This window comes from Erinaceus europaeus, chromosome 6 (genome assembly GCF_950295315.1).
Source record: "Erinaceus europaeus chromosome 6, mEriEur2.1, whole genome shotgun sequence".
Classification (NCBI taxonomy): Eukaryota; Metazoa; Chordata; class Mammalia; order Eulipotyphla; family Erinaceidae; genus Erinaceus; species Erinaceus europaeus.
The window spans coordinates 45,350,124-45,494,302 of record NC_080167.1 but is presented as its reverse complement, the minus strand read 5'-3'; the positions used below and the strand labels follow the sequence as shown (position 1 = coordinate 45,494,302).

General features: G+C 44.0%; 2 protein-coding genes across 2 annotated transcripts; both read right to left on the bottom strand.

The window, feature by feature from the left end:
• Window positions 1-58,272: 58,272 nt before the first annotated feature.
• On the bottom strand, window positions 58,273-108,758 carry ACBD3 (acyl-CoA binding domain containing 3). The gene is made up of 8 exons (XM_007534475.3): window positions 108,400-108,758; window positions 80,063-80,204; window positions 79,292-79,432; window positions 71,767-71,925; window positions 69,445-69,619; window positions 63,662-63,851; window positions 61,023-61,307; window positions 58,273-58,803 (listed from the first exon to the last, which is right to left on the bottom strand). Exons 1-8 carry the CDS (start codon window positions 108,683-108,685, stop codon window positions 58,592-58,594), a joined length of 1,590 nt encoding a protein of 529 aa, XP_007534537.1. The 5' UTR covers window positions 108,686-108,758; the 3' UTR covers window positions 58,273-58,591.
• On the bottom strand, window positions 101,094-101,645 carry LOC103123789 (ubiquitin-ribosomal protein eS31 fusion protein-like). The gene has a single exon (XM_060192117.1). It carries the CDS (start codon window positions 101,588-101,590, stop codon window positions 101,123-101,125), a length of 468 nt encoding a protein of 155 aa, XP_060048100.1. The 5' UTR covers window positions 101,591-101,645; the 3' UTR covers window positions 101,094-101,122.
• Window positions 108,759-144,179: the final 35,421 nt, after the last annotated feature.

The following is a 144,179-nucleotide window of genomic DNA, read 5'->3' as shown; positions in this document are numbered from 1 at the left end:
TGTGCTTAATCAAATGCACCACCACCTGGCCTGATATATATATATGACAGGGATAGGAAAGAGAATGAATCAGACATCACTGGTACATGTGCTGCTGGAAATCGAAATCAGGACCTCATGCTTGAGAGTCCAGTGCTTTACCCACTGCACCACCTCCCAGACCACTATATACACAATTTTATAAGGCTATATATAGTGAACGTTACATTAAAAAATGTATGTGCACTTAACTTGGTGTGCCACTGCCCAACCCCCACATTTTCTTTTCTTTTTCTTTTTTTATTTTTAAGATTAGCAAGAAAGAACTAGAGAGCATCACTGTGGAACAGGCGATTAGTGACACTTTGAAGTCGAAAACTCTAGCCACTATGCCACCTCCTGGGCCACATGTTCCTGTGAGTTAAACCACTATAACTCAAAACATTCACATGTCTACAAAATTCAATATTCACATGCAGAGAAAGGTCGAAAGATACTAGTGACCCCAAACCTGTAGCAGCAGTACACTGTAGCAGAGAAGCCAAAAGGCATAGGCTCAGAGCTCAGTTGCTTCCTGTAGGCCAGACCATGTACTGAACTAATCACTCTGCCTTAGGACGCAATTTCCTCATGGCCATGGCAGAGATGTGAGAGCTCAGCTCAGTATATCCCCACTTCCCCATCACTGCCCCACGCACATTCTTTTGTAATCACTGTCTGGTTTCAGGGGGTTGGGTAGGGCACAAGCTTGGCCTCTCTCAACTGTGGGTGGAACCCAACCTCCAGGAGCCTCAGTTACCTTGGCTAAGAACAGGTACAACCTGCAAGAGTCCTCGTGACTATGTAGTGAGCATTTAAAGATGCATTGTTGGCCTGGGAGGAGTCAGTGATTAGAATATAAGGTTCTAGGGGCAGCACAGGGTGGTGGCACACTTGGTGGAGCAAGTGGTTTGAGGACCCAAGTTCAAGCCTTTGCTCCCCACTTTCAGGGAGGAAGCTTCATGAGCTGTGAAGCTGGTCTGCAGATGTCTGTCCTCTCTCCGTCTTCTCCCTTCTCAATGTCTCTCTGTTCTAATTAAAAAAAAAAAAGTTAATAAAAGAAAGACAAAACATAAAGTCCTGGCTAGGGAGATAGTATAATGATTATACAAAATGACTTTCATGTCTGAGACCCTAAGATCCAAGGTTCAATCCCTAGCACCCACTGTAAGTCTGAGCTGAGCAGTTATCTGACAAATAATAATAACAAAGAAAACCTTAAGTTGCAGCCCCTACATCGTGTGTCAGAATGATTTTACTTCTCTTTGCCTCTCTCCCACCTACCCTGTACAAATAGGAGGAAAGAAAATAAGGATGTACTGGAGTCGGGTGATAGCACAGTAGGTTAAGTGCAGGTGGCCCAAAGCCCAAGGACCAGCTTTAGGATCCCGGTTGGAGCCCCGGCTCCAAATCTACAGGGGAGTCGCTTCACAGGCAGTGAAGCAGGTCTACAGATGTTTATCTTTCTCTTCCCCTGTCTTCCCCTCCTCTTTTCATTTCTCTCTGTCCTATCCAACAACGACATTAGTAACTACAACAATAAAACAACAAAGGCAACAAAAGGGAATAAATATTTTTTTAAAAAGGATGTATGCATTGTATATGAATTAGTAAAACATTGTAAATCAAGCCTGTGATTTCAGGTAGACTTTAAAAAGTCGATTAAGAAATATCACTGGAGTGGTCCGAGAGATGGCACAGTGGATGGGGCATTGGACTCTCAAGCAGGAGGTCCTGAGTTTGGTCCCTGGTGGCACATGTACCGGGAGTGATGTCTGGTTCTTTCTCCTCTGTTTTCATGAATAAATTAAATGTTTTTTAAAAAATATATCACAGGGGGAAAGGGATATAGCATAGTGGTTATGCAAAAAGTCTTTCATGCCTAAAATTCCAAAGCTTCAGGTTCAATCCCCCGAAACCATAAGCCAGAGCTGAGCAGTGCTCTGGTTGGGGGGGGGGGGGGGGAAGACACTAAGTACATCATAGTGATGCTACAAGGCAAAAATGATGAATCTGGGGTTTGTTTGAGGTTGTTTGAGGACCCACGGGAAAGTGCTTAGCACAAAGGCCACACTGCCATACGCAGTGAGTGGGCAGGGAGATCTGATTGCTCACCCTCATCACTTGGACCTGAAACAAGCATTTCTGCTTCCGCTCAAGGGCGAGAGGGTGGAGATAGGTGGCCAGCATTTCAGCTAAGATGCCGCCACCCTCGGGGATCGTCCAGCCACGGGCCTGGCGGGGTGAGAACCTTCCGTGGCGCCTCCACACCGGTCCCTGCCTGCGCGGCCCTGCATGGCCCACTGTGGTCGCTTGAGCGCGGACCTTCCCTTTTCCCTGGGTTTCTGAAGTCGCCTCCCGCACGGGGCTGTACTCAGTCTCCCACACCGCACCCTCGAGGGCAGGGGAGACCCTTGTAACATGCTCGCTAACCCCACTGGAAACCTCTCAGACGCCCGATGGTCTCCGCAACCAACCCGTTGCCGCGCCGCTCTCACCGAAGGCCCCGCCCATCAGAGACCACGCCCATATAGCCCCGCCCACACGCACGACGTTTTTTCCTTGACCACACCCTCTGCCCGCCAGGCCCGGCGCACTGCGGCTGCGCTTCCCCAGTGCGCCGATCCCGTGGCGCTCCGGGCCTCTGCGTCTCCTCCAAACCCTCAGGGTCAGGGACTGCCTTGCCCTGAGGCTCCAGCTGCTCCCCTGAAGACGCTGCACACCCTGCCAGGGCAGCGCGGGGCCTATAGGAAGCCTAAGCTGGTTCGCCATCCATCCGCCTTCCCTCCCGAGTGCGCGAAAGGACGGAGAGACGCCGCCCGGGCCCGCCCGCAGCCCTGGGCTCTCCCGCCATCCTTGCTCTTTCTCCCGCGGCCGGTCTTTCCCGCCCCTGGCCCTGAGGCTCCAGTCGTTGACTCAGTCGCCCCCCGGAAGCTGGGGGACAAATGACCGGTTTATCCCCGGTCCCCCGAGAGGGGTGCCATAGCCCCCAGCTCCCGCCGAACAGGTCACGGGGAGGTCTGGAACCACCGTGAGCTAGCAGTTTGGACCGGACCGAGGGGCCAGTCGTGCGGGGTCGTTGCAGAGGGATCCCTTATGAGATCACCGTCCCGCCCCCACACAGCAGGAATTCCGGGGGGGGGGGACTTAGGTGACCTTCCTCCGCAGTCCTGGCGCGTGTCCTGGGGTCTTTGGTCAGCTGCTCCCATTGGCTGGGAGAGACCAGAGAACCAACAGGAGGGGACCTCTAGGCGCTGTAGCCTGGCCTTTGTGCCCAGTCCCACTCCCTGCCAACTTTTAACAGGCCCATCTGAGACTTTTCTCACTTGCATACAGAACCACTTGTCAGGGAGCATCAAGAAAGAAGGAACAGTGCTATGGAAGAAGTATCAGTGACAAAGGAACAGTCCTGTGCAAAGCAGGATGCCATTTTCTCCAAGAAGTGGCACAGAGAGGATGGTACCCCACACTTGGGACATCCACTCCATTCGACCTGAGGTCGCCCCGAAGTCTCCACTTGGCTTGGGTGTGTGTTCACCAAGACCCCCACCCTGGGAAATGAGGAATAATGTCTTGGCTCAAAAAGACTCCCCATTGGGAGTCGGGCAGTAGTGCAGCGGGTTAAGCGCAGGTGGTGCAAAACGCAAGGACCAGCTTAAGGATCCCGGTTCAAGCCCCTGGCTCCCCATCTACAGGGGTGTCGCTTCTCTGGCGGTGAAGCAGGTCTGCAGGCGTTTATCTTTCTCTCCCCCTCTCTGTCTTCCCCTCCTCTCTCCATTTCTCTCTGTCCTATCCAACAATAGCAACATCGATAACTACAATAAAACAACAAGGGCAACAAAAGGGAATAAATAAATATAAAAAAAAGGAAAAAAATATTTTAAAAAAATTCACCACAACTCTGGAATTTCATGTTGACAACTGTCGACAGTCTGCAAGGATGCTATTTGGCCTGGTCTTCAGGGCAAATATATTTCTGAGTATCTTCTTCACATGTCATTCTGTGAATGACATCCCGTCCTCCTGGCAAAAGTGGGTTGTGCCTTTGTTTCCCAGCTAACACCCAGGCAGCTCCAGGTACCTACATGAAAGGAAAACTGACCTTCTCCTGGGTTAGTGGGCATTCTATTATTTTAAGATGTTTTTATTTATTTTATGAGAGAAATAGACACCAGAGCACTACTCAGCTCTGTCTTATGGTGGTACTGGGAATTGAACCTGGGACTTTGGAGTCGCAGATATGAAAGTCTGTTGCAGAAGCTGTTTTGTGGTCTCTCCCGCCTCCCCACTGTTCTGTCTCTGTTGAGAGAGAACCCCTCCCACTCTGAACTCCCAGGTCCTTGTGTTATGGCCTTGTTTCCCATGAGACAAACTCTTGGCCCTGCAAAGCAGCAGCTCGGCGCCATCACTTAGTCACCGGTGGGTTGTTGTTACATCAACCTCCTCTTTCTCCTCCTCCTCCAATTGATAAGGGTAGTGGTGAAACCAGTAAACTTCTGGGACCTCTGCACCACCCACCCCACCCCCCAGTTCTTCTTTGGAGCCGCAGGCATTAGAGTCTCTGTGTATAACCATTATGCTATCTCTCCCTCCACCCAGCTCTTCTTTTGATGTGAGGAGAGGACCTTGCCAAGCAGTGTTGTGTGAGTCAGGCACTCACAAACCTGAGCAGGATGGCACTTGCAGAGACATCGGAGCAGGAAACTCAAACCCACACCAAGAAGCTGGCCGGGATTCCCTGGTTGACCAGTGTTGACCCAGTGTCATCAGCCCACCACCAGAGCACCCCAGGGCCCAGAGTTGGGGCTCAGTGTGGGTGCTAACAGATTGGACAACAGATGACCAAGGGGACTGCTGGCAAGGGGACACTCAGGAGCAGTAACAAGCCCTGCCACCACAGCTACCTACTCCCAGGGCTCTGGGTGAGCATGGGGTGGCTGGAGACAGGCCAACTGGCATCACAGAGCCTGCCCTGTTCACCTCTGCCAAGAGCCTGCTCTGCAGCAGGTGCCTTTTGTTAGCTGTCACACAGGCTGTGACAGAGACACCTCCCTAGACTTGTTTTATTATTTTTTTCCTCACCATAGTTATCAGTGGAGCTCAGAGGCTGCACAACTCCACTGCTCCTGGTGGCCACTTTTTTTTCCCTCCCTTCTTCTTCCCTTTATATTGAGAGTGAAAGAGAGGGAGAGGTAGCAGCCTGGAAATGGCGTTGGGAGCATTGGCTCTAGGAGCGTGAGGTCCTGAGTTCAATCCTCAAGCATTGTGTGTGCCAGAGTGATGTTCTGGTTTTCTTTCTTTTTAATTTATTATCTTTATTTATTCATTAGATAGACAGCCAGAAATTGAGAGAGAAGGGGGTGATAGGGAGAGACAGAGAGACACCTGCAGCCCTGCATGAAATACTCAGGAAGCTTCCCCCTGCAGGTGGGGACCAGAGCTTGAACCCGGGTCTTTGGGCACTGTAATACAGGTGCACCACCTGGACCCCTGGTTTTCTCTCTCTCTCCTCTTTCTTGAGTCAATGGATAAATGAAATCCTTTAAACAGAGAGAGGGGAAGAGACAGAGATGACTACATTCAACAGCATTGCACCGCTGCTCATGAAGAGGCCCCTATAGGTGCTCTGACCCAAGGCTGAGCGTGAATGAACACAGAGCCCGGTGCACATGGGCTGCTGCTGAGCAGACCACCCCTGATCAGTTTATTGTTTGTTTTTTAATATTTATTTATTCCCTTTTGTTGCCCTTGCGGTTTTATTGTTGTAGTTATTATTGTTGTCGTAGTTGTTGGATAGGACAGAGAGAAACGGAGAGAGGTGGGGAAGACAGAGAGGGGGAGAGAAAGACAGACACCTGCAGACCTGCTTCACCGCCTGTGAAATGACTTCCCTGCAGGTGGGGAGCCATGGGCTCGAACCGGGATCTTTAAGCCGGTCCTTGCGCTTTGCGCCACATGTGCTTAACCCACTGCGCTACCGCCGACTCCCTGTTTATTTATTTATCACCAGAGCACTGCTCAGGTCTGGCTTTTATGGTGGTGCTAGGATTGAACATGGGACTTGAAACCTGAGGCATGAAAAGTCTTTTACAGAACCATTATGCTAACTCCCTAACCTGGTTTCTCTCTCTCTCTCTCTCTCTCTCTCTCTCTCTCTCTGTGTGTGTTTATTGGATAGAGACAGAAATTGAGAGGGAGAGAGATCTGAGAGCACTGCTTTACCACTTGTGAAACTTCTTTTATAAGTAGGAGTCAGGGGCTTGAACCCGGGTCCTTGTGCATGGTAGCATGGGCACTCAACCAGGTTCACTTCCACATGGCTTTGTTTGTTTGTTTGTTTGTTTTGAGAGGGAGGAAGAGAGCATTTCTAGCACAGCTCCACCATCCCCGGAGCCCCACCTACCCACCCCACAGTGCCACCAATGGTGCTCTTGTGGTGCCAAGGCTTGAACCCAGAAACCAAATACACAACCAGACATGTACTTTACTAAGGGAGCCATTCCCTTGGCCCCTGTCACCATCATAACCCCTCCCACACCGCTGTCAGTGAAGTGGTGCAGATACCCATTTCTGGCGCATTTCAGTCCACACAACATGGACACATCGACGTGCCTCTTGGTCTACCCTCTGTCTCCAGAGCCACCAGGGGATGAGGATGGACAGTCACAGCGGCCACTCTCTGGCGGTGCCAGGATGCATGCAGTGCCATCTGTCAAGCAGATCTGGTTTATCCCCTGCTCCTTTCACAGATTACAGGGAACTTTATTATTTATTTATTTAAAGAACTTTTTATTTATTTATTTTTTCTTAACTGGAGCACAGCTTAGCTCTGTCTTTATGATGTTTCAGGGGATTGAACCTGGGACTTTGGAGTCTCAGGCATGAGAGTCACTTTGCATAATCATTATGCTATCTAACTGGCCCTTTTCTATTCTTTTTTTATATTTTATTTATTTTTATTGGGTAGAGACAGAAATCAAGAGGGAAGGGGGGGAGACAGAGAGACACCTGCACTACTTCTTCACCACTTGTGAAACGTCCCCCCAACAGGTGGGAACTGGGAGCTTGAATCTGGGTCCTTGCACATGGTAACGTGTGTGCTGAACTAGGTGTGCCACTGTCTGGCCCCTGTTTTTTTATCTTTTATTGATTTTAAAGAGGCAGAGAGTAAAAGAGACCACAATTCCAAAGCTTTCTGGAGTGTGGTGGGGCCTGGGCTTGAACCTGGGTAAACCACATACATAGCAGCCAATCCAAGTGAGCTATTTCCCAGTTCCTCAAGGAAGAAAGGGTGTAGAGAAGTTTAGTTACTTCCCTAAAGTGGGGAACTGAGCAGATGGGGAGGAAACCCCCCACCAGTGCCCAGGAAATCACCGCTCAGAAGAATGCCTACTACTACTACTGGCCCCAGCTGGAATGCAGAAGACAAAAGCCCTTTGGGTAGAACTTTGGGGGAAGTGGTGGGTAAGGTTTTTATCAGGTGGAAGCAGGACCTGGTTAGCTTGATGATGGTGAATTGAGGTAGGTAGGTGCTGGTGTTTGTTTCTTTGTTTTGTTTTTATCACAATGGTTTCAAGGCACCATGTCAACTTCTCCAGATAAAAATAGACAGAGGGAGGAGACACCACAGCACTGAAGCTTGCTCCAGTGTGATGGGGGCAGGGCTTGAACCTGAGTCACAAGGATGGCTAACATGCACCTTTCCATGTGAGCTATCTTGCCAGATGCCCAGGTGCCAGTTTTTGTGGGGCTGGGGTTGGAAAAAGGTGTATATGGGAGAGGTAGAAAAGAGATCACACAGCTTAGAACTAAGTATAAAGCTCAATCCTTCGGGGCTTAAATTCAGCACGGCAAATTCACAACTTTAAGCTCCCAACAGGTTTTTTTTTAAGTTTTTTTCTTTAATATTTATCTTCTTTTGTTGCCCTTGTTGTTTTACTGTTGTAGTTATTATTGTTGTTGTTATCGATGTCATTGTTGTTGGATAGAACAGAGAGAAATGGAGAGAGGAGGGGAAGGGGGGAGAGAAAGACAGACACCTGCAGACCTGCTTCACCATTTCTCAAGTGATTTCCCTGCAGGTGGAGAGCTGGGGGGCTCGAACTGGCTTCCTTAAGCCTGTCCTTGCACTTTGTGCCATCTGCACTTAACCTGCTGTGCTACCGCCCGACTCCCTTGATTTTTCCATTTTTATTAGAGAACTCTCTGAAAACAGATTTTCACTTGATGAGAAGCTGAAACATAATTGCGTCTGGTGTATTACATGCGCTTTTCACTGCTTTACTAAATCCTTCAAACAATACAGTTCTTGGAGTTTGAAGTAACCTCTTTGGAATGATGCCTCCCAGCAGAAGGAAAGAACCATGAACTTCAGACATTATTTATTTAATTTATTTATTATTGGATAGAAACAGAAAAATTGAGTGGAGAGGGGAAAATAGAAAGAGGAAAAGAGATAGAGAGACATCTGCAGTGGTCCAGGAGGTGGCACAGTGATAAAGCTTTGGACTCTCAAGCATGAGGTCCCGAGTTCAATCCCCGGCAGCACATGTGCCAGAGTGATGTCTGATTCTTTCTTTCTCCTCCTCTCTTTCTCATAAATAAATAAAATCTTTAAAAAGAGAGAGAGAAGAGACACCTGTAGCCCTTCTTCACTCATAAAGCTTTCCCCCTACAGATGGGGACCAGGGTCTTGAACATGGGTCCTTGGGCGCTGTAATGTGTGTGCTTGACTAGGTGCGCCACCAACACCTGGCCCCTAAGCTTCAGACACTGCTTCTGGAATGACTGCAGCAACACTGAGTAGTGCTACACAGCAGTGGCCTGAAGACACAATGGAGTGCCCACTAAATCCACTTACTCTTAAGTTCTACCTTCGAGAAATAGTTTATTTGTTTGCCACCACAAAGAGACTGCCAGTCAGGACTGCTTATGGTACCCTACTTCCCCAGCCACAGTGATTAGATCTGGGCAATACAGGTGGCACAAGCAATGCCAACCTGCATTCTCTGCTAGGACTGATGAAGGCAGAAATGTTTATAAGGTCATCATTCTCCCAGGACCAAGGAGCTGGGGTCCAGCCTGTTGACTAAGACAGAGGTGAGGGTTGGGGTAGACAGCATAATAGTTATGCAAAGAGACTCTCATGCTTGATGTTCCAAAGTCCCAGGTTCAATTCCTTGCACCACCATAAACCAGAGCTGAGCAGTGCTCTGGTGAAAAGAAGAAAAAAGAGAAGGGAAGGGAAGGGAAGGGAAGGGAAGGGAAGGGAAGGGAAGGGAAGGGAAGGGAAGGGAGGGAAGGGAAGGGAAGGGAAGGGAAGGGAAGGGAAGGGAAGGGAAGGGAAGGGAAGGGAAGGGAAGGGAAGGGAAGGGAAGGGAAGGGAAGGGAAGGGAAGGGAAGGGAAGGGAAGGGAAGGGAAGGGAAGGGAAGAAAAAGGAGAGAAGAGGAGGGGAGGGGAGGGGAGAGGAGAGGGAAAGAAAGAAAAGACAAGCAGAGGTGAAACATATGCACAGACTTAATGGTGGCTGAGTTTTCTTCCAGTGTCTCTGCAGTCTTCCTACACATTCCTGCACATTTCCCTGGGAGGTGAACTTCTTGGCTGTCACCTGCAACCAAGAATCCTGATGTACAGCAGTGAACTATAAGGAAAGTTGCTAGGGTTGGTCACTTAATTTAAGATCTCTTGATTGCACAATATACTGTTACTTTACTAACCCCTAACAAAGGGGGAAATGCCACCAAATAAGCTACATTGAGTCATTAATTTCAACATGTGTACTGACTCCAAAAATATGAAAAAGTACTTTCTAAATCAAACAGATTATGAAACAGATTATGGTAACTGATGCCCAGGAATAAGTTTCTTTTTTCTTTTCTTTTCTTCTTTTTTTTTTTTTTTTTTGCCTCCAGGGGCGGTGCCTGCACCACGAATCCACTGCTCCTGGAGGCCATTTTTCCCCCTTTTTTGTTGCCCTGGTTGTTTTTACCATTGTTGTGGTTATTATTATCATTGTTATTGATGTAGTTGTTGTTGGATAGGACAGAGAGAAATGGAGAGAGGAGGGGAAGACAGAGGGGGGAGAGAAAGATAGACACCAGCAGACCTGCTTCACTGCCTGTGGAGTGACTCCCCTGCAGGTGGGGAGCCGGGGGCTCGAACGGGATCCTTCCGCCAGTCCTTGTGCTATGTGCCACATGCGCTTAACCCACTGTGCTACCGCCCGACCCCTGGGTTAAGTTTCTTAAGCTATAGCATCCTTGTCTTCAGGTATATAGGGTTGTTTTTTTGTTTGTTTGTTTTTCTTTTTTAACCAGAGCACTGCTCAGCTCTGAGTTTTGGTGATGTGGGAGATTGAAACTGGGACTTTGGAGCCTCAGGCACAACAATTTCTGTATAACCATTATGCTATCTACTTCCCCACCCCCCAGTTATAAGTGAGGATGACAGTATTCATTTCTTAGGATTGTTGTGACAATTAGCAATAGCTAATTTAGGGTCAGAGAGATAGTTCACCAGGCAGGGCATGTGCTTTGCATGTGTGAGACCCAGGTTCAAACCCTGGCACTGTATAATAGGTGGTATGGAACTGGAGGAAACTCCACTACTGTGGTCTCTCTCTTTCTCTCTTTAAGATTTTATTTAATAGAGTGCAGGTCGTGCAAATCGCAAGGACCAGCGTGAGGATCCCGGTTCAAGCCCCCGGCTCCCCACCTGCAGGGGGGTCCCTTCACAGGCGGTGAAGCAGGTCTGCAGGTGTCTTTCTCTTCCCCTGTCTCCTTTCCTCTCTCGATATCTCTCTATCCTATCCAGGAACAATAACAGCAATGACAACAATAATAATGACAAAAACAAGGGTAACAACAAGGGAAACAAAAAAAGGGCCTTCAGGAGCAGTGGCTTCGTAGTGCAGGCACTGAGCCCCAACGATAACCTTGGAGGCAAAATAAATAAATAAAAACTTAAAATCATGAATATTTTACTGTTTTGTGAAATGTTTATGTGTGGTTACTTATCTTTTTAAATATTTTATTTATAATATATATGTTGGGGAAAAGAGAGAAAACACACACACACACACACACCAGAGTACTGCTCAGCTCTGGCTTATGTTGGTTCTGGGGACTGAACCTGGGACCTCAGAGCCTTAGACATGAAAGTCTTTTGCAGAAACATTATGTTATCTCCCAGCCTACGGTTACATATCTTTGAATACTAGACCTTCAAAATCCAGTGTATTATGTTACACAGCACAACGTTTCTTTGTCATTTTTTAAAGTCCCCCCCCCCCCTTGAGTCCGGCAGTAGCGTAGTGGGTTAAGCACACGTGGCAGCACAAAGCACAAGGACCGGGTAAGGATCCCAGCTCGAGTTGGCTCCTCACCTACAGGGGAGTCACTTCACAAGTGGTGAAGCAGGTCTGCAGGTGTCTATTTTTCTCTCCCACTCTCTGTCTTCCCCTCCTCTCTCCATTTCTCTGACCTATCCAACAATGACGACATCAATAACAACAGTAACAATAACTACAACAATAAAACAAGGGCAACAAAAGGGAATAAATATTTTTAAAATGACCTGTTTTGTCTTCCTGATAGAGGAGAAAGGGGGGGGGGGAGGCAGGCTTGCAGTATTGCTCCACCACTCATGAAGCTTACCCGTTGGTCCCCACCTGCAGGGGGAAGCTTCATGAGCAGTGAAGCAGGGCTGCAGGTGTCTCTCCCTTCCCTCTCAATTTCTGTCTCTATCCACTAATAAATAAAATATTCAAAAAATACATAATTTAAAGTATTTTTTTAAAAGTTAATGGCCAAGCTCTCTTTGCCCCGTTGTTCATCCCAATGCCTGTAGGGCCAGGAAAAAAAATCCACTGCCTCCTGCCACCACCCTGGCTCTGGTGCCCACTTGCCTCTCTGCCCAAGCCTCTGGGCTATCCTGCTGTTCCGGGTCCTGGTCTCAAGGTCTGATATGTCCTCTGGAAGGTTGCTTCTCAAAGAAGTTTAGAGAAACCTGCAAGGCTTTTCTTCTCAATGGAGAGGAAAAGCTAAATCCTAACAAGGGCCCTCAGCGCCCTCTAACTCTTGACCCCTGCCCCCTAATCTCTCTGACTCAGTTTCTTCCCCAGGCCACACCTCCTCACCAGCCAGGCAGGCCTCCAGGCCCTGGAACACTGGAACCTCACTCAGTTCCCTGAGATCTTCACTCAGAAATTACTGTGTCCTTCTCAGTGGCCTAGTCAATCCTGTGTATGCTCAAATTACCTGCCCCTCCCTGAGCCCCGGCTGGAGCCCCCCCCCCACTTGCAGCGGGAAGTTTCGAGAGTGATAAAGTAGATATACAGTTGTCTGTTCTCTCTCCGTCTCTATTCTGCCCTTCCCTCTGATTCTTTGTCTCTGTCCAATAAATAAAATATTTAAAGAAAATAAATGCGGCAGGGGTAGATAGCATAATGGTTATGCAAAGAGACTCTCATGCTGAAGGCTCCAAAGTCCCAAATTCAATCCCAATAAGCCAGAGCTGTGCAGTGCTCTGGTATTTCTGTCTTTCTCTCTGCATCTCTCTCAAAAATAAAATAAATAAAATATTTTTTTTAAAAAAAAAGAAAAATGAAAGAAAATGGTGTATACACCTAGTAAAAGACTGGGGTGGGGGGAGGGTACAGTTCCTAGAACATGATGGCAGAGGAGGACCTAGTGGGGGTTGAATTGTTATGTGGAAAACTGGGAAATGTTATGCATGTATAAACTATTGTATTTTACTATCGACTGTAAACCACTAATCGCCCAATAAAGAAATTAAAAAAAAAAAAGAAAGGAAGAAAGAAAGAAAGAAACGAACGAGCAACCTGAAGCAAGAGTTGGGGTTTCCAGGCAGCCCCAGCAGATGGGGCCTGGTGGGAGCAGGCACCGAAATAGCCGGGCATGAGCCCCCAGCCCCTGCCAGGAGGACTGGGCGCAGCCATCCCCCAGGGGCTGAGCGTCAGTGGCGTCGCCCCCTCCTCCCCCTCGGGTCTAGGCAGTGGGAGGGGGGCAGCTCGCGGAGGCCAAAAACTCTGACAAGCCATCGCGCCTTCAAACGCAAGGTGGAGGGAAGCTATCTGCCCCGGAACGCCAAGCGTCTGGGGCTGAGCGCCCAGGGTGCCCCGCTTTGTCCCGGGGAGGAACGCGGCGGAGTCACATGGCCCCCGCCCCCACTTCTCCCCCGACCTGCCCTCAGCCAAAGGCGGGAGCAGCCAGGTTGCGGGCCTACTAGGCGCGAGCAGAGGATGCGGGCGCGCACCCGCGGCAGTACGCGCCGGAGCCCGCTTACAAAGCCGAGCCCTTGCGGGGGTCCGAGGTGGGACCCCGCCGGAGGCCCTGTGAGCGCACCCAGGGATCCCGGGTGCTGCCCTTTATTGATTTACTTGGGACGACCGGGCGGGCCTGTCTGTCGTGGCGACGCAGCCCTTTCCAGGAAGTTGGCGCCTGGTAGCCGTGCAGCTCCGGGCTGCCGGGAGGGGCTGGGGGGCAAGTTCAAGGCTGCGGCGCGGCCAGGCCCGCGAGGCGCGGCTGCGGGGAGCCAGAGGTGGGGAGCGCGGGGCGGGGCTGCCCGGAGCGGGAGCCGCGGGGGCCACACGGCCGCCAGATGTCGCGCTGGTGGAGGAAGGAAGGCGGGCGCTGGGAGCCTCCGGGCCGGGGAGGGTGAGGGGCGCCCGGCCGCCTTCGCAGGGAGTTGGCTGCCGCGGGGCCCGGATCCCAGAACGAGCGTCCCGCCCCCTGTGGGGCCTCTCGGCTGGAGGAGGCGCTTGATCTTCCAGAGCGAGAGGAATCTACCTGGCAAGGTCATCGGAGCCTCCCAGCCGAGCTCAGAGACGTCAATTTACCTGCCCGAGTTACAGTGCTGCTGCCCCGCGGCCGGGCCCCGGTGGATATAGTAGTTATTATTCATATTTCATATATCTTGCAAAAAAGGCGGCGTTGCCTAGGAAGCAAATGCAAGGGTATTCTTCCTCTAGTATCAGCCCGTAAAACCGGTCAGGGATACTTCACGAGCAATGAAGGAGTGATGTTGGTGTCTTCCTTTCCATCTCCCTCACTATCTCCCTTTTTCAACTTCTCTCAGTTTTAGCAAATGAAAAGGTAAAAAGAAGAAAACGGTAAAAATGTCAACCAGGAGCAGCTGACTATGAGTCCATTGCAGATGCCAAGCCCCACTGATAATCCTGGTGGCAAACAGGAAAAGAACATCATCAACAACAAACTCCTCCGAGAGTTTTTGGGAAACAAGTGGAACTCCAGCTTGGTTTTCAAAGCCCCTTCTTTCTCCCAAGAAGGGCCTGCTCTGGTCTTCTAGCCTCTCCCATATCAGGGACACCAGCTACTTTCCCACCTTACTTTATTGCTAACTGCTCTCAAGGACGTGTAAGGATAATGTGAGGACCAGCAGAACTTGGATAGTACACTGCTTTGCCGGCTCCTCATAAGAGTCCTTAAAATGCTCACAAGACCGAGAGCAGGAGATAAGCCACTCAGTAGAGCACATACTTTACCAAGCTGGAGGACCCAGGTTGGAGCCCCAGTCACCAAGGAGAGCACCTGCACAGGGGAAGCTTCACTAGCAGTGCTGAAGTACTTCTCTCTCTGTTTCTCCCTCTCTCATCTTTTTAAAAAATATTTATTTATTTATTCCCTTTTGTTGCCCTTGTTGTTTTATTGTTGTAGTAGTTATTATTGTTGTTGGCGTTCTTGGATAGGACAGAGAGAAATGGAGAGAGGAGGGGAAGAGAAAGATAGACACCTGCAGACCTGCTTCACCGCCTGTGAAGCGACCCCCCTGCAGATGGGGAGCCCAGAGTTCCAACCGAGATCCTTACACCGGTCCTTGGGCTTTGTGCTGCCACGTGCGCTTAACCCTCTACGCTACCACCCAGCCCCCACCTCTCATCTTCTATGTAAAAATAACAATAAGTTGCTAGAGCAATGGAATTGTGCCAATTTGAAGATGCTCCAGTGAAAACCCTGGCAGCAAAATGAAAGAGTATAGGAGGAGAAGGAGAAGGAGAAGGAGAGAGCGAAGAGCTTTTAAAATAGCTAACTTGGATAGTGTGTTGCTTTGTCATATATTCAACCCAAGTTTGAGCGTGGCCCCTTACTGCACTGAAGGAAGCTCTGGTCTCTTTCATATTTTGCCTTCTCTGGAAAGCAAGCAAATGGAGGCAGATACCATAATGGTTATGCAAAGAAATTCTCATCCCTGAGGCTCCGAAGTCCTAGTTTGAATCCCCTCACACCACTATAAGCCAGAGTTGAGCAGTGCTCTGTCTACAACAAACAAACAAACAAAAAACAATAATAAAATTAATTAATTAATTTTTGAAAAATGAAGGAAGAAAGAGAGAAGCTAGCTAACATTCCTCATGGATAGGAAGGGGTGCAAAAGGAAGCATTAAAACAGGAGTCTGGGGGGGTTGGGTGGTAGCGCAGTGGATTAAGTGCATATGGCACAAAGTGCAAGGGCCAGTGTAAGGATCCCGGTTCGAGCCCCCAGCTCCCCACCTGCAAGGGGTCACTTTGCAATGGGTGAAGCACGTCTTCAGGTGTCTTTTTCTCCCCCTCTCTGTCTTCCCCTCCTCTCTCAATTTCTCTTTGTCCTATCCAATCACAACAAAAGCTATGACAATAATAGCTACAGAAAGCACAACAAGGGCAACAAAATGGGAAAAATAGCCTCCAGGAGCAGTAGATTCATAGTGCAGGCACTGAACCCCAGCAATAACCCTGGAGGCAAAAAAAAAACCAATAAAGAACAGGAGTCTGGACACACAGCACATGCCAGGTTCCTTACTCAATACCCCACAGCCACTGTGGCAACCTTCCTGTTCAGGGTTAGCTCCGCTCTGCTCAGGGACGTGTCCAACTCAACATAGAGCTCACTGCCAAGAACCCCCACCAGGAAACACTTCTCGGGCCATGGGAAAGACTGCTCTGAACCTCCTCTTCTAGTCTCTGAGGCCCCTTACTGACTTCTCAGACAGGTGACCTGCAGGCCAGAGGGGAGAATGTTCTGGAACCAGGTGCTCTAAGGTCTGCTTTGATAACCGCCACCCCACATCCCCAGAATCGTTCAAAGGAAAGCTGCTAGCAGAGGTGAGGAGAGGTGACTTCCACATCTGCCTCAGGGACAAAACCAGACCAGGAATGGCAGGAGGGCTGCAAGCTCCAGTCCCCAGAGGCATGTTGGAGGCTTAAGTCCTCAAGCATGGCAGCCTCCTGGAACATCTTCTCAGCTCCAGCCTTGAGAACACCCCGGGGTTGCATTCACTCTGCTGAGGTGAGGACATGAAACAGGCCTGCTCCCCCCTCAGGCAGCTAGGCCCTGGCAGCTGCCTTCACCCCGGGCTGCAGAAAGCCTGCCAAGGCTGCCGTGTGCAGTGCCCAGAACAATGCCGGGTGGCATCAGCTATTTTCAGGCTGAGCCAAGCACACAATCCATGCTAAAAATAAACACAAAGGAAAACCCCAAAGTAGTGAAGCCCATTTCATACCTTTTCTTTCTTCTCTTGCCTGCTCCCTTTGTTTTCTCCTGACTCTGCTCACTTCACAGGGGGCCCACCCTGACTGTTGCCAGCCCCCCTCCTCAGCCCCCAGGCCCTGGGGACAAGCAGCTCCATCTTAGTCACTGCAGGAAGGTGGTGGGCAGAAGGGAGCAGAGATCCAACCACCACTTCCTCGAGGGAAGTTTCTATTACATAGAATGACGGCAGCTCTTTTGAGACGTGATCAAAAGAAGGACACTTCGGCCTTCCAGGTCCATACAGCTCTCTATGGGGAGAGCAGAGAAAGCGCTAGACCAAGAACAGTCCACAGGCAGCCTGGGAGGTGACATAGTAGAAGTTTTGGATGGGTGGGCAGGGAGATACTGTAACGTTTATGCAAACAAACTTGTGCCTAAGGCTCTGAGGTCCCAGGTTCAACTCCCCACACCGCCATACACCAGAATTGAATAGTGCTCTGGTAAAAACAATTTGTTGGACCTGAGTTTGATCCCTGGCACCACATGTACCAGAGTGATTGATGCTCTAGTTCTCTCTCTTATAAATAAATCTAAAAATAAATAAATAAATAAAGGGGTGAGGTTTCCAACAAGAGAAATATCACTTTTGAAAGGTAAAGTCAGCCATCAGCTAGAGGGTTCATCAAAGAGGCCTGTGACACTAACATGTGATCATGTGACTGAGCTGGGTCCTACCTCTGTCTTTTCCATCCCCATGCCACCTGCAGCCTCAGTCCCTTAGGCCCTGCATCTCTGCCAGCCTCTGCCTAGGGGGTGTGTGTGTGGGTGCGCAGTGGTGATGTCTGTCTTCCCACCGAGCTTGGGCAGCACTGAATGTGGGGAGGAAACGAGAACGGAAGAGGGCAGAAGAGGAGCGGGTGGGGGCAGGCAGGCTAAATAGTTCACTTGGATAATGTTTTGCTTTGCCTTGTTAGAGAACCAGTTTCTTTCTTTCTTTCTTTCTTTCTTTCTTTCTTTCTTTCTTTTTGCCCTTTATTATTATTATTGTTGTTGTACTTGATGTCATTGTTGGATAGGACAGAAATGGAGAGAGGAGGGGAAGACAGAGGGGGAGAGAAAGATAGACACCTGCAGACCTGCTTCACTGCCTGTGAAGCCACTCCCCTGCAGGTGAGGATCTTTCTTTCTTTTTTTAATTTTTAAAAATATTTATTTGTTTCCTTTTGTTGCCCTTGTTGTTTTATTGTTGTAGTGATTGTTGTTGTTATTGATGTCATTGTTGTTGGATAGGACAGAGAGAAACGGAGAGAGGAGGAGAAGACAGAGAGGGAGAGAGAAAGATAAGACACCTGCAGACCTGCTTCACCGCCTGTGAAGCGACTCCCCTGTAGGTGGGGAGCCGGCGGCTCGAGCTGGGATCCTTACTCTGGTTCTTGCACTTTGCGCCACATGCGCTTAACCCACTGTGCTCCCTGCCCAACACCCCCCCTGCCAGGCCAGCTTCGCAGGCCGGAGGGAGAGACGACCAGGGACTCAGGCTGAGTGGTACGCAGTTCAGTCTTTATTCATGTGGAACGCAGTGCAATCTAAGCTATCTCTAATCACAATCCTGTCCTTATATCTCCTGAGGCAGTGTCAGGTCCGAAGAGGATGTACGTAAGATAGGGGGTGGGGAGAAGGAAGAAGTGTGCAAAACAGTGAGGACCAAACCAATGCCCTGGAGGCAGGGCGGTGCTTAGTTAACAGTGGTTATGTAAATAGAAGACATTGTAAGTAATACAAGCGAACCTAATGTGATGATCAAAACAGAAGGTCTTATAAGCAGAATTTAGAAGCATACCAACACACCCCCCTTTTTGTAGATTTGTTTATTCATGAAGAATATAGGCAGAGAGAAAAAGAATCAGATATCACTTTGCTACATGTGCTGCTGGGGATTGAACTCAGTACCTCGTACTTGAGAGTCCTATGCTTTATCCTCTGCGCCATCTCCTGGACCACTCCCTTTTCCTTCAAAAAAAAATTTTTTTTTACTAGATTACTGCTCAGCTCTGGATTATTTATTATTTTTTTTTATCTTGATTTATTTATTAGATAGAGACAACCAGAAATTGAGAAGGAAGGGAGTGACAGAGAGGAAGAGAAAGAAACATCTGCAGCCCTGTTTTACCACTCGCAAAGCTCCCCCCACCCTGCAGGTGGGGACTGGGGGCTCAAACCTGGGTCCTTGTGCATTGTAACATGTGCTCATCTCGAGATTACTGTGGTGCTGAGGACTGAATCTGGGACCTCAGAGCCTCAGAGATGACAGTCTTTTGCAGAACTATTATACTGTCTCCCCAGCCCACCAATTTTTCTTGCCTTTTTTTCTTAAAGTCCAGATCCTTGAGTCTGGACCCCTGGCTAGGAAGGAGGTGACAGTGGAAAGGTGAGGGGCACGGCCCTGTGTCTTAAGAGGAAGATGGGGTAGGCTGCAGGGGTCGTGTGAGGAAGCCCCAGAGGCCTCCCAGGGCAGCCTTCAGGGTCTGGGCGAGGGCCACGCAAGAGAGCACCCAGAGACTGTTGAGTCAGGAACCAGGTGCTGTCCCATGCGGGTGGGTGATGGGTCTCTCCCTCAGGAGACAGTGGCCTGCAATGTTCAGGTGAGTGGGTCCATGTCAACCATCCCCCCCGGGGTGGGCAGCTGTCATTCCCCACTGTCCTAGGGGTGGGGGGCGGGGGACTGGTGAGCTTCACAAGGAGACCTGAAACCAGGAAGCCATCTTCTCAATCCTCCCACCCCCCAATCCATAGATGCTGAGATGCTGCGTGCGGAAATAGGGAATAGTGGGTGTCCCAAACTAGAGTCGCCACCCACTCTGCACCCCGCCAGCACACCTGGCCTGAACAACAGTGCGCCTGCTCTCTGGTTGGGCCTTTCAGCTCAAGCTCATGGAAGCCCTGGAGGAATCCATTCTAGGAAATTAGGGTGCAGGAGGGGAAACTGAAGCAAGCGAAATGCCAAGCTTTAACACCCCCCCCCCCAAGGTGGGGCAGAGCCCCAGTTCCTGGCAGAATTTAAAGGGAGTAGGAGTGAACTGAATCCTTTGTACCTGTCCAGGGTACCTGTGAGGTGAACCCCCAGACAGCAGCCCCCACCTTGGTCCTGCATTATACTACCAGGGACCTTGGACCAGGGAGGGCTTAGCTGGCTTCACCAAGGCTTCTGAAAGGAAACTCTGCTGCTAGTGGTTTCCAGGCAACAAAAGTCACAGTGGCAGAAGTGGGTGCACCCTAGAATTAGAGACTTGGGTGCCTGCTGGAGGCCTGGGTAGATGGACCTGCATGTATGAAGCTTAGCTGTGTCACAAGCCCTGAAAACACCATGTGACCCCTGGTGTCCCTTTATCCCTCATACAATAAATGTACTTTAGGGCTGAGGAGACAGTATAATGATTCTATAAGGTACTTTTTTTAAAAAAAATTTATTTATTAATGAGAAAGATAGGAGAAGAGAGAAAGAACCAGACATCACTCTGGCACATGTGCTGGGGGATCGAACTCAGGACCTCATGCTTGAGAGTCCCGGACCACTATAAGGTACTTTTAAAAATATTTTATTTAGTGGTTTGGGAGGTGGTGCAGTGAATAAGGCTTTGGACTCTCAAGCATGAGGTCATGAGTTCAATCCCCAGTAGCACATGTACCAGAGTGATATCTGGTTCTTTATCTCTCTCCTATCATTTTTCATGAATAAATAAACTGTGAAAATATTTTATTTATTTATTAAACAGCAGAAGGAAACTAAAAGGGGGGGAGATGGAGAGGGAGACAGAGAGACAGAGAGACACCTACAGCCCTGCAGCACCACTCTTGAAGCTTTCCTCCTGCAGGTGGAGACCAGGGGCTTGAACCTTGGTCCTGCACACTATAATGTGTGAGCATAACCAGGTGCACCACCACCTGGCCCCTTATAAAGCACTTTCATGCCTGAGCAAGAACTGAGCCGTGTTCTGGTGCGTGTGGGTATCATTCATCTATCTATCTATCTATCTATCTATATATATGATTTTGGATAGAGGCAGACAGAAATTGAGAGGGGAGGGGGAGATAAAGAAGGAGACAGACCTGCAGTCCTGCTACACCGCTAGTGTAGCTCCATCCCCCTCCCTGCAGGTGGGGATCAGGGGCTTGAACCAACTTTTTGCACAACCAGGTGAGTCACTATCTGGCCCCTATATACACTCTTTTTAGGGGGCCGGGTGGTGGTGCACCTGATTGAGCGCACATGTTACAGTGCACAAGGACCCAGGTTCAAGCCCCAGGTCCCCACCTGGGAAAGCTTCTCAAGTGGCAAAGCAGTGCTGCAGGTTTCCCTCTATCTCTCTATCTCCCCCCTTCCCTCTCTACTTCTGACTGCCTATATCAAATAAATAAATAAAGATAATTAAAATATTTAAAAAATCATAAAAAGGGAGTACGGCAGTGGCGCAGTGGGTTAAGCGCATGTGGCGCAAAGCGCAAGACCCGCGTAAGGATCCCGGTTCCAGCCCCCGGCTCCCCACCTGCAGGGGGGTCGCTTCACAGGCGGTGAAGCAGGTCTGCAGGTGTCTGTCTTTCTCTTCCCCTCTCTGTCTTCCCCTCCTCTCTCCATTTCTCTCTGTCCTATCCAACATCGATGACATCAATAACCACAACAATGTTAAACAACAAGGGCAACACAAGGGAAAATAAATAAAATTTTTTAAAAATCATAAAAAATATTTTAGGGGCCAGGCAGTAGTGCAGCAGGTTAAGTGCACATGATGTGAAGCGCAAGGACTGGCTCAAGTATCCCGGTACAAGCCCCTGGCTCCACACCTGCAGGGGTAACTTCACAAGCGGTGAAGCAGGTCTGCAGGTGTCTGTCTTTCTTTTCCCCTCTCTGTCTTCCCCTCCTCTCTCAATTTCTTTCTGTCCTATCCAACAACAACAACAGCAATAACAACAACAACAAGGGCAACAAAAATGGGGGGTGAAGTGACCTCCAGGAGCAGTGGATTTGTAGTGCAGGCACCGAGCCCCAACAATAACCCTAGAGGCAAATAAATAAATAAAAATTAAAAAGAATAATAAAAAATATTTTATTTAAAAAAAGTGGTCTGGGAGGTGGTGCAGTGGATAAAGCATTGGACTCTAAAGTATGGGGTGTCCCAAGTTCAGTCCCTGGCAGCACATGTACCAGAGTGATGTCTGGTTTTTTCTTTCCTTCCTCCTATCTTTCTAATAAATAAATAAATAAATAAATAAATAAATAAATAAATAAAATATTTTTTTAAATTAAAAAATAGGGAGTCGGGTGTTAGCGCAGAGGGTTAAGCGTAAGGATCCAGGTTCTGGTTCTAGCTCCAAGCTCCCCACCTGCAGGGGAGCCACTTCACTGGAAGCAGGTCTGCAGATGTCTGTCTCCCCGCCCCCCCGCCCCCCTGCCCCCCCTCGTCTTCCCCTCTTCTCCCCATTTCTCTCTGCCCTATCTAACAACATCAATAACAACAACAATAAAAAAACAAAGGGAGTCGGGCGGTAGCGCAGCATGTTAAGCGCATGTGGCGCAAAGTGCAAGGACCCGTGCAAGGTTGGCGGCTCAAGTCCCCCGGGGACTCCCCACCTGCAGGGGAGTCGCTTCACAAGCAGTGAAGCAGGTCTGCAGGTGTCTGTCTTTCCTCCTCTCTGTCTTCCCCTCCTCTCTCCATTTCTCTCTGTCCTATCCAACAACAACGACATCAATAACAACAACAATAACTACAACAATAAAAGCAAGGGCAACAAAAGGGAAAATAAATATAAAAAGTTTAAAAAATAAAATAAAAATATTATATTTAGGGGCAGGGATAGATCACACAAAGAGACTTTCATGCCTGAGGCTCCAAAGTCTAGGTCTAATCACTCATACCACCACATGCCAGGGCTGAGCAGGGCTTTGGTAATAAATAAATAAATAAGTTAATTACTTAATTAATTAATACATAAATTCATTAGGAAGAGATAGAAATCAAGAGGCGAGGGCGTCAAAGAGAGGAGAGAGGAAGAGAGAAACCTGCAGCCTTGCTTCACCCCTAGTGAAGCTTCCCTGCTGCAGGTTTGGGACCAGGGGTTTGAACCCAGAACCTTCCACATTGCAACATGTATGCTAATCAGGTGCGCCACAACCCAGCTCTTACACTTTTTCTTTATTTTGTTTTGTTTTCCTCAGAGCATTGCTCAGCTCTGGTTATGGTGGTACTGGGGATTAATCCTGGGACTTTGTCACACACACACACACAACACTGAAACACACAAACAACACTGAAACACACACACACACACACACACACACACACACACACACACACACACTGAAAATACAATCTCTGGCTGGTTTGAATGGCGCGATTTGTGCGGCTTCTAGGACATCCCAGGGGTGCGCCAGCAGTGCCTGCTCAGTTCACAGTCACGGGGCCCGCATGGAGGACACACCGTGGCCCAGCTCGGGTCTCGGCGTTTGGAGCATTGTGGCCTCGGCGCCCAGACCACAGGGACTGGGTGGGGGGCGCCCCACTCTGCAGAGCCAGGCGGCCAGCGCGGGGACGGACTCCGGCGCCCTCTGGCGGCCGCGAGGGGGAGCGGCGGGCGATCCGGGCCGCAGCCGGGTCCCCGCGCACCCCGTTTCCCTTTGTATTAAAAAGGAGGCGTCTTTGCGGAGAAGGCGAACTTGGAAATGATCATCGCTTCCACCAGGGCCCCTAGGCTCACAGCCCCAGCTAGTGTCCCTGGGAGGAGCGGGCGGGGGAGCCCCGCGACTGGACGATGGGTTTCGGGGCGCGGCCGCAGGGCCCAGGCGCTGGGGGGAGGGGAACCCCGAAGCTCCGCCCCCGTCCGCGCCCCTCTTTGTCCTCGGCCGCCGCTCCAACTGGGGTCCCCACCCGAGGTTTGCTGATGGCTGCGGGCCTTGGAAGGGGGGGACCTGGGGTCGAGGAGACCGCGGGCGCCTCCTGCCGACTCGGGCGCCCCCTCCGCGCCCCCTCATCCTGGAGGGGGGCACTACGGCTGAGGGCTGCAGAGACAGTTTGCGGGCTCAGTACCATCTCCCTTTTTTTTTCTTGGGAGCCCAGCTAGAGACGCCGGTCTGGTAACAGACAAAAAGGAGGTGACGTGGTTCGAGAGGTGGTGCAGTGATAAAGCTTTGGACTCTCAAGCATGAGGTCCCGAGTTCTATCCCCGGCAGCATATGTGCCAGAGTGATGTCCGGTTCTCTCTCTCCTCCTATCTTTCTCATAAATAAATAAAATCTTTTTTAAAAAAAGGGGGGGGGGTGAAGGGAAGAGAGTCACGAACTTGGGACCTGATGGCCATGGCCGCGAGGCTTTGCAGCCTCCCGGGAGCTGAAGCCGGGGCGCAGCTGGGAGACGCAGAGTTAGGCGGGGGGCCCTCGATGAGCCGCTAGCTCAGAGCCTGGCAGGTTAGTCGGGGCCCAGGTGCCTCCCAGTGGTGGGGTGGCTCTAACACGGGAGCCCCCCCCCCCCGTATTATTAACACCCTCTGTTCAGCTGCGTGGTGGAGGTGGGCTGAGCCGGGGACTGGAAAGATGGGGGTGGGCTGAGCAGGGGGTTACAGTGCAGAGCCCCCAGGTAGTGTTGGAGTGGGGAAGGAGATGGGGCTTTAAGGGTGTCTGAAGCGGCCCCTCGAGGATGGGGCTGGGCTTCCTGCTGGTAAAAGTGACAGTTTACTGCACAGATGTCATCAGCAAGACTCAGCAAGACTCCACTGGGTGGGGCCTTTCGCTGCTCATGCCCAGACTGCTCTGTCTGTCCAGGAGGACCCAAGGAGTAGGGGGGCTCACCAAGCCCCTGTGTCTTCCAGCAATGTTGTTGAAAGCCCAGCAAAATGGTCTCCCTTGCTTCTGGAAACCGCCTTCAGACTTCAATACAGGTGCAAGCAAGACAGCTCACCAGGTTTGTGCCCAGGTTGGAGCCCTGGCACCACATGTGAGTTGTCATGGCCCCAGGGGAAGCTCTGATGTTGTGGCATCTCTCTTAATCTCTCTGTCTTCCCTGTTTCTGTATCTGAATGGAAATTTAAAAAGTGGGGCCAGGTGGTGCTCCTGGTTGAGCGCACACTTTACAGTGCAAAAGGACTTGGGTTCAAGTCGTTGGTCCCCAGCTGCAGGGGAAAAGCTTTGCAAGTGGCGAAGTAGTGTTGCAAGTGTTTCTCTCCTCTATCAACCCCTTCCCTCAAGTTCTGGCTGTTTTTTTTATTTTTAATTTTTTAAATTATCTTTATTTTGTTTGATAGAAACAGCCAGAAATTGTGGTCGGGAGGTGGCGCAGTGGTAAAGCTTTGGACTCTCAAGCATGAGGTCCTGAGTTTGAGCCCTGGCAGCACATGTGCCAGAGTGATGTCTGGTTCTTTCTCTCTCCTCCTATCTTTCTCATAAATAAATAAAATCTTAAAAAAAAAAAAAAGAAAGAAAGAAACAGCCAGAAATCTAGATGGAAGGGGTGATAGACAGGAAGAGAGGCGGAGAAACACCTGCAACACTACTTCACCACTTGCAAAGCTTTCCCCCTGCAAGTGGGGACCAGGGACTTGAACCCAGGTCCTTTCGCACTGTAATGTGTGCGCTCAACCAGGTGCACCACCACCTAGCCCTGATTTCTGGCTGTTTCTATCAAACAAAAATACAGCAGCCTGGGAGGTGGTGCAGTGGATAGATCATTAGACTCTCATGGATGAGACCCCCAGTATCAAACGTGCCCGAGTAATGCTCTGGTTCTCTTGCTCTGTCTCTCCTCTCTAACAAGTAAATTGTTGTTGTTGTTATAGCCTCCCCCCCCTTTTTTTTTTTTTGCCTCCAGGGTTATCGCTGGGATTTGGTGCCTGCACCACAAATCCACTGCTCCTGGAGGATGCTTTTTTTCCCCTTTTGTTGCCCTTGTTGTTTTATCATTGTTGTGGTTATTATTATTGTTATTGATGTTGTCATTGTTGGATAGGACAGAGAGAAATGGAGAGGGGAGGGGAAGACAGAGAGGGGGAGAGAAAGATAGACACCTGCAGACCTGCTTCACCGCTTGTGAAATGACTCCCCTGCAGGTGGGGAGCCGGGGGCTCAAACTGGGATCCTTACGCTGGTCCTTGCGCATTGTGCCACATGCACTTAAACTGCTACGCTACCGCCCAATTCCCTGTTATCTCCCTTCTAAGGCTCTGAGGTCCCAGCTTCAATTTCCAACACCACCACAGGCAAGAGCTGAGCAGTGCTCTGGTAAAAACTAAATAACTCCCTGAGACTCTGTTCTCTCTGTGTGCATGATGCTGGGGATTGAACCCAGGACTTCTAGGTGTGGGCAATTTCACCACACCCCAGCCGATGACTCTTTCTTTCTTTCTTCCTTCCTTTCTTTCTTTCTTTTTTTCTAACCAGAGCACTGTTCAGCTCTGGCTTATGGTGGTGTGGGGGATTGAACCTGGGACTTTGGAGCCTCAGGCATGAGAGTCTGTTTGCATAACCATTATGCTATCTACCCTCTGCCTCTTTTATTCTTTTTAACTACCTTTATTTACCACTCCAGACTGATTTTTCTATTCCAGATAGAAAGAAAAACAGGGAGAGACACCACAGCACCAAAGTTCCCTCCAGAGTGTCAGGCGGTAGTGCAGCGGGTTAAGCACACATGGCGCAAAGAGCAAGGACCGGCACAAGGATCCTGGTTCAAGGCCCTGGCTCCCCATCTGCTGGGGGGGGTCACTTCATAGATGGTGATGCAGGTCACAGGTGTCTTTCTTTCTCTCTCCCTCTCTGTCTCTCCTTCTCTATTGATTTCTCTCTGTCCTATACAACAACAACAGCAATGATAACAATAATAACCACAACAAGAGCAACAAAATGGGGAAAATGGTCTCCAGGAATAGTGGATTCGTAGTGCAGGCACCAAGCCCCAGCAATAACCCTGGAGGGGGAAAAAAAAAGTCCCTCCAGTGCTATCTTATACTCCCATATGCTGTGTGGGAGGGTCAGACCGGGGTCACGTGCATGGCAGAGCAGGTGCCCCCTCCCTAGGTGAGCTATCTCCAGTGGCCCCTCAAACTAATCTGTAAGGTTAGTTTGCTTCTTCAAGCAAGTAGACTTAGGCTGTAGATGTTGCTTTTTGATATGCTTCTAGCTCAGGGCACTCTTTTGCTCCATTTTATAATATTTCGCAGAACTCCTAGCCACCATCTGGATGGGCATTTGGGCCCTTCAATTTGGTATTGTCAAAGTAATAGCCACTTTAAAAAAAAGAAGAAGAAAAGTAAAATAAAAATAAACCCACTCTGTGAGCAAATGCAAGTGCAGGAGCTGGATTTTCAGAGCAAGAATCTGAGCTTGAGTCCATATTGGTCTGAGGGGCAGGTGAGCGCTTAGCTGGGATGTGTGGCCCCTTGAATCCCAGGCTGTGCTTCCGAGCCACGGAAAGGGAGGCAGTACCAGATAACGCCACTAGATGGCACAAAAGTCATAAGTTGAGACCCTGGCTACCGAGGCACTGGGGAGCAGAGGAGGGACAGCTGGCCCTGAAAATTCCCACAGATGGTGCTTCAGCCAGGGGTGCAGGGATGGGAGCTGTAATTCCGGCCCAGGGAGCAGCTTTCCTAGAGCCAGCGAGCCTTCTGGAACCTTCTGGTGACTGCAAGTGGAGCTGTCCTATGGCACCACCTGACTGAGATAAGTGGCCTGTACTCAAGTGCAGGGGTGTGAGCAAAGCGAGGCTGTGTGGGGTCTTATCACCCCAGGATGAGGCAGGCCCAAAGGAGGGGACTTTGCTTAGGGTTAAAAGGTTTCCACTTACACCTATGGACATCTAATCTTTGACAAAGATGCCCAGACTATTAAATGGGGAGAGCAGTCTCTTCAACAAATGGTGTTGGAAAAAATGGGTTGAAACATGCAGAAGAATGAAACTGAACCACTATATTTCACCAAATACAAAAGTAAATTCCAAGTGGATCAAGGACTTGGATGTTAGACCACGAACTATCAGATACTTAGAAGAAAATATTGGCAGGACTCTTTTCTGCATACATTTTAAAGACATCTTCAGTGAAACGAATCCGATTACAAGGAAGACTAAGACAAGCATAAACCTATGGGACTATATCAAATTAAAAAACTTCTGCACAGCTAAAGAAACTACTACTCAAACCAAGAGACCCCTCACAGAATGGGAGATCTTTACATGACATACATCAGACAAGAGGCTAATAACCAGAATATATAAAGAACTTGCAAATCTCAATGAGACAACAAATGACCCCATCCAAAAATGGGGGGAGGACATGAACAGAATATTCACCACAGAAGAGATCCAAAAGGCTGAGAAACACATGAAAAAATGCTCCAAGTCTCTGATTGTCAGAGAAATGCAAATCAAGACAACAATGAGATACCACTTCACTCCTGTGAGAATGTCATACATCAGAAAAGGTAACAGCAGCAAATGCTGGAGAGGGTGTGGGGTCAAAGGACCCCTCCTGCACTTCTGGTGGGAATGTCAGTTGGTCCAACCTCTGTGGAGAGCAGTCTGGAGAACTCTCAGAAGGCTAGAAATGGACCTACCCTATGATCCTGCAATTCCTCTCCTGGGGATATATCCTAAGGAACCCAACACACCCATCCAAAAAGATCTGTGTACACATATGTTCTTGGCAACACAATTTGTAATAGCCAAAACCTGGAAGCAACCCAGGTGTCCAACAACAGATGAGTGGCTGAGCAAGTTGTGGTATATACACACAATGGAATACTATTCAACTGTAAAAAATGGTGACTTCACTGTTTTCAGCCGATTTTGGATGGACCTTGAAAAATCCATGTTAAAAAAAAAAAATCCATGTTAAGTGAAATAAGTCAGAAACAGCAGGATGAATATGGGATGATCTCACTCTCAGGCAGAAGTTGAAAGACAAGATCAGAAAAGAAAACAGAAGTAGGGAGTCGGGCGTAGCTCAGCGGGTTAAGCGCAGGTGGCGCAAAGCACAAAGATCAGCATAAGGATCCCGGTTCGAGCCCCCAGCTCCCCACCTGCAGGGGAGTTGCTTCACAGATGGTGAAGCAGGTCTGCAGGTGTCTGTCTTTCTCTCCCCCTCTCTGTCTTCCCCTCCTCTCTCCATTTCTCTCTGTCCTATCCAACAACAATGACAGCAATAACAACAATAACGATAAACAACAAGGGCAACAAAAGGGAAAATAAATAAATAAATAAATGTAAAAAAAATTAAACTAAAAAGAAAACAGAAGTAGAACCTGAACTGGAATTGGAATTGGAACTGGAATTGGCATGTTGCACCAAAGTAAAAGACTCTGGGGTGGGTGGGTGGGGAGAATACAGATTCAAGAAGGATGACAGAGGACCTAGTGGGGGTTGTGTTATTATATGGAAAACTGGGAAATGTTATGCATGTACAAACTATTGTATTTACTGTTGAATGTAAAACATTAATTCCCCAATAAAGAAATTAAAAAAGAAATAAAAAAATGAAAAAAAAAAAGCTTCCACTTGGGGATCTCAGAGATGAGCTGTGAGAATTCTAGGCACACTGGGCATTTTACCTGGCTGCCATGCACTGGTTGCCAGACTGTCCCGTGCATCCAAAATGGGGGTGGCCCAGGCATTGGTGTGTTGGACTGTCAAACTGAAGGCCTGAGTTCAAGTCTCAGCATCATATACAATACTTTGGTTCTCTCCCACCTAGCCACTGTTTTTTAAATTAGTCTTTATTTATCTATTTATTGGATAGAGACAGCTAGAAGCCAAGAGGGAAGGGGGTAGATAGATAGAGAAGAAGAGAGACACTGCAGCACTGCCTCACCATTCTCGAAGCTTTCCCCCTGCAGGTAGGGACTGGAGGCAGGAACCTGGATCCTTGTGCATTGTAACATGTGCGCTCAACCAGGTGTGCCACCACCAGGCCCCCACCTCCCCCTTTCTCATTACATTTTTCCGGGGACCAGGTGGTATCACACCTGGCTGAGTGCACACATTACAATGCGCAGCACCTGGATTCAAGCTCCGGTCCCCACTTGCAGGAGTGAGACAGTGCTCTCTGCCTCTTACCTCTCAATTTCTGTCTCTATCCAAAATAAATATATTTTAAAAAACACTTTATGGGGGTCCAGGCAGTAGTGCAGGTATCTATCTTTCTCTCTTCCTCTCTGTCTTTCCTCTCCATTTCTCTGTCCAACAACAACAGCTATAACAACAATAACAACCACAACAAGGGAAACAAAATGGGGAAAATAGCTTCCAGGAGCAGTGGATTTGTAGTGCAACTCAAGTTGGACGTGCTAAGATGGACCCAGTCTGGAAAAGAGAAATTTCCCATGAGTGGTCATCCCACTTCAGGTTATCTTGTCCATCTCCAAAAATCTCTCCCTTTACACTGTCTGAACTGGAAGACGCTTTGAAGAGGGTTAAACTGGGAACAGCTGCTGGCTATGATAACATCACCCCAGAACTCATTCTTAACCTGGGCCCCGCGGCAAAGAAGTGGCTCGCTTCATTCCTGTCCCACATCTTGGAATCTGAGAATATGCCCAAAGTTTGGTGTCGTGCGAAGATTATAGCGGTTTTGAAACCAAAGAAAGACCCAACACTGGCCGCCAGCTATAGACCAATTTCTCTCCTCTCCGTGTGTTACAAACTCCTTGAGAGGCTGCTTCTGTCACGTATTTCTCATCTTACAGAGAAATTCCTATCACCCGCCCAAGCTGGTTTCTGCCCAGGAAGATCTACCTGCGAACAAGCCCTGGCCCTCTCAACTTAGATTGAAAATGGATTCCAGAAGAATTTAAAGACGGGTGCTGTTTTTGTTGATCTCACAGCAGCCTATGACACGGTCTGGCACCGTGGTCTCCTGGTCAAGATCTCAAGATGCCTGCCTCCATGGGTGGCCAACACTATAGCGTTTCTTCTCCAAAACAGAAGATTCTGGGTGCATCTGGGTGACAAGTCTAGCAGATGGAGACTTGTCTCAAGTGGCCTCCCCCAGGGCTCTGTTCTGGCTCCTACGCTATTTAATATTTACATCAATGACCTCCCAGAAACTTCTTCAAGGAAGTTCATCTACGCCGATGACATCTGCTGTGCAACTCAGGCATCCAAGTTCGACATCCTCGAGGAAACACTCACGAAAGACATGTCTCTGATATCTGATTACTGTAAAAAATGGCGACTAATTCCTAGCACTGCAAAAACGGTATCATCTGTTTTCCATCTACACCATGCCTCGGCCTCGCGTGAGCTTAATGTGCAGCTTGACGATACGAGAATCCGGCATGAAGCCCAGCCAGTCTATCTTGGCGTTACTCTCGATCGCACTCTGTCATTTCACAAACAACTCATAAAAACTGCAGCAAAGGTGGGCACGAGGAATAACATCATTGCAAGACTGGCCAGCTCCTCATGGGGCGCGAGCGCTTCCACACTACGATCATCATCTCTGGCATTATGCTATTCCACTGCAGAATACTGTGCCCCAGTATGGTTCTGTAGCCCCCATGTCCACTTGGTCGATTCCAAATTATATTCCTCCATAAGGATAATTTCTGGAACCATCCATTCCACCCCGGTTCCATGGCTGCCAGTTCTTAGCAACATTGCCCCGCCAGATATTCGTCGGGATGCGGCATCATCTAAGTTCATTTCCCACGTCTACGCTCGACCGGACCTGCCAATATACGCGGATATCTTTGCCCACCCTGTCCAACGCTTGACGTCTCGTCAGCCAATCTGGTCCCCTACGCCTACACTGAACTTCTCTGTTCCAGTCTCTTGGAAACAGAGTTGGCAGTCAGCTGAGGTAAAGAACAAACACCTCATCACAGATCCCTGCAAGTGTCAACCCGGCTTTGACCTAGCATGTTATGATTGGGCCCTCCTCAATCGCTATCGAACAGGCATGGCTAGTGCGCCGCTATGTTCCATCGCTGGGGAGCCAGAGACGACCCGAACTGCCCCTCCGGCTACAGACAGACTATGACCCACATAGTCAACGACTGCCACCTCTCCAGATTCAAAGGAGGTCTCAAAACTTTACATCAGGCTCAACCTGATGCTGTTGACTGGCTACGGAAGAAGGGCAAACACTAGAAGAAGAAGTGCAGGCCCCGAGCCCCAGCAATAACCCTGGAGGCAAAAAAAAAAAAAAAACACTTTATGAGGGCAGGGATAAATAGCATAATAGTTATACAGAGACTTTCATGCCTGAGGCCCTAAAGTCCCAGGTTCAGTCCCCTGCACTACTATAAAGCAGAACTAAACAGTACTCTAGTAAAAAAAAAAAAAGGAGTGAGTTGAGTGGTAGCGCAGTGGGGTAAGCGCATGTGGTGCAAAGCGCAAGGATCAGTGTGAGGATCCCAGTTCGAACCCCTGGCTCCCCACCTGCAGGGGAGTTGCTTCACAAGCAGTGAAGCAGGTCTGCAGGTGTCTATCTTTCTCTCCCCCTCTCTGTCTTCCCCTCCTCTCTCCATTTATCTCTGTCCTACCCAACAACAACGACATAAATAACAACAATAACTACAACAATAAACAATAAGGGCAACAAAAGGGAATAAATATTAAAAAAAAGTCATCCTTTTATTTAAAAAAAAGGGGGAAGGGGAGGCTCGGTGGCACGCCTGGTAAGGTGCATACATTACAGTGCACAAGGACGTGGGTTCAAACCCTTGGTCCCCACCTGCAGAGGGAAAGCTTCACTAGTGGTGAAGCAGGGTGTAGGTGCTTGTCTCTCTTCCTGTCTCCCTCCCTCTCCTTTCTCAATTTCTCTGTCTCTATACAATAATAAAAATATTTTAAGAAAACATACTTTATGAAAGAAACTTTTGTTGTTGTTGTTTAAAGAAAGAAAAACACCCAGGATCCACTAACATGCAGAGGGCTAGCCCCTATGTACACCAGGACCCCAAATCACTGGTTCCACCAACAGCTCTGGGCCAGTGATTTGAGTTGTTACTAAGTTCTCAGGTGCTACTCCTGCCCTTCCTTGGAGCTGAAACTTCCAGAACGTCTGAGCTGAATGAAAGGTTTGTGACACAGCAAATCAAGATCTAAGACTAGTGCCAGGTCTCCCTGCTGTTTGAACTCCAGGCGTGGTAGGATGTTAGGTGAGGGTCAAGGGTCATCAACTTGGCGTCTTCCTGCTGGCTCCAGGCTCTGTGGCAAACTAGCTGCTGGCGTCTGTTCCCTGGAGTCTGGGGGCGAGGGGGGAATAAAGCAGGCTGAACAAACCTGTGAGCTGAGACCCTGCCCTTCAGGGAGCAAGGGGGCCACCCCGGGACCCAGTCTCCTAGGGGAACAGTTGCCCTTTCCTGTGCCCTTCCAGGACTGGGTGGCTGTGCTGTCCCCCCCTCCATACCCAACATGCCCCCCCCCACACACCCCAGCACCCTTCTCAAAGCTCCTAATGCCACTCACTCCCACAGCTATGCATCCACACTCCTCAAGGGCCTTCAGCATGTGGGGTGTCTCAGTTCACCTCAGTGCCAGTAAGTGCACTGTAGGTCTGAGCCTAGGAGGCAGGAAACAGCTATCTGTGTGTCCAGAGCAGAGAGGGAGAACAATTGTCTGTCTGTCCTGAGCAGATGAGAGGAAGAAGAGTGGTCTGTCCTGAGCAGAGGAGAATAGCTACTTGTCTGTCCTGAGCAAAGTAGAGGGGGAATGAGTGTCTGTTGTGAGCAGAGGAGCAGAACAGCTGTCTGCTCTGAACAACGAAGAGGGAGAATGTCTGTCCTGAGCGGAGGAAGCAGCTGTCTGTGTGGAACCCAGCACAGCTCTAACCCCATCAGTGCTGACTGAAGAGCCCCTGGGCCCACCTCCAAGAGTCAAACCGTCACTGGGTTTGAGCTGGGGGCTAGACTCACAACTCCCTCCCCTTCCTTGCCACAGGAGGTCACCCAGGAGGAGGTGACAAAGTGACAGAGTGCTGGTTCTAGAGTGCACACAGTGGGCAGAGCAGAACAGAGCAGGAAGGCACTGGCCTCAATACAGAGGGAGTCAAGGCTGGTTTCTCGCTCTCCTTTTCTTCATTTTTTTTTATGATCTTGCTTATTTATTGAGAGAGAGAGAGAGAGCAGATACCACTCTTGTGCATATACTGCTGGGCACAGAACTTGGGACCTCATGCTTCACTGTTCCAGGCTCCTTTTCACATAAAAAAGAGATAGACGAAGCGGAGGACAGACCCCCATAGCCTCAGAGCTTCCCCCAGTGTGGCGGGGGCAGGACTCAAACCTGGTCCAGGTGCAGGTGCACTACCCACCACTGTGTCCATGGCACCCTCTTCCGAGCCACAGGGGCTGACTTCTGCACACAGTACCTTCCTCCAGGGGACTGACTCCCCCACATTGTGGAATGAGAGAGAGGGAGAGAGTGTGTGTGTGTGTGTGTGTGTGTGTGTGCTGCAGCCACGTGAGCTGGCCCACATGGGCACCCATCATCTGCTCCGGATTCTCTGTCCCCGAGGAGGAACCATGTCTACCATGGAGGCTACTCCCAGCCACCATATTTGAGCAGGAGAACCAGAGGGAGCCCTGGTCCTTGTCGCCTGGTGTCCCTTCCTGTCCTGGGTATCTCCTCCTGTGAACAGGTTTGCCTGTGTGGCCGGCAGACTCTGCAGCGGTGATGGGACACCATCGGAGACAAGGCCGGGGAGCTATGAAAGCTTCCCCCTCGATCAGCTAGTGGCAGGGACACTCTGTTTGCAAGTCCTGTGCTCTACTGCTAGGCCAGCATCCAATACGGAGAACATTAAGAATTCACTGCCAAGGGGACGGGTGTTAACTCACCTGGTTGAGTGCACATTACTATGTACAAGGACCCAGATTCAAGCCTCTGATCCCCATCTGCTGGGGTGGGAGGAAGACGCTTCACAAGCAGTGAAATAGTGTTGTATGTATCTCTTTCTCTCTCCTCCCCACTTGATCTCTGTCTATACAATAAATATTGTTTTTAAAAATTCACTGTTGGGGGGTGGTGGGACAGTGAGCAGGACACAGTGTCCCCATGCATGAGGCCCTGGGCTCAGTCCTTGCCACTGCATATGCCTGAGCGGTGCTCTGGTCTCTCTGTCTCTCTCATCAAAACTTCAAAACTGTTAGAAGCAAACACAGAAACTTCCCTAACCTTGATTTAAAATTTTTTTAATGATTTTAAATTCTTTTCTTTTTTTTTTTAAGATTTTATTTATTTATGAGAAAGAGAGGAAGAGAGAGAGAAAGAACCAGACATCACTCTGGTACACGTGCTGCCGGGGACCGAACTCAGGACCTCATGCTCGAGAGTCCAATTCACTGCACCACCTCCTGGACCATGAGTCTTTGATTTTAAAAAATCTTTTTTTTTTTTAAAGATTTTATTTATTTATAAGAAAGATAGAAGGAGAGAGAAAGAACCAGACATCACTCTGGCACGTGTGCTGCCGGGGATCAAACTTGTGACCTCATGCTTGAGAGTCCAATGCTTTATCCACTGTGCCACTTCCCAGACCACATGATTTTAAATCCTTAGACACCAATAGCACAAGCAACAAAAGAGAAATTGGACTTAATATTTTGAAACAGTTGTGCATTAAGGGATATTATTGGGAATTGGAAAGACAGCTTATAGAACAAAAGACTAATATAGTTAATGAGGGTTTTACACCTAGAATATAGAGATTCTTAGCACAATAAATAATAAACAAAAACTAACAACCCCATTTAAAAATGGGCAATAGCAAGGAAAGAAAGAGAAAACACGAGGTGAAACATGGACTGGGCGTGTTGTACTGCACCAAAGCAAAGGACTCTGGGAGAGGAGGGGACCGTGTGGGACAGAGGAGACATTGGGGACCTGTTGAAGCTGGGGTGGGAGTGGGGTGCAGACACCTGTCCTGGGAAGCTGAGAAACTGTACCCAGAAGTCAGCAATTGCACTATAAACCACTAACTCTCCAATACAATGATTTGGGGGGTTAAAACAAAAAGGGCAGGGGGGCTGGGAGGCAGTGCAGCGGGTTAAACACACATAGCACGAAGCGCGAGGACCGGTGTAAGGATCCCAGTTCAAGCCCCCGGCTCCCTACTTGCAGGGAAGTTGCTTCACAAGCAGTGAAGCAGGTTTGCAGATGTCTATCTTTTTCTCCCCCATCTCTCTCAATTTCTCTCTGTCCTATCCAACAATAATGACAACAATAACAGCAATAATAGTAATAATAACAAGGGCAACAAAAGGGAAAAAATGGCCTGCAGGAGCAGTGGATTCATAGTGCAGGCACCAAGCCCCAGTGATAACCCTGGAGGCAATAAATAAATAAATAAATAAATAAATAAATAAATAAGATAAGGGGGGGGCAATGGGTCAGAGAGTTCAACAAGTGGCACTTATGTCTTGTCATGTGCTTGGCTCAGGCTCAAACCCCAGAACCATGTGGCACTCCAGTGGTGTCTCTTCCTCTTCCTCTCCATCTGAATGAAAAAGATAAACAGGACTAGGGGACAGGGTAACAGGATAACGATTCTGCAAAAGACTTTCATGCCTGAGGCTCTGAGATGCAAGTTCAGTCTCTTACTGAGGGACTGAACCTGGGACTTTGGAGCTTCAGACATCAGAGTCCCCTACCCAAGACTTATTTTAAAGTTAAAGTAATTACAACAATGTGAGGTTGGTAGATTACTGCTACTAGCACAAGGGAAGACAATACAACTAGCCAGAATACAGAGAGCCCAGGGCCGGGAGATAACTCACTCGGTAAAATGTACACTGTGCTGTGCATGGGAACACCAGGAGTGGTACCAGGGAAGGATCTATAGGTGGTGGGTGGTTCTACAGTTTGTCTCACCTCTCTTTGAAAGAACTAAAGAGTAAAAAAATACAAATGAGTCAGGGAGGTCACTTCTTCTTCTAGCGTTTGCCCTTCTTCCGTAGCCAGTCAACAGCATCAGGTTGAGCCTCATGTAAAGTTTCGAGACCTCCTTTGAATCTGGAGAGGTGGAGGTCACTCAGTGATGGTATCACATATTTGGGAGTTTGTTTTCCAGTGGACAGGAAAGAGAGAGAGAGAAGGAGGCTGTAAATAGCATAATGGTTATGCAAAGAGACTCTCATACCTGAGGCTCTGAAGTTCCAGGTTCAATCCCCTGGACCACCATCAGCCAGAGCTGATGAGTGCTCTGGTAAAAAAAGAGAGAGAGAAAAGAAGAGTGAGAGAGACAGACATGTCACCATGTACATGGACCTGGGTCTGAGCCCCCAGCCAGCACATTAGAAGCACCTGCAGCAGGGAAGCTTCACAAACAGTGGGGCAGCATTGTAGTGTGCTTCCCCCGCCCCCACCAGGGAGAGAACAGTAGCAAAATAGCTCATCTGGATAGCACGCTGCTTTGCCATGCCTGTGATCCAAGTTTGAGTTTGGCCCGTCACAGTAGAGGAAGTTTCAGGGCTGTAGTTTCCCCTCTTTCTGATTCTTTGTCTCTATCTGAAAACTCAGCCTGGAGTAGCCCCTGGCAACACCAAAAATACACACAAAAGACTGTACCATCAGGGCTGGGAAAAGTAAGCTATGGAAAGCATAAACTATAGAAGTCTAATACAGGATTCGACTTCCGGAGGCGGAGCTACGAGCAGCAGATCGCTTTCTCTCCTCTCCCCTCCCCTCCCCTCCCCTCCCCTCCCCTCCCCTCCCCTCCCCTCCTCTCCTCGCCTCTCCTCTCCTCTCCCTGATCAACTAGGAATACCAAAGGAGACCACCCGGACCGAAACAAGACAGGACTAGAATGACCACAGGAACCCAGTAAATCACCCGTGAGTACAAACACGCGTGGCTGGTGACAGAGAGGAGAGAGGGGCCTAAGGAGAGATTAAGTGACTGCTAACAGTTCAAAAGTTTGTCAGTGGAGACACCACCTCCAGTCTGCTCCACAACAAGGGGACAGCTGAAGGGAGGAAAGGACTCCCCTGAGACTCACCAAGTGCAACTCTGAGTCTCCATTGCTACTACCCTCAGAATCTGGAGCAGCAACAGGGAGGGACACCAGGGGACAGAGATCTAACCGGGAAACTCAGGAGAAGACCTATACCTTGGTGGCATAGCTGAGGGGCTGTGAAAGTCTCTTTGCATAACCACTGGATTATCTCTGCCACACCCTGCTTTATCTCTTGGTCAGGAGTCAGTGATTAAGCTAAGAAGCCTATTGATAGTTTAAAAGCCCTCAGGCTCCCATAGCCTACAGGGAAGAAAAAAAAAAGAGGCTTTTACACCACTGAGCTCCAACTCAGGGATTGAAAAAACTGTTAACTTCCACCACGGTAAACCCTTTAATTAAATTACTTAGACACAAGTCAATCCAGGCAATAGTAATCAATAATTTGAAAAGTACTGATAAAGGGAACTCATAATATATAAAATGGTTAAAACAACAAGAAAAAATATTGGAGACTCGAACCAGGACAAGAGTCCAGCTAAAAGTCCTCCAGAGGGTGAAGCACAAAACAACGAGTTCAACATCCAAACATTAGCCAAGGAAATAATAACAGGAGTGAGTAAAGAATTTGAAAAAATTGTAATCAGAAATGCAAGAACAACAAATGAGAATATGGAAGAAAATTCTAATTATCTCATGGTTATTAGAGAGCTGAAAGCTGAAATTGCTGAGCTAGGAAGGCAACTAGCTGAACAAGCTAAAACAGTATCAGAGCAGGGCAACAAAATAGATGAACTCCAGAAAGCAGTAGAGGGCAGAGAGAATAGAATCAATGAGGCTGAAGACAGAATTAGCAAGATTGAGGATGAATTAGAGACAACTAAAAAAGAAGTAAGAGATCTCAAAAAGAGATTAAGAGATGCTGAAAACAACAACAGAGTCCTATGGGATGACTTCAAAAGAAACAATATACGCATTATTGGCTTACCAGAGGAAGAAAGAGAAGGGGAGGAAGAAAGCATTCTCCAGGCCATAATAGCTGAAAATTTCTCTAGTCTAGACAACACCAAAGACATAAAGATTCAAGAAGCCCAGAGGGTCCCAAACAGAATTAACCCAGACCTAAAGACACCAAGACATGTCATACTTAGATTGGAAAGGAATAAGGATAAAGAAAGGATCCTCAAGGCTGCAAGAGAAAAACAAAGAGTCACCTACAAAGGAAAACCCATAAGATTAGCAGCAGACTTCTCCATACAAACACTACAGGCCAGAAGAGAATGGCAAGATATCTATCGAGTGCTCAATGAGAAAGGCTTTCAGCCAAGAATACTATATCCTGCTAGATTGTCATTCAGACTAGATGGAAGCATCAAAACCTTCTCAGACAAGCAACAGTTGAAGGAAGCAACCATCACCAAGCCTGCCCTGAAAGAAGTTCTGAAAGGTCTCCTATAAACAACCAGACCACCACAAATAGGACATATATCAAAACACTCTAAAACTCTACAAGAATGGTGTTAAAATATCTTCAATCTTTGATATCAATAAATGTCAATGGCCTGAATTCACCTATTAAAAGACACAGAGTAGGAAGATGGATCAGAAAACACAACCCAACAATATGTTGTCTACAGGAAACTCACCTAACGCAACAAGACAAACACAGACTTAAAGTGAAAGGATGGAAAACTATCATTCAAGCCAATGGCCCACAAAAAAGGTCAGGAACAGCTATTCTCATATCTGACATGATAGACTTTAAAATAGATAAGATTTAAAAAGATAGGAATGGACACTACTTAATGCTCAGAGGATCAGTCAATCAAGAGGACTTAACAATTATTAATATCTATGCACCCAATGAGAAGCCATCTAAATACATCAAACTTCTACTGAAAGAGCTCCAGCAATATATTAACAGTAACACAATCATAGTTAGGGGACTTCAACACCCCACTCTCTCAACTTGACAGATCATCCAGGCAGAAAATCAGTAAAGACATAAGGGAGCTAAATGAAGAGATAGATAAACTAGAACTATTGGACATTTTCAGAGTCATTCATCCCAAGAAACTGGAATACACATTTTACTCAAATCCACATGGATCATTCTCAAGGATAGACCATATGTTAGGCCACAAAGACAGCATCAGCCTATTCAAGAGCACTGAAATCATCCCAAGCATCTTCTCAGACCACAGTGGAATTAAACTAACACTTAACAATCAACAAAAGATTAGTAACAGTGCCAAAATGAGGAAGCTCAATAGTACACTTCTTAACAACTTCTGGGTCAAAGAGGAAATCAAGGAAGAAATCAAAATGTTTCAAGAGTTCAATGAAAATGAAGACACAAGCTATCAAAATATTTGGGACACAGCTAAAGCAGTCCTAAGAGGGAAGTTCATAGCTATACAAGCACACATTAGGAAACAAGAAAAGGCACAAATAAACAGCCTGATTGCACATCTTAAAGACCTAGAAGAAGAACAACAAAGGAACCCTAAAGCAACCAGAAGGACAGAAATCACTAAAGTTAGGGCAGAAATAAATAACATTGAGAATAGGAAAACCATACAAAAGATCAGTGAAAGTAAAGGTTGGTTCTTCGAAAGAGTAAACAAAATCGACAAACCTTTAGCCAGACTCACAAAACAAAAAAGGGAGAAGACCCAAATAAATCGGATAGTAAATGAAAGAGGAGATATCACAACAGACACTGCAGAAATTCAACATATCATGCGAGGCTTCTATGAACAACTATATGCCACCAAGCTAGAGAACCTGGAAGAAATGGATGATTTCCTAGATACCTACCAACTTCCAAAACTAAGTAAAGAGGAAGTGGATAACATGAACATGCCCATCACAGCTAATGAAATTGAAACAGTTATCAAAAATCTCCCCAAAAATAAAAGTCCGGGACCAGATGGTTTTACATCTGAATTCTACAAAACCTTCAAAGAAGAACTAATACCTCTACTTTTAAAAGTCTTCCAGAAGATTGAAGACACTGGAATACTCCCTGCCAGCTTCTATGAAGCCAACATCACCCTGATACCAAAAGCAGACAGGGACACAACCAAAAAAGAAAACTACAGACCAATATTTCTGATGAACATAGATGCGAAAATATTGAACAAAATTCTAGCCAACCGGATACAGCAGTATATCAAAAAGATTGTTCATCATGACCAAATGGGGTTTATCCCAGGCATGCAAGGTTGGTTTAATATACGTAAATCAATCAATGTGATCCACCACATCAACAAAAGCAAGACCAAAAACCACATGGTCATATCAATAGATGCAGAGAAAGCCTTTGACAAAATACAACATCCTTTTATGATCAAAACACTACAAAAAATGGGAATAGATGGAAAATTCCTGAAGATAGTGGAGTCTATATATAGCAAACCTACAGCCAACATCATACTCAATGGTGAAAAACTGGAAGCATTTCTCCTTGATCAGGTACTAGACAGGGCTGCCCACTATCACCATTACTATTCAACATAGTATTGGAAGTTCTTGCCATAGCAATCAGGCAGGAGCAAGGAATTAAAGGCATACAGATTGGAAGAGAAGTCAAACTCTCCTTATTTGCAGATGACATGATAGTATACATGGAAAAACCTAAGGAATCCAGCAAGAAGCTTTTGGAAATCATCAGGCAATACAGTAATGTGTCAGGCTATAAAATTAACATTCAAAAGTCAGTGGCATTCCTCTATGCAAACACTAAGTTAGAAGAAATTGAAATCCAGAAATCAGTTCCTTTTTCTATAGCAACAAAAACAATAAAATATCTAGGAGTAAACCTAACCAAAGAAGTGAAAGACTTGTATACTGAAAATTATGAGTCACTACTCAAAGAAATTGAAAAAGACACAAAGAAGTGGAAAGATATTCCATGCTCATGGGTTGGAAGAATTAACATCATCAAAATGAATATATTACCCAGAGCCATCTACAAATTTAATGCTATCACTATCAAGATCCCAAGCACATTTTTAGGAGAATAGAAAAAATGCTACAAATGTTTATCTGGAACCAGAAAAGACCTAGAATTGCCAAAACAATCTTGAGAAGAAAGAACAGAACTGGAGGCATCACACTCCCAGATCTCAAACTGTATTATAGGGCCATTGTCATCAAAACTGCTTGGTACTGGAACATGAACAGACACTGACCAGTGGAATAGATTTGAGAGCCCAGAAATGAGGCCCCACACCTATGGACATCTAATCTTTGACAAAGGGGCCCAGACTATTACATGGGGAAAGCCGAGTCTCTTCAACAAATGGTGTTGGAAACAATGGGTTGAAACATGCAGAAGAATGAAACTGAATCACTGTATTTCACCAAATACAAAAGTAAATTCCAAGTGGATCAAGGACTTGGATGTTAGACCAGAAAATATCAGATACTTAGAGGAAAATATTGGCAGAACTTTTTTCCGCATAAATTTTAAAGACATTTTCAATGAAACAAATCCAATTACAAGGAAGACTAAGACAAGTATAAACCTATGGGTCTACATCAAATTAACAAGCTTCTTCACAGCAAAAGAAACCACTACCCAAACCAAGAGACCCCTCACAGAATGGGAGATCTTTACATGCCATACATCAGATAAAAGTTTAATAACCAACATATATAAAGAGCTTGCCAAACTCAACAAGATAACAAATAACCCCATCCAAAAACGGGGGAGGACTTGGACAGAATATTCACCACAGAAGAGATCCAAAAGGCTGAGAAACACATGAAAAAATGCTCCAAGTCTCTGATTGTCAGAGAAATGCAAATCAAGACAACAATGAGATATCACTTCACTCCTGTGAGAATGTCATACATCAGAAAATGTAACAGCAGCAAATGCTGGAAAGGGTGTGGCTCAAAGGAACCCTCCTGCACTGCTGGTGGGAATGTAAATTGGTCAAACCTCTGTGGAGAACAGTCTGGAGAACTCTCAGAAGGCTAGAAATGGACCTACCCTATGACCCTGCAATTCCCCTCCTGGGGATATATCCTAAGGAACCCAACACATAGATCCAAAAAGATCTGTGTACACATATGTTCTTGGCAGCACAATTTGTAATAGCCAAAACCTGGAAGCAACCCAGGTGTCCAACAACAGATGAGTGGCTGAGCAAGTTGTGGTCTATATACACAATGGAATACTACTCAGCTGTAAAAAATGGTGACTTCACCGTTTTCAGCCGATCTTGGATGGACCTTGAAAAAATCATGTTGAGTGAAATAAGTCAGAAACAGAAGGATGAATATGGGATGATCTCACTCTCAGGCCGAAGTTGAAAAACAAGATTAGAAAAGAAAACACAAGTCGAACCTGAAATGGAATTGGAGTATTACACCAAAGTAAAAGACTCTGGGGTGGGTGGGTGGGTGGGGAGAATACAGGTCCATGAAAGATGATGAATGACATAGTGGGGGTTGTATTGTTAAATGGGAATCTGGGGAATGTTATGCATGTACAAACTATTGTATTTACTGTTGAATGTAAAGCATTAATTCCCCAGTAAAGAAATAAATTATTAAAAAAAAAGGGCAACAAAATGGAAAATAAATATTAAAAAAAAAAAAAGAAGTCTAATACAGGGAGTTGGGTGGTAGCTCAGCGGGTTAAGCGCAGGTGGCACAAAGCTCAAGGACTGGCACAAGGTACCTGGTTCAAGCCCCTGGCTCCCCACCTGCAGGGGAGTCGCTTCACACGCGGTGAAGCAGGTCTGCAGGTGTCTGTCTTTCTCTCCCCGTCTTCCCCTCCTCTCCATTTCTCTCTGTCCTATCCAACAACGACGACATTAATAACAACAATATGATGATTACAACAATGATGATTACAACAATAAAACAATAGCAACAAAAGGGAATAAATATTTTTAAAACGCTAATACAAATATTTATCTTTTTTTAGTATTTATTTATTCTCTTTTGTTGCCTGTGTTGTTTTTTATTGTTGTAGTTATTATTGATGTCGTAGTCGTTGTTGTTGGATAGGACAGAGAGAAATGGAGAGAGGAGGGGAAGACAGAGAGGAGGAAAGATAGATACCTGCAGATCTGCTTCGCCGCTTGTGAAGCGACTCCCCTACAGGTAGGGGACTGGGGGCTCGAACCGGGATCCTTACTCTGGTCCCTGCACTTTGTGCCACGTGTGCTTAACCCGCTGCGTTACCGCCCGACTACCAATATTTTTTTTTAAAGTTTTTTTAAGTTAAATTTATTTTTTAAAAAATATTTTGTTTATGGGAGTCAGGTGGTAGCGCAGCGGGTTAAGCGCAGGTGGTGCAAAGTGCAAGGAGCAGATAAGGATCCTGGTTTGAGCCCTGGGCTCCCCACCTACAGGGGAGTCACTTTACAGGCGGTGAAGCAGGTCTGCAGGTGTCTATCCTTCTTTCCCCCCTCTGTCTTCCGCTCCTCTCTCCATTTCTCTGTCCTATCCAACAACGACGATATCAATAACAACAATAAATACAACAATAAAAAACAAAAGGGAAAATAAATATTAAAAAATTAATTTTTTAAATTTATTTATTAATGAGAAAGATAGGATAGGAAGAACCAGACATCATTTTGATATATGTGCTGCCAGGGATTGAACTTTGGGACCTCATGCTTGATGAGAGTCCAATGTCCTTCCACTGTGCCATCTCCCGGAACAAACAAATATATATATATATTTTTTAAAGTTTATTTCAGGGGCCAGGCGGTGGCACACCTGGTTAAGCGCACACATTACAGTGCGTAAGGATCTGGGTTCAAGTCCCTGGTCCCCACCTGCAGGGGAAAGCTTCACGAGTGGTGAAGCAGGTCTGCAGGTGTCTCTCTGTCTCTCTTCCGCACTATTCCCCCTCCCCTTACAATTTCTCTCTATTCAAAATCAATAAAGATTAAAAAAATAAAAAAATTATTTCCTTTTGTTGCCTTTGTTGTTTTATTGTTGTAGTTTTTTCATTTTTTAAATATTTATTTATTCCCTTTTTAATAAGATTTTATTTATTTATTTTAACCAGAGCACTGCTCAACTCTGGCTTATGGCGGTGCGGGGGATTGAACCTGGGACTTGAAAGCCTCAGGCATGAAAGTCTCTTTGCATAACCATTATGCTATACCCATACCCTTATTTATTCCTTTTTGTTGCCCTTGTTGTTTTATTGTTGTCGTCGTTGTTGGATAGGACAGAGAGAGGGAGAGATGGGGAGAGAAAGCCAGACACCTGCAGAACTGCTTCACCGCCTGTGAAGCAACTCCCCTGCAGGTGGGGAGCCAGGGGCTCGAACCGGAATTCTTACGTCGGTCATTGAGCTTTGCACCATGTGCGCTTAACCCGCTGCGCTACTGCCCGACTCCCTGCTGTAGTTATTATTGTTGTTGTTATTGGTGTCGTCATTGTTGGATAGGACAGAGAGAAATGCAGAGAGGAGGGGAAGACAGAGAGGGGGAGAGAAAGACACCTGCAGACCTGCTTCACCTGCAGGTGGGGAGCTGGGGGCTCGAACTGGGATCCTTATGCCGGTCCTTGCGCTTTGCGCCACCTGCACTTAACCCGCTGCGCTACCGCCCGGCTCCCCAAATATTTCTTGATTGATGGAGACAGAGAGGTAGAGAGGAAGCAGGGAAGAGAGAGGAAGAGAAGCACATGCAGCCTGCAGTACTGCTAAACACATGCCCACTAGCCCCCAAACCTGCTCAATCAGGCATATTTCTGACAAGTCTGCTTGCACACAACAAAAAGAATATCATCCATTCAGATGGAGTTAAAAATTAAAGAAATCTGGGGGTAGAGGAGATAGCATAATGGTTATGCAAAAAGACTCTCAGGCCTGAGGCTCTAAAGTCCCAGGTTCAATCCCCCCCACTACCATAAACCACAGCTAAGCAGTGCTCTGGAGGATGGGGCTGGGCAAGGGGGTGGAGCTCTTGATCACTTCAAGAAGTTCTGGAGCACACCTGCTCCGTGTCTCACTGGCCTCCTCTGGCCAATATCTTATTTGACCCAATTTATTATTATTTTTTGTTTTTGTTGTCCCAGATTAGTTAGAATCAGAACTGACAATGGTAGGAAGGGCCACAGAAAGGTCAACACTTCCAGTTCTTCTACTGAAGATCCTGCTTAAGATGCACTAAGAGGGCCAGGCAGTGGAGCACCTGGTTAAGCGCACACATTGTAGTGAGCAAGGACCTGGGTTTGAGCCCCTGATCTCCACCTGCAGAGGAAAAGCTTCACAAGTGGTGAAGTAGGGCTGCAGGTATCTGTCTCTTTCCCTTCTACCTCCCCCTCCATTCTCAATTTGTCTTTATCCTATAATAAATAAAAAATTAAAAAACAAACACCAGTGCCCCTCTTTACCTCCCCCCAAAAAATCAGTGGCGAAATATGCACCAATTGATCTATACAATCTATGCAGTGTGCCACTGTAAATATCACTAAAACTTTTCAGCCCAGGAGGCAGATTAGGTATTGGGCTCAAGAACATGATGCCCCAAGTTTGATCACTGGCATTGCTTGTGCCAGGATCATGCTCTGGTTCTCTAGTAAGTATTTACCACTGGGACTCATTCCCTTAGATGTTAGAATTGTCATTTTGAGGGGCTGGGCAGTGGCACACTCAACTGAGGGAACAGATTTCCATGCACAAGGACCCGGGTTCAAGCCCCCATTCCCCATCTCCAAGGGGGAAGTTTCATAAGCTGTGAAGTAGGGCTGCAGGTGTCTCTCTCCCTATCTCTTCCTCCTGTCTCAAATTTTATCCTATTAAAGAAAAAAAAAAAGAACTATCATTTTGGGGAACTGCTGGCCAGTGGGAAATGAGTAGAAGAGAGGTAGTTAAATATTGATGAGGACCTATTTATGTATCCTATGGTAACTCACAATCAAAATAAGTCATGGGAGCTGCTCTCAAGAAGCCTTCTTGGAGACATGAGTATTTATTTTAAAAAAACCCCTCAACATTAGAACTGAAAACAAATAAACTGCAATAAGCACAATAGTTGTTCTGAGGTTTAACTGCTTCAAGCTGGGGGGGAGGGAGAGGAGAAAGAGAGAATACCAGGGTGGTTGTAGGCAGCATAATGGTTATGCAGAGACTCCCAGGCCTGAGGCTCAACGAAGTCTGAGGTTCAATCACCCACACCACCGTAAGCCAGAGCTGAGCAGTGCTCTGGTTAAAAAGAGAGAGAGAGAGAGAGAGAGAGAGAGAGGATACCACAGCACTGAAATTTCCCTGGGTATCATGGGGGCTGGGCTTGAGCCTGGGTCCTGCACATGACAAAGCAGGTGCACCACCTAGGTGAGCTATACTGCCAGTGTCTCCTCTTCTCCCAAGATTTTTCACAAAACACATGCTAATAATTAAATCAACCCAGGTTTGAGCCCCTGACTCCCCACCTCTCCATTTCTGGCTGTCTCTATCTATCCAATAAATAAATATAATAAAAAAAAATATATAGCAAAGCAGCATAACTGAAAAAAAAAAGGTAAAGTGCATGGAGAAGCAGCGGGGACACAAGTGGTGAAACAGGTCTGTAGGTATCTTTCTTTCTCTCATTCCTCCTCTCTCAATTTCTCCCTATCCTATCCAATAGAAAATGGAAAAAACGGCCACCAGAACAGTGGACTCATAGTGCCAGCATAGCACTGAGTCTCAGCAATAATCCTGGAGGCAAAAAACAAACACAAAAATGGTGAAAATAATATAGCCAAGCAAATATATAAACAAAACAGAGATATGCCTTGCCCCCAAAATATATTTTAAACTACAACAGTTTGAAGTGGGGGGGGGGGAGCATGTTTATGCAGTTAGTCCCAGGTTCAATTCCCAGTACCACCATAAGCCAGAGCTGAGCAGTACTTGCCCCCCCCGTCATTAAAAAGGGGGGCAGGTGGTAGCATACCTGGTTGAGCACACATTATAATGCTCCACGACATGGGTTCGAGCCCCCAGTCCCCACCCGCAGAGGGAAAGCTTTGTGAGTGGTAAAGCAGGGCTGCGGGTGTCTCTCTCCCTATCTCCCCCTTCCCTATCCACTTCTGGCTGTCTCTATCCAATAAATAAAGATAATAAAATATATATATATATATATATTAAAAGATAAAGTGCATGGAGAAGCAATTATAGAAGCCAGACCTCCCACTTTTGCACCCCATAATAATCTTTGGTCCATACTCCCAGAGGGATACAGAACAGGGAACCTTCCAGTGGAGGGGAAGGGATGTGGTACTCTAGTGGTGGGAATTGTAGCCCTCTTATCCCACATCTCACCCATCATTATTAAATCACCAGTAATGAAAAAACAGAAGTTGAAAAATAAGAAAACACAAAGCAGAACTTGGACTGGGTTTGGTGCATTGCACCAAGTAAAAGACTCTGGGGTGAGGGGAGCATTCAGGTCCTGGAACATGGTGGCAGAGGAGGACCTAGATGGGGCTGAATTGTTATGTGTAAAATTGATAAATGTTACACATGTACAGACTACTGTATTTAACTGTTGACTAAAAACCATTAAACCCCCAATAAAGAAAAAAAAAAGAGGGACCGGGTGGTGGCGCACCTGTTTTGAGTGCACGTTACAGTGCGCAAAGACCTGGGTTCGAGCCCCTGGTCCCACCTTCCAGGGAAAAGCTTTACAAGTGGTGAAGCAGGGCTGCAGGTGTCTCTTTGTGTCTCTCCCTTCCTATCACCCCCTTCTCTCTCAATGTCTGCCTGTCTCTAGCCAATAAATAAATAAAGATTTTTTAATAAAGTCTTTAAAAAAAGAAAAAAGAAAAAGTACAATTAGCACAGAAATGGCCAGATGAACAGAACAGAGTTCTGTCTTAGAAGGAAAAATTGGCTGAAACTGACAACATATAGTCATATAACTATGACCAAACAGATATGTATATAACACAAAACACCATAAACATAATGATCAGCCTAGGGAGTCCACAGGTAGAAGACTTGCCCGGTACAGTGCACATGTTGCCATACACAAGGACCCAAGTTTGTTAGAGCCCACACAGGGTAAGCTGCATGAGTGGTGGAGCAGAGCTGCAGTGTCTATTTCTCTTTGCCCTTCTCTCCAAGAAAAAAGAGAGAACTGATACACATGAACTTGAAAAACAACAACAACAACACAGAGGCAAGCAAATTGTTTCTAAGACCTGTGAGAACTATAGTGGTTATCTTTGGAAGGTTGAAAGGTAGGGTTACAGAACTTTGGTAGAGGGAGTGGTGTGGAACTATACACTGTAGTTTACAATCTTGTAACCTACTATTACACACACACACACACACACACAGAACTTGATGGCTGGGTGGCCCGGTAGGTGGCACAATAGCAGAGCACAGGATTTGCAGGCATGAGGTCCTGACCTCTATCCCCAGCACCACACCCATCAGAGTGGTTCTCTCTCTCTCTCTCTCTCTCTCTCTCTAAGAAATGAATAGGGAGTCGGGCAGTAGCGCAGCGGATTAAGCACATGTGGCTGCGCAAAGCACAAAGACCGTCATTAGGATCCCGGTTCGAGCCCCTGGCTCCCCACCTGCAGGGGAGTCGCTTCACAGGCGGTGAAGCAGGTCTGCAGGTGTCTTTCTCTCCCCGTCTTCCCCTCCTCTCTCCATTTCTCTCTGTCCTATCTAACAGCGACAACAATGACTACAATGACAATGAAAAAACAAGGACAAAAAAATGGGAAGATAAATAAACAGACATAAAAAATGAATAATGGGGGCTGGGTGGTGGCGCACCTGGTTGAACACACATGGTACAGTGTGCAAAGACCTAGATTTGAGCCCCGTCCCCATCTCCAGTGGGAAAGCTTCACGAGTGCTGACGCAGGGCTGTAGGTGAAACAGGGCTGCAGGTGTCTCTCTCCCTATCACCCCCTTCCCTCTCAATTTCTAGCTGTCTCTATTCAATAAATAAATAGAGATAATTTTAAAAGGATTTTTTTAAAGAAAAGAAATGAATAGTGTAGGAGGCAAGGGGTCAAGCAAAAGATTCTCATGCTTGAGGCTCTGAGGTCCCAGGTTCAATCTCCGGCACCACCATAAGCCAGCACTCAGCAGTTCCCTGGAAAAAGGAAGGCAGGAAAATGAAAAGTGGAGTGAGAGTGTTTTGCAGATGAGAGATTGTACCTATATGTCAACAACTGGACTACAATCCCTTAACCACCATCCCCCCCAGAAAGAAAAGTAGTGGCCCATGAGGTGTCACACTGTCTGGAGGAATGGAAAATAAAATAAAATAAAATGCATGAAATCCCAGGTTTATCCTCAGCATCACATGTGCCAGTAATGTTCTAGTTTCTCTCTGTCTCTCTCCTTCTCCCTCTCTCACTAATAAATAAATCTTTTCAAAAATATATTTTGGGGAGTTGGGCGGTAGTGCAGTGGGTTAAGTGCACGTGGCACAAAGTGCAAGGATCGGCATAAGGATCCCGGTTCGAGCCCCCAGCTCCCCACCTGCAAGGGAGTTGCTTCACAGGCGGTGAAGCAGGTCTGCAGGTGTCTATCTTTCTCTCCCCCTCTGTCTTCCCCTCCTCTCTTCATTTCTCTCTGTCCTATCCAGCAACGACGACATCAATAACAACAATCATAACTACAACAATAAAGCAAGGGCAACAAAATGGAACATATTTATATATTTCATTTTATTATTTTATTCTATTTTTATTATTTCATATATATATATATTTGATATATCACCTGCAGACCTGCTTCACCACTTGTGAATCTTTCCCCCCTAAGTGGGGACAGGGTTTTGTGCATTATAACATGTGCCTTCAACCAGGTTTGCCACCACGCAGCCCAGTAAATAAAATCTTTATATAAAAAATAAATCTTGGGAGATAGGCAGTAGCGCAGCGGATTAAATGCGTATGGTGCAAAGCACAAGGACCAGCCTAAGGATCCCAGTTTGAGCCCTGGCACCCCACCTGCAGGAGGTGTCGCTTCACAAACTGTGAAGCAGGTCTGCAGGTGTCTATCTTTCTCTCCCCCTCTCTGTCGTTCCCTCCTCTCTCAATTTCTCTCTGTCCAATCCAACAACGACAGTAATAACAACAATAACAATAAACAACCAGGGTAACAAAAGGGGAAAAAAAAAGCCTCCAGGAGCAGTGGATTTGTAGTGCAGGCACTGAGCCCCAGCAATAATAACCCAGGAGGCAAAATAAATAAATTAAATAAATTTTATAAATAAAAATTAAAAATAAATAAATCTTGGGGGCCCAGTGGTGGGTGGCACACTGGGTTAAGCGCACATAGTATGAAGCTCAAGGACTTGCGCAAGGATCCTGGTTGAAACCCCTGGCTCCCCACTGTAGGGTTAATTGTGAAAGCATGGTTTAAGAGCATAGGGGGGGAGTCGGGCTGTAGTACAGCGGGCTAAGCGCAGGTGGCGCAAAGCACAAGGACCGGCATAAGGATCCAGGTTTGAACCCCGGCTCCCCACCTGCAGGGGAGTCGCTTCACAGGCAGTGAAGCAGGTCTGCAGGTGTCTGTCTTTCTCTCCTCCCCTCTGTCTTCCCCTCCCTCTCTCCATTTCTCTCTGTCCTATCCAACAACGAACGACATCAACAACAATAATAACTACAACAATAAAACAACAAGGGCAACAAAAGGGAATAAATAAATAAAATAAATATAAAAAAATTTTTTTAAAGAGCATAGGGGAACTCCCATTGTAAAGATGGAGGTCTGAAAAGACACCCCACCTGTCAGTCTCTCCCTTCCAGGGGTTGAGCATAGAGGAAAAGCTTTCCTGACTCAGTTTCTCCTTGTCAGTCTCCCAAGCATCACAAGAACCTACACCCCCGTAATACTTAACTCATTTCCTCGTTATAAACGAAATGGTTTGCCTGCTTAAAGTTCACTATAGTTCACCTGCTTTTGATCACACATACTCCATTCTGCCTTGACTAAAAGGCCTTTCTATTCACCTCCTCCACTTTGGTCTAACTCCTCTATCTTATCTCTCTGCCTTCAAGGCTCTTTCCTGTCTGCTTCTCTCTTGCCACTAATCACTCCGGAACCACCCTTTACCACTACCAATTCTCTTCATTCCTTAGAACTTTTTCCATGAAGGTTCTGACCTTCAAAGCCCACCACTATTGCCTCACATGAAAAATGTCCTTTGTTACCTGCTGCTACTTAAACCCTGCCTTCTGTACAATAAAGTAGATCATTTGTGATTAAAATGGTCTCCTGGTCCTTTTCTGCTGTTAGCCACTAGAGTTAACACAAGGGGCCAATAACAAGGCTTACCTCTGCTGTGAGGCCCCCCACTAGAGTACCAGCACCCCACCTGCAGGGGGGTCACTTCACAATAGGTGAAGCAGGTCTGCAGGTGTCTTTCTCCTGTTCAACCGTCGCCTCCCCTCTTGGTTTCTCTCTGTCTGAAAAAAAGAAAGAAAGAAAGAAAGAAAGAAGGAAAGGAAGGAAGAAAGAAAGAAAGGAAGAAAGAAAGAAAGAAAGAAAGAAAGAAAGAAAGAAAGAAAGAATTGAGGGAGTCGGGCAGTAGCATAGTGGGTTAAGCTAAGCACAAGTGGCGCAAAGCACAAAGACTGGCCCAATAATCCCAGTTCGAGCCCTTGGCTCCTCACCTGAAGGGGAGTCGCTTCACAAGCGGTGAAGCAGGTCTGTAGGTCTTTCTCCCCCTTCTATCTTCCCCTCCTCTCTCCATTTCTCTCTGTCCTATCCAACAATGATGACAATAATAATAGCAACAGTAAAAAACAAGGTCAACAAAGAGAATAAATTAATATTTTAAAAAGTTAAAAAAATATTTTGATTGCATAGACATTGAAAGGGAAGGGGGAAATAAGGACAAAGAGAGAACCCTGCAGAACTGCTCACCCCCTCATGAAGCTTCCCCACTTATAGGTGGGGACTGAGGGCTGGAACTTAGGTCCTTGAGCTAGGTAACACATGTTCAATGGGTACACCGCTGCCTGGCCCCACAAATTATTTTTAAACGCTAATACATTGATATGAAAAAAACCTAACCTAGTATAAAGTGGGTAAATCAAACAGAATTTATAGGAGAGAAGTTACAAATGATCAATAAGTTATTTTTTTAAAAAATATTTATTTCCTTTTGTTGCCCTTGTTTTATTGTTGTAGTCATTATTGTTGTTATTGCTGTCGCCATTGTTGGATAGGACAGAGAGAAATAGAAAGAGGAGAGGAAGACAGAGGGGGAGAGAAAGCTAGATACCTGCCGACCTGCTTCACCACTTGTGAAGCGACTCCACTGCAGGTGGGGAGCCAGGGCCTTAACCTAAACAGTATCTTTAGGTTGGTCCTTGTGCTTTGTTACCACGAGTGCTACCGCCTGACTCCCCAGTAACAAGTTATTTAACCTTACTAGTTATCTGGTAAACACACATCAAAATGAAATTTTCGGGGCTGAGAGACAGCCCACCCTGTAGGGCACATTCTTGATCACGTGCAAGGACTATGTTTCAAGTCCCAGTACCACATGGTAGCACCACAACAGCACCAAAGGGCATGGTGCTGGGGTTTCTCTGCTATCTGACATGAAAACAATGAAAAAGTCACAACAGTGGAACTGTGTGTGTGAGTGTGTGTGTGTGTGTGTGTGTGTGTGTGTGTGTAAGGCTCCAGTGCCACTTAAAAAAAAAGGGAGAGAGAGGGATTAGGGGAGACAGTGTAATGGTTCTGTAAAAAGATTTTCATGTCTGAGGCTCTGAAATCCAAGGTTTAATCCCAGGCACCACCATTAGCCAGAGCTGAGAAGTGCTGGTATCTCTATCTCTGTATGTTTCTCTCTGTACTACTCTCTCATTAAAATAATGTGCTGTGAAGTTGAAAAACAAGATCAGAAACGAAAACACAAGTAGAACCTGAAATGTAATTGGCATATCGCACCAAAGTAAAAGACTCTGGGGTGGGTGGGTGGGGAGAATACAGGTCTATGAAGGATGATAAATGACACAGTGGGGGTTGTATTGTTAAATGGGAAACTGGGGAATGTTATGCATGAACAAACTATTGTTTACTGTTGAATGTAAAACATTAATTTCCCTATAAATAAATAAATTAAAAAAAATAAATAATGTGTTGCTTTGCCTTATGCCTGAAGCAGGATCAAGGGCCACTTTCACTACACTGAAGGAAGCTATGATGCTGTAGTCTCTTTATTTTCCCTTTAGTTGCCCTGGTTGTTTTTTGTATTGTTGCTGTTATTGATGTTGTTTTTGTTAGGAGAGGAAATGGAGAGAGGGGAAGACAGAGAGGGGGAGAGAAAATAGACACCTGCAGACCTGCTTCACCGCCTGTGAAGCGACTCCCCTGCAGGTGAGGATGAGAAGCCGGGGGGGCTCCAACCCGGATCCTTACGCTGGCCCTTGTGCTTCACACCACGAGCGCTTAGCCTGCTGCGCTATTGCCCGACTCCCATAATTTTTTTTTTGTTTACCAGAGCACTGCTCAATTGTGGCTTATGGTGGTGCGGGGAACATACTGATTCTGGGACTTTGGAACCTCAGGGATGGGAGTCTCTTTGCATAATCATTATGCTATCTACCCCTACCCTGCTTTATCTCTTAAAAAAAAAAAACACGAATAAACCTAAAACAACCCCTATCATCATCATCAGTTAGATCTGATCATTGCTCTGATATAGAACAAAAAGAAATTTACACCCACTATACTAACCCCAGCTATGTTCAGTGTTCATGGGGAAAAGCAGTAACCTCATCACTTGTGGAGGAGGGAAAATTAGTTCAACTACCCTGGAGAACAATTTAGCAAGGCCTGTTGAAATGAAAAATACTTATAAAACAACAATCCCACTTCTTGGTATCTGTTCCTGAGAAACAAATAAAAGGTAATTAATTCACTGGAAAACCACTTATAGTAAAAAACAAACAAAAAAACTGAAAGTAACCTAAAATGTTCAGTGACACTAGAAAAAAAAAAGCAAGGGGGACAGGCGGTAGTGCAGCAAGTTAAGTGCACATGGCCTAAGGATCCGGGTTCAAGCCTCAGGCTCCCTATCTGCAGGGGGGTTGCTTCACCTGGGCTCCTGGGCTCCCCACCTGCTAGGCCATAGCTGCCCTGTTCTTCCCCCTATCCCAACCTATAAAAACCCTTGCTTGCCACACAATAAACGCACTATTCATAGGCAAATAGTGTCCTGGGGTGATCCTTGGCTTCCTCTCTTGCCACAGGGAAAGACCTCCAGGGTATTCACCCCTGCTGTCCTTGATTGGACCTCTTTAGGTCCCCTCCTCTGGCACCCAACAGAGTGAGTCAGCTGACTTGGTCGGATTGAGAAGCAGTCCTGATGAGGACCCTGACAGCAACCCCCTGCAGGTGGGGAGCCCAGGGCTCAAACCAGGATCTTTCTGCAGGTTCTCAGCTTTGCACTGTGTGTGTTTAACCTGGTGCACTACCACCTGGCCCCCTACTCTTCCTTTCAATGTGTTTTTTTTTTCAATTAAAAAAAGGGGTGGTGGGGAGTCGGGCAGTAGCACAGCGGGTTAAGCGCACGTGGAGCAAAGTACAAGGACCGGTCAGGATCCCGGTTCAAGCCCCCGGCTCCCCACCTGCAGGGGAGTCGCTTCACAAGCAGTGAAGCAGGTCTACTCTGTCTCTCTTCCTCTCTATCTCCCCCTTCTCTCTCAATTTCTGTCTCTATCCAATAACAAATAAATAAAGTTAAAAAAAACTTTCTAAAAAAAAGGGGTGGTGGTGGGCGGTAGCAGTGGGTTAAGAACATATGGTACAAAGCTTAAGGACTGGCATAAGGATCCCAGTTTGAGCCCCCGGCAACCCCCAGGGGGGTTGCTTCACAAGCAGTGAAGCAGGTCTGCAGGTCTTTCTCTCCCCTCCTCTTTCAGTTCTCTCTCGATTTCTCTGTCCTATCCAACAACGACAGCAATAACAATAACAATAATAAACAAGGGCAACAAAAGGGAAAAAATAGCCTCTGGGGAAAGTGGATTCGCAGTGCAAGCATGTGCCTCAACGATAACCCTGGAGACAAAAAAAATAATAAGTTCCTGGTGCTCCACATCAGTGACTGGGACACTTCTTGTTGCTGCAGCAGGGACAGTTTTGAAGTGGGTCACCCCTGTGTACTTCCAGGATCATGTTATGCACATGATTGAGGGAATGATTTTATAATAAACCTTTTCTTTTTTTTAAACCAAAGCACTGCTCAACTCTGGCTTATGGTGGTGCAGGGGATTGAACCTGTGATTCTGGAGCCTCAGGCATGAGAGTCTCTTGAATAACCATTGTGTTACCAACCCTGCATATTAAGTCATTTTCAATAGGAAAAGTCAGTGCTTTCCTTTCTATCAAGAAGTCTGGGATAAAGAAAAGGACTAAGGATAAAGAAAGGATCCTGAAAGCTACAAGAGAAAAACCAAGAGTCACTTACAGAAGAAGTTAGGGGCTGGGAGAGATCAATAGTTTACCAGGTAGAGGGCAAATTTTGCCATAACTAAGGGCCCAGTTTAAGCCCTGGCTCACTGTAAGAGAGCACCAGTCAAAATGCTGCCCCATCCACACTGCCCACCTGTTATTCAGATTATAGGTTCCTGGGGCCCTAGCAAAATGGATCCCAGTTTGTCCTAGTTCTCTTCATAATTTCACACGTTGGCCAGGCCAATAAAGTTCTTTTTCAGGGCCTCTCAAGCCCTGAAATAGTAGGTGGGTTGGTATTGGCCCTAGATAACTTGGCTTCTTCTTCTCTGGTTGGGGCGTCCTAGCCGTTGAGGGCTTCCTCAATAGTGAAGCCACACTATGGTGTCTCTCCTTCCCTCCTGCTACCTCTCATTCCCTATCTTGGAGGAAAAAAGGGTCCACTGAGAGTGGTGGGAGCACGCAGGTGCAAAACCCTAGCCAAAATAAATAAATAAATAAATAAATAACCCAAGGAAAACAAAGTCTGAAAAAATTAAATCTACTTTTTATTTTTAAATTAATTTATTAATGAGAGAGCCAGAGCATCCCTCTGGCATATGCGATGCTGAGGATCAAACCTAGGACTGTATACTCACAGGTCAGATGTTCTACCCACTGTGCCATCTTCTAGTCACTTTAAAAATTCACTAGGTTAGGTAATTCATAGCAAAAACTAAATCAGTCAGAAATAGTTTTGAAAAAGTTTTTAAAAACAAAATACAACATCTAAAACATTCTTTTTGGCCTACCCAATTGGTGGAATACAGACTAATGCTTCAGAGGATGACTATATTAATGAAACATCAACAAGTTACAGATAAATATTTTAATTGATTAAATATATTATTTTCAGTATTTTTTTTGAAATTGCACTTGTACTGTACTAATAACAGACAAAGGCAATAGGAAAGTTTAAAATAAAAAATGTGGCAAGAACTGCCGCTGTGTAAAGTAACACACTGCTCCCAAGAATGAGAATTTTTAGAAGATTAATCTTATCATATGCAAGGACAAATCTGTAATCAAAGGCTGGAAGAAATATATATTAGTGTCTGCTTTTTAAAAGTTTATTTTACATTTTAAATACAGTATTTTCTCATAAAAAAAAAAAAAGCCAGGAAGTTCCTAACTCCATGGTTTCTATACCATATATACATGGAACTGATGGACAGTCTGACAAACGCTCTGGATGTAACAGTATGGATACTTAAGAGCTAGGACTACAGAGTCAAATTAAAGAACACAAATTAAACATTGCTTAGGAAAAAAATAATCCAGTTTCTGAACAACCAAAAGAGATCAGAGTTAGATATATATACAAAACCAGGTATTAAAAAAAAAAAAAAGGCAAAGAAAGGTAGCATACCCAAAACAAACAATCCCTTATGTAGTGAACTGTATATACTGCAGCTATTCAATGGCAACCTCTTAAAAGAAGTGACTGATGATTTGAAATTTAAAACATCTATTTCAGTAACAACATATAATAACAATATTATGTGTATATTGCCATCTTTGTCATTTTCTATCTATATTAACCTCCCTTCTGAAAACAAGAATGTCTAGACTAGTCAATCACTTGTACAAGTCTGAGGCAATTCATGTTTTCGGTAGAGAAAACAATGGCATACCTCTTCCCATCAATAAAGACATAATAGAGATTAAAGCTATAAAATTTAAGCACAGGCAAATGCATTCCCGATTCTTGCTAGTAAGTAATTCCAAACTGGAATCGTGTAGGGTTTGTGCCTAAGTAGTAATCAATTAAAAGAAAATGAACTGTCTCTGGCAGTGATTTCCTACTAGTACAATGTTGTTCCCCACATAGTGAATTATATTTAAATTATTTAGATATTTTCAGTTTAGTAGGTGCCAATTCACATTTATAAAATCCTTACCTATATGCTTGTGTAGAAAATAATTCTAATTTAGCTGTATAAAACCAAATCAAGACAAAAATTAATTTTGCTTTGTTACCAGTAGTTTGTATACCAGACAGATGTGAAGGAATGAGTGGTTGTGGAGGACTGCTAAGACAGACATTTGAGGTTTCTTTTTATTTCAATACATCCACTATCAATTAAGCTTGAACAGTCTATCTTTTAAGATTATCTCAAAATACCTTCTTTTAGATAGCTGAACCAAGTAGTTGCACTCAAAGCAAAAAAACTATCTGTGCCATTCAGAATGAGATCAAACTGAAATGATTTCATCTATTATAATGAGAGGTCTTACTTGTCAAGCTTTAAAAATGGCCTTCCAGCAAAATCACCTGCCTCTCATGCAGACTGTTAACACAAGGATTTCAAATTAGAGGGTACTGTAACTTCATATATCTGAGCAACACATGAGGCAGGCAACAGTGGATTAACCATCAGCCAGATGGGGGAAGATGTTGGGATATTTTATTTTGGATACTTTAGCAAATTTTTAACAGAGCTTGATAACTTCAGTATCCACTAGTAACTTTGCTGGTTAGCATCTAGGGCTGGATGAATCTCAGGAATCCCTTTAACCCCAAAGTATTAATGCTGAAGAGTCTCTAGGAAATCCTGCTTCTTGACAAGAGTTCACAAGCCATCAGGCCAAAATCAGTAGGGTAAACACAGACTGCAATGCTCCACAAAAGTTTAAAAAAGGAATAAAAGAAAATCAAATTAAATGCCATCTTCTGCCCAACCCTAGACTCTGTAACAACATCTTTATCTAGTATAATAGACTCTGTAGTAGACTGATTTTGACCTCCACAAAGAGTAGGAGTTGTCAAACTTGAGGAGATAGACTCCTCTCCCTGGATATTGGTGGCTGCCAGCATACACTTCTTCATGACAGTCCCGTCGGTACACAGGCACAATCTCATCCAGCAGAGGCTTGTTGGCATTCTTTTTTACTTTATCTTCACCATGCATGTTTTCTGTGAGAAAGAAGAAGTCAAGTCAGTGAACAGATGCAAGATAATCACATGTGCACCAAACATTCAAACTCCATCCTTTCTCTGAGAAGCTGTCCACCCAGAATTCACTGTTTCATGCGTCCGTTCACTCATTCAATCATTCATCTTAGCAACAGTTACATAGCAAATAGTCTGGGAGCCCCATGGTGAACATTTGGTAGTGGTCTGAGTAACCTAGGGCCAATCCCACTGGCAAGAATGAGCTCTGAATCTTTTAGATATTACCAATAATGATGTGAGGCTATAAGAGAAATGCTTCTAGTAATCTACAGGACTGAGAAAGTTATGAACTAGTTTGAAAGTCTCAGTTTATATGTTAAACAGCCTCAAAGAAAATAAAATCGCTCAAGGAGCTTTTCAACATTTTAAAAAGACCTTAATATTGCAGTGTGCATTATGGTGACATAGTGTGTGATGATGGTTAATGACCAGAATCATGATTTTAACAAGTCTGAGAAAGTCTATCTAGAGATATACCCATAATGTGACATCTTGAATGGGACCAGAGGATACTGATCTTAATACATAAAGAGAGAGAGAGAATCCAACACACACACACACACACACACACACACACACACACACACGAGTAAGGGTAAGGTTATATAGCCAGCAAGTGGTCTAAGTCTAGATTTTATGCTCCTAAACAATTAGTTCAATGTCTTATTTGTCATTAAAGTTAAAAAAAAAAAAAAACTGCTGAAAATAAAATGTCACACAAGATAAAGTATCTTCTAACTGATACTGGCCTGTGTATGAATTTCCATGCCAAGACCTCAGATGCCTCAGAATGTGGCACAGTATAGGAACATGATTGAACTATAGACCCCAAAAAGTTGACTCAGCTTTTAGCCTTCTTCCATGTGCCCCTACTACTACCTTTTTAAATGTCTCAGTACAATCTGATACACTGACAGTCCACTTCAAGAGTGGGCAGTCTGTTATAAATCACCTGGAAGGTTGGTGAGATTCACAGAAGGTGCCTGTCCATTTTCACAGTTGGGGCACTCTTTAAATACTACAACCCAGCTAACAAACAATTAAGTGTTTTCTACAATGTGTATAAAAGCCCTGAGTTCTAACTTCTCTACATAACAACCTATCTCCTAGACTGATAGTTTAGCCCACCACTGGAAACAATAATGTCTACTTAGTCAAAGAAAATTAATATATATATATATACCCTTTAAGAACTTCCAAAAAGAAAACTGAGTTTTTCCTTTAAGAAGGATGTTCTGGTGAATTTCTGTATCTACATGTTTAAAAAGCTTAAGAGCTTCTAACAACTTAAAAAAGTTAATATCAGAAATATCAATTCAAACAAATTCCAGAATGTTCTGTTTGCTCCTTTCAACAATTCCTAGGGCTAAGTTTCAGAGCAAAAAACTTGAATTCCTGAGGTCAAGACTGAATTTGGCACCACAACATGCCGGAGCTAAGCAGTGCTCTGGGATCTCTCTTGTGAAAATACATCAGTCTAAAAAAAAAAAAAAAAAAAAAAAAAGTAATAATAATTAAAAACTTTAAAATGACCTTGCATGTTTGGCTTCCAAGACTTTCTCTGCTCTTCCCTTTTTTCTTTCTCTTTTTTTTTCCTTTTCTCCTTACCAGAGCACTACTAAACTGGCTTCTGGTAGTACTGGGGATTGAACCTGTGATCTCTGGTGCCTCAATCACAAAACTCTGCATAGCCACTATGCTATTTCCCAAGTCTACATGTGACTTTCAACACACAGGATTAGAAACAAGTAGTATTCAGAATGAAATAAGATTAACTGGGGGGTCAGTCAGTGGCACAGCAGGTTAAGTGCACATGGCGCAAAGCAGGTCTGCAAGTGTCTTATCTTTCTCTCCCCCTGTCTTCTCCTCTCTCCATTTCTCTCTGTCCTATCCAACAACAAACAACATCAACAAAACAATAATAACCACAATGGGGGGGGGGGATAAGATAAACTGTGAAGAGAAGTTCCCAGAAAGTAAAAAACTCATGGTCGGGTCTCAATACCCTATTAAAAGGCAGGCCTAACATACAACCCTTTCAGCTCAGATACCATGAAGGAAGAGAGTGATTTATGTCTATGATGTATAATCAGGAAGCACAGCAGGGCTGACATCTGTACCACTGTCACTTTGGCCAGCCCACAACCCAGCACCTGCCAAATATGGACAATTGTCTCTACCTTCCTCCTCGTCGTCATCGTCGCTGGACTCACTGACATGCACACTGACAGCCGTGTTTGGAGAGTCTGTCCATTCAAAATATACCCCAAACCCAATGTCATAATTGTCTGTTGCAAACTCCCAAAAGAGATATGATCCTTCTTCATGGGTGGGTACTCGGACAGTGACTACTTCTCCTCGGCCCACTGTAATCACAGAATCTGCATCCTGCCGAATCTTCTCTTTAAAGTCTTTGATCTGGGGTCGCGTCCACATGGATGGAGCTGCTATTACTGGAAGAGATTCTAAAGGCAACAGGAATTACATAAGCTGAAGAGGATGAACCTTCACCTGCAGGCAGCAACATTTGCACAGAACCACCAGCCCCACAACACTGGAGGCATGAGGCATAATATGCTCAGGCTAAGACAAGGACATATGGATGGAACAGCCCCCAACCCCCGGGAAGTGTCCCCCCAGATTCCATTTAACCATGTCATGGGTCTCCAGTGGTCATCATACCACTTCAAGCCCAAATGCACTCCACAATTTTAGAAAGACTAAAATATTCTAAGAAACTAAGGGAACATTCTAGCAAGAAAGAAGAGACCTGGACTTAGGAATAAATTCAGTTTTGGGTGTGAACAAAGGAAGCTGTGCTTTGAATTCAGTCTCTTTACTGAAATAAAATTTTAACTTCTGAGCATCCTAAAGTTCTAAAGGCTATTCTAAAGGAGCTCAAATAAAGAGAAAAATGTACGCAGGATTAAACAAATCAGGACTGAATAAGAAGGCACTCTTAATATTAAGCAGTGTGTGCACTGTATTACTTAACCAGTCTTCCATAGTAACAAAGTCTTTGATAACAGACTGATGAACATCTATTAAGGAAAAAAAAGGGGGGGGGGTGTTAACCAAGGGATCCCAAGACTTTTTCTGCATGTGTTTTCTGTTACTTGTTCTAAATGGACAAGGAGGATCTTGGACCAACTTTCTTACCACCCACACTTCCCCATCCTTGGTCATCATCCCAGAAATGCTCATCCCTTCCTTACTGATCAAGCCAACTCTGGCTCCAGACCTCTCAACTTGATTGCTCCTTCCCTCTGGTGACCTCTGGAATTAGATTAAATTCCTCCAACAATAATGTGTTAAGAATCAACAAAGCAAAAGACTCTGGAGAGGGTGGGGGAGAGAGGATAGGAAAAATAACTTTTGGGGCCTGCCTGCTACATATGAAATTGTACTGTAAAGCATTAAACCCCCCCTCAAAAAAAAAAAAAAAAAAGAATCGAGTTCTGACCCACAGCTATTATTTCTTTCTTTTTTTTTTTTTTTTTGCTTCCAGCGTCATCTCTGGGGCTTGGTGCCAGCACTATGAATTCACAGCTCCTGGAGGCCATTTTTCCCCATTTTTGTTGCCCTTGTGTTTGTTGTTATTGCTGCTGTTGTTGGATAGAACAGAGAGAAATCAAGAGGAGGAGAAGACAGAGAGGGGGAGAGAAAGACACCTGCAGACCCACTTCACCATTTGTGAAGCTGGGGGCTCAAACCGGGATCCTTACGCTGGTCCGTGCACTTCATACCATGTGCACTTAACCCGCTGGGCTACTGCCTGGCCCCCCAGTACTACAGTTTTGTGCCATGTGGTCCCCAGTAAGGCTTACCTCTGAGCATTCACACACTCCCACCCATATATACTGTATGAGGATCAGTGTAAGTGGCCAACAGAAATATCAGAGATGACATATTAGTCTCAAAGGCTAGGGCATAAAAAATACTGCCATATGTGCCTTGTTTAATTTGGCTTGTCCACCCCAGAGCAAGTCAGCCACGGTATTCACTGAATTATCTGCCCACAACACTGAGTAGTCCCATGGAGAGACTCCCAGGTAAAGAAGTGAGGCCTCCTGCCAACAACCAGCACAAAATTGCCAGCCATGTAATGGGAGCCAGTTTGGATACAGATCCACTATCCCCAGTCAAGTCTTCATCTGACTACAGTCCAGAAACTTTTGGACTACAACCTCTTGATACCATTCAGCTAAAATGATCCTAAATTCCTGACCCACAACAAAAGTTACTTATTTTAAAATGTTATTGATAAAGTTGGGTAATATGTTAGACAGCTATAAATAATACACATTACAAGTATCACAGATATAGGTAAACAAATACACAGCCCATCTAATTTGTTCCACTATGCAATTCTATGGCTCATCAGGAGCATCAGTCTCAATCTAAGAAGAATATGTAAGTGTTTGGGGAGTCAGGCGGTAGCGCAGTAGGTTAAGCATACGTGGCGCAAAGCACAAGGACCGTGGAAGGATCCTGGTTTGAGCCCCCAGCTCCTGACCTGCAGGGCAGTGAAGCAGGTCTGTAGGTGCCTATCTTTCTCTCCTCCTCTCTCCATTTCTCTCTGTCCTGTCAAACAATGACATCAATAACAACAACAACTATAACAACAATAAAAAAAAAGCAAGGGCAACAAAAGGGAAAATAAATAAATATAAAAAAAATTTAAAAAAGAGAACATGTTAAGTGTTCAATTCTTACAAACATGTAATTGTTTGCAAAACCTAACTAGCCCGACCTCGCCTTTGATTTTATATGAATCTGATCCCTGGATGGATAGAAACATACAGATGCCAAGCCATACCTTTTGGTCCATTCTCTAGGACTTCTTCTGCAGCTTCAGGTTCAAGTTCTTTTTCACAGCTGTCAGTGTGGGTTTTGGCCTGTCCATTAACTGGCATCATATCACCACCTGGTACAGCTGCATTCACTTTTGATGATGGAGGCAAAGATGCCCCAGCTACTGCTACCTCCTGTTGTTTCTGTAGTGCTGCCTACAAGTTGAGAAAAAGTGAAAGTATACTGACCAGGAAGGCAAACAAATGAAAGATATTGATGGGGAGTGCATCCTGACCTCATTTTTGTCCTACTAAAGCACTCTGCTCCTAAGAATTGCTAACTATCAGATTTTATCCTATCTTGAATGAATATCAGTAATATAATAGCAAACTAAAAAAAAATGTTGATGATAAAAAACATGGACAAAAATAAATAAACAAGGACCACCAAAATAAAAAACTAACTAGAAAAATAGAACTGCTGAGGGAGATAGCATAATGGCTATGCAAAAAAGACTTTCATGCATGAGGCAAAAAGTCCCAGGTCCAACCCCCAACACCACCAGAAGGCAAACCTGAGCAAAAAAAAACAAAACGTTAGAACTAACCCACAGCAAATAAAACTTAGATTATGGGTAAAAACTGAGGAATGCAGGGGGTGGGGGCAGGAGAAAGCTCTTTACAGATTGTTCACTGTGCTATGTGCAAGGTCCTGGGTTTGAGTCTATGGCATACAGGCAAGTATTGTGGACAGCACTGGGGGGAGCTCCATATGTGGTGAAGCAGTGCTTCAGTGCTCTCTTCTCTATCTTTCTCTTACTGACTAAAAGAGAAAGACTGACAGGGGTTTGGGCGGTGGTGCATCTGGCTAAGTGCACATATTATCAAGCACAAGGGTCCAGATTTTAGCCCTGCTCCTCGCCTGCATCGGAGATGCTTCACAAGTAGTAAAGCAGGTCTGCAGATGCCTATCTCTCTCTCTCAATTTTTGTTTGTCCTACAGAATAAAATTAAAAAAAAAAAAAAGACGGAAGGAAGGAAGAAATTGGGTGATGAGGCCACTTAGTAGCATCACATATGCATCATCAGGCCCTGGGTTTGTTCCCTGAAGCTATATTTAAGAAAATGAAAACATTAATTTGCTCCTGAAATTAATAGAAGGTAATCTCACTAAAATCCAGCTATAGGGAGTCGAGTGGTAGTGCAGTAGGTTAAGCGCATGTGGTGCAAAACGCAAGGACCGGCATATGGATCCCAGTTTGAGCCCCCGGGGTTCCCACCTGCAAGGGAGTCTCTTCAAAAGTGGTGAAGCAGGTCTGCAGGTGTCTTTCTCTCCCCCTGTCTTCCCCTCCTCTCTCCATTTCTCTCTGTCCTACCCAGCAACGATGACATCAACAATAACTACAATAATAAAACAACAAGGGAGAACAAATGGGAATATATATATTTAAAAAATCCAGCTAAACAGTTGAATAAGAAAATTTTAAACAGGGCAACAAAAGGGAAAATAAATAAAATTTTTAAAATTTTTTTAGACTTGGTAGAATTAAATGGTCACAGAAGAAAATTCATAAAAGCAAAAGCTATAATTGGTAAAATATTAAGATCAGCACATATTAATAATACTAAATACCTATAGTTTTGGGAAAGCTTCAAATTGAACTATAACATAGAAAAGTATACAACTCATAAATACATAGTTTGGCTAATTTTTCACAAATCAGCAGTCACATAACCAACACCAGAATGGCCCCAGAATTATGCCAGTATAGATTTGCTTTGCTTGTTTTTGATCTTTAAATGAATGAATTGCCTATCTTCTCTCTTTTAGGTCTGGTTTCTTTCGTTAACATTATTTTTGTGAAGTTCATGTGTACATCATACCTTACAGTATTCTGTCTGCACTGCTCTAGATTACCCCACTGTGAAAACACAAAATTTGTGCATTCTACTTTTGATGAGTGTTAACTTTGATATATTAAACTAACATGCTAAAGTCATAAATGAGCATGTTTATAAGATTTAAAAATATAGAGAAAAACTAGCATCTCATTGCAAAAGGGCAATGATATTTTGGCATAACTGTATACACATTTCACTTAATATACAATCTAGCAACCAACTACTCAAAGGGACAGCAACTCTTTACTGTTTATAGCATGGAGCTAGTAAAATCTGTAAGGTTTTAAAAATACCTTTTTCAAGGCCTAAATTCTCAGCAATTACCAGGTTTTTCTTTTCATTTTTTTAAAAATATTTATTTTATTTATTTATTCCCTTTTGTTGCCCTTGTTGTTTTATTGTTGTAGTTATTATTGTTGTTGTCGTTGTTGGATAGGACAGAGAGAAATGGAGAGAGGAGGGGAAGACAGAGAGGAGGAGAGAAAGACACCTGCAGACCTGCTTCACCGCCTGTGAAGCGACTCCCCTGCAGGTGGGGAGCCAGGGTTCGAACCGGGATCCTTATGCCGGTCCTTGTGCTTTGCGCCACCTGCACTTAACCCGCTGCGCTACAGCCCGACTCCCTTCTTTTCATTTTTTAAAATTATCTTTATTTATTAGATAGAGGTAGTCAGAAACCCTGAGGGTAGGGGGAGATAGAGAGATACCTGCAGCCTTGCTTCACCATTTGCAAAGCTTCCCCCTGCAGGTGTCTCTTGAACCTGGGTCTTTGTGCATTGTAACATGTGCACTCAACCAGGTGCGCCACCACCTGGCCCCAGCAATTACCAGTTTTATAGGAAGAGTCCCAGCTTACATAAGTAGTTCATACAGTCATAACAATTCAACACACTCAGAACATCCACTGCATGACAGAAAATATATATATATATATATATTTCTGTTGATGGCCCAGCTGAAAAGATCCTTCTCCAGTAAGCCTTTCCTGAAACTCTAGCAGGATGAGTAACTTCCTTCATCCAGATCCTGTTGTCCATGAACAGACATCTATTATACGTGGGAGGCTATAATTACTTATTTACATCATCTCTCTTATACCTTGGCAAGTCTTAGAAATTACAAGTACAGAAAGGCACAGGGACAATGTACACTTACCCATGTAACTCTACCCCAGTATTATTATTTTATTTTGCTCAGTATTTACACAATCATCAGTACAATGGGAGCTGGCTCATCCAGTATAGTGTATACCTTACCAGGAGTGAGAGGCCCTGGGTTAATCCCTATACCACATGGGTGTACCATGGAGCTGCAGGGCAAGCTCCAAGGATGGGGGGGTGATGCTGAGATTTTCCTTCTCTCTCTAAATAAGAAGAATGAAAATACTGGTCCAGAGACGCCATTTAGCTATTACCATGCAAGTGGTGCAGGGCCCTAGACTTATTCCCCCAATGCCACATTAAAACAAACCAACAAAAAAAAAAAAAATCAGGACTAGGTGGTGGCACATTTGGTAGAGCACATGTATTACAATGTACAAGGACCTGGGTTCAAGTCCCAGATCCCCACCTGCAGGGGGAAACAGTAAAGCAGTGCTACAGGTGTCTCTTTCTATCTTCTGCTTCCCTCTTGGTTTCTGTCTCTATCCAATAAATATTTACTAAGCGCACATGGTGCAAAGCGCAAGGACTGGAGTGAGGATCCCGGTTCGAGCCCCCGGCTCCCCACCTGCAGGGGAGTCTCTTCACAGGCAGTGAAGCAGGTCTGCAGGTGTCTATCTTTCTCTCCCCATTTCTTTCTTCCCCATCTCTTTCCATTTCTCTCTGTCCTATCCAAAACAATGACATCAACAACAATAATAACTACAACAATAAAAACAATAAGGGCAACAAAAAGGAAATAAATATTAAAAATAAAAAAGAATTTACTAAAAAAAATTTTTTAAAGAGTCTAGTAAGGGCTAAAGATTCATTGATTGCTTCCCTAGTTTAGATCATTGTGATCTAAATTAAGAATTCTAATTTGTGGGAGTCGGGTGGTAGCACAGCGGGTTAAGCACACATGGTGCGAAACGTAAGGACCGGCTTAAGGATCCCAGTTTGAGCCCCTGGCTCCCCACCTGCAGGGCAGCCGCTTCACAGGCGGTGAAGCAGGTCTGCAGGTGTCTGTCTTTCTCTCCCCCCCCTCTGTCATCCCCTCTTCTCTCCATATCTCTCTGCCCAATCCAACAATGACATCAATAACAATAATAATAACTACAACAATAAAACAAGGGCAACAGAAGGGAATAAATATAAAAAAAATTTTAAAAAGAATTCTAGTTTGTTTAGAAGATTCTTAGATTTATCTTACAAGACTGGTTTTGTTTTCATTAAGTCATAACAACCTATAGATGTTAGTTAAGTTATAAATAAGTTATTTCAAGTCTATCAAAGAAGTAGGAGGGGGGGATAATATGCTGAAGTAGAAACAGCCTCTAGAGGGTAGAAAGAAATCCTCCCTACATACCACTTTTTATCCTGAATAAACTGAGGGTTGACCTCCCATTCATTTTACTATGGATTACATAAATATGCAGTGTTATAAAACATTCTGTTAATTCCAAAGGTCTTTTTTTGTTGTTGTTTCCAGGGTTTATTGCCGGCACTATGAATCCACCGCTCCTAGCAGGCCTTTCTTTTCATTTTTATTGGATAGGACAGAGAGAAACTAAGAAGGGAGGGGGAGATAGGGAGAGAGAGAGACAAAAGACAACTACAGACCTGTTTCACAGTTTGTGAAGCTACCCCCTGCAGGTAGGAACCAGGGGCTTGAAGCAGGATCCTTGTGTGGGTCCTTGTGCTTTGTACCAGGTGTGCTTAACTCGGTGCACCACCCCTCTCCCCCCCCCCTTATTTAATTTTTATTTATAAAACATTTGTCACTTATCAAATTCAAGTGAAAAGAGTGTCACAGTATAGCCACTCCACATTTCTTGTTAAATGAAGTAACCTTTGGAGCCTTACAAATGCTTTTGATTCTTTAAAATTATCTTTATTTGCTTATTTATTGGATAGAGACAGCCAGAAATTGAGAGGGAAGGGGGTGATAGAGAGAGACACCTGTAACACTGCTTCACCACTTACAAAGCTTTTTCCCTGCAGGTGTGGAGGGGGGGAGAGGGGGAGGTGGCTCAAACCCTGGTTCTTACACATTGTAACATGCACTCAATCTGTTATACCACCAACCAGCCCCTACAGATCCTTTAAGGTCCTTGAAAATTAAAATTTGTACCTAAAAGACCGTTAGTGGGGGCTGGGCGGTGGCACACCAGGTTAAGCATACATAGTAAAAAGCGCAAGGACCTTGGCATCTCCCAAATACCGTTCTAACAGCAGTGGTCAGGTCATTCATTGCTTCAATATCACTTTCTTTTTTTTTTTTAATTTTTTAAAAAATATTTATTTTATTTATTTATTCCCTTTTGTTGCCCTTGTTTTATTGTTGTAGTTATTATTATTATTGTTGTTGTTGGATAGGACAGAGAGAAATGGAGAGAGGAGGGGAAGACAGAGAGGAAGAGAGAAAGATAGACACCTGCAGACCTGCTTCACCACCTGTGAAGCGACTCCCCTGCAGGTGGGGAGCCGGGGTTCGAACCGGGATCCTTATGCCGGTCCTTGTGCTTTGCGCCACCTGCGCTTAACCCACTGCGCTACAGCCCAACTCCCTCAATATCACTTTCTTTCACAATTGCCAGTGCTACACTAAAGTCTCCCTTAGTAAAGGTTGCCTAAAAGGCATTTTATACCTTAGAGACTAACTAATACAAAGTTCATTAGCAACTGTTAAGGAACTTGGGTTCCCATGTAACTGAAGCCCCTCTAGCCCTGACCTTAGGGCTGAATTCTGGGGTTGGCTGTCTTACCTGTTGCTGTGCGAGCTGGACTTGATACAGCTGCTGCATGTACTGCTGATAGTGCTGCTCCTGCAACTGGCGGATGAGGATCTGCTGCTGCTCGTAGTTCCCTGGATACTGCTGGGCTGCATACTGCTGGAACTGCACGGCAGTCTGTGAGTTTAAAGCTGCCATTATCTGCTGCCTAAAAACATTAAAAAATACATACTAGTCTGGCTACAGGAGACTGCTCGTGACAGAATGACATGTCCTTATTAATTTTTATAATTTGTTAACTCTTAATAGTGACTAAGCTCGTAATGTAGATTAACAATCATGTTCCAGGTCCAGGAGAAAGATCAAAAACAAAACCAAAAACAAACACTTCAGCTGGCCCCTAATTTTCCACTTAGGGTTTTCAAGGAAATATTTGGGCTGGAGGGAGAGCAGTAGGCACACCAGCATCACCATCATGGTGACTAATATTTATTGTGTCCATACTATGTGCCATTCAGTGTTCAGATCACTTCTATGTGTAACCTATGCTAAAGGACAACCCTATGAGGGAGGAGGGAATAGAGGCACTCAGTACCTTGTTGGAGTCTGGGCACTTTTGGCTCTGGCCTCTACTCTTTAACCATGACACTTTTTAAATAGTTTTCTTCCTTCTTTCTTCCTTCCTTCCTTCCTTCAATTCGAACCTGGGACTTTAGGACCCCTCAGGCATAAGAGTTTGTTTGCATAACCATTATGCTGTCTTTCCCGCCCTCACCATGATGACACTTTAAGAGAATGCTGTGGCATCTATGACAGAGCTGAGCTATATAACTACGGATCATGGCTTCTCTACTTAAATACATGAAAAGCAGTAAGAGGCAAAAGAACAACTAAAAGATATTACAAGTGACCCCAGAAAGCATAGAGTTAGTGAAAGCTTGAGGTTCTCAAGCACTGAATTTAAAGCCTGTCTAGGCCTACTTGGTTTATATATATATTAATTTCTGTAACCTATTATAACCCCTTTTTCTTTTCTTTCATAGAGGAACCACATTTCTCAGTCACAAGACAGCTTTAAAAAAGGCCTCAAAGTCATTTATTAATAAATAATTTCAAAACAAAATCATACTAACTCTGAAAGAACATGACACGGAATACATCTAGGGTAACCCCATTCCCCCCATTGCAGTACTGTTTCTTGCCAAGTAGAGTAAGACTGAATAGGTTTTTAAGGCATGTACTGAAGTCTTCTGAGAGGCTACTCAGAAATAATGAAAAGTTAACAGATTCTTGTGTTCTCTGGTTTTATTTACATACCATACCACCCATAAAATCCTTGGACTTCTCACAACACTTTGTATCTGTTAAGTTGTTCCTCATTTATACCCACAACTCTCTTTATTCCTCCCACAGTGTTCTCTTGAAGAACCAGTTCTTCCTGAGACAGTTGCTCTCATAGTCCTTACTAAATAAGAAATAGCTTTAGTACCTAAGCCCTATGCTAGGGATATATATCTGACATAGACTAAAGCAAAGTCTATGTCCTGAGAATTTGTGACTCAGATTCCAGGCAGTTTCTATAAGATATATAAAAACAGTCCAGGGGCAGAAGACAATTTACTAGACAGGGTATACATTTTAACATATGCAAAGTCCTATGTTTGAACTCTGGAACCACATAAAAGTAGCACTGCACTAGGGGAAGTTCCATTAAGTGGATCAATGGTGGATCAGTGCTGTGAGGCTTATCCCCTCCCCCTCGTCTCTTTCCCTTTCTCTCAGAAATAAAAAGAAAGAAAAAAATCGGCCTGGGAGTAGTAAAATAATGCATGTGTGAGGACCCAGTATCACAAAAGAGAGAGAGAGAAGAAGAAGAATGAGGAGGAGGAGGAGAAGGAGGAGAAGGAGGAGAAGGAGGGAAGGAAGGGAGTGAGGGAGGGAGGGAGAAAAATATAGACTACATGACCCATGCTGGATCATCTTACAATTTACAGAGAATAGGAAGAAACAGTCTCAACCTGAGAGGAGTAAAGACAAGAGATCACATGGAGTCAAGAGACAGAACAAGCAAGCTAATTCAACTCCCATCCCAGTTCCTGGGGTCTGCAAACTAACCCCAAATCCTTCCAATACATTCTATTTGCAGTTGACTAATACATGAGATGAGGACCCCACCTCCCCACATTTTTTTTTTTTTAGCTTATCACTGGTACAAATGGCAAGTGGCTAATACTGGTCTACTTCCCGGTTACATAAACCATAAAATCATTCTAAGACATTCTATAGTAAACATCAAGTAACAACAGTGTGGCAGTACATGTCTCATTCTCAAACATAAGCATCTCACAAGCTTACTTTTGCTGTTCCAGCCGAAGCCTCTCTTCTTCTATTCGCCTTCTCTCTTCTTCTTCCCGTCTAAGTCTTTCCTCTTCTTCTTTCCTACGTTTTTCTTCCTCTTTTTGTAGACGTTCTCTTTCTTCCTCTTCAAGGCGCCTTCTCTCCTCCTCTTCCTTCCTATAAAGCAGACAACAATGAACCCTATGCAAAAAATTCTGTTCAAAACTAAGGCTGATTTCCCAGTGAGAACTGCTATCTTTTTCCCCCCTTTTGTTGACCTTGTTTTATTGTTGTTGTAGTTACTATTGTTGTTGTTATTGATGTAGTCATTGTTGGATAGGACTTGTTGGAGAGAAATGGAGAGAGGAAGAGAAGACAGAGAGGGGGAGAGAAAGACAGACACCTGCAGATCTGCTTCACTATCTGTGAAGCGACTCCCCTGCAGGTGGGGAGCTGGGGGATTGAACCAGGATCCTTATGCCGGTCCTTGTGCCATGTGCACTTAACTCGCTACACTACCACCCGACCTCCCTACTATAATCTTTTCAGATAACAATGTGACAATACTACCAGAATTTGAAACACAAAAATATTTTACTAGTAGGAATGTAGCATATGGACTCAATTTCACACTATACAGATCATGTCAATAATAATTAATGCTGCACAGAAACAGAAAAGGTTGGGTTGTTGGAAAAGTCATGATGTATTTTTTTCTGTTTTTCAAAGGCCACTTATTAATATCAAGAACAAAGATCAATCAATGATATACAGCTTTTTTTTTTAATTGCCAACATGGTTATCACTGGGCTTCAGTGTCTGTACTATGAATCCACTACTCACAGCATCAATTTTTTTCCCTCTTTGACAGGACAGAGATAAACTGAGAGAGGGGAGGGGGAAACAGAGAACAGACACCTGCTGATCTACTTCACTGATTATTAAGTGGCCCCTGAAGGTGGGGAGTAGAGGTTCAAACCCTGATCCTTGTACATGATAATGTGTACTCACCCAGGTGTATCACCACCAGCCCCCCACCCATTGCTTGTTCTGTTCAATAACCTTTTGCCATCTTTCAGTGAGCTTCATAATTCCTTGTTCATAGAGGGACCTGTCTTATAATTAAAAACTGAACAGGTGCTAATTTAGTCTCATCTGAATTGGATGTTACAGTTTTTTATATTTATTTATTTATTTCCTTTTTGTTGCCCTTGTTGTTTTTATTGTTGTTGTTATTGATGTCGTCATTGTTGGATAGGACAGAGAGAAATGGAGAGAAGAGGGGAAGACAGAGAGGGGGAGAGAAAGACACCTGCAGACCTGCCTCACCGCCTGTGAAGCGACTCCCCTGCAGGTGGAGAGCTGGAGGCTCGAACCTGGATGCTCACGCCGGTTCTTGCGCTTCGCACCGCGCTTAACTTGCTGCCCTACCGCCCGACTCCCAGATATTATAGTTATGAAGAGAGCGAAACAAAGTGGAAATCTGGTGGCATAGCGTCAGGCGAGTATCACGGGTGAGACAACACATCCCATCCAAGCTCCAATTATTTTTTTTATTCTTAAATAGCTTACAGGGAGTATATATTATTGTATCTTGCCTCAGACCTACTCATGTTTTCATGAAATATATTGCAATCATAATGGAAAATATCACAAAGATCATACTAATACTGAACATGTGAGTCTAGGAAAGAAAGAGCATTTTTGAAGACAGATGATGCTAATAAGATGCCTAATAAGCAAAGTAAATAATATGGAGATCTTAGAAATTTTTGTTACAAGTGACAAGTGAGTGCTGTCCTTCTTAAAACTACTTTATTTTGGGAGTCGGGCAGTAGTACAGTGGGTTAAGTGCAGGTGGCGCAAAGTCCAAGGACCAGCATAAGAATCCCGGTTCGAGCCCCCAGCTCCCAACCTACAGGGGAGTCGCTTCACAAGCGGTGAAGCAGGTCTGCAGGTGTCTATCTTTCTCTCCCCCTCTCTATCTTCCCCTCCTCTCTGCCCTATCCAACAACAACATCAGTAACAACAATAATAACTACAACAATAAAACAAGGGCAACAAAAGGGAGTAAGTAAATAAATTTAAAAAATTAAACTACTTTACTTTGAACTTACTGCTACATGCAGGTAAGTGAGTCCTACTGAAAAACCCGAGTGAACTCAAGTTTGTACAAGTATTATTCACATACTATCTCACTTATATTCTGCTGGATTCATTCTCTACATAGCTTCATGTTTTTTATAGAATAACACATGATGCTTCCTACATATTCTGCAGACAAAACATTTAAAATAATTATTTATTTATTTATTTATTATTTTTAAAAAATTCTTTATTGGGGGATTCCAATAATTTTTGATGAGTGATGAAATTTGTGTGTGGTCTGGAGTTGTCATGATGGAACACAACTTCTTCATGATTAATGAGCTCTAGATGTTTCCATATGAAGGATTTGTTCAAACTGTTTAATTGCTGACAGTACACATTTGAACTGTTTGCTTGGTTCCCTAGTAGGAGCTCTGAAAACATGACATCCCTAAAACCCCACCACACCGAGAGCATAGCCTTCCTTCGATGAATGTCTGCTTTCCATGTCCTTTGAGGTGAATCATCACATCAGGACCAAGACTGTTTCTGCACTACATTTCGCAACCCACTCTGCTTTCTTTTTAATATTATACAAACTTTTTCTTAATTAAAAAAAATTTATTTATTGGGAGTAGGGTGGTAGCACAGCGGATTAAGCACACATGACGCGCCAGCATAAAGATCCAGTTCAAGCTCCCAGCACCCCACCTGCAGGGAGTCACTCCACAGGCAGTGAAGTAGGTCTGTAGGTGTCTTTCTCTCCTCCTCTCTGTCTTCCTCTCCTCTCTCCATTTCCCTCTGTACTATCCAACAACAACGACATCAATAACAATAACTACTACTACAACAACAACAAAAAAAAAGGGCAACAAAAGGGAAAATAAATAGATATTTAATTTATAAAATAAAATATTTAAAAATATCTATTTATTTATTTGATAGAGACAGCCAGAAATCAAGAGGGAAGGGGGTGATATAGAAGGATAGAGACAGAGACATCTGCAACACTGCTTCACCCCTTGAAGTGTTTCCCTTGCAGGTGGGGACCAAAGACTTGAACCCGGGTTCTTGCACATTGCTGCATTCAACCAAGTGTGCTACTACCTAGCCCCTACAACCCACTTCTTCTTTTCTTTTATATTTATTGGATAAGACAGAGAGAAATTGAGGGAGGAGGTAAAGAGAGAGAGATACCTGCAGACATGCTTCACTGCTCCTGAAGTGGCCCCCTGATGGTGGGGAGTGGGGCTCAAACCAGGACCCTGCACAGGTCCTTGCACTTAGTACTATGTGTGATTAACTGGGTGCTCCACTGCTTGATCCCCTCCCATCCACTTATCACTAGTTACTAAGTCATTTAAAAAAAAAGAATTGTTTTCCTCACGTTTAAAGAGCTTTTCATAGATGTTTATACATGCCATCAAATGAATTTGAGTTCTTGACAAACCCATATATCGAGCTTGCTTACATATCCCAGCTTCTTCAGCTGGTTGTGAATGACTGAATGATGGATATTCAGTGTTTCTTCAGTCTCTCGTGTCCTGTATTGTGGATCTGACTCAATGCCTTAATTTTGTTGTTATAAATCTTGGTGGGCCTACCTGACTGAGAAGTGTTGCAGAGACAAAAATCACCAGCACAGAATTTTGTGAGTCAGGGTTAGCACTGATGTTGGTGTAGAGAATTGCTACTGTAAACTTTATGCAATTTTTCACAAGCGTGATGCACATTCTTCCCTCTACAGTAATAAAACATGGCAAAAAAAGAGGAGTTTGGTCTTCCATCTTCAACATATAAAATCTCCAAAACTCAACCAGCACAGTGCTAGAAAGAATAAGTACTCAACACGTGTGCAGAAAGAATGGAGGGGGGGATGGGTGGTAGCACACCCGGTTAAGTGCACATAGTGCAGAATGAGCAATTACTCTGAAATGCTATTCAGCTACATAAAAGTATAGAATCAGGGAGTCGAGCAGTAGCGCAGTGGGTTAATCACATGGGGCACAAAGCACAAAGACCGGCATAAGGATCCCGGTTCGAACCCCCGGCTCCCCACCTACAGGGGAGTCGCTTCACAAGTGGTGAAGCAGGTCTGTCTGCAGGTGTCTATCTTTCTCTTCACCTCTGTCTTCCGCATCTTTCTCCATTTCTCTCTGCCCTATCCAACGATGATGACAACAAGAATAACTACAACAATAAAACAAGGGCAACAAAAGGGAATAAATATTTTTTAAAAAGGATAGAATTACATGTCTCATATTTAAAGATATTTGGTATGTGTGTTTAGAGAAAAATAAGAACAGGTAAGTCCATAGGAAACAATCTGAGTACAACTTAGGTATGTCAATTACTACTTATGGAGAGAAGAATGAGATTAAATGTGTGTGTATGTGTATGTGTATGTGTGGCGCCTGGGAGATGGCACCATGGATAAAGCGCTGCACCCTCACATGATATCCTTGTTATATTCGTGACAATACACACACTAAGTTTCCTTGCATGAGAAAGTGAATGAGAGAGACAGACACCAGAGCACTGTACACCTCTAGCATATGGTGGCACTGGAATTGCATTTGGGACTTTGGGATCTCTAGCATACAAGTCTGCTGCACTACTGACTAATACCTCCTCAGTCAAGAAGGGATGGCTTTTAATTTACATTTGATATACTGTTTTTTAATTGCCATATTGAGTAGTCAGTCTAAGGTCTTGTGTGTACACAGTACCACCATGTATGGCCTCCCTAGGCATTTTTTTATTCTTTGTTTTATAGGAAGAGACATCATAGCAGCCCTCCACCATCCATGGAGCTCTCCCTAGCACTGCCCATGGTGCCTCCAATGTGATGTCAGGGCTGGAACCCAAAGGTCTTATGCACTCTACTCGCGACCTATCTTCTGGCCTTTAAGTAGTATTTATTGATTTTTTACCAGAGCACTGTTTGGTTGTGTCTCGGGTGAGAGAGAAGAGACCAGGATTTGTGGCGGAGCAGCAACGCAAATCTTTATTCACGCAGGCACCCTAGAGTTGGGTGCCAGCAAGCATAGTGGTTTAGGCCACGTGGAGCTAGCAAAATGACCGCCTCCCACTATGCCCATCAGCCCTTCTCTAGGTCGGGTCGATGAAGAGAAAAGAGCAAAGAGAGCGAAAGCGGAAATAGGAGAGGCCTTTATGGGAAGATTCCAGAAGTGGCAAGTCAAGACAGGATTGGCTAGGAAAGGGGGTGGAGAGAGGCACAAGGCATGTTGAGAAGGTGAAGCGTCCTTAGCAATTGTTGCAATGGTTTTAACTAAATTAACAATACCCTGAGGGGATAACATGGTAGATATCTGTAAATAATACCTGCATAAAAATATAGTGGTTTGTGGGCCCTGCCAATGTTCAAACACATCTGCACAATTTCCCACCAGAGCACTGCTCAGATCTGACTTATCTGACCATAAGGTGGTGCAGGGTATTTAACCTGGGACTTTGGGCATGAATTTTTTTTTTTTTTTTGCATAACCAATATACTATCTACCCCCACTCGAATAGTATCTCTTAAATTAAAAATAACTATTAAAGCAGCTGGAAATCTAGGTGCAGCCCTTACCTATAGCTCTCACCACACCTCCAGCCCTCATTCTCATCCCTTCCCCAGGGGAGAAGAGATTCTGTCAAACTAGAGATGGATGACACAATAGACTTAAGAGTGCTGTGGAGTATAGGGAGACTGAAAATGGGGTTAAAGAGACTAATCACCCCAAAGTTCTTTAACACAACTGAGCCACAGTCAAGATGCAAATATAGCAATAATATGACCTACTTTTAACAAGTCACAGCTTGTACAGAGGAAGGCATTCTATAAATCAAAGCTTAGGTTTCAGGAGAAAGATCAGATCTAAAATGCTTTAAAAGAATCCTGGGAGATGGCATAATGGTTCTGCAAAAGACTCATGCCTGAGGCTCTGAGGTCCCAGGATCAGTCTCTAGTCCCACCATAAAACAGAGCTGAACAGTATTCTTGTCTTTCTCTCTGTATCTCTCACTCATTAAAAAAAAAAAAGAAGAAGAAGAAGAAGAATTCTATATGGAGGCTGGATGGTTGCACACCTGGTTGTGTGCATTCATTGTAGTGTGCAAGGACCCAAGTTCAAGCCCCCAATCCCAACTGCAGTAGGGGAAGCCTCACAAGAAATCAAACAGTGCTGTAGGTGTCTCTCTTCATCTCTCTCTTTCTATCTCCCCTTTCCCTTTCAACTTCTCCCTCTCTCTCTCTCACCAGAGCACTGCTCAGCTCTGGCTTATGATGGTGCGAGTGACTGAACCTGGGACTTCCAAGGCCTCAGACATGAGTCTATTTACATAACCATTATGGTACCACCCCCCCCCCCCCAACTTCAATCTCTATTCAAAATAAACAAACAAATAACCCTACATGGACTTTACCTCATGACAGAATTATTATATTTTTAAAAGAAAAAAAGGTGTAGTTTTAGATGTTATGAACAACTGTAACTTAAAACATTTCAAAAAGAATTGGGGGCTGGCTTACCTGGTAGAGCACACACACTTTACCATGCCTGAGTCCCCAGCCACCACATAGTAGCACCACAAAAGAGGTAAGTTTAAAGAACGGTAAAACAGTGCAGTGTTGTCTCTCTTCATTCTTGCTCTGCCTTTCTTTTTCTTTTCTTATTTTTTTTTTAAAGATTTATTTACGCAGAGAATAAGAACCTCACTCTGGCATATGGGATGTAGGGGACCAGGACTTCATGCTTGAGAGTCCAAAGCTTCAACCCGCCATGCCACCTCCCTGGCCTCTTCCTTTCTGTCATTCACTCTTTATGGGGGGTGGGGTAGGGGGAAAGAGACAGAGTGTTGTACTGTCTCTTCTCCTTCTTTGTCTTTCTTTCCTTCTCTGCCTTTTGCCTCGTGTCTGAAAAATAAATAAGTCCCAGTGAATCCTTGGTGACAAGATAGAAAGGAAGGACTGAAAAGCAATGTATACGTATTTCCAAAGTAATTTTAGCTATACCTCACTGTTCCATCATTATTATATAATGAACTATATTACACAGGCCGATTTTCCAGCACAAGGATCTCATCCCACTCTTAGAAAATACAAAGTTTTTTGCTCGGATATAAAACAAACTTCTGGGGGTCAGGTGGTGGCACACCTGGTTGAGCACACGTTACAATATGCAAGAACCCAGGTTCGAGTCTCTGGTCCCCACCTGCAGGAGGAAAGCTTCATGAGTGGTGAAGCAGGGCTGCAGGTGTCTCTCTGTTTCTCTTCCTTTCTAGCCTCCCCCTTCCCTCTCGATTTCTGGCTGTCTCTGCCCAATAAAGATAACAAAAAAATTTTAAACAATCTCTTGGAGCTGGGTGGTAGTAATACTAGGCTGAGCACATATGTTACAATGTGCAAGGAACAGAGTTTAAAACCCCAATTCCCACCCTCAAACTTCACCTTTTTTTCTCTTGTTCTTCTTTCTCTATTTTGTGGGATGTAACATATGTTGAAAATAGATGGCAACATCTATTGAGAAGCTTGACAAATTCGATCATCGCATCCTCTTTAGACATGTTTCCAAGGGCTGCCCATTCTCTTCTAGAAGAGATAATTTAAAAAATTATATCTTCTATTGTTAACAGAATGAGAATCTGATCTAAATTAAACCTACATATGAACAATTCTCAGTTACAATTAAAGTGAATGACGATTATAAACAAAAGGCTCAAAAACTTCAAGTATGTTGACTTGTGAAATTAGATCTGCTAGATACAAACCAAAGTTATTACTGCAAACTAATAACTATGGTGCTAAGAATTGCTGCACTAACAAAAGGGAAACAATGTTTTGTTTTCCTTATGTCATAATTTAGTCCCAACTGAATAAAGTGTTCTTTTTTTTTATTTTTTATCCTGGTCAAAATTCTCAGTATGTTCCAGTAAGGGAATCAATTACTATATATTTTAAATGGTTGCTCTATTGTCTAGAGAATATCATATGAAGCTTGTGATCATAATTAGATGAGTAAACTTCTTCCACAATATTTAGCCATAAATATCTCCAAGTCAAAAACTGATAAACATCTGAAGACTTCAGAAGCTGTAAGCAAAAATGTGTCTCAGTTCTTATTCTAAGCTAATGAACCAGCTATACACATTTTAACCAACTTGCACTGTACCCTTTTAACATTTTTTCCATTAAATCCATTATACAACAAAACACTGTTACCTCCTGTCATTCCCCAACACATCAAAGAATCCAACCTCGGGACAAGTGTCTGGATTATACGGACCCATAAGAACCTGCTTATGCAGTGCCACAAGCTTCAGTTTTTCTTCATAGGTTGGATGAAATGCTTTGCCATCCTTTTCTATGAGAGAGGGAAACACAAAGAAATCAGGATTTGCAAAATGCAACATTTTCAGCATTTTTTATTAAAGTTTTACTATAAGATATGTCACAAACTGGGGGCCGGGCGGTAGCACAGTGGGTTAAGCGCATATGGTGCAAAGCACAAGGATCTGCCTAAGGATCCCAGTTCGAGTCCCTGGCTCCCTACCTGCAGGGGGGTTGCTTCACACAAGTGGTGAAGCAAGTCTGCAGGTGTCTGTCTTTCTCTCCCCCTGTCTTCCCCACCTCTCCTGATTTTTCTCTGTCCTATCCAACAAAGACAGCAGCAATAACAACAACAAGGGCAACAAAAGGGAATAAATGGCCTCCAGGAGCAGTGGATTCATAGTGCAGGCACACAGCCCCAGCAATAACCCTGGAGGCAAATAACAACAATAATATTAAAATAAAATTCTGGCTTTTTTTTTAAAAGATATGTCACAAACTCTCCATAAGACATATCTAAACAATTACAGTTAATTTCCCCCAATTATCAAAGAGCCTAAAACAGAAGAAACTCAATTCTAATGTTGGAAAACTTTTATATGAAATAAACTGCCAATAATTTATGTTTAAACTACATCAGAGAATCAATCTGTCAAACAGCAATCAGGTGTACAAACAGTTTTACTTATTTAAAAAGTTTATTTATTTATATCCAATTTTGTCATTACTGAGAGGAAGGGGGTAGAGACGAAGAGAGACAGAGAGACATTTGCAGCACTGCTTCAACACTCATGAAGCTTTCCTCCTGCAGGTGGGAACTGGGGACTTGAACCTGGGCCCTTGCGTACTGTGGTGATGCATCAGGTCGAGCACACATTAGCGTGAACAAAAGCCCACTCAAGCCCCCAGCCCCCATCTGCAGGGGAAGCTTTGTAAGTGGTGAAGCAGTGCTGCAGCAGGTGTTACTTTGTCTCTCTCCCCTTCCCCTCTCTATATCAGATAAATAAATAAAATATTTTAAAAAGAAGACGAGGAGGAAAAGGAAGAATCAAAGAAATAGGGGGCTGGCAGTAGTGCGCCCAGTGAAGTGCACATTACCATTTACAAGGACCTGGCTCCCCCCGTGTGTGTGTGTGTGTGTGTGTGTGTGTGTGTGTGTGTGTGTGTGTGTGTGTGTGTGTGTGTGTGAGACACCAAAATAAAATGGTAAACTCTGGTACTGCAGTGTCTCTCCTTCTGAATGAATATATAAAAAGAAAGTTGGTCTAATAGTGGTGAAATCACACATATAAGAAGTCCTTCACTTTACCAGATTTTAATTTAAAAAACAGCACCAGTGGATGGGGGAAACAGCATAACAGTTATGGCAAACAAATTTCATGCCTGTGGTTCCAAGGTCCCAAGTTCAATCCTTATCACCACAAAAAAAAACAAAAAAAAAAACAACAACATCTGATCTTAGCCTAGTAGTTGGAAAATTACTAATTTGTCTTTTAAAAAAAGGGCATCAACTATTATTTATGTCATTCTTGAGTTAGCCTTATAAAAGATGTAAGAAGTAAAAATTGGCGCGCGCGCTCTCTCTGTCTCTCTCTCTCTCGGTTGCTCTGGCCTGAGCCACCCCCTCCTGATCCAATAATAAAGATTTATGTACCCCCCCAAAAAAAGAAATAAAAATCGTTTCATTTTCAAAGTACTCAATATAAAAGATTAGAAAAGGACACATGCTGTATTAGTGTTTCATCGTCCCCCTCAGGAATGAGTTCAACAATCCTCAAAGAAGAAAATAGGGAGTCAGGTGGTAGCACAGTGGGTTAAGCGCACGTGGCACAAAGTGCAAGGACCGGCTTAAGGATCCTGGTTCGAGTCCCTGGCTCCCCACCTAAAGGGGAGTCGCTTCACAGGCGGTGAAGCAGGTCTCCAGATGTCTATCTTTCTCTCTCCCCCTCTCTCTCCATCCTATCCAACGACAGAAGCGGCAACAACAACAACAACAATAATAATCACAACAATGATAAAACAAGGGTAACTAAATGGGAAAAAATGGTCTCCAGGAGCAGTGGATTCATGGTGCAGGCACCGAGCCCTGGCAATAACCCTGGAGGCAAAAAAAAAAAAAAGAAGAAAATAAAATATCTCCCTGTCCCACTTTAACCTCAGCCTGAAAGAGACAGAGACACCATCTATCAGTAACTGAGTATCAGTATTACTGTACAAAAATTTTACTTCCCTGCAGTCTGGGAGGTAGTGCAGTGACTAAGTAAGGCATTAGATTTATTTTATTTATTTATTTTAATATATTTATTTATTTATTTTGCCTCCAGGTTTATTGCTGGGGCTTGGTGCCTGCACTATGAATCCATTGCTCCTGGAGGCTATTTTTTTCCTTTTGTTGCCATTATTATTATTGTTGTTGTTACTGCTGTTGTTGCACAGGACAGAGAGAAACTGAGAGAGGGGGAAGACAGAGGGAAGAGAGAAAGATAGACACCTGCAGACCAGCTTCACCGCTTGTGAAGCAACCCTCCTCTTGCAGGTAGGGAGCCAGGGGCTCAAACCGAAATTCTTATGTGGGTCCTTATGCTTCTCAGCATGTGCGCGTAACCAGCTGCACTACCACCCGGCCCCCAGGTGTTAGATTTAAAGCATGAATTCTGGAGTGTGATCCCCAGTCAGAGTGTTGCTCTGATTTGCATGTGTCCCATCTCTTTTGTTCTGTTACAGTCCTAGAAGGAAATGCAGAGGATGGCAAAACAGCTTGCTTGGGGGTGAGGGGGAGATTGCATGCAAAGATGAGTTATGCAAAGAGATTCTCATTCCTGAGGCTCCACTGTCTCAGGTTCAGTCCCCCACACCACCACAAGCCAGAGCTGAGCAGTCATCTGTAAATAAATAAATAAATAAATAAATAAATAAATGGTCAGGCGGTGGCACACTTGGTTAGGCGCTCATATTACAGTGCGTAAGGACCCAGGTTCAAGCTCCTGGTCCCCACCTATAGTGGGGAAGCTTTGCAAGTGGTGAAGCAGGGCTGCAGGTGTCTCTTGTCTCTTTCCCTCTCTAACACTCCCTTTCCTCTCAATTTCACAAATAAATAAATAAATAAATAAAAATTAAAAATAAATAAAGACAACTCACTTGGGCAGTGTGCTGCTTTGCCATGTGTCCTGCCCAGGTTATAGTGCAGATTCTACTGCATTGAAGAAAGCTTTGGTGCTGTGGTCCTTCACTCTGTCTCTCATTAAAAAGAAAGAAAGAAAGAAAGAAAGAAAGAGAGAGAGAGAGAGAGAGAGAGAGAGAGAGAGAAAGAGAGAGAGAGAGAGAGAGAGAGAAAGAAAGAAAGAAGAGGGAGTTGGGCGGTAGTGCAGCGGGGTTAAGGGCACGTGCGCAGGAAGTGCAAGGGCCGGTGTAAGGATCCCAATTCGAGGCCCCCCCCAGGGGAATCACTTCACAGGCGGTGAAGCAGGTCTGCAGGTGTCTTTCTCTCCCCCTCTCTCCATTTCTCTGTCCTATCCAACAACAATGACATCAATAACTACAACAATAAAAAAAGAAGGGCAACAAAGGGGAAAATATTAAAAAAAGAAGAGGCCAGGTGGTTGAGCATACATACATAACCATACACAAGGACCCAAGGTTCAAGCCCAGGGGCCCCCTGTGAGAAGGTGGGAAGCTTCAGAAGTGGTGAAGCACTGCTGTAGTTGACTCTTTTCCTCTCTGGCCCTCTCCCTTTTCTTCTCAATTTATCTCTGTAGTGTCAAGTTAAAAACAAAGAAATAAATGGCTGCTGGGAGCTATGGATTTGTCATGTAGGCACTGAGCCTCAGTGATAACCCTGGTGACAATAAATAAATAAATAAATAAAAATAAAGAAACACAGGAATTGCCCTGCATTCTTATAGCTAACTAAATGGCTTTACGAAGTTATTTAATTTATTTAATCGATTTGGGGATTCTGGTTTCTATGACAACAACATAAAAGAACTAACTATTCATCAATCAGTTATCAAGTGTGAAAACATATCCTTATTACTGGCAATGGAATATGCAAAATTATCATTACTTAGAGATGTTATTCATTCTTTTTTAAAAATTTTTTTTACTTTATATTTATTTATTCCCCTTTTGTTGCCCTTGTTGTTTTATTGTTGTAGTTATTATCGATGTAATTGCTGTTGGATAGGACAGAGAGAAATGGAGAGAGGAGGGGAAGACAGAGAAGAGGAGAGAAAGACAGACACCTGCAGACCTGCTTCACCACCTGTGAAGCGACTCCCCTGCAGGTGGGGAGCCGTGTTATTCATTCTTAACGGACTGAAATCCTTTGCTCAGTAACAGCTACTTTCTAAAAGTTCATTTCACGTAAAATTTAAGATGAAGACTTACTTCCTGATACCCTTCCTTCCTTAATGGTGTACTATCTTAAGTTTTCAATCCTTATACCATACCATTATCCTTTATTAAATCTTCTTTTTAAAAAACTGAAGATTGTCCCCACACCTATCAACATCTAATCTTTGTCAAAGGTGCCCAGTCTATTAAATGGAGAGTCTCTTCAACAGTGTTGGAAAAGTTGGGTTGAAACATGCAGAAGAATTAAACTAAACCACTATATTTCACCAAACATGAAAGTAAATTCCAAATAGTTCAAGGACTTGATGTTAGACCAGAAACTATCAAACACTTAGAGGAAACTATTGGTAGAACTCTTTTCCATGTAGATTTTAAAGGTATCTTCAATGATACAAATCCAGTTATAAAGACTAAAACAAAAATAAACCAATCAGCCTACACCAAATTAAACCACCAGCCAGACACCTCTTACAGAATGGGAAATCTTTACATGCCATATTATCAGACAAGAGGCTAATAACCAAAATATGTAAAGCAACAAGAAAACAAATGACCCTATCCAAAAATAGGGAGAGGACATGAACAGAATATTCACAACAGAAGAGATCCGAGAGTGCAACAAACATGAAAAAATGCTCCAAGCCACTGACTGTCAGAGAAATGCAAATAAAGACAACAATGAGATACCACTTCACTCCTGTGAGAATGTCATATATCAGAAAAGGCAGCAGCAACAAATGCTGGAGAGGTTGTGGGGTCAAAGGAACCCTCCTGCACTGCTGGTGGGAATGTAAATTGGTCCAACCTCTGTGGAGAGCAGTCTATAGAATTCTCAGAAGTCTAGAAGTGGACCTTCTCTATGATCCTGCAATTCCTCTCCTGGGGATATAACCTAAGGAACTAAATATACCCATCCAAAAAGATTTGTGTATACCTATGTTCATAGCAGCCCAACTTGTACTTGCCCAAACCTGGAAGCAACCCAAGTGTCCAACAACAGATGAGTGGCTGAGCAAGTTGTGGTATATACAATGGAATACTACTCAGGTATTAAAAATGGTGATTTCATTTTCTTCACCTCATGTTGGAATGGAGCTTGAAGGAATCATGTTAAGTGAGATTAAGTCAGAAAGAGAAGGATGAATATGGGATGATCTCATTCACAGACAGAAGTTGAAAAATACTACCATGATGTCAACCTGCCTTCCCTGAGCAGACAACGTCACCAACGTGTCCTGGGATTATACCTCCCCAGAGCTCTACCCCCACTAGGGAATGGTAGAGACAAGCTGGGGGTATGGATCAACCTGTCAATGTCCGTGTTCAGTTGAGAAGCAATTTCAGAAGCCAGACCTCCCACCTTCTGCACCCCATAGAGATCTTTGGTCCATACTCCCAGAGGGACAAAGAATAGGGAAGCTTCTGGGAGTTGGGAGGCAGCACAAAACTCTGGTGGTGGGAACTATATGAATTATACTCCACTTACCCCACAATCTTGTCTCTCAGTATTAAAGCAATAATAATAATATAAGTTGAAAAATAAGAAAACAAAAAGCTGAACTTGGACTGGGTTTGATGTATACACCAAAGAACTGGAACATGGTGGCAGAAGAGGACTTAGAAGGGGATGAATTATGTGGAAAACTGAGAAATGTTACACATGTACAAACTACTGTATTTTACTGATGACTGTAAGCCATTAAAAAAAAAAATGAAGATTGTGGTCTGGGAGGTTGGTGTAGTGGATCAAGCACTGGACTCTTGAGCATGAGGTCCCAACTTTGATCCCTGGCAGCACATGTAACAGTGATGTCTGATTCTCTCTCTCCTATCTTTCTCATAAATATTTTTTAAAAATTGATATATAATCTATTTTGAAGGAGTGGGGCAGTAGTGCAGCAGGCTAAGCACACGTGGCGCAAAGCGCAAGAACAGGCGTTAAGTATCCAGGTTCGAGCCCCCAGCTCCCCACCTGCAGGGGAGTTACTTCACAGGCGGTGAAGCAGGTCTGCAGGTGTCCTTCTCTCCCCTTCTGTCTCCCCCCCCCGTCTCTATTTAATAACTACAATAATAATAATAATAAAAGAGCAACAAAAGGGGAAATAAATTTTTTAAAAAATCTATTTTGGGGAGTTGGGCGGTAGCGCAGCAGGCTAAGTGCACATGGTGCAAAGCGCAAGGACCAGTGTAAGGATCCCAGTTGGAGCCCCCGACTCCCCACAGGTGGGGGAGTCACTTCACAGGCGGTGAAGCAGGTCTGCAGGTGTTCCTCTCTCCCCCTCTGTCTTCCCCTCCTCTCTCTCTATTTCTCTCTGTCCTAACAACGACATCAATAACAACAACAATGAAAAACAAGGGCAACAAAAGGGAAAATAAAAATAAAAAAATTAAAACAAAATTTTTTAAAAAAAATCAATTTTGAGGGGCTGTGCAATAGTTCACCTAGCAGAGCAACCACGTCACTATGTGTGAGGGCCCAGGTTTAAGCCCCCAGCCACCACATGGGCGCACCATGCACAAAGGAAGTTTCACAAGCACTGGAGCAGTACTATGGGGTCTTTCCTTATTTCTCACCCTACATTTCACGTTCTTTAGCTAGGGAAAAAAAAAAAGTAAAAAAAGAAAACAAACAAAACCAAACAAGTCAGGAATTGGGTGATAGCGCAGCAGGTTAAGCGCAGGTAGCACAAAGTGCAAGGACCAGCGTAAGGATCGCAGTTCGAGCCTCTCGCTCCCCACCTGCAGGGGAGTCTCTTCAAAGGAGTGAAGCAGGTCTGCAGGTGTCTATCTTTCTCTCCCCCTCTGTCTTCTCCTCCTATCTCCATTTTTCTGTCCTATTCAACAACAACGACATCTATAACAACAACAAAAAAAAAATCAAAGAAGTGTACTAGGAGTGGTGGAACCGCACAAGTGCAAAACCCTAGCAAAGTACTATTTTACCTTAAGGACAGACCACGCCAAAGTGGTAGTGGCAAATTGCACCAACTTTGCACTCAGCACTTTTTTATACAGTCTGTGAGCTATAAGACTAGCATTTTTTTTAAAAAAGATTTTATTTATTTATTAATGAGAAAGGAGGAGAAAGAACCAGACAACACTCTGCTACACGTGCTGCCAGGGACTGAACTTGGGACCTCATGCTTTAGAGTCCAATGCTTTATCCACTGTGCCATCTCCTGGAACACATCTCCTGGCTTTTATGGTTTTGAAGGGCTGTAAAAAAAAAAAAAAAAACAGTGAAAGTGAAAAGCAAAAGCAGGCAAACAAAAAATGACAGGCAGGCAACACAGATATATAGTCTCCAACATCTAAAATACCACGGTAGCAACTCTGTAGAAAAAGTTCACAAGTCTGGATTAAAGGAAGAAATAAACTCAAAGGCCAAATGATTTCTAGATATTTAAAACAAAATTAAAAGGGTAGGAAGATTGGGTAGTGGTGCACCCAACTGGGCACAGATGCTACAATAAATAAGAAACTGAGCCCCACCCCCACAACCCTGGTCCACACCTGGAAGGGAAGCTTTGCAAGTGGCAAAGCAGTGCTACAGGTGTCTCCCTCCCCCCCACCGTGTGTGTGTGTGTGTGTGTGTGTGTGTGTGTGTGTGTGTGTGTCTTTATCTTCCCCATTGCTCTTGATTTCTGTCTCTATCCAATAAGTAGATAAATAGGTAAACATTAAAAAGATAAGAAATATAAATGTAAACTTCCAATTAAATGTGGTATATGAACACACACTTCTGATCTTCAATGAAACTCCACTAAAAAAGTTATAAAATAAATTTAGAGAAACCTGGAAAGACTCAGGAATTGAGGGTTCCAGGTTCTTTTTTTTTTTTTAATATTTATTTTATTTATTTTATTCCCTTTTGTTGCCCTTGTTGTTTTTATTGTTGTAGTTATTATTGTTGTTGTCGTTGTTGGATAGGACAGAGAGAAATGGAGAGAGGAGGGTAAGACAGAGAGGAGGAGAGAAAGACAGACACCTGCAGACCTGCTTCACCGCCTGTGAAGCGACTCCCCTGCAGGTGGGGAGCCGGGGTTTGAACCGGGATCCTTATGCCGGTCTTTGTGCTTTGCGCCACCTGCGCTTAACCCATTGCACTACAACCCGACTCCCGGGTTCCAGGTTCTTAAAAAGCTTGAGTCTACAAAAAAACAAGAACTTTAGACAGCTGGGAGGTGGTTCAGTGGTTAGATCACATTCCTTGCATTCATGAGGCCCTAATCACATGCCAGGGTGGTGCTTAGGTCCTCTTGCTCTCATAAAATAATCTACAGACAAGTGCACACGACTAGTTACGGTCTAGCTAAGGAGAATCCTCCCTGCTACACTGTGTTTGGCAACCCCCAACAGGCAGATGACTACCTTTCTCCTACTTCAGCAGAGGGCAGGGAGTTCAGTGAGAAAACAGAACAATCAAGTTTCCCTAGTGACTGGTAAACAACTCCCCACCTCCCCCAACTCTGCATAATTCTAGAAGGCTGGCAACTAGGCTCAGGCATTCCAGGCAGGAGACAGGAGTGTTTCCATGACAAAACTGACCACAAAGAAAAGATCTACAGATTCAATTTGAAAGTGTGAAATTTAACCAACAGAAATCTATTTAAGTGAGAATAGTAGTCTACTATTTAAAAATATTTATTTATTGGGGGCCAGGTTGTGGCGCACCTGGTTAAGTGCACATATTACCATGCGCAAGGACCCAGGTTTGAGCCCCTGCTCTCCACCTGCAGTGGGATGCAGTTATCTGTGTATCTCAAAATTTCCCTCTGTCTCCCCTCTCTGCCTCCCCCTCCCCTCTCAATTTCTTTTTTTCCCCCCTCTCAATTTCTATCGGTCCTGTTAAATAAAAATTTAAAAAAAGGAAAAAAAAACGGCTTCTAGGAGCAGTGGATTAATAGTGCTGGCACTATTATTATTGTAGTTAATATTGTTGTTGTTATAGTGCTGGCACTAAGATCCAGCAATAATCCTGGTAAAATAGTAAATAAAATCTTTAAAAAATAAAATATGTATTTATTGAATAGAGAAGAAAGAAACTGAAAGTCAAGAGGAGATAGAGGGGGAGCAAGAGAACCATCTGTAACCCTGCTTGAACCTAAGTCCTTGCTCATGGTACCCATGTATTCAGCCGGTGCACCACCACCCAGTCTGAGACCAGCAGTCTAGAAGGGGGTTTCAGACAAGAAACCTGCCTGATGGGAGATGCTGCATGACAGCCCAGGGGAAGGAAGCAGAGGTTCCTTGCCCAGCATCTCAGCATCAGCTCAGCCAACACCACACAGGATACAGTGCTGTTCTGTTTTCTGTCTCTTGATTATAACACACACTTTTAAAAATAAATACTTATAGTTAGCATTTGATTCCCCAGTAACACATTTGTCCAGAGCATTTCTGGTCTCCCTTCTCTCATAAAACAGCTAAGCCCTTATGGAGAAAGGAGGGGAAGACAGAGAGGGGTAGAGAAAGATAGACACCTGCAGACCTGCTTCACCGCTTGTGAAGCGACTCCCCTGCAGGTGGGGAGCTGAGGGCTTGAACCGGGATACCTGCGCCGGTTCAAGCCCCCTGAGAGATATAAGCACATGTGCACATGAAGCAAAACGAAAGACTAGAGTGAATATTGAGAAAATAAAAGTGTAAAAATAGAAATATAGAAATGAGAGACCGGGAGCCGGGCGGTAGCACAGCAGGTTAAGCGCAGGTGGCGCAAAGTGCAAGGACCGACGCAGGTATCCCGGTTCAAGCCCCCGGCTCCCCACCTGCAGGGGAGTCGCTTCACAAGCGGTGAAGCAGGTCTGTAGGTGTCTATCTTTCTCTCCCCCTCTCTGTCTTCCCCTCCTCTCTCCATTTCTCTCTGTCCTAGCCAACAATGATGACATCAATAACTACAACAATAAAACAACAAGGGCAACAAAAGAGAATAAATAAATATTAAAAAAAAAAAAGAGAGAGAGACCAGAGCACTGCTCAGCTCTGGCTTATGATGGTGCTGGGGACTGAACTGGGGATCTGAGCCTCAGACATGGAAGTCTTCTGTAGAACCATTATGCTGTCTCCCCAGTCCTATAAACTTCTTAAAATATAAATACTGAAAAGGGCCTGGTGGTAGTGCACTTGCTGGAACACACGTGATACCATACTTGGGGACCCAGGTTCAAGCCCCCAGTCCTCTCCTGCAGGGAGGAGGTTTCAGACATCTTCAGAGGCTGCAGATGTCTTTCTCCATCTCTAGCTCCCTCCTTCCTTCTCAATTTCTCTCTGTCTGGTCAAATATGTATATTGAGATGTCAGAGAAGTCATGATGCATTTTTACATAGAAAAACATAGAGAAATATGTCATGGGGGGGCCAGGCAGTGGCACACTTGGTTAAGCGCACACATTACAATGCCTAAGGATACAGGTTCAAGGGCCTGGTCCCCATCTGCAGGGGGAAAGTTTCACAAATGGTGAAGCAGGGTTGTAGCTGTCTCTCTGTATCTCTCCCTCTCGATCTCCCCTTATCATTTCAATTCTCTCTGTGTTCATCCAATAGTAAATAAAAAAAAAATTTTTTTTTTAAAGAAATGTCATGACGTTTCTAACAACCCAATAAATGTACTGAAAGCTCGAAAACAATGGAATACTCTGGCATTCTGGGGTAAATTATTTCCAAACTTGATTTTTTTTTTTAAAAGACTTATTTATTGACAGAGAAGGATATTAGAGAGAAAAATCAGAGCAGCAATCTGGCACATAGGATGCTGAGGACTGAACTCAGAAATGACGAAAGAGATACACCTGCAGCACTGCTTCACCATTTGTGAAGTCTCCCCTCTGTAGGTGGGGAACAGGTGCTTGAACCCATGTTCACACACGGGGTAACGTGCATGAGCTTCATCAGCTGCACCACCACCTGACCCTTCCTATATACCCTTCTCTGAAGAATCTTCTACAGGGTGTGCATTTCCAGAGTAAGAGGATGCACATGTGGTAACACAGGGAAATAAGGGATTTGGGGGAGACTCCAACAACACAAGGAGATGAAGTAATTTGCAGGATGACAGCCTCAAAGAGCTCAGAAGTACCGTTCCACTTGCTAGATGTTGCCTAGACAGTTAATTAAATCTTAAGGGGGAAAAAAAGACAAAAAAAAAAGACAAATGACTATAACTACATAAAAGACAAGAGTTTGCATAAGAACCAAAATATAATCAAAATACATGACCTCCAACTTTCTGAGGTAGAGGGCAAGACAGAGGGATAAACCCAGCAGCACTCAAACTCCCCCAGAGCAGCAGTGCTCTCATGAAACCTAGAATTTCAGTCACATGAAAGGCAATGCTGGTCTAACATTTTTCTTTTCTTTTCTTCTTCTTTTTAATAACCAGAGCCCTTTTTTCTTCTCTGACACCATTTTCTCAGACAATATATATTTTAAAAATATTTATTTATTCCCTGTTATTGCCCTTGTTGTTTTATTGTTGTAGTTATTGTTGTTGATGTCGTTGTCATTGTTGGATAGGACAGAGAGAGATGGAGAAAGGAGGGGAAGACAAAGAGAGGGAGAGAAAGGTACCTGCAGGCCTGCTTCATCCTGTGAAGTGACTCCTCCGCAGGGGGGGAGCTGGGGGCTCGAACTGGAATCCTTACACTGGTCCTTGCACTTTGGGCCATGTGCGCTTAACCTATTGCGCTGCCACCCAACTCCTTCAGACAATATTTTTATCCAACTTCATGTTAGCTATCAAACTCAAGTAAAAACTACAACAGTCTTGGACCCCTAGGAATATGCCTAAAATGATTTCCTAGCTTCCTTCCACCCTAAGATCCCTGCTCTGTTCCCATTTTTTGGGTCCTGTTCATTAATCATTTTGCCCTGTTCTATATCTCGCTGCCTTTTAGCCACCAAGATGCAGGTGTTACTATGATTCCATCCTGACTTCTCTGGGCGACAACCTCACCAACGTGTTCTGGAACCTCACCTCTCCAGAGCTCTATAGCACTAGGGAAAGATAGAAACAGGCTAGGGGTATAGATCAACCTGCCAGCACCCATGTCCAGTAGAGAAGCGCTTACAGAAGCCAGAACTCCCACCTTCTGCACCCCAAAGTAATTCTGATCCATATTCCCAGTGGGGGGAGATATGATAGAAGGAAGAGGATCACAGGGCTCTGAACTCTTAACTCCATCAGGACCTGGAGAGAGAAGAGGAAAAAGAGAGGGAGAGGGCGAAGAATAGCACAATGGCTATGCAAAGAGACTCTCATGGCTGAGGTTCCAGAAGACATGAAGACATGAAGGGGGGGGGGTTACTTCAGAGGCCATGAAGCAGGTCTGCAGGTGTCTCTCTTTTTCTCCCCCCCTCCATTTCTGTCCTATCCAACAACAATGACATCAATGACAAGAATAATAATAACCACAATTAAAAAAAAAAAAACCAGGGCAACAGAAGGGGGGGGAAGCCTCCAGGAACAGAGGATTCGTAGTGTAGGCACCCAGCCCCAGCAATAACCCTGGAGGCAAAAGAAAGAAAGAAATAGGAAAATGGAGCTAAGAACCTAACGACTAGTTCAGGGGGCAGCTGCACATTTACTAAGCACAAGACCAAGGTTCGAGTCCTTGCCCTCTACTGGCAGGAGGAACCCTTCATAAGTGGTGAAACAGGTGTCTTCTTTTTACCCCCTCTCTATATACCCTCCCTCTTCCATTTAATACAAATTTGGAGGTGGGAAGGTCATTAAGAGCAGTGAATTCATAGTGCTAGCACTGAGCCCCAGGCCCCAGTAACAATCCTGCAGGGGAAAAAATAATAATAATAGACACCAGAGTGGAACTCTGGTTTTTGTCTCTCCCTTGCTCATATAAATAATTGCATCTCTAGAGGAGGAGAATGGAAATGATTGCCTTGGGGGGCCAGGTGTTGGTGCACAAGGTTGAGTGCATGTTACAATGTGCAAGGACCCAGGGATGTGCCCCTGGTCCCCACCTGAAGAGAAAAAGCTTTGCCAGCGGTGAAGCAGTATTGCAGGTGTCTCTCTGTCTCTCTCCCTCCCCTCACGATTTCTAGCTGTCTCTATTCAATAAATAAAAATAATTTTAAAAGATTTTAATGCTTGCCTTGAGGATGAGGTCTTGAAGATGGGGGGGGAGATGGAAATGGCTATATTTCATTACAAATTTTACAGTTACAAGTTGACCTTTTTAATTTACTTTGGTCTCTATTCTCACAAAAAAAGTATAAAAGGTATAAACTCATGTTCAATTTCAGTCATCGGGGTATAAGACACCATGGCATACGTGGCAGGCAGAATAATAAAGTTCCTCAAAAATGTCTACACCCAAATCCCCAGTACCTGTGACTATGTCAGGTTACACAAAAAGGGAAACTAAGCAGCCGGGGGGGCCCTAGTGTGGCCATCAGCACCAGATTCCAGATCAGTGCTCTGGTGTCTGTCTCACTTCTAAAATAAATATTTGTAAGAAAAGAGGGTGGGGGGAGTCAGGCAATAGCGCAGTGGGTTAGGCGCACGTGATGAGAAAAGAGGGTGGGGTTGAGGTCGCAGGTGGAAATTAAAGCAGCAGTTGGCTTTAGCCTGGACTAAAGGCTAAAATCATAGGTTTCTTTTATCTTCTTCCTGGAGGTGAAGGCAAAGGGTTTTAACAAATTACTTCAATGTCTCTCTTAGTCTTTACTTCATGAAATGAAAAGCCATAAAATCTATAGGAAAAGACAGTAAAGACAGGTAAGTGAACTGCACAACCAAAACAACCCCCACCACATATCCACTTAGTATAAACACATAATGTGCTGCTGGTTGTGCTATTATAAAGATGTAAATTGAAACATCAATAGCCTTAAAATGTGAGGGAGGATGTTACATCCTCCAAAGGGAGGCTGGACTCTATGTTCCACCTGAGGAAGATGGGTCCTGATACTGGGGCAGCTTGGAACATTCCTACTCATGACCACAGGGATGCTGAGGTCACGTAGGTTCCTAAGTTGAATATGGGCCCCAGATCAAATCAATGGGGTTTACAGTCAATAATAATTATACACCTTTTCCATATTTGGGAGCTTCTCTCTTCCCTGATCCAGCTTTCTGGTCCTTTTTCCAGCCATGACATCATCTCCCCAGACAATAACTTGGATCTACCTGCATATCAGATGTCAGGCACAGGGGGAAAAAAAAAATTAGTATAGTCATGGCCCTTTGGAATGTAACGAAAATAGGACTACTACTGTCTACAAAACGGAGATTTCCCCCCCCCCCAACTCATCACCTGAACTATTCCAGCCTTTAGGCTCATGATTAGTCAACAATTTGTTTGGCTCTATATGCTAACTCTTTTTTCAATCACCAGGTTCCAGAAGTTAACATGATGCCAACTGGATTTCCCTGGGCAGATGACCCCACCAATATGTCCTGAAGTCTCACTTCCCCAGAGCCCTGCCCCCTAGGGAAAGAGAGAGATGCAGCCTGGGAGTATGGATCAATCAACCTGTCAATGCCCATGTTCAGCAGGGAAGCAATTATAGAAGCCAGACCATCCACCTTCTGCACTCCATAATGACCCTGGGTCTATACTCCCAGAGGGATGAAGAATAGGAAAGTCATCAGGGGAAGATATGGTTTAGGGAGTTCTGGTGTCGTGAATTGTGTGTTGTACTTACTCCTCTTATCCTACGGTTTTTGTGTTTAATTATAAATTTAAAAAAATTTTTAAATGTGAGGGAGGTAGGAAAGTGTAGCACTTACATATTCTAATGAGGAAGACATCAGCTTAAAATGCAAAATGCTGGGCAGGGAAGATAACATAATAGTTATGCAAACAGACACTCATGCTTGAGGTTCCAAAGTCCCAGGTTCAATCCCATGCACCACTATAAACCAGAACTGAGCAGTGCTCTGGTGTTTCTATGTGTGTCTCTCTCTTTTTACATCTTTCTCACAAATAAAATATTTTTTAAAATGCAAGGGCCAGGTGGTAGCACAACAGGTTAAGCACACATGTTGGATGAAGCACAAGGAAGGATCCTGGTTTGAGCCCCTGGCTCCCCACCTACAGGGGAGTCACTTCATAAGCGGTGAGGCAGGTCTGCAGGTGTCTATCTTTCTCTCCCCCTCTGTCTTCCCCTCCTCTTTTGATTTCTCTCTGTCCTATCCAACAACAGCATTAACAACAACAAGGGTAACAAAATGGAAAAAATGGGCTCCAGGAGCAGTGGATTCTTGATCCAGGTACCAAGCCCCAGCAATAACCCTGGAGACCAAAAAAAAAAAAAAAAAAAAAAGCTTTGTCTAAGGTTCTTGGTAAGCACAAAAAAAGTGGTAAATAAACAGAAGATGAAAGTAAAGGCATCAAAACCATCTAACTAGAGACTGGGAGCCCAGCAAAAATACTTCCTTGTAAGGGAAAGTCCTATTACATGTTTGGATAACTATTATCTTTAGTTCTTAATTCTGATTTAATCTCTATTATTTTTTTATATTTATTTATTTATTTATTTATTCCCTTTTGTTGCCTTTGCTGTTTTTTATCATTGTAGTTATTGTTGTCGTCACTGTTAGATATGCCAGAGAGAAATGGGGGGGGAGACAGAGAGAAGGAGAGAAAGACACCTGCAGACCTGCTTCATCGCCTGTGAAGCGACTCCCCTGCAGGTGGGGAGCCAGGGGCTCAAACTGGGATCCTGACGCTGGTCCTTGCGCTTTGCGCCAAGTGTGCTTCACCGGACTCCCCCTCTCTCTCATTTGAATGGGAAAGGAGTGGTAGAGAGGGAGAGAGACAGAGAGACACCTATAGCCCTGTTTTACCACTCATAAAGCTTTCCCCCTGCATTTGGAGACCAGGGGCTTGAACCTGGGTCCTTGCGCATTGTAATATGTGCACTCAACCAGGTGTGCCACCACCTGGCCCCCAAGACTTTGGCTCTTTTTTTCTGCCACTAATTCAACACATCCAACAGTAAAGCCTCACCAATCTTACTTCTTCCTAAACATAAAGAGTTCTGAGTGCCAAATGCCAGATACTCTGCTAAGAGTTTATATAAATTATTTCTTATAATTCCTACACAATCTTTTGAGCGAAGGAAAGCAGAGTTTAAACTGAGTAGCTGAAGTAGGGAAAAGTACCAGAGGGAGTGATGACTCCAGAGCTCAACTTCCAAAACACTGAGTCAGAGTAGCTCACATTTTAGTTCACTGATCTAAGTGAACAGTCTCTCCTTCGGAAGGCTGATCACCAGCATGTTCTCACTTTGGGGAAACTCATCAATCTGTACACTATGGCCCGCATACTTGACCTGCACTTATGCCAAGTTTACAGGGCAAGGCTCAGACAAGTATTAACATTGCTTACATGAAATTTTAGTTCAGCTCAAATTTAACATGAACTAACAAATTAAAATGTCAGACGGCAGGTGTCAGGAGATGGCTCCCCCAGTGGAACACCCACTTTACCAGGTGTGAGGATCCAGGTTTGAGTCCCTGCCACTACATGGAACACCACCTGCATGGGGGAAGTTTAATGAACAGTGAAGTACTGTGCACTCTCTCACTCTCTCTCCACGTCTGTTAACAGTGCAGACACAGAACCCCAATAAAAACTCAATGACCCCCCCAAAAAAAAGATGACTGAGTGATTACTATTCGTGCTCACCATAAGATCCCCACAATTGTTAGGTCTATTCTTAACATGCAACTGCACATTTGTATCTAAAGATAGTTTAGAACAAACAAAAATGGGGGGGGCGATAAACTCAATACATGTTCCACAGTGACAACTAAATTTGAAATTATTTAAAGCTAGGCCACTTAAGTTACAGAGATACAAACTAATCAATTATATATAAACTACCAAGAAATTCGAGCTATCACTTTGAAATATTAATGAAGCCATTTAGAAAAGTTCTTATAGATGTGTATGCTTAAAAACAAAAGGAGAGGGAGTCGGGCTGTAGCGCAGCGGGTTAAGCGCAGGTGGCGCAAAGCACAAGGACCGGCATAAGGATCCCGGTTCGAACCCCGGCTCCCCACCTGCAGGGGAGTCGCTTCACAGGCGGTGAAGCAGGTCTGCAGGTGTCTATCTTTCTCTCCTCCTCTCTGTCTTCCCCTCCTCTCTCCATTTCTCTCTGTCCTATCCAACAACGATGACAACAATAATAATAACTACAACAATAAAACAAGGGCAACAAAAGGGAATAAATAAATATTAAAAAAAATTATAAAAAAAAAAGGAGAATCATTTCAGTATGTTCATATGACTGGTTCTCTACTGTCAGCATAACTACTGAGCAGTTAATAGCAATGCTAGGTAAACACATTCACATTCCATAATGAAACTGAATCCAAGATTTAAATTCTTCCAAATTCACCCAGAGCTTCCTTTTAGTAACATGTCCTCAAAAACAATGAGTTCTTTCTGCATCACCAGCTATTTACTGAAAGGTCTAGAAATAATGACCAGTCCAGTAGCATCAAGTACCCACTCCCAGCACTCAAATCTGGCTCTTCTCATGCCACTCTCCACTAGAAGGAATGTGTGTCCTTGGAGAGACAGCTGATTCCTGCTGAGACAGGAACTACATAAGAATAAACTCAGAACATCTCACCACCCAGACAGCAAGGATTATGAGAAACCAGCAGTCATAATGTGAAAAGAACTTTGAAGCCAATTTAAAAAGATTCCCTCCTGATAAGGATGGTACAGTTTGAGCATCAATAACATTAAGAGCTTAAAAAAATTTTTTTTCCTTTAAAAAAATTTTTTTTATTATCTTTATTTATTGGATAGAGAAAGTCAGAAATCAAGAGGAAAGGGGAGAGAGAGAGAGAGATCTGCAGCACTGCTTTACCACTACTTGTGTGTGAAGCTTTCCCCTGCAGGTGGGGACCCGAGGCTCGAATCTGGGTTCTTGCACACTGTAACATGTGCACTCAACCAGGTGTGCCACCACTGAGCCCCCAAAATTTTCCTTACTTTTATTACTTCAACTGTATCCCAAACCAAATAGTAAATAAGGAAAAGTATTACAGTGATGGATAATTACAGTAGCACCATTATTCAACCTCAATGAATTAACAAACCCATTTTCAATTTACAAGAGAGAAGAAAAAAAAAATCATGACATCAGCTAAACTCAGCTAAACGCAGACCACCCCAAATGTGTGAGCAGGAATAAAATTTCACTTCTGCCCTTTTTCTTCTGGACCAGGCAGAATGACTCCCACACAGGATGGCAAGAGCGTCATTTTGCCATCAATGAGGTTGTATGACCAGAGACTATACCATCAACATTCATGAACAAATCCATGGAATGAGTGTCAAGAAGCACCTATCTTGGGCATGCAGGAGATGCAGAAATTTGCCATAAAGGAGATGGATACTCTAGATGTGGGTATTGACACTAGGGTCAACAAAGCTCTCCAGCCCCATGCTGGGTCTGAGTACTGCTGCCCACAAAGGTAAGGAGGATTTAGCTCCTTTGCCATGTGTGTGACCCAGGTTCAAGTCCAGCTCCTACCTCACTAAAGGAAGCTTCAGTGTTATATTTTCTTTCCTTCCTTCTATCTCTCTCTCTGCCTAAAAATGTCTGCCTGGAATGTGAAAAAGTCCTGGAGAAGACAAAGAAAATGTATTATAAGGGCAAAGATTCACCAAACAAACTCTATATTTGTTGGTTATCTACATATGTTACCATTTAAAAAAAAAACAAAAAACTACAGTCAATGTGAATGAGAACTAATCACTGTTTGTCAAATTAAATTACAAAATCACACAAAAAGGGTAGCCAGGCAGTAGCGCACTGCGTTAAGCTCACTTAGTACATAGCACAAGGACCTGTGCAAGAATCCCGGTTTGAACTCCCAGCTCCCCAACTGCAGCAGGTCAATTCACAGGTGGTGAAGCAGGTCTGTAGGTGTCTTTTTCTCCTCCTCTCTATCTTCCCATAGCTCTCAACTTCTCTCTGTCCTATCCAAAAAATAAAATAAAATAAATGGCCTCCAGGAGCAGTGGATTCACAGTGCAGGCACTAAGCCCCAGTGATAAACCTGGAGGCAAAAATAAATTAATTAATAAAAATAAGATAAAATAGGGGAGTCGGGCAGTAGTGCAGCTGGTTAAGTGCACGTGGCGCAAAGTGCAAGGACTGGTGTAAGGATCCCAGTTCGAGCCCTGGGCTCCCCACCTGCAGGGGAGTCACTTCACAAGCGGTGAAGCAAGTCTGCAGGTGTCTCTCTCTCCCCCTCTGTCTTCCCCTCCTCTCTCCATTTCTCTCTGTCCTATCCAACAACATCAACAACAACAACAATAATAACTACAACAATAAAACAAGGTCAACAAAAGGAAATAAATAAAAATTTTTTAAAAAGATAAAATAAAGTCACATAAAAGGAATTTCACATTAATATTTTTTATAGCAATTTATGTGGTCTGTGAGGTGGCACAGTGTATAAGGCATTGGGCTCTTAAGCATGAGGTCTTGAGTTTGATCCCCGGAAATACATGTACCAGAGTAATGTCTGGTTCTTTCTCTCTCTCCTCCTTTCTTTTTTATTTTATTTATTTATAAATGAGAGGGATAGGAAGAGAGAGAAAGAGAAAGAACCAGACATAACTCTGGTACATGTGCTGCCGGGGATCGAATTCAGGACCTCATGATTGAGAGTCCAATGCTTTATCTACTGTGCCACCTCCTAGACCACTCCTCCTATCTTTCTCATTAATAAATTTAAAAAAATTTAAATAAAAGATTTATTACTTATGAGAATAAGAACAGAGTCTGGCATATGTGATGTTGGGGACAGAACCCAGGGCCTCATATATGTATGTCTGTGCTGTATCTGTGAAGAGACTGTGCACAAAGTGTTTTTAGAAGGGCCAGGATGGAGCTTAATGGTATAATGCACAGTCTGCAAATAGGAAAAAACAAAAATAAAAATGTAGAAAAATAATAGGGACTTTCAAGCCTGAGGCACCAACAGTCCCAAGTTCAATCTCCAGCACCACCACATACCAGTTATTTTTACTGGGGAGAAAAGAAAAGTAGAGAATAGGAGAAGGCAGGCAATATAAATCTTCCCAGTAGCCCACTAGTACTTCTGAATATATATATTAAAGTTTCAAAATGTGAAAAGGCAAAAAGATAGGTAGCTTTGAATATTTTCCTCAGGACACCATCAGGGTTCCTTTTGGTTGTTTGTTTTAAAGATTTTTTTTTTTTTGCCTCCAGGATTATTGCTGGGGCTCCGTGCCTGCACTATGAATCCCCCACTCCTGGAAGCCTTTTTCCCCCTTTTGTTGCCTTTTTTGTTTACCGTTGTTAATGTTATTATTGTTGCTGTTGTTATTGCTGTCACTGTTGTTGGATAGGACAGAGAAATCGAGAGAGGGGAAGACAGAGGGGGGGAGAGAAAGATAAACACCTGCAGACCTGCTTCACCACTTGTGAAGCGGCCTCCCCCTGCAGGTGGGGAGCTGGGGGCTTGAACCGGGATTCTTATGCCAGTCCTAGCACTTTGCGCCACGTGCACTTAACCCGCTACACTATGGCCCAGCCCTGTTTTTTTTTTTTTCTTCAGTTCATGGTCTTTTATTAACTCATACAATTACTTGTCTTCAGGTTTGCTGAAACAGTAAGTCAAACAACATTTGCCACAATAATGTCTGTCAAAGTAGCTGGCCATAAAAACTCCAGCACCGCACTCATCTGAAGGGCATTCCCGATGAAGGCGGCTGATTTTGTCATTCTCATCCACCTTATAATATTTCAGGACTGCCAGCTTAACCTTCTTCGTCTTATGCTTATTTTTCTTGGGAGTGGTGTAAGACTTCTTCCTTTTCTTAGCACCACCACGCAGTCTCAAAACAAGATGAAGTGTGGACTCCTTTTGAATGTTGTAGTCCGACAGAGTATGCCCATCTTCCAGCTGCTTGCCAGCAAAAATCAGACGTTGCTGGTCAGGAGGAATGCCTTCTTTATCCTGGATCTTGGCTTTCACATTCTCTATAGTATCTGAGGGCTCGACCTCGAGCGTGATGGTCTTCCCAGTGAGGGTCTTCACGAAAATCTGCATCTTGGCGGCGGCTCCACCACAGGTGGCAGCTCGGAAAGCGTTTGCTTTGTTTTTAATATTTATTTATTTATTTATTCCCTTTTGTTGCCCTTGTTTTATTGTTGTAGTTATTATTGTTGTTGTTATTGATGTCGTTGTTGGATAGGACAGTCTGGCCCTGATTTAAAGATTTATTTAGGGCTGGGGAAACAGCATAAAGATTGGACAAATGACATTCATGACTGAGGCCATTCATGACTAAGGCCCAGCTTCAATCCCTGGCACCACAAGCCAGAGCTGAGCAATGCTGTGTCTCTCTCTCTTATCTTCCTCATTAAAAAATAAATATTTAAAACTAAATAAATAACTAAAGATTTATTTACGATGGGTGGGGGCTGGGCAGAGAGAAGGCCAGAGCTGTCATAAATCAAACTCTGGCTCCCGTGCCTGAGAATCTAATGCTCTACTTGCCTATACCACCTCCAGGGCTGCTATTTTTTGACCAGAGCAGTCGCTGCTCACTTCTGGCACTAGGGGTGCTGGGGAATACAACGTGGAAGGTCACAGTGGAAGGTCCTGTCAATGCCGCCATGCTACCTTCCAGGACTTTCTGTTCCTGGTTTCCGTCTCATCTCCTCTAGTGGGACTGGCATAATGGTTAAGCAAATAGACTCTCATACTTGAGGCTCCAAAGTCCCAGATTCAATCTCTAGCACCCACCATAAACCAGAGCTGAGCATGCTCTGTTAAAATAAATGATACAATAAATAAATAAATAAATAAAAAATAAATGATACAAAACAAAAACAGAAAACCTCTCCTTAGAATCAGACTGAAAACTCAAGCCTGCTCCTTACTAATAACTGAGTGGTCTTGGATGATACCCTCACTAGGTTTCATAGAAGGTGAAGCTAAGTAGTGTTTATACAGCTCTCAAAACAGTGCCTGCCGTTTACCATGCTTTACAGGGTACCCGCTCAGTACAGGAGGCATTTTTATTGTGAGGCTTTAAAGTTAAAAGTTCCCCCTACCCAGCATAAAAAAGATAAACAGTGAGACAGAAAAATCCATCCATAGAATTCTTAAATACCGGGAGTCGGGTGGTAGCACAGCGGGTTAAGCCCACGTGATGTAAAGTGCAAGGACCGGCGTGAGGATCCAGGTTTGAGCCCCTGGGTCCCCACCTGCAGGGGAGTCGCTTCACAGGCGGTGAAGCAGGTCTGCAGGTACCTATCTTTCTCTCCCCCTCTGTCTTCCCCTCCTCTCTCCATTTCTCTGTCCTATCCAACAACGATGACACCAATAACAATAATAATAACTACAACAATAAAAAGGCAACAAGGGCAACAAAAGGGAAAATAAATAAATAAAATTTTTTTTTAAAGTTGAAATCTTAAAAAAAAAAATCTTAAATGCCAAAACAACTCTAGAGATTAACTCCATCCACGAAGTATAAAGGCTACAACAAAGTCAACTATCTTACATAATAATCCAAATAGATAAGAAAAACTCGTATAATACTGCTTGATTTGGGCAACTTTATTGCTCCCTTTAAAAACCTTGGGGGTGGGTGGGCATGGGGCAGGCAGCCAGGTGGTGGTGCACATTACCAAGTGCAAGGATCCGGGTTCAAACCCTCAGTCCCACCCGCAGGGGGACTTCATGAGAGGTGCAGCAGAGCTGCAGGTGTCTCTCTTCCATTCTCTCAAATTCCTGCTGTCCTATGAATAAAATAAAGAAAAAGAAAAGTAGCTCACCTGAATAGTGCACCTGTTTTACCACGTACATGACCCAAGTTCAATGCTGGCCACCACTACACTAGACGAACTGTGGTATCTTTCCCTCTCTCTGTGTCTCTCTGTGAAAAACAGTCCAGAGTGATGAAGCCTTAGTGAAGACACAATTTTAAAAAAATTTTTTTTAATTAAAACCTTCATCATCTAACAAAAATGTTTAGAATGACATTCAAATTGTCAACTGGAACTGTCAACGCTTTATCTTTCCTTCTCTCTCTCTTTTTTTAATCTCTGAGCTTTGGTGCCAGCACTATGAATCCACTGGTTAAGGTGGCCAGTTTTTCCTTTTTATTTGATTGTTTTTTTTTCTATTCTATTTGATAGGGCAGAGAAAAAAAGAGGGAAGTGGGAAATAGAAAGGACACCTACAGACCTGCTTCACCATTTATGAAGCATCCAAGAGGTTCGAACCTGGGTCTTTACAACAGTGATACATGCGCTTACCCAGGTGTGCCACCACCCAGCCCCCACTTTCTGCTCCTTCACCACTGAACCACTTTCAGCTGTCACTTCCGGTGTGCATGAACTTTACCCTTCCATGGCTCCTGGCCTTCCCTCCTCCAGAATGGTGTGAAACTTCCTCCATCCTCCACAAAACCCTACAGTTGTCACTACATATTTCATTCCTCTTTTGAACTCCAAGTTCCTTAGTATCAAAAAGGAAGATACTACTCATTTATTTTTTTAATATTTTATTTATTTATGAGAAAGATAAGAGGAAAGAGAGAAAGAACCAAACATCATTCTAGTACATGTGCTGCCGGGGACTGAATTCAAGACCTAATGCTTGAGAGTCTAATGCCTTATCCACTATGCTACCTCCCAGACCACAAGATACCATTCATTTATAGTGGTAACTTAATACAAAACATTACCCATAAGGAACCAACAGTATCTGAACTTCAGATGGTAAAATGGTGTCGTCCAGGAGGCACAGTGGATAAAGCTATGCATTCTTAAGCATGAGGACTTCAGTTTGATCCCTGTCATTGTATAATGTGCTAGGTTGACCTCTGCTTCTCTCTCCCTCCCATTAATAAACAAATCTTTAAGTACTGAATTGTAGTGAGGAAATGCTACATATGTGCACATGTTATAAGGCATGAAGACTGGGTTTGGGCCTTCAGTTTTTGTTTTTTTAATTATTATTTATTGGATAGAGACAGTCATAAATCAAGAGGGAAGGAGAGATAGAGAAGAAGAGAAACAGAGATACCTGCAGCACAGCTTCATGACTTGCAAAGCTTTTCCCCCTCCCCGTGGGGGAGGAGGGGCTTGAACCTGGGTCCTTGCACATTGTAACATGTGCACTCAACCAGGTGCACCACCACCTGGCCCCTCAGGGGCCCAGTCTCCACAGAGGAGCACCTATCTGTAGTGAGGGAAGCTTCATAAGCAATGCAGCAGTGCTGCAATGTTTCTCCTGTCTCTTGGAAGTGGTGGAGTCATGCAGGAATAGAGCCCCAGCGATAATCTTGGCATAAAACAATGATGAAAATAAAATAAATAAATAAACTTAGACAACAAAATGTTCACCCACATTTTCATCTATTTCTACCTATATAAAAGTAACTACACTCCACCTGCTGGGGGTTCACTTCACAAGCAATGAAACAGATCTGCACATGTCTATCATTCTCTCTCCCTCTCTATTCTCCCCTCCCCTCTCAATTTCTCTGTCCTAGCCAACAATAATAACAAAGGCAACAAAAAGGGTAAAATGGTCTCCAGGAGCAGTGGACTCATAGTACAGGCACTGAGCCCCAGCAATTACCCTAGAAACAAAAAATAACAGTAATAATAAAAATAAAAAATTAAAGTAATTACAGAGTTGGCATGAAAGATTCAGTCACTGGCCTGAAGCATTTGAAAGGGATGAATGAGAGATAGGTTCCTGAGTTCCGATCCAAATTATTTCAGTGGAATAGTGGAAGGTGGCATAGTGGATATACAGACTCTCAAACATGAGGTCCTAGGTTCAAACCTCGGGATAACATATGCCAGAGTGATGCTCTGGTTCTATTTCTTGCCCCATGATCAATAAATAATAAATATTTAATAAAAAATTATTTCAATAACAAAAAATAATGTCCACGATTTTAAAAAAATATGTATTTCCTTTTGTTGCCCTTGTTTTATTGTTGTAGTTATTATTGTTGTCATCATTGTTGGATAGGACACAGAGAAATGGAGATAGGAGGGGGAGACAGAGAGGGGGAGAGAAAGACAGACACCTGCAGACCTGCTTTACCACTTGTGAAGCAACTCCCCTACAGATAGGGAGCTGGGGGCTCGAACCGGGATCCTTATGCCCATCCTTGTGCTCTGCACCACCTCCACTTAACCAGCTACACTACCGTCCGACTGCCTATGATTTTTTGTTTTCACCAGAGCACTTTTAAGCTCCAACTTTTGGTGATGTTGTGAATTGAAGCTAGTAACTTTTGGTGCCTCGGGCATGAAATGTTTTTTTTTTTTTTTTTTGCTTATTACCTCCTCAGTCCCATAACTATGTTTCCTTCAATCCTCCCTCCCTCCCTACTTTTAAGATTCATACTTATTCCACAGAGGAAAATGAATGTAATGTCATTTCTAATTCTTACCCTTGCAGGACTGAAAAGTACCAATTACTCCAGAAAATTCACACATCAAAACAAAGGTAGCAACACCTGACTCACCTTACTTTCCAATTTTTGACTGCTTTTAAACACTTCCTTTCCCCACAATTAGGCATCTCATGTATTAAGAGTCTCTTCATTGCTAACTATTAATGACCCATGCAGAAGGGTAGGTTTTAATTGCTACATTGCTATTTCTCCTTGGGAGTGCCTGGAAATTGCTTTGAGAGCTTAATTTTGTAAATTAGTGAACCATACCTAACAATGTATTTTTTTCCCCTCTAGGTGACTCATAACTAGGCCCAAATTACAGGTTCCTCTGTGAAGTCCACCATTCAAAAAATATGTTGAGGGTTCAGGTAATGCAGAGAGTGGGGTGCCAAAGTAGGAAGCATAAGGGTCTGAGTTCCTCCCCCAGCATTCAATGTGGCAGACTGACACTCTGGTATCCTCTCTGTGTTCTATCTTGTGTTAATAAATAAAGTATTTTTAAAACACATACATTGAAATGTTAAGATTAGACCTACTGTTGAATGTAAAACATTAATTTCCCAATAAAAAAAAAGATTAGACCAATGATACTCAATCTGAGAGATGTGAAAATTCATGTAATCCAGCAAACACACACATACACATGGAAACAGAGCTGAAAATGAACTGCCTAGTTCACATGATAAACAAAATACAAAATCCTGTTCCCAAAGCAGTGCTAAATTTACTGCACATTCCACAGTGTTTTTAATGTTCCAAAGATATTACCATTTGAAATTACCCATTTCTTTTCTTGTTAGTTGTGTGGCAAAAACTAGGATCAGAGTTGGTTCTTTTTCAATCATTACATAGATTGTGCTATGAAATGAAATATTTTCATTTTATTAAACACCTGCACAATAAGTCCCAAGAGTAAAACTTAAGGCAAATTGCAGTTTCATGAATTGTATAAAAATGACTGCACTATTATACAAGTGGCAATATATCACCACAACAGGAAACTCTAAATTCCAGCCAGTGACCTAAAGGTCACGTGATCCAAAGCCCATTAGCCATTACCAATTTCCCAAGCCCGCCAGTGAGTGAGGGACTCTAAACAGAGGATGAATATTTCAAGAGTAAACTTTTTAATGAGGGGGGAAAAAAATGTGAAGAGCATGCAGTGTGATGAGATGTTCTGAAGATTTCTGAGACTTTCACTACTTTGCACAATTAAATTTCAAGAGAAAAATCGCTTTTGCATGTATCAATACACTGAACTAATGAACTTCAACAAGAGAAATATGTACTCCAAAAGTGCACGCTGCGGAAAGGGTCCCAAATACACTGTTCTGGAATGTAAAAGATAGCCTGCAACCACTTTGAAAGTTCCAGGGGACCAGCTGGTGGCACACCTGGTTAAATGCACATGTTACAATGTACAAGGATCTGGGTTCAAACCCCTGCACCTACCTTCAGGGGGAAAGCTTCACATGTGGTGAAGCAGGGCTGCAAGCGTCTCTCGGTCTCTACCTCCGGCTTCCCTCTAGATTTCTGACTGTCTCTATCCAATAAGTAAAGATAGTAAAGAAAAAGAAAGTTTCACTTGCTTCCTTTGCTGATGTATCTTATCTTCTTCCCATCGGCTCCTCCAGACCTAAGTATCTCTAAGAATCAGACTAACGGGCTCATCAGTCTTTCCCACTGACAAGATCATGTGACTGATATCGCCACCATTTGACTAAGTGAATCACCCAATTAAAAAAAAAGGGCACACACACACCACATAATATTGCTCAGAGGCATTTTACTACTAATTCTTTCGGAAGCACAAAGGAAACTTTTAGACCATTCCCTCGTGAATTAATTCTAGCACACTGCCTTCCAAAGTAAGAATTTAACTACCCAGAAGTTACGAGAACACTGGGCATCCCTCTCCCTTCAGCTCACTACTTCCTCCTCTGCCACATCAGTGCAGCCAGGGGTTCAGGAGTTTACTGGATCCCCAGAATGAATGGAAAGGTCGTGTTGAGAGCCTACGGGAAGGTTTCCTTCGTGATGGCAACAGGACAAAAACCGATAGTCTGATGGGCCACTGCGCAGGGAAAAGGAAAAGGAAAGCACTGTTGGGGGGGGGGGCGCCTCCAGAATGGGATTCTCAGCAAAGAGAGAACCCATCATTCTTCCATTCCTGCTCAGGGAAACCTGAGAATTTAAGTCCCGTAAAAAGCCCTGGGAACCTCGCACGGTGGGGACTTGCTGGCCCCTCGGGGGTGTGAATTCGTGGCCAGACGGGGAACGACAAACTTCGCTCGCCCCAAGGACGGAGCTGTGCTCCGGGCGCCGCGGCCCAGTCCGAGCGGCTGATGGTGAGTCCGGACCAGTCACCCCGGGAGCCGCCACCCGGCCCCGCAGAGGCGGCAGGGGTGGGGCCGGCCCGGCTCACCTTTGAAGAAGCGCAGCGCCAGGCCGTACAGCTCCTCCAGGCCGAAGCCCCAGCGCTGCTCCAGCCGCCGCGCCTCCTCCGCCGCGCCCCCAGCCGCCGCCTCCCCGGATTCCGACTGCTCCCCGGCGGCGCCCGGGCCCCGGCCAGCCCCGGGAGTCGAGGGCGGCGGTAGCGGCGGCGGCAGCAGCGGGGCTCCCTCCGCGCCGGGCCGCTCCTCCGGGTCCGGGCTGAGCGTGAGGCCGTCGACAGAGACCTCGAGCCGCTCTGCGTTCAGCACCGCCGCCATCTCCGGCTGCTGCGCCTCCTCAGCGGGGACAGGCGGCGGCCACGTATCGACTTCCTGCTGACCCCTGACCTCCACTCACCGACACCGGAACTTCCGCCACTGAGGAGGATCTAGGGCTTCGCGAGGGGTGCTGCCAGCTGGTGCCCCGCCCCTCCACGACCACCCGCCACGCCCCTATCCTGTGCGCGTGGCAACGCCCGCTTCCCCCCCCCCCCCCCCCCCCCCCGCGCGCCCTCTCCGCCTCCGTTCCCTAGTCCCCCAGGCTGGCGGGTGATACACCTGGTCCCCCCGCCGCTCCTCTGTGTCCCCAGGTCTTACTGCCATTCTGGCACGAGTGCGCGAAACCTTCACATTCATTTTCTCTTCTCAGCAACCTAGAAAATTCGGGACAAACGCCTTTTTCTCTTTTTTAAAAGAGAACTAAGGGTGCAGAGAATTCAGTGTTTTCTCTTGAACATAGGCACAGGTCGGCTTGGCAAAACTTGAAACTCTTAAAGCCTCATTTAAAAAAAAAATGTTTTCCGGGGACCTGGGCGGTGGTGCATTTAGTTAAGCGCTTACATTAAATGCACAAGGACCAGGGTTCAAGCCCCTGCTTCCCACCTGCAGAGGGAAAGTTTCACAAGTAGTGAAGCAGGGCTGCAGGTGTCTCTCTCCCTCTCTATCTCCCGCTCCCCTCTCAGTTTCCCTCTGCCTTTATCCAATAATAAATAAATAAACATACTTTTAAAATGTTTTCCATTATGAGCAGAAAGTTAGGAAAGTAAATATTAATATATTCACAATGAGAAAGGAGTCATGAGTCACACTTTAAAGTTTACAGAGACTGTCACAGGGAGATGAGAAATTGTACCTATGTGGCAACAACTGACTGTAAACTATTAAACCCTCAATAAAATGATTTAGAGAAATAAAATTACGAAATGTATGAATGTCTCACATATAACCATAAAAATTCATTAACTGGGAGTCTGGCAGTAGCGCAGCAGGTTAAGCGCACATGGCGCAAAGCGCAAGAACAGGCATAAGGATCCCGGTTCAAGCCCCCGGCTCCCCACCTGCAGAGGAGTCGCTTCACAGGCGGTGAAGCAGGTCTGCAGGTGTCTCTCTTTCTCTCCCCCTCTCTGCCTTCCCCTCCTCTCTCCATTTCTCTCTGTCCTATCAAACTTCAACAATAAAACAACAAAGGCAACAAAAGGGAATAAATAAATAAATAAGATTTAGTGGTCCCAGTAAATAAAGCATTGGATTCTCAACCATGAGGTCCCGAGTTCAGTCCCCAGCAGCACATGTACCAGAGTGATGTCTGGTTCTTTCTTTCTCCTATCTTTCTCATGAATAAATTATCTTATCCCACAATCTTGTCAATCATTATTAAATCACTAATAATAAAAAGAGAATATTCTGTGGAATAGCTTCTCTTTCCTTTCAAGTCTTGTTTCTTTGCACCTGCTCACCTCTTTTTTTTTTAAGTTTATTTACTTACCAATAAGACAGAAAGAGGAAAAAGAAGGAGAGGAACTAGAGCATCACTCTGGCATATGCAATGCCAGGGATCAAACTTAGGACATCATGTACATAAATCCAGCACTTTACCCATCACATCATTCCTGGACCTCAACTGCTCATTTTCCTGTGCCAGGTAATCACTGTTCTCCTGCCTTCTGGTCTATAATTTTGTGACATGGTGCAGGCTAAGTTGGATTAATAAAGCAGATGTATTCCAAAAGCCATTCTTATACCTATGAGTAATAACCAAACATGGAAATGACATAAATGCCTGAATTAAACAAATAAAATTATATAAATAATTAAATATTATTTCATTATTTTCTCCTTGGCAAGATACAGAAAGTTCATTGTCTTTTTTTTTTTTTTTTTTGCCTCTAGGGATATAGCTGGGGCTCGGTGCCTGCACTGCAAAACCGCTGCTCCTGGTGGCCATTTTTCCCATTGGAGCCCTTGTTGTTGCGCTTGTTGTAGTTGTTATTATTGTCATAGCTGTTGTTGTTGTTGTTGGATAGGACAAAGAGAAATGGAGAGAGGAGGGGAAGACTGAGAGGGGGAGAGAAAGATAGACACCTGCAGACCTGCTTCACCACTTGTGAAGCGACTCCCCTGCAGGTAGGGAGCTGGGGGCTTGAACCAGGGTTCTTACGCTGGTCCTTGAGCTTTGAGCCATGTGCGCTTAACCTGCTGCACTAACACCCAGCTTCCTCATTGTTATTATTATTTTTTAAATTCTTTCATATTTATTTATTTTCCCTTTTGTTGCCCTTTTTGTTTGTTTATTATTGTTGTAGTTATTAATGTCATTATTGTTAGATAGGACAGAGAGAAATAGAGAGAGGAGGGGAAGACAGAGAGGAGGAGAAAAAGATAGACACCTACAGACCTACTTCACTGCCTGTGAAGTGACTCCCCTGCAGGTGAGGGGGCTTGAACTGGGATTCTTACTCCGGTCCTTTGTGCTTTGCACCAAGTGCGCTTAACCTGCTGGGCTACCGCCTCATTGTCATTCTTATACCACCTAGCACAGAGAAGTGATTGGAGAAAGTCAGAATGCAGCGACACAGTCATTATAATATCTTACTTTCAGAATTTGTTATTATATTCATTCATTCATTCATTCATTCATTCACTTTAAGCAGAGCACTTCTCAGCTCTGGCTTGTGGTGGTGCTGGTGACTGAGTGTGGAACCTTGGAGTCTCAGCCATGAAAGTCTTTTTTACATAACCATTATACTATCCCCCCAGTTACTTTCAGAACTGTGTGTAGATATTTGACCATGTAAATATAATGCCAAGACTCCTCTTCGGGCTTTGGAAGACATCTAGAAAAGGGAGGAACACTAAAATTTAAGCTTCACTAGTTTGTATCTCCCCTTCTACTTGTAGGAGACTCAAAACCATTTCTACTTCTCTAACCCAGTGATGTTTTTCCTACTGAGCTTGGACCTTTAGATTTAGCTTTAATCACTTTTTGCATAACCATTGTGCTATGTCCCCTTTCCTAGAATGCATATTATAAAGCCTACTCTCCAGAAAGTCATAAAAATATTAGCTGTCTCTTGCTCATTAATCAATATATAGTATTCAACATTTTTTGAGCTTTAAAATGAGATAGGTGTTGGAGTAGGGCACCAAAGTAAAAACCCTGGGATGAGGGTGGATGTTCAGCTTCTCGGGGCAGGGGATATGGGATGGGACACAATCTTTTGGTGGTGGGGATGGTGTTTATGTACACTCCTATTAATTTGTAGTCATATAAATCACTATTTAATTAATGTGAGGGGGGAAAATGAAAAATCAAAATTTTTTAAAAGAAATTTTTTAATAACTTTTATTTTTAGATTTTATTTATTTATTAATGAGAAAGATAGGAGGAGAGAAAGAAAGAACCAGACATCACTTTGGTACATGTGCTGCCAGGGATTGACCTCAGGACCTCATGCTTGAGAGTACAGTGCTTTAGCCACTACACCACCCCCGGACCACATCTCAAACTTTTTAAAACACAGACTGAGTCTTTTTAATACATAGGCTGTGTCTTTGATATGTTGACTCTCTTAAAAGCACAGACTAGGGAGAACAGAAGCAACCAGTGGTACAGCTATATACAAATAATATCAAAGGGGTGGGGATAGATAGCATAATGGTATGCGAACAGACTCTCAAGCCTGAGGCTCCATCAAGTCCTAGGTTCAATCCCCTGCACCACCATAAGCCAGAGCTGAGCAGTGCTCTGCTAAAAAGAATAATAATAAAAAAATAATGTCAAAGGACATAAATTATGGTAATATTGTATATGATACAGCAAATCCTAACAAAGGGATATTTCAAAGTTAACCCAATTGCCAAATAATGTGATTATAGCAATAACTATCGTCTTATTTTTTAATATTAATTTTATTTATTTATTCCCTTTTGTTGCCCTTGTTTTATTGTTGTAGTTATTGATGTCATCGTTGTTGGATAGGACAGAGAGAAATGGAGAGAGGAGGAGAAGACATAGAGGGGGAGAGAAAGATAGACACCTGCAGACCTGCTTCACCGTTTGTGAAGCGATTCCCCTGCAGGTGGGGAGCCAGGGGCTCGAACTGGGATCCTTAGACTAGTCCTTGCACTTTGCACCACATGCACTTAACCCGCTGCGTTACCGCCCAACTCCCATCTATTGTCTTCTTAACCCTAAGACAGAAGGAACCTCCCACTTCCTCCATAGAGCCTATATTTCCTCCAGTCTTGGAACCTCTAGGGTGGGACTCAATTTTCCTGCATGCTTCTCTTAGTTCATACCAAATGATATTGCATCTGCTGATCCCAACCTAATCAATGCAACGAGTACCACCTCAGCATGCTTCACTTCAGACTGTGTCCAGAGACGTCAGGTGTGGAATGTCAACCCTTAACCCTCATTACTCAGGTGAGACCTTTCCTTTCATAGTATTCTCTAATTCCATTCCAGGTGGTTCACTTCCCAACAAAGTCCCAAAACCTAGATATAGACCAGGTCCTGTGAGATAGAGCATATGTTCACATGTATCCACAAATTAGGCAAAATATATACCTGAAAGCAAAAGTAAACAATAGCCTGCAGTGAGTCAGTATAAAGTTTCTTTTTTTTTTTTTTTATTGTTGTTGTAGTCGTCGTTGTTGGATAGGACAGAGAGAAATGGAGAGAGGAGGGGAAGACAGAGAGGAGGAGAGAAAGACAGACACCTGCAGATCTGCTTCACCGCCTGTGAAGCGACTCCCCTGCAGGTGGGGAGCCGGGGGCTTGAACCGGGATCCTTATGCCGGTCCTTGCGCTTAGCGCCACCTGCGCTTAACCCGCTGTGCTACAGCCGGGCTCCCCAGTATAAAGTTTCTAATGAAATAGTGTCAACTTAGACTTAGATACCCTCCTCACCTACTTCCTATTACAGTTCTCTCACTCACTCCAAAGCTAACCTTATCAAAGAAAGCAAGGACTGCAAAAGCTGAATAAGGGTAAGAGACTGGCATACTTTAATGATGACTCTTTAGTCACTATCAGGCCATCCCATCAGCTGGGACCCTGAGATTCCCAAACAGACATAATGGGCCTAGACCTCAAATAAATCCCTCTCTCCATTGTTACCAGTCATTTCTATCAGGAACAACAAAATAGACCCCTTGTGGACCCCCCCCATAGGACCTTGCCCTCAACTTGGATCAACAGCAGTAGAGAATGTTCCATCCTCTGAAGGGAGGCTGGACAACATACTCTATGCTACACCTGAGGAAGATGGGTCCTGATATTGGGGCGGCTTGGAATGTTCCTACTCATGACCACAGAATGTGAGCTCAGATCTACAGGGATACAGAGGTCACATAGGCTCCTAAGCTGAATATGGGCCCCCAGACCACATCCAATTGATGGGGTTTACAGTCAACAGTATTTATACCCCTTTCCCATATTGGGGAGCTACTCTCTTCCCTGGTCCAGCTTTCTGGTCCTTTTTCCAGCCAGGACATCATCTCCCCAGACAATAACTTGGATCCACCTGCATATCAGATTTCAGGATCAGGGGGGAAAAAAAAACTAGTATAGCCACAGACCCTTTGGAATATAAATAAACTATACCTACTAGCTATCTACAGAACAGAGACCTCCCCAACTCTTCATCTGTACTATTCCTGCCTTAAGGTTCATGATTGGTCAACAATTTGTTTGGCTTTGTATGTTAACTCCCTTTTCAGCAACCAGGTTCTAAATGCTAGCATGATGCCAGCCAGACTTCCCTGGACAGACAACCCCACCAATGTGTCCTGGAGCTCCGCTTCCCCAGAGCCCTTCCCCACTAGGGAAAGAGAGAAGGCTGAGAATATGGACCAACCTGTCAATGCCCATGTTCAGTGGGGAAGCAATTACAGAAGCCAGACCTTCCAGCTTCTGCACCCTACAATGACCTTGGGTTCATACTCCCAGAGGGTTTAAGAATAGAAAAGCTATCAGGGGAGGGGATGGGATATGGAGTTCTGGTAGTGGGAATTGTGTGGAGTTGTACCCCTCTTTTTTATTTATTTATTTAATTTATTTATTTCCTTTTGTTGCCCTTGTTTTATTGTTGTAGCTATTATTGTTGTCGTTGGATAGGACAGAGAGAATGGAGAGAAGAGGGGAAGACAGAGAGGGGGAGAGAAAGACACCTGTAGACCTGCTTCACCGCCTGTGAAGCGACTCCCCTGCAGGTGGGGAGCCCGGGGCTTAAACCGGGATCCTTACTCTGGTCCTTGTGCTTTGCGACACCTGCACTTAACCCACTGTGCCACTGCCCGACTCCCAGTTGTACCCCTCTTATCCTATGGTTTTTGTCAATGTTTCCTTTTTATAAATTAAAAAAGAGAGAGAGAAAGATAGGTGGAGCTGGGGAAACAGCATAATGGTTCTGCAAAAGGACTTTCATGCCTGAAGCACCAAAGGTCCCAGGTTCAATCCCCAGCACCACCATAACCCAAAGCTGAGCAGTACTCTGGAAGTGAGATAGATAAATGTAACTCGGGGTGAGTTGGGCAGTAGCGCAGCAAGTTAAGTGCACGTGGCGCAAAGCACAAAGACCAGCTCCCCAGCTACAGAGGAGTCGCTTCACAGGTGGTGAAGCAGGTCTGCAGATGTCTGTCTTTCTCTTCCCCTCTCTGTCTTCCCCTCCTCTCTCCATTTTCTCTCTGTCCTATCCAACAATGATGACAATAACAACAATAATAACTACAGCAATAAAAAACAACAAGGGCAACAAAAAAAGGGAATAAATAAATAAATTTTTTTAAATGTAACTCGGGGCCGGGAGGTGGCACATCTGGTTGAGCACACGTTACAGTGCACGAGGAGGACTCAGGTTCAAGCCTTCAGTCCCCACCTGCCGAGGGAAAGCTTCACAAGTGGTGAAGCAGGGATGCAGGTGTCTCTCTCTATATATATGCCCCCTTCCTCTCCATTTCTGGCTGTCTCTGTCAAATTAAAGGTAATAAAATTTTTTTTTTAAAAGATAAATGTAACTCTACTTTTGGGGAATCATTAATTATTTTCCAAGTTTTCAACAATAGATGCTTTTCTTATCTTTTCTTAATGGCCACCAGGGCCTCCCATCTGCATGATTTTATTATCCCTAGTGGACTTTACTCCCAGCCCAACACACACACACACACACACACACACACACACACGCAGCAGGAGAGTGAGGAGAGACACTACAGCACTGATCCACCACTTCCATTTCTTTGCACAGAATTCCCAGGTAGTTCTGGGGCTTGAACTGGGATCCTGGCACATGGGTAAGTGTGTGCACTGCCAAATAAGCCACCTTCTGACCTCTATTTTTTTTTTCAGTGAGAAATATATACATATTTAAAAACAATATAATAGTGGTGGGAAGAGAGAACAGTCGTTATGCAAAATGTTTTCATGCCTGAGGCTCTGAGGTCCCAGATTGAATTCCCAGCACCACCATAAGACAAACTGCACAGTGCACTTGTCTCTGTATCTCTTTTATTGATAAATAATAAAGTATTTTAAAATCAAACAAATATAATATTAAGACCTATGAAATGGGGAGTTGGACAGTAGCATAGCAGGCTAAGCGCATGTGGCACGAAGCACAAGGACCGACATAAGGATCCCGGTTTGAGCCCCCGGCTCCCCACCTGCAGGAAAGTCACTTCACAAGCGGTGAAGCAGGTCTGCAAGTGTCTTTATCTCTTTCTCTCTGTCTTCCCCTCTCTCCATTTCTCTCTGTCCTTTCCAACAACAACAACATCAATAACAGCAACAATAATAACTACAACAATAAAAAAGGCAACAAAAGGGAATAAATAAAAAATAAATATTAAAAAAAAACCTATGAAATGTATCTGGGATGATGCCCTGGTAAAACATGATTAACTGATTACTACTGACAATTTTATTATTTTGGAATATAGCAAGTGGGAACTGGGAACTGGGAACTTGAACTCAGATCCTCATGCATGGCAACCTGTGCACTCTACTGGGTGTACCAACACCAGGGCCCTGATTTTAAAACATAGCACTCAAGTTTCCTTCGATGCAGGGGGGCCAGGCCCAAACCCAGGTTGTGCACATGGCAAAACAGTCCACTGTCCCAGTGAACTATTTTGCCAACCCCTGATGTTTTTAAACAGACTGTATTCAAGCAGCAAGAGTCTAGAAAATTTTTCAGTTTTTTTTCCCCCGTAGGTATGTCGAGTTATTGATGTCTAGTTAAGTAGCAAATACTGAAAAAATGTCATGGATTTTTCATTTGTAATGAGGGTTGTTGCTCCCCGTAGCTATTTATTTATTTATTTATTTATTTAGGTGTGGTTGATGGTGGCAGAGAGAAATAAAGCCAGGAGATAGGGAGAGAGAGAGAGAGAGAGACCTGCAGCATGACTCCACTGCTCATGAATGTTCCCTTCTGAAAAGTTGGGACCAAGGACTTGAATCTGGGTCCTTGGTCTTGGTGATGTGTGTGCTTTATTAGATTTGCCACTGCTCAGTGCCCTGCAAGTACTCAAGATTTGCAATTATATGAGTTTTTTTTTCCCTCCCAGATCACTACTCATCTCTGGCTTATGGTGGTGCTGGAGATTGAACCTCAGGCATCAAGACCTTTTTGCATAACCATCATGCTATCTCCCCAGCCCTCCAAGATTTTTTTTTTAAATTTATTTATTTATTTTCCCTTTTGTTGCCCTTGTAGTTTATCGTTGTTGTTGTTATTGCTGTCATTGTTGTTGGATAGGACAGAGAGAAATGGAGAGAGGAGGGGAAGACAGAGAGGGGCAGAGAAAGACAGACACCTGCAGACCTGCTTCACCACCTGTGAAGCGACTCCCCTGCAGATGGGGAGCCGGGGGCTTGAACCGGGATCCTTATGCCGATCTTTGTGCTTTGCGCCACCTGCGCTTAACCCACTGAGCTACGCCCGACTCCCTCCAAGATTTTTTAGTAGATGTTTGGTACAGTGTGATTGTCACTTAAAACGTAACTCCCAGGGGCCGGATGGTGGTGCACCTGGTTGAGTGCACGTATTACAATGCACAAGGACCCGGGTTCGAGTCCCCGGTCCCCACCTGCAGGGGGAAAGCTTTGCAAGGGGTGAAGCAGGTCTTCAGGTGTCTATCTTTCTCTTCCCCTCTCTGTCTTCCCCTCCTCTCTCCATTTCTCTCTGTCCTATCCAACAACAATGACAACAATAACAATAATAACAATGATACACAACAAGGGTAACAAAAGGGAAAAATATAAAATTAAATAAATAAATATTTTAAAAAGAAAGAAAGAAAAACGTAACTCCTATGAACAGTTCAGAAAAATAGCCTGTTTTTCCATATCCCTGATTTTTATATCTAAGAAAAAACACTGAATTACCAAGCAGGTGTCTTTTCTGAAACTTTTTGAATCTCTTTTGCAAATCTATTCTGATGCAGGAGAGATTTTTCTTTCTCTCTCTCTTTTTTATTATAAGATGAGGCATACTTATTTATTCATTTCATCACAGAGAGATCAGAGCAATACTCTAGCACTGTGGTGTCAGCGGTGAAACCACCAAACTGGCTCTCTGGCCACAAGAGGCCACTTCTCAATCAGTCAACTCTGCTGTGTGAATCTCAGCTCAACTCTCTTCCATTTAATCACATAACAGATGGAAGTGTTGCCATTTCTGAAATGCTCCCAGAAGTTTCTTACCTAAAGGCAACTTTCCCCTTTGTATTTCCAACACATTTTCTTAAAAATAAATGGGGGGGGGGAGCAGGCCGTGGTGCACCTGGCTAAAGGCACACATCACCATGCACAAGGACCTGGGTTTGAGCCCCTGCTCCCCACCTGCACAGGGAAACTTTACAAGTGATGAAGCAGGTAACCTCTGTCTCTCTCTCCATCTTTTAAAATTTTTTTTTTTTTGCCTCCAGTGTTATCACCAGGGGGGGTCTCTCTTTTTATTATCTTTATTGTTCTGTGATTTTGTATGTGTCGTTAACTTTTTTTTTTTTTTGTCCCCACCAGAGCACTGCTCAGCTCTGGTTTATGGTGGGGGTGGAGGGGATTGGAGCCTCAGGCATGAGAGTCTTTTGCATAACTATTATACTATCTCCCCCCTCACCTTGTTATCTTAGTTTATTGGATAGAGATAGCCAGGAATCAGAGGATAGGTGGAGACAGAGAAGGAGAAAGAGAGCTATCTGCAGCCCTGCTTCACCACTCTCAGAGCTTTCCTTTTTCAGATAGGGGCTGGGGCTCGCGAACTGGGGTCCTTGCACGTTGTAACATGTGCTCTCAACCAGGTGTTCCACCACTCAGTCCCCATACATACATATTCTCTGTGATGTGTTGAGACAGAAACTGAGCTTATCTGCTCTACCCAGTGAATCAATAAACAGAACTTAGTGAAAAGTCACATTTCCTCTTCTGGCATCAGGCAGAACACTTTGGTCACAGTCACTATTTTGTGCTCTTTGACTGCAAATTCTGGAGCCGCGTCCACAGCTTCCCACCATCCCTAAGATGGCATGGGTGGTATGGAAGGCAACCCAGACTCTTCTACTAAATGAGTGAGCGATCATAGAATTACGTCTAGCACAGGCAGTCTCAAGTCAGTTGAATGTACACTGAAGGTGATACTATGGTTGCTGTATTCCTAGCTACTTGAGGGAGGGAATCTATGGATTGACTGGTGATGGTGTCAGAACTAAAGACGCCTGGTCTAGTAAGTGACAGTATGTGCTCACTGCCTAGGTGACTTGGAGCAGGTCATGTAATTTTTATTTCCTCCTTCATAGATTGGGGGGGTCGGAGGGGTAGGGGAGGAAACAGTAGCATCCACCTCTGAGGAAGTATTGGGAAAACCAGATACATGGATACATGTCAAACCTTAGAAAGAGCATGTCTGGGAGTCGGGCAGTAGCACAGCAGGTTAAGCGCATTTGGGGCAAAGTGCAAGGAACAGTGTAAGGATCCCGGTTCCAGCCCCCGGCTCCCCACCTGCAGGAGAGTCGCTTCACAAGTAGTGAAGCAGGTCTGCAGGTGTCTCTCTTTTTCTCGCCCCTGTCTTCCCCTCCTCTTTCCATTTCTCTCTGTCCTATCCAACAATGACGATATCATCATCAACAACAATAATAACCACAACAACAATAAAACAACAAGGGCAACAAAAGGAAAAATAAATAATAATTTAAAAATCTTTTTAAAAAAAGGGCATTCTGGCATAGTTAACTTAGCTCTTCCCCCTCCCCCCCCCACACCAACAAAAACATGTGCTTCATTTGCTTCATTTCATTAATTAAGGCTACAGAGGGCAGGCCAGGAGGTAGTGCAGTGAATGAAGCATCGGGCTTGCAAGCATTGCATGTGCCAAGAGTGATGCTCTGGCTCTCGTTCTCTTTCTCTTCCACCCCCCTAAATAAACAAGTAAACATTTTTTTTAAATAAAGTAAAATAAGCCTGGGATGCATTGGATCGACCTTCTCGTGGTGCATCCCGTGAGTACCCATTCATTGGGGAAACTGACGATCCTTCCTAGCCGACTGAATCCACATGGATCCCAGTCACTTTCAAAGCCACTAACTGGCTACGGAAGAAGGGCAAACGCTAGAAGAAAGCCTATAGAAGTAGCAAAATTATATGCAAAGCATGATCTTACCAGAAGCACAATGGCCAGAATTAGTGTAAAATGTACACTTAATGGCTGCTGAGAAACTCTCAAGGCTTAAATTCACTTTTTTTTTAAACAATGTGCATTGTTAATATAAGGAAAACATTTCTAATTCAGAAAGATCGTTTTAATACAGAGACTCATAGTAGATTATCTTTTTTTTAAAAAAAAAAACTTCTGTGTTCATATTATTTATGAGAGAGAGAAGTAAGAATATCATTCTCGGGAGTCGGGTGTTGGCGCAGCGGATTAAGCGGATTAAAGCGCATGGATCAACGTAAGGATCCTGGTTCCCCACCTGCTTCATAAGTGGTGAAACAGGTCCGCAGGTGTCTATCTTTCTCTCCCCCTCTCTGTCTTCTCCTCCTGTCTCCATTTCTCTCTATCCTATCCAACGATGATATCAATAATAACAACAATAACTACAACAACAATAAAACAACAGGGCAACAAAAAGGGGGAAAACACACACACACAAAGAAACACTGGACTCTCAATAATGAGTTCCCGAGTTCAATCCATGGCAGCACATGTACATTAATATAATGAGAAAGATAGGTGGAAAGAGGGAAAGAACCAGACATCACTCTGGTACATGTGCTGCCAGGGATGGAACTCGGAAACTCATGCTTGAGAGTCCAGTGCCTTAGCCACTGCGCAACCTCCTGGACCACCATAAATACAATCTTTTAAAAAAGAAAAACGTAAATAAGGAAATAAGTTTGCTAATGGGCTGGGGAGACAGCATAATGGTTCTGCAAAGTTTTTTCATGTCTGAGACTCTGAGGTCCCAAGTTCAATCCCCAGCACTACCATAAGCCCGGCTGAACAGTGCTCTGGTTCTTGTCTTTCTTTCTCTATAATTCTCTCATTAAAATTGTTTTTTTAAAGTTTTTTTTAAAAAAATGTTTGGGAGTCGGGCGGTAGCAGAGGGTTAAGCACACGTGGCGCAAAGCGCAAAGACTGCGGTAAGGATCCTAGTTCGAACCACCGGCTCTCCACCTGCAGGGGAGTCGCTTCACAGGCGGTGAAGCAGATTTGCAGGTGTTTATCTTTCTCTATTTCTATTTCTTTCTCTATTTTCTCTATTTCTCTCTGTCCTATCCAATGACAGCAACAACAACAATAATAATAACCACAACAACGATAAAACAACAAGGGCAATAAAAAGGGAAAAAATGGTCTCCAGGAGCAGTGGATTCATGGTGCAGGCACTGAACCCCGGCAATAACCCTGGAGGCAAAAATAAATAATTAAGTAAAATAAAAAATAAAAAAGAAATATTTGACAACCAACTAAACAAATATTGTGCACTGTTAGGTATGATGCCTAAGAGGCCTGGGAAGGGGAGGATGAGGAAGAGACACAGTTCCAGAAGTTCTGGCTCTAGCTGGGGGGCAGGGAGAGGCACAGAATCTCACTGTTTAAGCTGTGAGATTCTTTCTCCATTTCTTCTCCATCTCTTCCTCCTTCTTGTTTATCTAAGTTATTTATTATATCTGTATTGTGTATTCTCTTTTTAAATTTTTTAATATTTATTTATTGCCTTTTGTTGCTCTTGTTGTTTTATTGTTGTAGTTATTATTATTGTTGTTATTGATGTCATTGTTGCTGGATAGGACAGAGAGAAATGGAGAGAGGAGGGGAAAACAGAGAGAGGGAGAGAAAGACAGACACCTGCAGACCTGCTTCACAGCCTGTGAAGTGACTCCCCTGCAGGTGGGCAGCCAGGGCTCAAACCCAGATCCTTATGCTTTGTATTGTGTATTTTTTTTTAAATCATTTTATTGGGGACTTAATGGCTTACAGTACAGTTGTTGACACATGGATACTATTTCTCATCTCATGATAGATGTCTGCAAATTATGTGGGTTATTTTCTTTGTTTTGTTTTGTTTACTAGAATACTGTTCAGCTCTGGCTTATGGTGGTGCTGGGGATGGAACCTGGGACTCCCTGTTCTTTTTCCATTATTTAATTATTATTATTGTTATTTTATTTTTTGCCTCCAGGGTTATCGTTGGGGCTCAGTGCCTGCACTACGAATCCACTGCTCCTGGAAGTCATTTTTTCCCTTTTTTATTCCCTTGTTGTTGTATTTATTGTTATTGTTGTCATTGCTGTTGTTGTTGGCTAGGACAGAGAGAAATGAAGAGAGGAGGGGAAGACAGAGGGGGAGAGAAAGATAGACAGACACCTGCAGATCTGCTTCACCACTTGTGAAGCAACCCCCCTGTAGGGAGGGAGCCAGGGGCTCAAACTGGAATCTTTATGCCAGTTCTTGAGCTTAGTGCCATGTGTGCTTAACCAGCTGAGCTACCACCAACCCCCTATTATTTTATTTTTAATAGGGACAGAGAGAAATCAAGGGGAGAGGGAAGATAGAAAAGGCAGAGAGAGTGGTTTGGGAAGTGTCACAGTAGATAATGCATTGGATTCTCCACCACGAGGTCCTGAGTTCAATCCCTGGCAGCACATGTACAAGAGTGATGTCTGTTTCTTTCTTTCTCTCTCTCTCTCTCTCCTCCTATCTTTCTCATGACTAAATAAATTATTAAAAAGAAAGAAAGGGAGAGAGAAAGATAGACACTTGCAGCTCTGCTTCACCACTCATGAAGCTCCCTTCCACCACTACGCCCCTGCTCCCCCCCGCCCCCCGCCTCGTGCAGGTGGGGACTGGGGACTTGAATCAGGGTCCTTGCACATGATAATGTGTGTGACCACAGAGAGCCCCGATAGCTCAGTCGATGATGTGAGTGACCTATGTGAGTGACCTCAGCTTTTCTATGTTGCTCTTATAAAAGACTGATTTATTCATATACTTAGGAGAAGGAGGCAGATCACCATCACTGCCTATTGTGGTGTTGGGAATAGGACCTGTGACCTCCCGATTGCAAGTCCTGCACCCAGCACACTGAGCTTTTTCTTTTTTTTCTTTTGATTTTTTTTTATTATCTTTATTTCTTTATTTTTTATATGTTTACCAGTGCACTGCTTAGCTCTGGCTTATGGTGGTGCAGGGGACTGAACCTGGGACTTCGGAGCCTCAGGCATGAAAGTGTGTTTGCATAACTATTATGCTATCTACCCCTGCCCTATTATCTTTATTTTATTTATTTTTTTTAAATATTTATTTTATTTATTTTTTCCCTTTTGTTGCCCTTGTTGTTTTATTGTTGTAGTTATTATTGTTGTTGTTGGACCTATTATCTTTATTTATTGGATAGAGAAAGCCCCAAATCAAGAAGGAAGGGAATGATAGAGAGGGAGAGAGACAGAGAGACACCTGCAGCACTGCTTCACCACTCACAAAGCTTTCCCCCTGCAGGTGGGGACCGGAGGCTTGAACCTGGATCCTTGCGCACTGTAATACATACGCTCAACTAGGTGCACCATCACCTGGCCTCCCTACACGGAGCTTTTTCTCTGGCTGCAGAGCTCTGTCTCTTTATCTGAGGAGAGTAAAAGTTGTTTCTGCCCTGATACCAGAACAAGATGGTGATAGAACTGAGTTAACTTATCTCTGTGAAAGTGCTTTAGAAACTATAAAATACCTTGAACAGATAAGATAAGACTCATGGTATTCGACTTCCGGAGGCGGAGCTACGAGCAGCAGATAGCTTTCTCTCCTCTCCTCTCCTCTACCGGATCAACTAGGAATACCAGAGGAGACCACCCGGACCGAAACAAGACAGGACTAGAATGACCACAGAAACCCAGTAAATTACCCGTGAGTACAAACACGCGTGGCTGGTGACAGAGAGGAGAGAGGGGCCTAAGGACAGATTAAGTGACTGCTAACAGTTCAACAGTTTGTCAGTGGAGACACCACCTCCAGTCTGCTCCACCAACAAGGGGACAGCTGAAGGGAGGGAAGGACTCCCCAGAGACTCACCAAGTGCAACTCTGAGTCTCCATTGCTACTACCCTCAGAATCTGGAGCAGTGACAGGAAGGGACACCAGGGGACAGAGATCTAACTGGGAAACTCAGGAGAAGACCTATACCTCGGTGGCATAGCTGAGGGGCTGTGAAAGTCTCTTTGCATAACCACTGGATTATCTCTGCCACACCCTGCTTTATCTCTTGGTCAGGAGTCAGTGATTAAGCTAAGAAGCCTATTGATAGTTTAAAAGCCCTCAGGCTCCCATAGCCTACAGGGGAAAAAAAAAAGGCTTTTACACCACTGAACTCCAACTCAGGGATTGAAAAAACTGTTAACTTATATAAAATGGTTAAAACAACAAGAAAAAATATTGGAGACTCGAACCAGGACAAGAGTCCAGCTAAAAGTCCTCCAGAGGGTGAAGCACAAAACAACATCCAAACATTAGCCAAGGAAATAATAACAGGAGTGAGTAAAGAATTTGAAAAAATTGTAATCAGAAATGCAAGAACAACAAATGAGAATATGGAAGAAAATTCTAATTATCTCATGGTTATTAGAGAGCTGAAAGCTGAAATTGCTGAGCTAAGAAGGCAACTAGCTGAACAAGCTAAAACAGTATCAGAGCAGGGCAACAAAATAGATGAACTCCAGAAAGCAGTAGAGGGCAGAGAGAATAGAATCAATGAGGCTGAAGACAGAATTAGCAAGATTGAGGATGAATTAGAGACAACTAAAAAAGAAGTAAGAGATCTCAAAAAGAGATTAAGAGATGCTGAAAACAACAACAGAGTCCTATGGGATGACTTCAAAAGAAACAATATACGCATTATTGGCTTACCAGAGGAAGAAAGAGAAGGGGAGGAAGAAAGCATTCTCCAGGCCATAATAGCTGAAAATTTCTCTAGTCTAGACAACACCAAAGACATAAAGATTCAAGAAGCCCAGAGGGTCCCAAACAGAATTAACCCAGACCTAAAGACACCAAGACATGTCATACTTAGATTGGAAAGGAATAAGGATAAAGAAAGGATCCTCAAGGCTGCAAGAGAAAAACAAAGAGTCACCTACAAAGGAAAACCCATAAGATTAGCAGCAGACTTCTCCATACAAACACTACAGGCCAGAAGAGAATGGCAAGATATCTATCGAGTGCTCAATGAGAAAGGCTTTCAGCCAAGAATACTATATCCTGCTAGATTGTCATTAAGATTAGATGGAAGCATCAAAACCTTCTCAGACAAGCAACAGTTGAAGGAAGCAACCATCACCAAGCCTGCCCTGAAAGAAGTTCTGAAAGGTCTCCTATAAACAACCAGACCACCACAAATAGGACATATATCAAAACACTCTAAAACTCTACAAGAATGGTGTTAAAATATCTTCAATCTTTGATATCAATAAATGTCAATGGCCTGAATTCACCTATTAAAAGACACAGAGTAGGAAGATGGATCAGAAAACACAACCCAACAATATGTTGTCTACAGGAAACTCACCTAACGCAACAAGACAAACACAGACTTAAAGTGAAAGGATGGAAAACTATCATTCAAGCCAATGGCCCACAGAAAAGGTCAGGAACAGCTATTCTCATATCTGACATGATAGACTTTAAAATAGATAAGATTTAAAAAGATAGGAATGGACACTACTTAATGCTCAGAGGATCAGTCAATCAAGAGGACTTAACAATTATTAATATCTATGCACCCAATGAGAAGCCATCTAAATACATCAAACTTCTACTGAAAGAGCTCCAGCAATATATTAACAGTAACACAATCATAGTTAGGGGACTTCAACACCCCACTCTCTCAACTTGACAGATCATCCAGGCAGAAAATCAGTAAAGACATAAGGGAGCTAAATGAAGAGATAGATAAACTAGAACTATTGGACATTTTCAGAGTCATTCATCCCAAGAAACTGGAATACACATTTTACTCAAATCCACATGGATCATTCTCAAGGATAGACCATATGTTAGGCCACAAAGACAGCATCAGCCTATTCAAGAGCACTGAAATCATCCCAAGCATCTTCTCAGACCACAGTGGAATTAAACTAACACTTAACAATCAACAAAAGATTAGTAACAGTGCCAAAATGAGGAAGCTCAATAGTACACTTCTTAACAACTTCTGGGTCAAAGAGGAAATCAAGGAAGAAATCAAAATGTTTCAAGAGTTCAATGAAAATGAAGACACAAGCTATCAAAATATTTGGGACACAGCTAAAGCAGTCCTAAGAGGGAAGTTCATAGCTATACAAGCACACATTAGGAAACAAGAAAAGGCACAAATAAACAGCCTGATTGCACATCTTAAAGACCTAGAAGAAGAACAACAAAGGAATCCTAAAGCAACCAGAAGGACAGAAATTACTAAAGTTAGGGCAGAAATAAATAACATTGAGAATAGGAAAACCATACAAAAGATCAATGAAAGTAAATGTTGGTTCTTTGAAAGAGTAAACAAAATCGACAAACCTTTAGCCAGACTCACAAAACAAAAAAGGGAGAAGACCCAAATAAATCAGATAGTAAATGAAAGAGGAGATATCACAACAGACACTGCAGAAATTCAACATATCATGCGAAGCTTCTATGAACAACTATATGCCACCAAGCTAGAGAACCTGGAAGAAATGAATGATTTCCTAGATACCTACCAACTTCCAAAACTAAGTAAAGAGGAAGTGGATAACATGAACAGGCCCATCACAGCTAATGAAATTGAAACAGTTATCAAAAATCTTCCCAAAAATAAAAGTCCTGGACCAGATGGTTTTACAAACGAATTCTACAAAACTTTCAAAGAAGAACTAATAGCTCTACTTTTAAAAGTCTTCCAGAAGATTTAAGACACTGGAATACTCCCTGCCAGCTTCTATGAAGCCAACATCACCCTGATACCAAAAGCAGACAGGGACACAACCAAAAAAGAAAACTACAGACCAATATCTCTGATGAACATAGATGCGAAAGTATTGAACAAAATTCTAGCCAACCGGATACAGCAGTATATCAAAAAGATTGTTCATCATGACCAAATGGGGTTTATCCCAGGCATGCAAGGTTGGTTTAATATACGTAAATCAATCAATGTGATCCACCACATCAACAAAAGTAAGACCAAAAACCACATGGTCATATCAATAGATGCAGAGAAAGCCTTTGACAAAGTACAACATCCCTTTATGATCAAAACACTACAAAAAATAGGAATAGATGGAAAATTCCTGACGATAGTGGAGTCTATATATAGCAAACCTACAGCCAACATCATACTCAATGGTGAAAAACTGGAAGCATTTCCACTCAGATCAGGTACTAGACAGGGCTGCCCACTATCACCATTACTATTCAACATAGTGTTGGAAGTTCTTGCCATAGCAATCAGGCAGGAGCAAGGAATTAAAGGCATACAGATTGGAAGAGAAGAAGTCAAACTCTCCTTATTTGCAGATGACATGATAGTATACATGGAAAAACCTAAGGAATCCAGCAAGAAGCTTTTGGAAATCATCAGGCAATACAGTAAGGTGTCAGGCTATAAAATTAACATTCAAAAGTCAGTGGCATTCCTCTATGCAAACACTAAGTTAGAAGAAATTGAAATCCAGAAATCAGTTCCTTTTTCTATAGCAACAAAAACAATAAAATATCTAGGAATAAACCTAACCAAAGAAGTGAAAGACTTGTATACTGAAAATTATGAGTCACTACTCAAAGAAATTGAAAAAGACACAAAGAAGTGGAAAGATATTCCATGTTCATGGGTTGGAAGAATTAATATCATCAAAATGAATATATTACCCAGAGCCATCTACAAATTTAATGCTATCCCCATCAAGATCCCAAGCACATTTTTTAGGAGAATAGAAAAAATGCTACAAATGTTTATCTGGAACCAGAAAAGACCTAGAATTGCCAAAACAATCTTGAGAAAAAAGAACAGAACTGGAGGCCTCACACTGCCAGATCTCAAACTGTATTATAGGGCCATTGTCATCAAAACTGCTTGGTACTGGAACATGAACAGGCACACTGACCAGTGGAATAGAATTGAGAGCCCAGAAATGAGGCCCCACACCTATGGACATCTAATCTTTGACAAAGGGGCCCAGACTATTATATGGGGGAAGCAGAGTCTCTTCAACAAATGGTGTTGGAAACAATGGGTTGAAACATGCAGAAGAATGAAACTGAATCACTGTATTTCACCAAATACAAAAGTAAATTCCAAGTGGATCAAGGACTTGGATGTTAGACCACAAACTATCAGATACTTAGAGGAAAATATTGGAAGAACTTTTTTCCGCATAAATTTTAAAGACATTTTCAATGAAACGAATCCAATTACAAGGAAGACTAAGGCAAGTATAAACCTATGGGACTACATCAAATTAAAAAGCTTCTTCACAGCAAAAGAAACCACTACCCAAATCAAGAGACCCCTCACAGATTGGGAGAAAATCTTTACATGCCATACATCAGATAAGAGTTTAATAACCAACATATATAAAGAGCTTGCCAGACTCAACAACAAGACAACAAATAACCCCATCCAAAAATGGGGGGAGGACTTGGACAGAATATTCACCACAGAAGAGATCCAAAAGGCCGAGAAACACATGAAAAAATGCTCCAAGTCTCTGATTGTCAGAGAAATGCAAATCAAGACAACAATGAGATATCACTTCATTCCTGTGAGAATGTCACACATCAGAAAAGGTAACAGCAGCAAATGCTGGAGAGGGTGTGGGGTCAAAGGAACCCTCCTGTACTGCTGGTGGGAATGTCAATTGGTCCAACCTCTGTGGAGAGCAGTCTGGAGAACTCTCAGAAGGCTAGAAATGGACCTACCCTATGACCCTGCAATTCCCCTCCTGGGGATATATCCTAAGGAACCCAACACATAGATCCAAAAAGATCTGTGTACACATATGTTCTTGGCAGCACAATTTGTAATAGCCAAAACCTGGAAGCAACCCAGGTGTCCAACAACAGATGAGTGGCTGAGCAAGTTGTGGTCTATATACACAATGGAATACTACTCAGCTGTAAAAAATGGTGACTTCACCGTTTTCAGCCGATCTTGGATGGACCTTGAAAAAATCATGTTGAGTGAAATAAGTCAGAAACAGAAGGATGAATACGGGATGATCTCACTCTCAGGCCGGAGTTGAAAAACAAGATTAGAAAAGAAAACACAAGTCGAACCTGAAATGGAATTGGAGTATTACACCAAAGTAAAAGACTCTCGGGTGGGTGGGTGGGTGGGGAGAATACAGGTCCATGAAAAATGATGAATGAAATAGTGGGGGTTGTATTGTTAAATGGGAATCTGGGGAATGTAATGCATGTAAAAAAAAAAAAAGAAGTAGAAACGCAAAGCAGAAATTGACTGAGTTTGGAGTATGGCACCAAAGTAAGAAAGCAGAAGTACACTAGAGTTTGCAGTGAGTACCTCCCTAATACTTCCTCTCCACTTTTCCAAGCTTTGGGTCCATGATTGCTCAACAATTTGTTTGGCTTTGTATGTTAACTCTCTTTTCAGTCACCAGGTTCCAGGTGTCATCAGGATGCCGGCCAGACTTCCCTGGATTGAAGACCCCACCAATATGTCCTGGAGCTCAGCTTCCCCAGAGACCCACCCTACTAGGGAAAGAGAGAGGCAGACTGGGAGTATGGACCGACCAGTCAACGCCCATGTTCAGCGGGGAAGCAATTACAGAAGCCAGACCTTCTACCTTCTGCAACCCACAATGACCCTGGGTCCATGCTCCCAGAGGGATAGAGAATGGGAAAGCTATCGGGGGAGGGGGTTGGATATGGAGATTGGGCGGTGGGAATTGTGTGGAGTTGTACCCCTCCTACCCTATGGTTTTGTTAATTAATCCTTTCTTAAATAAAAAAAAAAAAAAAAAGAAAGAAAAAAATACACTACAAAAAAAAAAAAAAGATAAGACTCATGCTGTGGCCATCGGCGTGCCTCTGTGGCCTTCACACTCTTTAGCTGTCACCAAGTGCAGCTGGAGAACAGCCCCACTGTACAGTGTGCGACTTAAACGCCGGAAGCTTCTGGTTTGCACCATGACTGCAAATGGGCCAGAGTGAGACTCTGGTTTCTCTGTCTCTTTTTCTCTGTTGCATGTGAAGTTCTCTTTCTGTCTTATACATGAAATAAATAAAATAAATCTTTGGTAGGGGTGGAGAAAGCAGATATAAGTGAGGGTAGGGGAGAGAGCATAATGGTTATGTTGAGACTCCAAGGGTGCTGGTCCAATCCCTAGCACCACCATAAGTCAGAGCTCAGCACTAGTAAAATAATAATATAATGATAATAAGAAATTAATTTTTAAAAAGAGCCAGAAGAGAATTCTCTTGGTAGAACTTGTATTTTATCACGTGCAAAGCCCATGTACAAATCCCAGCAACATACCATTCACCAGAGAAATCTTCACAGATGGCAGGGTAGTGCTATCATTTCCTCTCTCTCTGTCTCTTCCTCTTTTCTGTCTCTCTCCCCTCCCTTCAAATATATATATGAATGAAGAAAAAAGTTGTCCAGGAAGCAAAGGAAGTGTGTGTGTGTGTGTGTGTGTGTGTGTGTGTGTGTCTGAGACCACACACACAAAAGAAAAAACTTCTTCCTCTTATCTATTTAACAATTTATTTGTATTTATTTATTTGTAGATAGCGTGAAAAAGACTACAACCCCTAAGCTTCCTTCAATGCCATGGGGACTGGATTGAATTATTTTTTAGTATTTATTTATTTATTTATTTATTTATTCCCTTTTTGTTGCCCTTGTTGTTTTATTGTTGTCGTTGTTGGATAGGACAGACAGAAATCGAGAGAGGAGGGGAAGACAGAGGGAGAGAGAAAGATAGACACCTGCAGACCTGCTTCACTGCTTGTGAAGCGAATCCCCTGCAGCTCAAACCGGGATTATTACGCAGGTCCTTGCGCTTTGGGACACCTGCACTTAACCCGCTGCGCTACTGCCACCGGACTCCCGGCCCTTGTTTCTTTATTGTTGTAGTCATTATTGTTGTTGTTATTGATGTCGTCGTTGTTGGACAGGACAGAGAGAAATGGAGAGAGAAGGGGAAGACAGAGAGGGGAGAGAAAGATACACACCTGCAGACCTGCTTCACTTGTGAAGCGACTCCCCTGCAGGTGGTTGGGGGGGGGCTGGACCCGGGGTCCTTATGCCGGTCCTTGCGCGTTGCGCCACGTGCGCTTAACCCGCTGCTCTACCGCCCGTCTCCCGAATAATTTTTAAAAAAGAAATAAAAAAGAACTCAAGGACTGGCGTAAGGATCCCGGTTGGAGCCCCTGGCTCCCCACCTTCAGGGGAGTCGCTTCACAGGTGGTGAAGCAGGTCTGCAGGTGTCTGTCTTTCTCTCCTCCTCTCTGTCTTCCCCTCCGTCTCTCCATTTCTCTCTGTCCTATCCAACAACAACAATAATAACTACAACAATAAAACAACAAGGGCAACAAAAGGGAAAAAATAAATAAAATAAATATTAAAAATTATTTAAAAAAAGAAAAAGAAAATACAATCACAGAGCCAGGCAGTAGCACCTGGTAAAGCACATACATTGTAGAGCGTAAGACCCAGGTTCAAGCCCGCAGTCCACATCTGTAGGCAGGAAGCTTCAAGATTGGTGAAAACAAAGCTGCAGATGTCTCTAGCTTGCCATCTCCTCCTTCTCTTAATTTCTCTGTCTCTATCCTAAATAAATAAATAAATAACATATTGATATAAAAAAGGGGCTAGGTGATGGTTCACCTGGTTGAGCATACATGTTATCATGTGAAAGGACCTGGGTTCAAGCCCCAACCCCCAATTGCAAGAAGGGAAGCTTCATGAGCAGTGAAATAGTGCTCCAGTGTCTCTTTTTCTCTCCACTACTCACTCTATCTCCCTTTCTTACTTAATTTCTCTCTGTCTCTACATTCAAATATAAAGAAAAGAAGATAGCACACCCATTAAAGGTATTGATATGCACAAAGAGAGAGAGAGAGAGATGGAAATGATCCTACCTGTTGGGCTTAACAAAAGTCACTTTGGGGGCCGGGCGGCAGTGCAGCGGGTTAAGCGCAAATGGCGCGAGTGCAAGGACCTGCATAAGGATCCCGGTTCGAATCCCGAGTTCCCTACCTTCAGGGGGTTGCTTCACAAGTGGTGAAGCAGGTCTGCAGGTGTCTATCTTTCTTTCTCCTTTCTGTCTCCCCCTTCTCTCGATTTTTCTCTATCCAACAACAACGACAGCAATATTAACAATAATAATAACAACAATGATAAACAACAAGGGCAACAAAAGGGAAAAAAAGCCTACAGGAGCAGTGGACTTGTAGTGCAGGCACCAAGCCTCAATGATAACCCTGGAGACAATATATATTATATTATATATAAATTATATATTATGTATTATATAATATATATATGCTATATATATTATATACATATATATAGAGAGAGAGTTGCTTATATGGCCAGGCAATTGTGCACCTGATTAAGCACACACACTACAGCACAAAAGGATCCAGATTCAAGCCCCTGGTCCCAACCTGCTGGGGGAAAGCTTCATAAGTGTTGAAGCAGGATTGCAGGTGTCTCTCCGTCGCTCTCCTTCTCTCTATCTCCCCCTCCTCTCTCCATTTCTCTCTGTCCTATCCAACAATGACAACATCGATAACAACAACAATAATAACTACAACAATTAAAAAAAAAAACAAGGGCAACAAAAAGGAAAATACATATATATATACATACATACGTACACATACACACATACATACACATACATGCATACACACATACATATACATACATACATACATACATACATACATACATACATTTTAGGGGCCGGGCGGTTGCGCAGTGGGTTAGGCGCACGTGGCGCAAAGCACAAGGATAGGCGTAAGCATCCCGGTTTGAGGCCTCGTCTCCCCCCTGCAGGCGGGGTCACTTCACAAGCGGTAAAAGCAGGTTTGCAGGTATCTATCTCTCTTTGCCCCTCTCTGTCTACCTTTCCTCTCTCGATTTCTCTCTGTCCTATCCAATAGCAATAACAACAATAAAAGTAACAATAACAAAAGGGCAACAAAATGGAAAAAATGGCCTCTGGGAACAGTGGATTCATAGTGCAGGTATCGAGCCCCAGCGTTAACCCTGTAGGCAAAAAAAAATTTTTTTTAATTAAATTGAAAAGGGTTTATTTCAAAAAAAAGAAAGAAAATAATTCTAACCAAATAAATAAATGACTTAGAGAATTTGTATTATTTTTAAGTCTCCCAGAATGACATTACTACCCAGGCACTTGTCTCACTTGTCTTGAAGATATTAATACTCAAATTATGATGACAACAGTCATTATTATTAATACACTCCGCGTATGTCAAGAAGAGGTCCAGAGTCTAGAAAGGAGGCAACTAGTTTTCAAGACTGTTCAAAGATTCAGAGCCTAATGCTTAATATAAGGTTCCTGATCGCCACCTGCTGGTCGCAAGCAGTAACGCATCCCCTTGAGAGATCCCTGTGGCCAAGTCCTGGCAGAGTAAGAGAGACCGGGGTGGGGAAGAGAAGGCCACTGTGGCCTCACCTTGAGCTTGTAGAGCTGGGTCAAAGGTCGGAGCTCTGGGCAGGTCTGTGCCAGGCAAGACCTGGTGACACTTTTCTAAATGACCGAAGATAAAAACCAAAGTTCAATAGAGAGAGACGTCTGAATTAACACTATTCTCTCAGGTAAGACAAAAAGAAAATAATCAAATTGTTATCATATAAAGAACAAGGAATAGACAAAAAAAATTCAGAAGAGAATCACTCTGGGGCAGCTCACAGGAAGTGACACGGTGACTAGTGCAACTGTGAAGTCCTGAGTTCCATATCACTGTGTATGCCTGAGTGACGCTGTGGTGTTCATGGCCTCTCTCCCTCTTGTGTAAAGAAGGAAGAAAGGAAGGGAAGGAGAGAGGGAGAAAGGAAAGAAGGAAAAAAGAAAAGAAAGGAATGGAAAGGAAAGGAAGAAAAAAGAAAGAGAGGCTGGGTGGTGGCAGCACCTGGTTGAGTGTACATATTACAGTGCTCAAGGACTCAGGTTCAAGCCCCTGGTCCCCACCTGCAGGGGCAAAGCTTTGCAAGTGGTGAAACAGTGTTGCAGATGTTTCTCTGTCTCTCTCCCTCTCTGTCCTCCCCTACCCTATCAATTTCTTACTCTCTATCCAATAAGTAAATAAAGACAGTAAAAAAAAATTTAAATACTTTTTTTTAAAAAAAGGAAGAAAGAGAGAGAGAGAGAGAAAGGAAAGGGAAAAAAAGGGAGGGAGAAAAAGAGTGAAAAGTCTTTCAGAATTATTATTTATTATTTGCAACAGAGCTCTGCTTAGCTCTGGCTTATGGCAGTGCTGGGATTGAACCTGGAATATTTGATGCCTCAGGCATCACAGTCTTTTATATAAAATTCATTTATTGGATAGAGACAGAAGTTGAGATGGAAGTAAAAGTAATGGGACACTTCAACACTGCTTCACCACTCAAGAAGCTTCCTCCTTAGAGGTGTGAACTGAGGACTGGAATCTTGGTCCTTGGACATGGTAATAATATGTACACTCAACCATGTGTATATACTGCCACCTAGCCCTGAAGTCCTTTTTTTCTTTTCTTTTCCCAGAGCACTACTGAACAAACACCTCATCACAGACCCCTGCAAGCGTCAACCCGGCTTTGACCTAGCACGTTATGATTGGGCCCTCCTCAATCGCTATCGAACAGGCCATGGCCGGTGCGCCGCTATGTTCCATCGCTGGGGAGCCAGAGACGACCCGAACTGCCCCTGAGGCTCCAGACAGACTATGACCCACATAGTCAACGACTGCCACCTCTGCAGATTCAAAGGAGGTCTCGAAACTTTACATCAGGCTCAACCTGACGCTGTTGACTGGCTACGGAAGAAGGGCAAACGCTAGAAGAAGAATTGAGCTCTGGTTTATGGTGGTGCTGGAGACTGAATCTGGGACTTTGGTGCCTCAAGCATGAAAGTATTTTATTGCATAGCCATTATATTATCTCTCCAGTCCAAGAAACACATTTTTAAAATAAAAGGACAAAAAGCTCCCTGGGCTCAAACCTAGTTTTTGGTGACATGACCCAAGGCACCATGAGGTAAATATAGGCCCCGCTTCAGAGAATGATGAAGAAGACTGAAATTAGTCAGCAAGCCAAGGATAGCTGCTCTTCCTATGGCAAAAATAATGGCAGGGAGTTGGGGTTAGGGGTAGCAGAAAATGCTGGGCTTACAAGTAAGGGGTTGGGGGGGTGTAATGTGGAGGAGGCCTTAAGTCAGAAATCAGTGGTAGGAGTGGTATGCTGACAGCTACCACAGAGAGAATTTTTTTTTTTCTTTTCTTTGTTCTTTTTTGCTAGAGGACTGCTCAACTCTGGCTTGTGGTGGTACTGGGGAGTGAACTTGGGACCTTTGGTGCCTCAAGCGTGAAAATCTTTTTGAGGGAGTCCGGCAGTAGTGCAGCGGGTTGAGCAGAGGTGGCACAAAATGCAAGGACCAGTGTAAGGATCCCAGTTCAAGCCCCTGGCTCCCCATCTGCAGGGGAGTCGCTCCACAGTCAGTGAAGCAGGTTGGCAGATGTCTTTCTCCTCCTCTTTTGATTTCTCTCTGTCCTATCCAACAACAATGACATCAATAACAACAACAATAATAACTACAACGATAAAACAAGGGCAACAAAAGGGAATAAATAAATAAATAAATTTTAATTTAAAAAAAAAGAAAGAAAATCTTTTTGTGGTCCTAGAGGTGGTGCAATGGAAAGACATTTGACTCTCAAGCATGAGGTCCTGAGTTCAGTCCCTGGCAGCACATATACCAGAGTGATGTCTGGCTCTTTCTCTCTCCTCCTATCTTTCTCATTAATAAAATAAATAAAATCTATTTTAAAAAAATCTAGTTTGGTGGCTCAGTGATGAGAACACCTTCTTTGCATGTGTGAGGCCCCAGGCTTAATCCTTGGCACCACATATGCCTGAGTGGGGCTCAGCTCAGGTCTCTCTCACTCATGATATTAAGTGTTAGTGTGTGTGCTTAACCTGATGTCTACTTGTATAATGAAGGTTCTATGTGGAGGTGACCACAAACTTTTTTTTTAATCTTCATGCCCCTCCCCAAGTTGGAAAGGGGGGTTGGGTGAACTGGCCAAGCATATAATGTCCCTCACCCACAGACTGTCAGACTCCCGGCAAAGCAGAGACGCCTGATGGAGACCAGGGGTGAAGGGCAGTAGGCTGAGGCCCAGAGGTAGCTCTAAGCCAGAGCCATCACACTGCATATCTGCCACCAACAGGAAGTTCTAACACCAGAAAGAGGTGGCGAGCTGGCCCCAGGGCAGGACCTGGGGAGTGGGTCCCCAGGTGTCAGACAGCAGGATTCTGCTTGAGATGGCATTCATGAAGGTGATAATCAAATGAGAGCCCCCTCTTCCAACAGACTCTGAGCACCAAGAGTAGGGTAGCAATGCCTGGCCCTTGGCCAGGGCTGTGTGCCCAGCTGGATGGACTTAATAAGCAAAATGACATGCTCGAAACCACCACCTGCCTGGGGACCACAGTAATGGTCACTCTGGTCACAGTGAGGAACAGGACAAGAAGCTCAGAAAGCACCACCCCAGCAGCTAAAGCGAGACTGGGATCAGGCAACATGCTGTGCTTTCTTTCTTTATTCCTCATGGGGTTTTATTTTTATTTATTTATTAACACATGATAGGGAAAGAGAGGGGAGGAGGGAGGGCAAGAGAGAGAAAGAGAAGGAGAGAGAGGGAAGAGGAGAGAGAAAGAGGGGGCGGGGAGAGAGCAGAAACCTGGCATTGGCACACATGGTTAAGCGCACATAGTAAGTACGGAGCCAGAGCGCAAGGACCCGCACAAGGATCCCGATTAGAGCCCCAGGCTCCCCACCTACACCGGGGTCCTTCACAGGCGGTGAAGCAGGTTTGCAGGCTTCTATCTTTCTTTCCCTCTCTCTATCTTCCCCTCCCCTCTCAATTTCTTTCTGTCCTATTCAATAAAATAGAAAGAGAAAAAAAAATGACTGCCAGGAGCAGTGGATTCGTAGTGTAGATATTGGGCCCCAGTGATAAAACTGGAGGTAAAAAGAGAGAGAGGGCGCATAGTGTACTACTGAGTCATATGTGATGCCGAGGACTCGAACCGTGGGCCACACACATATGCCAGTTCTCCACTTTACTGCTGGGCCCACTCCTCTGCTACTGTTTACTATTCCCTCTCAATATTAACTGCCATAAAAGTACACTTCAATACATCATGCACTTTAATAAGAATAAAGGTGAGATCAGTGATATAATTTTGCACTCAATAAAAGATCAATCCTTGTGGTCCAGGAGGTGGCGCAGTGGCTAAGGCACTAGGCTCTCAAACATGAGGTCCTGAGTTCAATCCCTGGCAGCACATGTACCAGAGTGATGTCTGATTCTTTCTCTCTCTCCCCTATCTTTCTCATAAATAAATAAATAAAATCTTTAAAAAAAAAGATCAATCCTTGATAAAAGAGTTTTATTTATTCACATCGTCCCAGCATATTTGCTTTTTAATTAATCACAAAAATGACACATACTTGTGAAATTTCCCAACTTCACTGTAGAATCCCAAACCCACCTCTAGAAGCAGGAGTTGGTCACACACGGATCCCTGACATTTTTTCTGGGCACATGCAAATATACATATACAACAGGTCCTGGAAAAGGATGACAGAGGACCTAGTGGGGATTGTATTGTTATGTAGAAAACTGGGAAATGTTATGCATGTACAGACTATTGTATTTACTGGCGACTGTAAAACATTAATCCCCCAAATAAAGAAAAAAATGTTAAAAATATATATATACATACGCAGTTAATTCTTCTTACTATAATTACTGTTATTGCTATATACTTAGGAATTAGAGTTCCCCTTTCATAATATCTTGAGGAACTACTCTCTACAACTGTACATTTACACTACAAGTTCTTTGATTTTTTTAAATTCCAGTAAAGATTGATTGATTAACAGTAGAGAGAGAGAATGAGAATCAGAGCACCACTCTGGCACCTGCAGTGTTGGAGACTGAACTTGGGACCTTACACTCTTCTTTCTTTCTCTTTCTTTCCTTCCTTCTTTCTTTTCTTTAATATATATATATACATATATATATATATATATATATATATATATATATATATATTTTTTTTTTTTTTTTTGCCTCCAGGGTTACTGCTGGGGCTCGGTGCCTGCACCACAAATCCACTGCTCCTGGAGGCTATTTTTTCCCCTTTTGTTGCCCTGTTTGTTTTATCTTTGTTGTGGTTTATTATTGTTGTTATTGATGTGGTTGTTGTTGGACAGGATAGAGAGAAATTGAGAGAGGAGGGGAAGACAGAGAGGGGGAGAGTAAGATAGACACCTGCAGACCTGCTTCACCGCCTGTGAAGCGACAGCCTTGAAGGTGGGGAGCCAGATTTTGGAATGGGGGGATCGTTATGCCGGTCCTTGTGCTTCTCGCCATGTGCGCTTAACTGCCTGAATCCCCTAAAATATTTTTATTATCTTTATTTTTTATTTATTTATTTTTGCCTCCAGGGTTGTTGCTGGGGCTCAGTGCCAGCACTACGAATCCACTGCTCCTGGAGGCTATTTTTTCCCATTTTGTTGCCCTTGTGGTTGTTATTATTGTTATAGCTGTTGTTGGACAGGACAGAGAGGAATCGAGAGATAGGATGGGAAGACAGAGAGAAGGAGAGAAAGATAGACACCTGTAGACCTGCTTCAACTGCTTGTGAAGTGACCCACCACCCCCGCAGGTGGGGATCCGGGGCTTGAACCGGGGTCATTACTTCAGTCCTTGCGCTTTGCACCATATGCACTACCACCCAGTCCCCTATCTTTATTTTTTGATTTATTGAGTAGGGACAGTCAGAAATTGAGACAAAGAGGTAGATAGAGAAGGAGAGACAGAGAGACACCTGCAGCACTGTGTCACCACTTGTGAAGCTTTCCCTCCCTGCAATTGGGGACCGGTGGCTTGAACCCTGGTCCTTGCACATTGTAACATATGCACTCAACCAGTTGTGCCACCCAGCCCAACTTTAAGCTTTTCAGTCCAATGTTCTAGGCGCTGTACTACATTCCAGGCCCCCAGCAACAAGCGCTTTGGGTGGGCATCTGACTTTCCTTGGACTTGATGCACCCTGTGTTAGCAGTTAGCAGGTACCCTGTGGAGCCTAGGGTTTGGGGTTTACAGCAAACACAGTGTTCACCTCTGCAGGAGTTCTTCGGGCAAGCCTGGGGACAGCAAAAAGGTTCCATTCCAGAGGGAGGCTATGCTCTGCAATTGCTGTATCTTCCAGGTCTAATCAGGTAAGGATATGAGTCATGGAGTCGGCAGGACCTCTGAGCCCAATGCTCACACCATAGAGCTGAGGAATATGAGGGGTGAAGGCTGACCCAGGAGACTGCTAGCTGATGGAGGAAGCCCCTCTTGATGCACAGTGCCCCCAGCCCGGCTGGGCCAGCAGATTTCCCCAGGGTGTCAATACCTCTCCCCCTTAACCCCCACCTGGACTCTGCCTGTCCTGGCCTCCCCACAGAGGACAGATTCTTCTGGTCTGGAAAGAGTCCTAAAAATAACTGAGAAAAACCGCTGCTGGAATCAAACTCAGGATATTATGTCTGAGATGCCAACATTGTTCACTGCTCCACCCCCAAACATTTATTTATTTATTTATTTTTAAATTTTATTTATAAAATGGAAATATTGACAAGACCATAAGATTTATTTATTTATTTATTTTGCCTCCTGGGTTATTGCTGGGGCTTGGTGCCTGCACTACGAATCCACTGCTCCTGGAGGCTTTTTTTCCCCATTTTGTTACCCTGGTTGTTTATCATTGTTGTTATTATTGTTGTTGTCACTGCTGTCATTGTTATTGGATAGGACAGAGAGAAATTGAGAGAGGAGGGAAAGACAGAGAGGGGGAGAGAAAGATAGACACCTGCAGACCTGCTTCACAGTTTGTGAAGCGACACCTCCTGCAGGTGGGGAGCCAGGGCTCGAACTGGGATCCTTAGGCTGGTCCTTGTGCTTTGCACCATATGCGCTTAATCCACTGCACTACTGCCTGTCTCCCAAGATTTATTTTTTATATAAAGATTTTATTTACTGGGCTGCGTGGTGGCAAACCTGGTTGAAGGCACATGTTATAACGCACAAAACCCTGTCCCCACCTAGGGGGGAAAGCTTCACAAGTGGTGAAGCAGGTCTGCAGGTGAAATAAAAAATATTTTTAAAAAGATTTATTTATTAGTGAGAGAGGGAGAAGGAGAGAGACAGAGAGAAACTGGAACATTACTGGCACATGTGATGCTGAGGATAAACCTGGAATTTCATGCATTTTATTTTATTTTATTTTCCATTCCTCCAGACAGTGTGACACCTCATGGGCCACTACTTTTCTTTTCTTTCTGGGGGGGATGGTGGTTAAGGGATTGTAGTCCAGTTGTTGACATATAGGTACAATCTCTCATCTGCAAAACACTCTCACTCCACTTTTCATTTTCCTGCCTTCCTTTTTCCAGGGAACTGCTGAGTGCTGGCTTATGGTGGTGCCGGAGATTGAACCTGGGACCTCAGAGCCTCAAGCATGAGAATCTTTTGCTTGACCCCTTGCCTCCTACACTATTCATTTCTTTTCTTTAAAAAAAATCCTTTTAAAATTATCTCTATTTATTTATTGAATAGAGACAGCTAGAAATTGAGAGGGAACTGGGAGTATGGACCGACCAGTCAACGCCCATGTTCAGTGAGAAAGCAATTACAGAAGCCAGACCTTCTACCTTCTGCAACCCTCAATGACCCTGGGTCCATGCTCCCAGAGGGATAGAGAATGGGAAAGCTATCGGGGGAGGCGGTGGGATATGGAGATTGGGTGGTGGGAATTGTGTGGAGTTTTACCCCTCCTACCCTATGGTTTTGTTAATTAATCCTTTCTTAAATAAAATAAAATAAAAGAAAAGAAAAAAAAAAGAAATTGAGAGGGAAGGGGGTGATAGAGAGGGAGAGAGACAGAGAGACACCTGTAGCCCTGTTTCACCACTCGTGAAGCTTTCCCACTGGAGGTGGGGACGGGGGCTCAAATCTAGGTCTTTGCACACTGTACCATGTGTGTTCAACCAGGTGCGCCACCACCCGGCCCCCATTATTCATTTTTTATATCTATTTATTTATTCATTTTCCCATTTTTTGACCTTGTTTTTTCATTGTCGTTGTAGTCATTGTTGTCGCTGTTAGGACAGAGAGAAATGGAGAGAGGAGGGGAAGACAGAGAGGGGGAGAGAAAGACAGACACCTGCAGACCTGCTTCACTGCCTGTGAAGCGATTCTCCTGCAGGTGGGGAGCCAGGGGCTCGAACCGGGATCCTAATGACGGTCTTTGTGCTTTGCGCAGCCACATGTGCTTAATCCGCTGCGCTACTGCCCGACTCCCTATTCATTTCTTAATGAGAGAGAGAGAGAGAGAGAGAACCACTCTGATGGGTGTGGTGCTGGGGATAGAGGTCAGGACCTCATGCCTGCAAATCCTGTGCTCTGCTATTGTGCCACCTACTGGGCCACCCAGCCATCAAGTTCTGTGTGTGTGTGTGTGTGTGTGTGTGTGTGTGTGTGTGTGTGTGTGTGTAATAGTAGGTTACAAGATTGTAAACTACAGTGTATAGTTCCACACCACTCCCTCTACCAAAGTTCTGTAACCCTACCTTTCAACCTTCCAAAGATAACCACTATAGTTCTCACAGGTCTTAGAAATAATTTGCTTGCCTCTGTGTGGATTTTTTTTTTTCAAGTTCATGTGTATCAGTTCTCTCTTTTTTCTTGGAGAGAAGGGCAAAGAGAAATAGACACTGCAGCTCTGCTCCACCACTCATGCAGCTTACCCTGTGTGGGCTCTAACAAACTTGGGTCCTTGTGTATGGCAACATGTGCACTGTACCGGGCAAGTCTTCTACCTGTGGACTCCTTAGGCTGATCATTTTGTTTATGGTGTTTTGTGTTATATACATATCTGTTTGGTCATAGTTATATGATTATATGTTGTCAGTTTCAGCCAATTTTTCCTTCTAAGACAGAACTCTGTTCTGTTCATCTGGCCATTTCTGTGCTAATTGCACTTTTTTTTTCCGCTTTTGTTGCTCTTATTTATTATTGTTGTTGTTGTTATTGCTATTATTGTTGTTGGATAGGACAGAGAGAAATGGAGAGAGGAGGGGAAGACAGAGAGGGGGAGAGAAAGACACCTGCAGACCTGCTTCACCACTTGTAAAGCGACTCCCCTGTAGGTGCGGTGCCAGGGGCTTGAACCAGGATCTTTACACAGGTCCTTGCGCTTTGTGCCACCTGCGCTTAACCCACTGCGCTACCGCCCAACTCCTCAGTTCTCTCTCTCTTTTAAAAATATTTTTATTTTACTTATTTATTCTGAATAGAGACAGAGAGAATTTGAGAAGGGAGGGGGGATAGAGAGGGAAAGATACAGAGAGACATCTGCAGACCTGCTTCACTGCTTTTGAAGATTTCTCCTTACAGGCTGGAGACCAGCGGCTTGAACTTGGGTCCTTGCACACTGTAACATGTGTGCTTGCTTAACCAGGTGTGTCACACCTGCCCCTTGTATCAGTTCTCTAGATTCCACACATGATTGAAACCATCCAGTAGTTGTTTCTCATCTCTTTAATTATTTTCCTAGGCATAATCACCTACAGTTCTATTATCCATTTTGTCCCAAAGGACACAATAACATCTATTTTGATTGCAGAGTAGTATTCCATGGGATGTATATCCCATAACTTCTTTTAGCCAGTCATCTGTCGATGGGCATTTAGGCTGCCCCCACTCTTTGGCTATTGTGAATAATGCATCTATGAACACAGGGGTGCATATGTCCCTTCAAACTAGTGTTTGAGTGTCCAGTGGATAAATGAAAGAGGACAACACTTAATACACAAATAAATGTATTTACCATCTCATGGTCCAGGAGGTAGCACAGTGGTAAAGCATTAGGCTCTTAAGCATGAAGTCCTGAGTTCAATCCCTGGCAGCGCATGTACCAGAGTGATGTCTGATTCTTTTTCTCTCTTCCTATCTTTCTCATGAATAAATAAATAAATTTAAAAGTGCCATCTCCATGCCATTCCCTACTCTCCTCTACTTCCATTTTCTTTTAAAGCTGTACCTCTAACAATATGGTATATAATGATACCACACTGAACTATGTAATTGAGGATGTTTGTCTGGTGGCAATCAGAACATGTGCCCCTGGTGGTGGGGATGGTGTATAACTGGCCTGCACACAACAGGCTCCACAGACTCAGGTACAAACAAGGTGGCAGGTCCAGATCCTTACGTGGACCCTCCAGAGTCTGCTCCCACTAAAGGCAGGTGAGTTATAACCAGTGGATTACAGAATTCTAGAAACCCTCCATTCTAGTCCTTAGGTTGTGGACTGGAATCACCGGGGAGCTTAAGAAAACATCAAATCCTTGGGTCCCAATCTCATCTGAACTGCAGCACAAATTTGGATAAAAAAAAAAAAAAAAAAAAAAAACTTGGGGTGGGGTGAGTAGAGACAGCATAATGGTTATGTAAAAAGACTCTCATGCCAAAAGCTCCAAGATCTCAGGTTCAGTCTCCAGCACCACCATAAGCCAGAGCCAAGCAGTATTCCGGTGAAAAATTAATAACACTAATAATCATAGTAGTAATGTCTCATGAGGAAACTATAATCCCAAATTTGGGAGTCACTCCTTTAAAAAGGAGGAAACTGAGGTCCAGTGAGGAGGGAGATGGCTTTGTCCAAAGCCTTC

What these genes read in the sequence shown, in the direction of transcription:
- LOC103123789 (XM_060192117.1), bottom strand. Translation starts at nt 101,590, where the DNA reads ATGCAGATTTTCGTGAAGACCCTCACTGGGAAGACCATCACGCTCGAG.
- ACBD3 (XM_007534475.3), bottom strand. Translation starts at nt 108,685, where the DNA reads ATGGCGGCGGTGCTGAACGCAGAGCGGCTCGAGGTCTCTGTCGACGGC. An exon ending in TCCAGCTCGCACAGCAACAG is followed by an intron (nt 63,852 to 69,444) that starts GTAAGACAGCCA and finishes CTCAACTTGTAG; the next exon opens with GCAGCACTACAGAAACAACA. An exon ending in CCTAGAGAATGGACCAAAAG is followed by an intron (nt 61,308 to 63,661) that starts GTATGGCTTGGC and finishes TGTTGCCTTTAG; the next exon opens with AATCTCTTCCAGTAATAGCA.